The sequence below is a fragment of the Periophthalmus magnuspinnatus genome, chromosome 4 (assembly GCF_009829125.3).
Source record: "Periophthalmus magnuspinnatus isolate fPerMag1 chromosome 4, fPerMag1.2.pri, whole genome shotgun sequence".
In the NCBI taxonomy this organism is placed as follows: Eukaryota; Metazoa; Chordata; class Actinopteri; order Gobiiformes; family Gobiidae; genus Periophthalmus; species Periophthalmus magnuspinnatus.
In genome coordinates, this window is record NC_047129.1 from 22,370,890 (window position 1) to 22,489,738 (window position 118,849).

At 40.9% G+C, this 118,849-nt stretch overlaps 2 protein-coding genes across 3 annotated transcripts in view; one reads left to right on the forward strand and one right to left on the reverse strand.

Moving 5' to 3' along the window:
- LOC117369711 (angiopoietin-related protein 4-like) overlaps positions 1 to 2,073 on the forward strand; it is a 4,223-nt gene extending 2,150 nt beyond the window's left edge. Inside the window, exons 4-7 of the mRNA XM_055221252.1 lie at positions 9 to 122; positions 653 to 748; positions 1,089 to 1,370; positions 1,766 to 2,073. Coding sequence (XP_055077227.1) covers positions 9 to 122; positions 653 to 748; positions 1,089 to 1,370; positions 1,766 to 1,923 — 650 coding nt within the window. The 3' untranslated portion in view covers positions 1,924 to 2,073. The remainder of the gene's footprint in view (positions 1 to 8; positions 123 to 652; positions 749 to 1,088; positions 1,371 to 1,765) is intronic.
- A 10,955-nt stretch (positions 2,074 to 13,028) lies between these two features.
- LOC117369880 (ephrin-A2-like) lies at positions 13,029 to 105,704 on the reverse strand. Of its 2 annotated transcripts, XR_008648675.1 has the most exons (5): positions 105,127 to 105,671; positions 22,109 to 22,404; positions 18,062 to 18,127; positions 16,190 to 16,664; positions 15,919 to 16,156 (listed from the first exon to the last, which is right to left on the reverse strand). XR_008648675.1 is itself a non-coding variant. In XM_033965225.2 (4 exons), exons 1-4 carry the CDS (start codon positions 105,264 to 105,266, stop codon positions 16,531 to 16,533), a joined length of 636 nt encoding a protein of 211 aa, XP_033821116.1. In that variant the 5' UTR covers positions 105,267 to 105,704; the 3' UTR covers positions 13,029 to 16,530. The 2 variants fall into 2 exon arrangements, 1 of the variants encoding a protein (XP_033821116.1); XM_033965225.2 differs by having other exon boundaries at positions 13,029 to 16,664; positions 105,127 to 105,704.
- Positions 105,705 to 118,849: the final 13,145 nt, after the last annotated feature.

The window sequence follows — 118,849 nt, forward strand, 5'->3', positions numbered from 1 at the left end:
TGTTGCAGGTTTTGCCAAAGACTGCCATGAATTGTTCGTACAAGGTCAGAGGAAGACCGGTGTTTACACGATCCAACCGGGCAACTCCAAACCCTTCAGTGTGCTCTGTGAGATGACCCAAGGTAAGACCAATTATTATGGTTTTGTAGTTTAAAATGTTTTATTGCATTTTTATGAAGCTGAAATAACATTGCATAAAATAAGATGCAAAATAAAAATAAATACAGGTAGTTTTTTTTTTCATTTTGATATTTTTATTGCACTAAAGAACTTGCGTCTTTCAGTGAGCATGCTCCACAAACCTGACTCTTATTTGGCCTGGAGGAGGTCCTCATCCTGCTTGTTTCCATGGAAATGTTGTTCCTTTGGCTTTAATCTTCCACAATATAGCTTAAAATGTATTTATTTCCATGCAGAATGTTCCAAAGTATGGTTTTACCTTTCTGTTTCCATGGAATCATGCAGGTGGCATGCTACCTCAAGAGAGTAATAGTGTAGCTTATGAATAAATCAGCATTACAATTGTTACCACTTAAAGCTATGTTTGGTTTGAACATATCTGGGGACACAGTTAGGTCAGGTTTATGGAATTTAAAATTAAAATCTCTCAAAAAATATGATACTAATAAGACTTTTGGATGTTTGCCTGCAGCTGGTGGTTGGACAGTTATCCAGAAACGCTTTGATGGCTCCCAAAGTTTTGACCTGGCCTGGAACGACTACAGGAGAGGATTTGGAAGCCTCACTGGTAAGCATCAGTACTTGTTTTATACTTTGGAGACTATACTATTTACACATTTAAAATGCTAAAAGAATGAAATTAATTTAAAGTTTTATAGTGCCAGTCCATTTTTACAATCAAAATATGGTAACAACAATGTAAAACAAAAACGTACATGTTGTAAATCATTAATCTTCCTGTTATTTTTCTGCATTCATAAGATATAATATTTTGTTTTAAATTGTTAATCGCTATATCAACGATTCAAATTTTTCATCATTCTGGACCCATAGATAGAATTTGCCTAATTCTTATGTTAGAATTTGAAGTACATCCATAGTAACTAATAAAAATGTGATTCTTTTAGGTGAGTTCTGGCTCGGTTTGGCGCACATCCACACACTGGCCAGACAGGGGCGCTACATGCTACAGGTGGAGCTCTCCGATTCGTCCAGGCAGAGTCACGTGATAAGCTCGGAGTTCCAGCTGGAGGGAGAGGAGGGGCAGTTCTCGCTCCACCTTGGTCCAGATTCGGATGCCTCTCTGGGAGGACTCTTCAGTGCCCCTGGTTCCTCCGGGTTGCCTTTCTCCACACCTGACCGGGACAATGACCTCAGCGCAGAGGACAACTGTGCTCAGAAACACTCAGGTACGTTCAATTGTTGACCCGCTCTACATGATCCTGGTGTTTTTATTTCACTATTTTGCCCATAAAACAAGATATGAGCATTAGTAACAGACTGATTAAATGCATACTAGTGTTAGAAAGAGGTTTGATTGACAGCTATCGAGCCTTGTTGCTAAGCAGCCTGCTTCTGCCAAACAAGTGGTACCTTCAACACCCTCACTCCTGATTGGCTCTTTGCTTGCGCTCTCAGATTTCCAAATATGGAACTCTGCTTTAGATTAGCACCAGTTTAGTCCTAGTTTAGTCCCAGGTTAGTCACAATTTTAATTAAGTGAATGTGCAAGTGTGAATGTAATCTATGTTGATGATAACTGAAGTCATAATATTAAATGGTTTTGTCTCTTCTCTTGTTGCAGGAGGTTGGTGGTTCAGCAGCTGTGGAGACTCTAACCTAAATGGAGAATTTCCCAGCAGCCTCGGCTCTTCCCGGAGCATGTTCTGGACCACATCAGGAGCAGTGTCAGCTCTGCGGTCCACTGTGATGAAGATCGCTCCAGTCTCCTCCAAACACTGACCCAAACCAAACACTGGCCCACTATGACCTCTTAGGACCTCTTATGCACTCTGAGGACTGGCATATATTGTCACATTGGCAGATGAACCTTGTATTTCCTCTGTGAGGGAGGATCATGCATAATATTTAATTCTGGGACTATATTATAGTTCTATTCTTGTATTGATCTATTTTGTATAGATAAGGTATTTAATATTTTTGTGTTTTTCTACACTTGTTTCAATAATAAAATATGTTTATAAGAAATACATCTTGTGTGGTTGATACAAAACAATAAAATACAAATTAATTATTATGAATTATTAAAATAAAAATTACATGAAAATATAGTTAACATAATTATATTTAAGATGTGACTAAAATCTTGCCTAGTTCTATCTAGTTTTTAAATTTTGGTTTAAACTTTTGGTAAAAGTTAATCATTTTACTTCCTGGTTGGACCTGATCATGAGACATACATAGAGGTAATTCCATAACCTTTACCCAGAAACCCTAATGTAAACACATTGTCCCTGAATTTTGGATGGGATTTTTGGTGTTCATGACATAGGTAGATGGAATCTGTTTAGAAACTTTGCACTACTTTCTGTATTTTTGTAGGCCTACTTCTCTTTTCAACATTTTTTTTTTCAAAAACTGCCATTTAAGTGATGTAAAATTATAAGTATTCACCATAAGTACTATGCCACCAAACCAAGTCATAGTTAAAAAACTTGACCTGGCATATGCATTTAAGTTTAATTTGTCTATTTGCAGCAAATATACAATAGGACTGTGCACACAAGTCTCTAGCAAATTACCCAGTCCTATACCAGTTGCAAATGAACCTAAACTCTCTTGTCCATGCACTAACTACAAATGTATCTCCTGTCTCCAGTCAAGTTAATGCTAGCACTAACTGTGGTTTAATGTACAGCCATGTAATAAATATGCAAGGTTGAATTTTAACTGAGGCATGTCATGTCCAAGTGCTGTGTCAGTAAACTTATGTTTGTGTCCACTACAATCACAGCCATAACAACAAGGGACACATGTAGGTTAGCAAAACATGAGAAAAAAGTATTTAGTTAATGTATGTAGCCTGCACTCTTAGAGTTTAATCACATCTAAACCTGGGTTGCCAGTGCCTTAACCTGCAGATAGAGACAAATACAAGTTTTTCTCATTCTCAGTATATGGACAGGCCATGTCTCATGTAAGAAATGAGGACCTCCAGTATTCACTCACTGAGCTGCAGAGGCTGCACTAGCACTGATTAATGTTTGACTGCAGGTAACATTCAGATTAGAGAGAGTCCTTTTCTGTTTAAACCAATTGGATTTCAGCATTGAAACTAGCAACCCAGTTTCTCACAGGAGACTCATTATGCTAGTGTCTGGTTCAAGATAATCATCTTGAACCAGACACCAAATTATAACATGAATACATGTCCAAGGTTTTTGTAATTAAGAATAAATCAGCATTACAGTTGTTATCAGTAAAAGCTATATTTGATTTGAACATGTTTACCTCATATCTGGGGACACAGATGGGTCAAGTCTATGGAATTTTAAATCAAAATCTTACATAATGTTCCTTTTATATCACCATTTTGACAGCAATACACTGTAAAAAGTTTTTTTTTTTTTTTTACATGAACAAATAGTAACAATAGATGTACAATCTACAAAAAGAGAAAAAAAAAGAATAATTTCAGCCCGGGAATTTTAAAGTTACAGCTATTGTTTAACTACTTCACTCCCCGTTGCACCAGCAGATATTCAAGACAATCTATTGACAATGTCAACAAAAAGCTGTACAAAAGCTAAAACTAAAATATTTTATCTTAAATAAAAGCAACAACATAAGGTTATTCTTGAGTATTAAAAAGTAAAGCAGCTCAATTGAGGATAAAAATAGCTGTTAAAACTACCACTAAATGACATCACAAGGTGGAAGCGAGCAGTGTGACCTTTGGAGATGCAGACTAATAATCCCAGATTACACAAACGTGAACAAAACGAAAAGCACAACTCCAGGTACAACTGAAACCAGACGTTTACATACACTGTATAAAAAGACACGTCTCACTGTGTGACATGAAATCAGACTAAACTTTTCTTGTTTTAGGATTAACAAAATTATTTCTATTTGCTAAATGCCAGAATAATGAGAGAAGGTTGTTCTCTGTTCAAACAATTGTATGCAAGTATAAACACCATGAGAATGTCCAGCTGTCATAACGCTCAGGAAGACATGGGAGATGATAAATGTACATATCAACACGAGAACAAAAGCAAAAGACCTTATAAAGATGTGCTGGCTGAAGCTGTAAAAAGTGCGTCATTATCCGCAGTATCCAAAATGAATACAGTGCTGACATGGAATGAAAGGACACTCTGCAGGAAGAAGCCAGTACTCCAAAAGAAACATGAAAAAGTCAGGTTACAGTTTGCAAATGCATTCAGAGAACCTAATGTCTGAAAACATATCCTGTGGTCTGACAAAATTGAACAGTTTGGCCATAATAAGCATTGTTACATTTGGAGGAAAGAGCAGCTTGCAAGCCTGAGACCAACTGTGAAATATTGGGGTGGCAGCATCATGTTGTGGGGTTGATTTGCTGGAGGACGAACTTCACACTTTACAAAAGAAATGGCATCATGAGAAAAGAGCATTATGTGGAAACACTGAAGCAACATGTCAGACATCAGCCAGGAAGTCATGCTTAGACAAAAATGGGTCTTCCCAATAGACAATGACCCGAAGCATACTGCTAAACTGGTTACAAAGTGGCTTAAGGATAACAAAGTCAACGTTTTTTCAACCCTATTGAAGATGTATGAGCAGACCTGAAAGGACACGTGCGAGCAGGGTGGCCTACAAAATTTGCTCAGTTACACCAGATCAGGAGGAATGGGCCAAAATTCCTGCCAACTTTTGTGAGAAGCTTGTGGAAGGAAATCGAAAACCTTTGACCGAAGTCATACAGTTTAAAAGCAATGGTACCAAATAATAATGAAATGTATGTAAATTTCTGACTTAACCAAAAGTCTTAAAAATCCTTCTCTCATTATCCTGGTACTCTGTAAATAGAAATAATTTTGGTAATCCTAAATCACCTAAAATAGGAAATATTTGGTCAAATTTCATGTTAGACAGTGAGAAAAAAAGCGTGTCTTTTTATGTAGTATATGTAAACTTCTGGTTTCATGAGCGTGTGTTTTAAGGAGGTAGCAGCATTAGCAGGAGGTTTACAGCTCACAGGAGGAATACAAGACCTTTAATAAAGAAAGAATTAAACCAGTTTGTAATTTTCCAATTTTCCAATTGATTTACAATTTTCCAAAATCCTTTCACATTATTTGTTATTTCTAAAATATATAATTATTTTGCACTAGTCTCATTGTCGTCGAAGATGTTTTGAAATTCTGTTTCTATGGCATTATGCAGATGACGAGGCACCTCCATAAAGTTACATAATGCACCTTTAAGTTTGTTGTCCTGAGGTTGTTGATGTCCCACAGAGTGAAATGTGTGAAACAGCAAGTTTAAAGTCCACATGCGCTTTTCAACATCATCATCATTATCGTCATCATTACTGCACCATGAGTGAGGAAGTCCTGTCCTGGGCCATGTCAGAGTGACCTGGTGTCATGGACCAAAGACAATCATGAGAACACTATACACACTTCCACACATTGTCAGCACATTTCATGGGTCACAATTCCACATCTACATAAACAAGAGAAATGGTCCAGGGATGGAGATTAGCCACAAAACCTGAACTCGATGAGACCACAGAATGAACCAGTCCCACCGAAAATAAAAGCATAGAGAAAATAAATAAATACTTGTCAGCATATAGTGCATGGACTACAGCTGGTGGTTTCTGAAGTGATGAAGTTTAAATTATACTACAAACAATAGCAGAGAGGTAATGTAGGCAATTTCCAAATAGTCAGGTGATGGTGGTAACATTTATATCAGTAACTTTTTTTAATAGAAAATTGTAGTTTTCTAGCACCATATTACACTCTTATTCTAGTGTGACATAATGAGTGGGGCTAACCCACTAAATAAAATGCTAAATTAAATAAATAAAAAATAAAGCAACAAGACCACTGGGCATAGCCCAGAAAATAGATACTGTAAGGAATAACTAAATTCTAAATTAAACATTAAGGCACACAGGTCTGCTCATTGAAAAAGCAGTTCCAGTTTTAGATGAGTTATTGTTTATACACTTAACAGGTGCTTTTAAATGATGTGATTCTCTTTTTCGTTCACTTCTTCAGTTAAGTTCATGTCATACTTCACTTGGTTTGTGACACAGTTAATAATTTAGCTCAGTTAAAGTTATTGTTCAGTCCATACCAATCATTTAAAATAAAATGTTGCACTGTTTACTTGATTTATATACCAAGGCAAGACAGCAGCTCCCCAAAAGAGCTCCACACCTGGAGAGAAATGTTTGTTAGTTTTCACTATAGCTTATGTGCTCATGTATTGATCCATGTGCCCACTTATCTTAGCCACGATGATGCTTGACATGAGCTTCCATGTTGTGGAGATAGTTGAATGGGACTGGACACTTTGAGGGATCCTTCTGGATCAGAATCGTGTGCCCTTCAGTCAGTCATTCAGAGTGAGTCCCATTCCATTGCAGCTGGTTCATTTGTGCTGCCAGACACTCTTGGAGAACAGTGAGTTTCTTTAGCCAGTAGGCATGGATCATGTAAGGGCCTGGTGTAGTCCAGTTTTTCACAGCTGAGACTCTTTCCTGGATGTGGTTGCTGTGGTCTTCTCTCAGAGCCACCAGTCACTGTGCATCGCTGTTATGTGATGCCTCCTTCTCCCATATGCCTTTCAGGTACTGTTCACTTTCCAGCCTTGGTGGGTCTGATGTGGTGCTATCACTCTGCCATTGAGCATACACTTTACCAGTTGTGCTGTAAACACAACGGTTTATTTGTCTGGCTTCATTGTCTCACCTTTAGGCGGCTGGCCAAGGCTTGGAGCCCTTGTTTGGCAGTTTCCAGTGTTCCAGGTATGGGCACCTGGCTGTACTTCGTGGGTACTTGTTTTTTCATTGTACCTTTCTGGGCCTCTGCCAGTTGGCTCACTTCTCTCCATGCTGCCTTCATTTTAGCCTGTAACTGTCCTTTCCATGGTGGGTATTGTTTCTCATGGCTCCCATGGTTGCTCTTATAGCCAAGAATCTCTAGGATCACTGCTGCTGAAGTGTATATCAGCTCATTGGTGTCTGTGATGGTTGAAGTGATGTATGTGGTGCAATGGGAGGGCATCTGACACACAGGGATATAGAAGGATAGGACGGCATTTGACACACTGGGATACGGGACGATGGGAAGGCATCTGGCACTCAGGAATATAGAAGGATGGGAGGGTATCTGGCACACAGGGATATAAGGAAGCATGCTGTTCCACAACACTCCAGATTAGAGCCAAAGGCTAATTTCCATCCATTGTTCCAAGGCCCAGGGGGGTATTAGGTCCCAACTAGTTTAGCCCTGATTCTATTCTATTGGTTCTATTCTAGTCCTGGTGTTAGTAGTAGTAGTAGAAGTAGTAGTAACAGTAATGTATGTAGTAACCTCTGTTGTTATTGTAGTAGTAGCATCAGAAGTAATAGTAGTAGCTGTACTAGAGAGGCATCTGTAGTAGTAACAGTAGTTTTGGTTGGTGGTGGTGCTGTAGTAGTATTATCGGCAGTAGATGTTGTATGAGTAGTAGCAGTGGAAGTAGTTGTTGTTGGTGGTATTGTAGTAGTAGTAGTTGTAGTTGCAGTAGCAATGTTTGATGTGAGCAGTAGGTGGCAGCATGTATCAACACAATCATGACCAAATGAGAGTCAGGTTTATGGAGATTCATGGCCCTTCACAGTAAACATGTCTTATGGCAAGAAGACAAAGTGTTTTAAAAAATGTTTTATTTTAGTCTATCTTTTGTCAAAAAAGTTATATACTTAGACTTAAATTACCTTTTTATAAGAATTAAACAGATTAATTCTACTAAATTTCAGTATTTGCAGAGAGCGTGTAGCAGGCTATAGGCTTCTTATAAACAAGTCCATACAAAATTACTTAAGACAGTGCTACTCAGGTTAATGAGATAACCAGTACTCTACCAGAACTAAACCAGGACTAAACAGGGACTAAACAAGGTCTAAACAGGGACTAAACCAGGACAAATCAAGAGCCCTAAAACAGTATGAACTTGAGCCTGACTATGAACAGAAATAATTAGCAAAAGTGATAAACCTACCTGATCTCTCTGGTAATCTATTGTAGTCTACTGCTGCCGTCATGTGGTTGTTCAGGTTATTACATCCAGTATAGTATTTAGTGTATAGTATTTTACAATCTGACATCTGACATACAACTGAAGAGCATCTGACACACTGGGATATAGGAGGATGGGAGAGCATCTGGCACATACAGGGAGGACGTCTGACACACAGCGATATGGGAGTACAGGAGGGTATCTGACTCACAGAAACAAAGGAGGATGACACACAGGAGTACAGTAGAATTGAAGGGCATCTGACACACACAGGGATAAAGGACGATGGGAGGGCATCTGACACACAGGGATATATCAGGATGGGAGGGCATTGGGATCTCAACTAGTTTAGCCCTGATGTAGACTTGGTTTGGTTCTATTCTAGTCCTGTTGGTAGTAATAGTAACATATGTAGCAGCCGCTGGTGTTGTTATTGTAGTAAAAGCATCAGCATAATAGTAATAGTAGCTAGTAGTAGTAGTAGTAGAGAGACATCTGTAGTAGTAATAGCTATTTTGGTTGTTGGTGGTACTGTTGTGGTAGTATTAAGGGCAGTAGATGTTGTTTTACGAGTAGTAGCAGTGGAAGTAGTAGTTGGGAGTGATATTGTAGCATTGTTAGTCGTAGTCACTGGAGGTGGTGATATTGTACTGTATTGTTCACGCTAGTCGAAGTTGCTAGTGGCGATATTGCAGTAGGCCTAGTAGTAGTAGTAGTAGTAGCCGATGATGTAGTAGTAGTAGTAGTTATTGCCGATGATATAGTAATAGTAGTAGTAGTAGTTATTGCCGATGATGTAGTAGTAGTAGTTATTGCCAATGATGTAGTAGTAGTAGTAGTAGTAGTAGTAGTAGTTATTGCCGATGATGTAGTAGTAGTAGTAGTAGTAGTAGTAGTAGTTATTGCCGATGATGTAGTAGTAGTAGTAGTTATTGCCAATGATGTAGTAGTAGTAGTAGTTATTGCCAATGATGCAGTAGTAGTAGTAGTAGTTATTGCCGATTATATTGTTGTAGCTTGTTGGTGATACAGTAGTAGCAGTGGAAGTAGTAGTTTGTAGTGACACTGTAGCATTGACAGTAGTAGTAGTTGTTGGTGGTGATATTGTAGTAGTAGCAGAAGGCCAAATAGTAGTAATGGTATTGTAGTAGCAGTAGCAATAGTAGTTGTTGGTGGTGACATTGTAGTAGTAGCAGTAGTAGCAGCAACAGTAGGATGAGTTGTTGTAGATGGTAGTGTTATAGTAGTAGCAGTAGTAGCAGTAGTAGTGGCAGTTGCCCTATTAGTAGTAGTACTACTAGTAGTAGTAGTAGTAGTGTTGAATGTGAGCACTAGGTGGCAGCATGTATCAACATAATTTCAACTCCACATTTAAAATTGTGTCACGTTTAAAATTTCTCTAAACTTTAAGTCAGATTCTTCAAATCTCAAATGCCAAGCTTTTACAGTGAAAAATAAACTTCAAAAATCTCATTAGGGATCAGATTTATCGCTAAATGACAATCTGGACTCATGAGTGGATTTTAATTTTATGATAATTTGATATATGCAGAAATAAACAAAAACTAAATGTCACTGTTTATCTAAAATCTCTGCACTTCAGGGCACTATCTTTGAAAATTCATTAAGAATTCATTCATTTGAGTTTAATTAAAATTCCTCATTAAATTTGGCTTAAGGATTTGTAATGAAAGTGAAGAGACCTTTTGTCAGACTGACCTCAGACTGTGGTACGAGGAGGACTTTAAGTTTTGATTTGCCTGTAAAATATGGAATACATCTTGAGAATTATTCAGGAAAAAACTGATACATTTGTGTTAGTATTTGCTGATAATATATATATTTTTCACAGTGTATGTAACCTTTCTGGTTGAGGTTTTGCCAACTGCCTTTCTCCGTGGCGACTTTGCAGCTTTGTCTGGAATATTTCAAAATTGTATTAATTCAATTACAAGAGCCACAGTGTCATAATTATATCATTTATCATTTGATGTGTAATAATGTCTCAAATAGCATGTATTTCAGGTACATCTAAATAATGGTTTGAGCAGGTGTAAAATTCTAGATGCATTTTAACATGTGGACAAAAAACATAGGGGACAGTTGTTAGCTGGTTTATGTGCAGATGTAAATGTACTCACTATTAGGATGAATTCACGAAAGGATTTAAGCTGAATTGAAAGTTAGGTTTGAAGGCCCTGCACATATGTGATTTTAATTCTGCTAAATAAATAAACACTCTGTACATCATGTATTGCATCTTTTAAAACTGCTAAATTGCAAAACATAATTTATTCATTTTACTTAGCATTTTCTCAGTTAATGATTAATACAAAGCTCTATTGTTCATTCAGGAGGGCATGTTTAACCAACTGCCCGACACTGTCTCAGACACTTGACTCTCTGTCATGGTGCAATTTCACAGCCGCAGAAAGGACTAAGTGGGCAGGGCTACAACTTCAAACTAAACATGTTCCTGCACTTTAATACTCAAATATTTATTTATACTTCTACAAAGGCTTCTTTCACACCTGGTTAGAGAATAAATGAAAACAGACACACGCTTGTGTAACATGTCTTTAATGTTGGTGATTTATCAAACACAGATTTGTACATGTTTTTGTCATGCAGCCTTGACCCCTGACCCTTGACCCCTACTGCATTGGACTGATATGAAAATGAGGTTTGTATATGGAGAAACTCGCTGTAAAACAGGACAGTGGGACTATAAATCTCTAGAGTGGACACACAAGCTGTGGCGGCCATCTTGTGACTGTAGAGTCCTCATTCAAATTTACAATGTGTGGAGACGCATGGATTTAATATAAATTTATTTTGTAGCGTACATCTAGGGCCACCCTCTGTCAGTTATTGCTTTTGTCAAATTTGTTTTTCTAACTTAAAGAACACATGTTATGCAAACCTGACTTTTTTGAGCTTTTAACCATCTTAAAATACTGTTTTCTCATTAAAAACATACCTGGAGTTGTATTTCATGTCATTCATGCTGGTTTCAGTAATCCCCTTTGCCTCTGAGCCACACAAAATAAAACTGAAATCTCACAGGATTGTTTTTGTTCTAGGCATTTTTCCCACAAAATCACATCCATTACTGCTTATATCAATGTGTCCAAACATGTTCCTCATTATTTAGTTTAATTCTTATCTCCATGGTAATTCCCTCTGCTGCCAGTAGATGGTGACTGTACCAGATTAGAGTAATTACCCATTAGCCTAAATTTTAGTGCACTATTATCCCATTGACATAAAGTAATTTTAATGGCGACAATCGAAAAAAAAAAAAAAAAAAAAAGCTAAGTTAATTTTGGCCATCAGTGTGCTCCAACTTCGGCTGTATTTGAAGAGACCCATTCATACAAAAAATTGAGTTTGCACATGTAGAGTGAAGCTCCAGGTCAGACTGGACAGGAGCTCTTCTCTGCTGTTCTGTGTGTGCGGGTCTGCTGAGGACGAGAGCCGTGTGTGTCTTTACCTCACGCATACGGACGAGAGAAGGGTTTGAGATAAATGCAAAAAATTGAATCAAAAAGCTACATGTGTTATTGGAAAGTATAATCAGTCAAATTAAATGTGATTAATCTCGAGTTAACTCAGGACAATCATGCAATTAATCCCAATTAAGAATCGACTGACAGCCCTCATGCATATTATTTGTTCTTTAACATATTTGTGTAAATAAACCTGACATAATTACATCTTCTTTTGTGATGTTAATAAATCTAAATAATAATACTTAAAAAAAGGCCCTGCAGTACTAATAGGCTGTCATTATCCCAGTCATGTGGTGCAAAAAGTAATACAATTTTAACATGAACTTTAGATTGTATTTACTGTAATGTTCAAATCTCTGGTGTTTTCTATTAAACAATTTTTACTGCCCAATGGAATGAGTGATACAGTCCCAAGATAACGGCCGAATGCTACAGCACCAGTGTATTTGTCCTCTCTAGAGATTTATAATCCCACTGGTAAAATCGCAGCACTGCGACCTTTCACCTTTTAACCTGAAACATCACATTTTCACCAAGAACAGAAGAAGCTGAGATCACATGGACCACAGGAGGACCACAGGAGGACTCCAGACGTCTGCTTTGAAGAGATGAACACAAACCAAATGCCAAGTGTATCAGATCAGATAAAGGGGATAAACCGCTTCAAGAACAGATTAAGATTCAGAACATGAACATGTTCTAAATGAAACCCCAGCAGAGGGAATATGTGGGACATAGTCTTTAAAGAAATCTAACAGAAAGTTCAATGTTTGCCCTGATCATTGTTTGTTGGGTTCTGTAAGCCACAGTACAAGTACAGTACAGTACAGTACAAGATATAGTATGCATTAGATCATTCATTTTACTTAGACTTAGTTAAAGGTAAAGTATATGACTTTCTGGACGTGGCCATCTCCATCAATCCATGATAATAGAAAGTTAAAACCGTACTTCGGAACAATATCCTTGGAGATAAATACGTTTTATGGCATCCCATTGAAGATTATAGCCAAAGGAACGACATTACCATGGGAACAAGCAGGAGGAGCTCCTCCTCCAGGTCAGAGTCTGGTTTGTGGAGACACATAATTTACACAATAGTTATTATTGTCAATAAAAAAAAAAAATAAAAAAAAAATCTGACAATGCTTTTATTTTTAAAGCCATTGTATTTAACTCTTTAGCCAAGAAATAAAGTAAAATAAAGCATGTTTTTATTATTTTCTTAAAATATTTTTGTTGTGTTTATTGCAGTGAAAAACTTAAAACAACACACACTCTGACTGTGAGCAGGCTCATCTGGAGTAGGGCCTCTTCCTGCTTGTTTCCATGGAAATATTGTTCCTTTGGCTATAATATTCCACGGTATGGCCTAAAACATATCTCTATGGAGAATGTTCAGAAGTATGGTTTTAACTTTCTGTTTCCATGGAATCATGCAGGTGAAGTGCCATCTCCAGAAAATACAGTACACATACTGTCACTTTACCTAACATAGAAATGCACTCTTGTATGTAATTTTCACCTGACTTTTATACATCTATCATCAATATTAAATGGCCCTTAGCGCTATTGTTATTCAACCTTTTTATCCTTTAACTTCTCTTCAAAAACGGCTTCTTTACTAGTGTAAAACTATAAATATTTACCGCATCACAAACACACACACAAAAAAAAATAAAAATAAAAATTAAATGCTCTCATATGCATTTACCTGCAAAAGAAAAAATAAAACAAAATAACATGTAGTGGCATAGGGTCATTTGGTGAAACTGAAATGACTAACGCGGTCCATGTAATCTCAGCTGACATATAAACCCTTACCATAATCACAGGACTACATTACCCAGAATGCATCATGACCAAAGAAACACAACATTTACATCAACAACAACATCGACTCTCCTCCTGCGTTTTCAAACAGAACATTTAGGAGAACACCCATAAGAATTGTCCATATTTGTCTTGTCTCCGTAAAGAGTTCGAGTGCTACATCCTCACAGTGCGCTCCTCAGATACTGCATTTCCCAGCATGCACCTGTGCCCCTCGACAGGCCACGCCCCCTCCGCTCGAACAGAGGGACAATGAATGAAAATATGTTCACTGCAAAAACAAATGACAGGAGTGCAAAGGACTTTAGTTCAGAGGAGTCATCAGGGATTGAGTTGGAGCAGGGGCGAGATTTGGAGGACTAAAGGAAAGATTGAGAGGGGAGGAGGGGCGGGGTCTGGGGTACTAAAGGGGAGAAATGGAGGGGAGGTAGGGCAGGGTCTGGAGGACTAAAGGGGGAGAGGGGAGAGCAGGGGTCGGGTCTAGAGGACTAAAGGGGAGAGTGGTGAGAGTGAGTTTCTGAATTCAAGTCACGTTAGACCCCATGTATATTTTTGCAATGTTGTTGATGTAGATTTTAAAAACAGCGTTGCATTAAGCACCGTCGGGAAAAGGCCATCGCTGATTGGTCGGTGGGTTTTGCGCATTAAGAACATTCAATATTTTTGTTTGAACAGAGAAACAACATTTACAAAAAGCACAACAAAATGAAACAGACTCCACCTTTTTCCATGTAAGTCCCGCCTCTAAAACAACAACATCCAATAAAAAGTCTTTGGCAGATTTACAGAAGTAACATGGCAAAAAAGACAAATATTTAACATTTTTTTAAAAGTCGCAGAAATGAGCCAAATTTAAATCAAACTTACTTTGAAATCGTATTAAAATCCTGAGACATGAAATTCAACATTCGTCATTTTTCAAACAATAAATGATAAATACAAAACAATAAATAAACAGGACTTTTCTCGGACATTTTAAACAATTTCACGACATGTATTAAAGTATCTTGAACATGCATATGCTTCATATAGCTGCTTCCATATATCTATAGATAGATTTTGCGCATTACGTCTTTGTATAAGCCTTTAATAAAAAGTTATTGCAGTTTCAAATATTGCTTTTTTAAAAACTCAAATTCTGTTTACAACTGGTTTACAACACATTTACAGTATATTATATAGGCCTCCATTTATTTTTATGGCTTTTTTTCAAAGGTGTTTAAAATGGGTTACAATGGCTGTTGCATGTAATATATTGGATTTTTAATATTATTGATGGTATTATCACTAAATCACAAAGTAAAATTTTTTGGTCTAAAAAACCATAAGTCTTAAAAATTTGAAAAACTGACTTAGTTCATTTTACATGGTTCAAAGTTATTCCTCATTTACCTTATGCATTCAGAGCATAAGGCATAAGGCAGAGCAACTAATTATTCACAGCAATGAGTTTATAAGTGCTTTTCACAACTTTGAAAGACCAGAGTGGAGTTTTGCCATCACACTAATGCTACACAGTGCTGCTAACACACACTTCCTGCATGCTTTCTAAAGCAAACATCACGCAGCAGACACATTTTGATCTCAAGAGCTGCAATATATCTGTACTGGGGCTAGACAAATTTAGCTAAAATACAAGAAAAAAAAAATTGGGTACAGGGCTAAATATTTACTTTGGAAAATCTCTAACAAATTAACATACAAAACTTTCTCTGAACAGTCTGCCTGATTTTGAATAAAAAAAAACAATTTTTTTTTTTTTGAAATATTTGTGTATAAAATAGATTTGTTTAAGAATTAATCATGCTTTTCTTTAGTGAAGTAAAATAATTTTTGTTACAAAATGGTTTCAATCTAGATTTTCCTGTGATTGTCCTGGACACGTTGAAACCAGCTGTTAGCAGAATTTTAGTTTAATTTCTATAAAAACATTTGACTCATTTCTGCGACTCGCAAAGATAATCTCAATCACTTCATAATTATCAGATCGAATAAATGCTGTTCAAGAGTTAGTCCTGGTCATAGACTGTATATACAAATGGACATAGCTAACTCACTAGCCACGGCATTCCGAACAGGAAGTGGGCATGTGCGCACTTCCGGCTCCAATTCACTTTCCATTGAAAAACTGTCGCCCCTCTCTTCGTAAATGCTGCTGTCAGGCTTGTCATTTTGGTCTTAAAATGTCCGTATTGCTCTACATGCTATTCTCGCTATTTTGTCCATAAATCAAGATATGAGCTTTAATAGCAGACAAATCAGGTGCCTTCTTTCTCCGATGTCGCTCCCGCTAGTTTTAGCAACATATTTGATTGACAACGTTGCTAAACACCCGCACTGCTGGTTTAGCAGGAGGTGGCACGAAACATAGAGCTAAATGGCATTACCTTCAACAGCCTCGCTCCGGATTGGCTCTTTGGTGGCTGTTACTCACAGTCGGAAATCCAAACATGGAACTCCCCAAATTTGACCCTATAACTGCTAGCCTCGATAAGCTTCCTTTGACTGGATCCGAGCGCTATGGCTGATATCACACTCCTTTAGTCCACTTCTTTATACAGTCTATGGTCCTGATCCAGTCCTGGTTTAGTCCTGGTTCAGTCCTGGTCCAGTTCTAGTTTAGTCCTTGTTAAGACCTGGTTTAGTCCTGGTGAGATTCTTTTGTTTTAGATTCAGTTTAGGTCTCATGGTTTACACTTGGTTGAGCTCCAGTTTAGTGGTTCAGTTGCAGTTTGCTGAATTTAGACCTGGTGCTAGTCCTGTCCTAGTCCTATATAGATGTTGCTTGAACCTAGTTTAGTTCTGGTTAAGTCCTGTTTAACTGCATTAATGAGATGAATTGGAGACTTCATTTTCTGTGGTGATTTAAGCTCCTCCTCTTGTCTCCTGATGCCGCTCCTTTGCTCAGCTCTCCTATGATTGGCTGCAGCTGGTGTAGGTCTTTCATGATTGGCTGAGACTGATGTAGGGGGCAGTGCTACGACGAGCCAAACAGGAAGCCAAGTAAAACCAAGATGGCGGCAAGCAGAAAGAGGCGTGGCTCCAGCGCAGCTCCACCCCCAGTGGTGTCATCCGTAAGGAAGGGCTCCGGGGACTCGTAAATGGAGTCGTCTGAAAAAACACACAGATCACAGGCAATGACCTTCTTTCCTGTGTTTCAATAATATTTTCTTGTTTGGAAGTCTTGCTCAAATCTTACTAAGGAAAGCTTAAAGGAAGATTTTGATTTTACATTCTATAAACATGACTTAACTTTGTCCCCAGATATGAGGTAAACATCTTCAAATCAAATACAGCCTTTGCTGATAACAAATGCTGATTTATTGTTAATTACAAAAACATTGGACAGGATGGCTAGGTTTTAGTTCTCAAGACAAGTATCTAGGTTTTAGTTCTCAAGACAAGTATCCAATCAGAAATCAAAATGAGCCTCACATGAGTCTCTCATTTGGGTGGCCAGTTTCAGTGCTGAAATGCTGCTGGTTTAAACCTAAAAGAACTCTCTCTGATCTGAATCGTCACTACCTAAACTCCAGCAACTTCAGACAATCATTAATCAGTGCTAGTGCAGCCTCTGCAGCTCAGTGAGTGAATTCTGGAGGTTCTGAGCTTTAACATGAGGCATATTCTGTCCATATACTGAGAATGAGGAAAAACTTGTATGTCTCCTCTGTGTGTAGGTTAAGGGACAAGCAACCCAGGTTCAAATGTGAACCTTTTTAAAACTGCATGAGCGCAGGCTGCATACATTTCCTTTAATGCGCATATGGCAAGTCAGACTATTTATAAGAATATACATTTTGCACAAGTTGTACAATTTTTTTTTAGTTTGAAAATTATGATGAAGTTTATAATTTTACTTCTTGGTTGGACAATAGCAGCAGATACGACACAGGTGAGGTAAATCCATAACTGTTACCTAGCAACCATAATGTCAACAAAGGCCAAAGTTTGTCTAAATTACACAAGAGTTATGATTAGACAAACAAAAAACACTTTTATTGAATGATGGTTTAAACTGCCTGAAAAATGCCTTCCTTGTGCTAGATTGTGCTTGCATTTTGATGGATTTTGGGGGTTGATGACATAAGTAGAGGGATTCTACTTCAGAGCTCAGTACTACTTCCATTATTTTTGTCTTTATATTCTCAACATTTTCCCCACACAAAATACCACTTAACTGATGTAACTGATTCTTCTGCAGCAGAAGAACCATCAGCCTCCTCAGAATCTTAAACTCTTCACCTAAATATTTTCTTTCAGCCCAGAGTAACAGCCCATTCACATTAGAATCACCTGGAAAAATGTAATTTGCATAGGTCGTGAGTTATGTGCACCCCCAGATATTTAAAACAGTCTACTCTCTCTACTGACCCTGTGTAGTGCCAGGGTGGTAGCTCTCCTGCTTGTTCCTGCAAAAGTCCACTCTGGGATAACATTACCCTACCATATGGACTACAGCAAGGCTAAATAAATAAAGACTAGAGGAGAACCACAGAAGGACTCACTTGTAGGTTTGACGTAGACCTTGAGTTTGAGGCAGGGTTTTCCGGCCTGGTTCAGGTGTGGAGAAGCTTTGAAGAAACACACACAAATGTTATTAGTTATGTAATAATGAAAAATAGAATTTGTAGCTTTAAACATTACATTGTGGTAAAGGGAACTTTTCTGGTCGAGATTCTGTCTCAGAAATATTTATTTTCTCTGGAATGTGCCTATTAACTAACTTGGATTATGGATTTGGGTAGAAGCCAAAGGTGAAACTCCCTAATGAACGCAAAAAAACATAATGATGATAACTGACAGACTTGAGCCTTTTTTAATGAAAAGAGACCATTGATACTTTGCAGTGACCTCACACTGAGGGTGTTCTGCATGTATTACTATGACTGACGGTTCAGCAGTTCCCATGGTAACACAATGCACACTGAAGCAAACCCAGCCTGAGAAGTTTTTAGATTGTCTGAAAACTGAAGAAAACAGGAACAGGAAAGACGTCCGTGTGTTTCTCTCAACTGGATTTAACTAAAGTTTGGTTTCTTGGCTTGTTCCGCTTTGATCAATCAGCTTGAAGTATTCATCTGAATGGGTCCTGATCGCTTTCAGGGAGAGCCGTTACAGATAAAAAATGTGTAGTACTATACTTATCAGTCTGGTGTGAAAAATGTTAGGTGGTGGACCCCCCACTAGAAATCGTGCATAGTCCTCCTTTAATATTATGTATTCACATGACACAACACTCTAAAGAGCTTATTTTTTAAAACTAAAATAGAGTACAAGTTGGAATTCTATGTGGTTGAATAAGCAGATATTTTAACCTGTTTTATGGTTGAAATCTCTGTAATCACTAGGTCTATCCGCAAGTAAAACCCATTTGCTTTTTGTTTTAGTTTGCTGTACTCCAAATATTTTATCACAAACAAGTAAAAAAAACCCCCAAAAAACCAAAACAGTTTTGACAAAGAAAAACACTCAAAACCTGAAAATATTATAATGAAGTCCAGCTGGAGCCTCCCCCGGTTCAGTTCAGAAGTCATTAGTCTAATCTGTATCGCCCTGACACAGCCCTTCAAAGTAAAACAGGCCTTTCAAAATAAAATGAGCCTCCATTAGAGAAAATCACTGCCAGGTTTGGTCCCAGACCGGGGGACTTTCAGGACCCAGGCTCAGGAGGACAAGGTCTGGACTTTAAAGTACTTTGGTCTGGTCTCTAGCCTGGTCTCTGATCTGGTCTCAAGTCTCTTGTCCGGACTCTAGTCTTGAGTCTAGTCTCTAGTCTGGTCTTTAGTTTGGTTTCTGGTCTGGTCCCTGGTCTCGGGTCTGTTCTTGGTTCTGCACTCTGCTCTGGACTCCAGTCTGGACTCCAGTCTGGTCTCTGGTCTGATCTCATGGTGTAATGTGTAAGTCATTATGAAGGTTATAATAACACATTTAACAGGATCTGGGTCATAAATAAAGGAAAAAATATTTCCCCAAAACAGTTTAACAGAACTATTTCAGAGAGAAATCTTTTTTTCCATTGTGCTCTGATTGTCCACAAGATTAAAGTCTTGAAAATCATTTAAAGTGAAGCCCAGTTCAAAATGTGATTACACCAAGATAAAACAGGCAGATGTATGTGTGTCTTGCCCAGTGACACAATGACAGAATGAGCTTGAAGAGACCTGGATTTGAACCATCAGCCTTAGCTGGAGATATGCTGATGGAAGGAACTTCAGAATTCTGTGATAGGATTTGTGTTTGGTCAAAATGCAGATTTGGACTGGTTTATGGTTGATTTTTCCTTTTTACTGTGTCTATCCACATAAAACAAAAACTGGCACAAAGTTCAATGTCTTCTCTGTCAGTATAAATTAATTGAGTTAAATTTCTTTTTCAGTGTACGTAAAAAAGGTCTCATTCATTGTCACAGGAGTTGTTTTTGCCAGTTAAATTGGCAAATTTGTGGACCCTCTAAAATAGTATTCTGAAATCTATCTGAAGTTATGAAATTCAAGACGTAAACCCACTCCACACCTTTCTTATCCAAAGCTAAAACAATAAACTGCAAAATTATTCATCCACACATATGCGATTCAAGGCACTATATCTGATTTTTACTGTGTTAAGAATGTGAAAAACTGAACTTGCTTATTTTAAATGTTTTGCAGTGGTCCAAAGTTAAAACCCAATGTGTGTCCAAGTGTCCTCACTTACCATATGCATTTAACCATTGGGTTTTAGCATCTGTGCCAAGTGCCAAAAGCGAGGTGTATTTTCTTACCGGAAGAGTTGAAGAAACAGTGTCTCCAGTGCGGTACTTTTACAGTGTCTCACAGTCAAAGTGTTGTGTTTAATAATATCCACATTCAGTCACAGTTTGCAGCGTCTGCGTGTAAAGTTGTCTAGTACCAGTGTCCTGGTAAAAATGTATTTCCCAGGTAAATGTGGTGTGGTAAATATATCCATGAAGCGCATGTGCGTAAAGATGCAGTCAGATGAGTCCATGTAAAGGGCCATAATCAAGGGAATTATAGTCATAACGTGATTAAAAGCTTGAATAATATATTTGTATATATTTAATATATTTGTATTTGCCATTCATTTACATTTCAAGAAAATAGTTGGAGTAAAAATGAGATGTAGTGCTTCTATTTAATCTGCATATGGTTCTTTTTAACAATAGTTACTTTTATATGTTATTGTGAACGTTAAACAAGCATCCATTGTTCAACTTGTTTTTAGACTAATATCTGTGGGGAGAGGTCTTGATTATAGAGGCCTCCATAATCTCCTCTTTTAATGGGAGACACTGGATTTTGTGTTCTGTATTGTATTTTGCGCTGTTGCACACATAGTGTATTTGTAAATAAATGTAACTGTTTACTGAATACCTTTTCATTGTTCAAATAACAAATATTTGCTAGTAGACATAGTCATAAGTTATAGTTATAATAACATAGTTGTTGAAAATATAATTAAGTATCGTTACAACGCTCTAATTTCTAATTTCTAATTTCAAATTTTTCAACAGTTCTAATTTCCATCGATTTGTTGTCCCCCCTTAAACCAAACTGAGAGTTTCACCCCTGATTCAGAACACACTTCCTGATTATTGAACTTTAATATTAGATGCAGACAGTACACAGTGGACATATTGAGCTGCTTATATAATATATCTGTATTGGGGCAAGACACAATTTGCTCAAATACATGGAAAAAATTTGAGAACAGGACCATAAGGAACTTAGCCGACATTTTGTTTTTTCACAAATGATTCAAATTGCTAAATAAAAACAGGCTGCAATTTGGAGCAGAACAACACAAAGTCCTGTCCCGTGGGCCCATTAGCCGCTGTTTCCATGTTGTTTGCTTAATAAGAGCTTTTAGCGCTGGGCCCTGAACGCCTCTAATGACCCTTAATCACCACAGTGCACACAGGGCTCTGGGAGGCATTCAATGACAGAGCCAAAATATGGACAAAACAAAAAGAAAATGAAATTTTTTTTTAAATTTGTGCTTTTTCTGCTGACCTGAACACTCCAGAACAATAGAAATGTCTCGCACTTGAAATGCACTTTACAGGCTTGATGTAGTACTTTAGTACAAGTACTGAGTCGTGGCCTGGTCTGAGCTCAATGCCCAGGTTAAACAGGGTAAACAGTAGTAGTAACAGTAGTACTAGTAGTTTCTTTAGTAGTAGTACTGACAGATATAGTAGAACTCATGGGCTGGTCTGAACCAAAGTCCAGGATAAACAAAGTAAACTGTAGTAGTATTAGTAGTAATAGTGATATCAATAATAGCAGTAGTACTCATTGACATAGTAGTGCCCCTTGTCTGGTCTGTAGTAGTAGGAGTAGTAGCAGTAGTAGTAGTACTCACATATATAGTATTACTCATGGCCTAGTCTGTCATTGTAGTGGGTGTAGTAGTAGCAGTAGTAGTTGTAGTAGTATTAGTAGCAGTACTCACAGATATAATAGTATTCATGGCCTGGCCGGAACTCAAAGCCCAGACTGAATGGTGTAAACAGTGTTAATAGTGGTAGTAATAGTAGTAGTAGCAGTACTCACAGATATAGTAGTACTCGTGACCTGGCCTGAACTCAAAGCCCAGGCTAAAGGGTGTGAACAGTTGGAACTTCTCGCTGAACTTGAGGGGCCCGTTGGGGGACAGGGGCCGGTTGCACTCCCAGCGTTTGAAGCCCCTCCTCCTGTGGTCGCAGGTGGTGTACCCATCGTAGTTCACCATGAAGAGTATGTACTTCTCAAGAGTACTTCCTCCACTCGGGGTACTCTCATAGTGTGGGCAGTAGATGTCCAGATAGTCGTTGATGGTCACCTCCACCGTGTACTCTCCTCTGTGGAACCTGTGGGAGAAGAGACAAGGGTGAGGTAGGACAGGTGTGGCAGAGTAGTTAGCACATAGTCAGAGGTATAAGGGGCAGTGTGTTTGGCCTAATAGGTATCCACTAATCAGACTCCGCCCCTGCAGCCAGGTGTTTGTAATCAGAAACACCTGGCTGTAATCAGGGAAGTTCTGTGTGATGTCACATAGTACTTGAAATTACAGAGACCACAGGAGCCTTTGGACCAGAAAGCTAAAATTGCCCAAAAAAAATAAAAATAATAATAAATAAAAATCACTAGGGACAGTAAATAATTCTATTAAAACACCATATCCACAGTTTTGTGGTGAAAAAAGTTGATTTGGTGTTTAGTGACACGTCGCAGTCAAACCAAAATCACAATTTGAATAGATGCACTTAGCAAAGTGCTGGATTTGAGCACCACAGTTTCTTCCACAATAAAACCAAAAATTCTTGCAGCATAAAAATTGTTAACTGCTGAAGTTTTGAAAGGTGATTCTTGTATTAGTTTAGTTCATATTTCAGTCTTTTTGTCAATTCTTCTGGACATGTTGGAAATGGGAACTGTGAGCCTGATCCCATTCTGCATGCTCTTTTGTGTTCTTTTTTCAGCTCACATTCAAATTAAAAGTTTGGAAATAAACCCAAAACAAAACAAAGCAAAAAAGTATATTATTAGAAATGATATAAAATGTATAAATATAAATTATAGATCTGCTCGATGCTCCAAGTCGCTTCCAAACCAGGACTAAAACACCAGGATTATATAAGGACTAAACCAGGACAAAACCAGGACAAAACCAGGACTATACCAAGACTAAACCAAGACTAAACCAGGACTAAACCAGGACTAAACCAGGACTAAACCAGGACTAAACCAGGACTAAACCAGGACTAAACCAGGACTAAACCAGGACTAAACCAGGACTAAACCAGGACTAAACCAGGACTAAACCAGGACTAAACCAGGACTAAACCAGGAGCAAACTTGTTTGTTTTTTCCTTGAGATTTTGTGTTTTCAGCTCACTTTCAAATAAAAAAAAGATAGAAAATCTGTTAATTATAAATAATAGATCAAATAGCCTTCCCAGCCACATGATTTTTGCGTTCCATTTACTTCACAAACCAGGACCGAACCAGGACCAAACCATGATCATGAACATTTTAATCTATACATTTTGAAAAACTGCAAAGTATTTAAAGAACTACATAAACTGATCAGTGTGTTCAGATCAGATGAGTCAGTACCCTGTGCAGACAGTAGGTGGCAGCCCTGCAGCACAGAGCTAACCTCCAGTACATCGCAGGTGTGTAGGATCAGCAGATGAGAGGAGGGCCCAAGCTAAAAAGTTCCACTATTGTGCTTTAATAAAGAAACAGATATCTGCAGTTGACACAGTCTGACACTGACCTCAGAGGAGTAAAACACCAGTGTTACTAGTAATGCAACATTCAGCTCTTTCATGGGATCCAAATCTTTTGTATCGGTTCATTTCAAAGAGTTGTTCAAAACTGAGACTTTAAAAAAAAGATTTATTCATATGGCAGAACCCAATGTGAAAAAAACTGTATCTACAAAATAACCACAGAGCGAAATTACCAAGGCCAACATTAGACTCAATTGGTCGAACTGAACATATCTACTTATTATTAAAATATGCAGAATCAAAATAAAACATGGCACTAAAATCATTTTTAAAAGATACATTAAAATCCAGTCCACTGACACATACAATATGCTTACTTGTGTTTTCTTCAATTTAATTTAGTTTTCAGTTTCAATGTGTTTTTGTAGAGCCCAGAATCTCAGTCACCCTGCACGGCTACACGTCGCAGTTTGATGCAACTAAACCAGGACTAAACTAGAACTAAATCAAGACTAAACCAGGACTTGACAGGACTAAACTAGTACTAAACATTGAGTGGGTTTCAATGGGCAGAATTGCATTTTAGTTTTTCCTCAAGTGATGCAGAAAAGAGGGACCCACTACCTGTGTGAATGTTCATGTTAGTTTGAATAAAAATGTAAAACATTTTAAACTTAAAGGATCAGAGCACACTTGAACTACCATGTATATAACTACCAGTCAAAAGTTTGGACACATTTTTTCATTTATGTTTCTTCTTTATTTGCATGATTATTCATATTGTAGATTCTCACTGAAAACACCAAAACTATGGATGACACATATGAAATGCAGTAAACAAAAATACACCCAAAATAACTCTGAACTTGTTTTATATTTTTAAAATAGCCCTTACTCTTTGCTTTGATCACTTCTTGAGCACTTTTAGCACATCTTAACTCAGACATGGCACACCGTGAAGGGTTTGCAGCACTGTCCACAAAGCAAAGGGTGGATACTTTGACTATTTGAATTTCTTAGCTACATAATTCCATATATTTTGCTTCATATAGTTGATGTCTTAGTAAGTAGTAAATATAAACAAAAAAAAAAAAGAAAAAAAGACACAAACAAACACCGAATGGGAGGGTGTGTCCAAATTTTTGACTCATAGTGTATTTTGGAGTTATATAAACCTAAGATTTAATTGACTATGAATAAATAGTTTATTTAGAATACAAATTCAGACTTAGCAACTCCTAACTCCCTCCGAACTCTAATCTTTGTTATTAAGTATTTACTAAGACTGAATCATTTTTAATAAACTATTTATTCATTTTGAGTTAAAGGCTTTGTCCTAGAGATGGATGGTCAGTTATATTTACCCAGCTACATTTACTTAAATAACTTGTAAAATTGTACTTTTCTATCTTTTTTAACTTTTACTCCTACTTGAATAATATTTTCATTGACATAACAGTACTCTTGAGTAAAAGTCGTGGTTCCTCTTCCCACTATAAGACTAAAGTAACTTGAGCTCTATGTTGACAATATGAAATGATTTGAACATTTGTGTTTCTTGCAGCTCCTTCAGATATGATTTATTGTGTCTATCCTTTGAAAATACCAGATTTTGTGCATTATTTAATGTTTTGCCCTTCACATTACATTTACTTCAAATTATAAATCAGATGTTACTTTTTAGGTTTCTCTTACTTGAGTACTACTTTTTCCAAATACTATTTTACTCTTACTTGAGTAATTTGTTGGACCACTTTGTTCTTAACTTAGGTAATATTATTTTATATTCTAACTTGAGTACAATTTTGGGTTCTCTACCTTCCTTTGGCCTGTACGCAATTTTTTATTTGAGCAAAATGGGTCTTGTCCCAGTACAGATATATTGTATAAGCAGCTCTCGTTGAAATAAGTGAGCTGCGTACAGTCTGCCTCTAATTATAAATCGTTTTATTGTCTGATAATCAGGATGTATGATGTTAGGATGCTAGCTGTCGTTAGAATCAGGGCAAAACTCCGCTCTGGTCTCTCAGTTGTGAAAAGCGCTTCATGGTGAATATTAGGCTCCTCCGAAAGCATAAGGTAAGTGAGAAATAACTTTGGAACACTGCAAACCCCAGTCTCTCATTGTCTCTCATTGTAACACAGTGTGATGAGTTTAGTTGAAATGCAGAACAGAATAAATGAGTGTAAGAAGAGCCTGTGCGTGTGAGAGCAGGATTCATCAGAGTGAAGGAGCACTTCCACATGTGCTGCTGCGAGCGCTGGGCCAATCTAAACACAATCACAGACCAGAGGGGGGTGGTCCGAGAGAGAGTTACTGTATAGACTGTATAAAGAAGTGGACTGAGGAAGCGTGACGTCAGCCATAGCGTTCTGCTCTGACCAAATGAAGCTCATCGAGGTTAGCGGGTATAGGGCCGAATTTGGAGCCGAAGTCCATATTTGGAATTCCAGGAGTATCATCGCTCCTTACTAAACCAGTAGAGTTTAGCAACACTGTCAATCAAACCTGATTCTAACACTGGTGGGAGCGACTTCGGGGAAAGCAGGCACCGGATGGGTCTGTTATTAATGTTCAGAAGTTGATTTACGGGCAAAATAAAAAAGCCGGAATTGGTGGATCCAGCAGCGCGCTCATGCTCACTTCCTATTTGGAACGTGGCAGCTAGCAGGTTAGCTATGTCCATTTATATATACAGTCTGTGGTACAAATGCACAGTGTTGGGAAGTGACTAAACATGCACCAAAAGTCCAGCCAGAACCACGCGCTTTGGCAAAACTTTAGAAAGACAAGTCGGTCTGGGATCGTATCCTGTCTCCTCGATTTCAGAGGGTGTGATTGACAGATAGATTAACCAATCACACATGCTCCGTTTGGGTAAAAAGAAACATGGCGGCTTATTTTTTCAAAAGGGTGTGAGGGGGGGGGGGGGGGGGGGGGGGGGGGGGGGGGACAACGCAGAGGACAGAGAAACAGCACATATATCTGTAAAATCAACAGTCGAAGCACCAAACTATTATTTAGCTCAGGTAAAAGAAGTAATAGATTTTTGTTCAACGTTATATGAGAATTTTGGAGAGGAGATGTCGTCCAAATTTGAGAGACATGTGATACAAATTAGCAGATCCTAACAGAATGTAAGGACTGGCTGCCCTGCAAATCAAAGGAATACATTGCCGCATTTGAAACTGACAAGCATGTTTCTTCTTTCATGAGTGATAAATAAATGTCAGGCTGCAACTAACGATTATTTTGCGAAACGATTCATCTAACAATTACTCCTTTGATTAAGCGATTAGTTGTTTAAATCACAAAAGGCCCTTGAGATTTGTCCTAAACTGTACCCAGATAGAGCTAAAGAGTAAAGCTGAAGCGAAGCCACTTGAGGACATCCTGGTGGAACAGATTTAGAGAGTGTTTTCATCAAACACACTACATTTACATATTTTCGTGTAATCTGTTTGAGTCATAAACCTCTTCTCTCAGATCATGACATGTTTTGGAGCCTGTGTATAGACCAGTTAACGATTATTATTATTATGATTACTGGAATAGTTGACAACTATTTCAGTAATCGAATTGTTGCAGCCCTAAAATAAATGCAAAACAAAAAATAGTTATTAAAAAACCCCCCAAAAAACTCTTCTTTTCTTGAGTGATATTGTAGATTATCCGCATTATCTATCTCTGCAGCACTATGTTTCTTCTTGTGTTGTAACAGTTCTGAGTCCCGTGGTGATTCAGACCTCCACAGGCTCCGCTAATGAGACCTCAGGGTGCTCTTTAGCTCACAAACACACCCACGAGAGTACCCACCCGTCTAGGAGTACCACTGGGAAACAAGCGCTCCACTGACATCAGACCGCAGGGAGCCAAAGAGGAACTGAGAGTTTCAACTTCACCTCGATGTTTAGTGCATAAGATGGGCTAGACTACTCTTTTCACTAAAATTTGTCCCATTTGTCAAAGTGCCTGCGCCTGATTTTCCCCCATGTATTTCAGCAAAATCTACCTCAGTACAGATATATTGCAGTACAGCTCTTGGGGTCAAAATATGTCCGTTGTGGATTATCTGCATCTAATTATACATAGTTTTATTGTCCGATAAGACGGAAGAACCTGTTAGCTTCATCATCACAGCAAAACTCCACTCTGATCTCTGAAAGTTGAGAAAAGTGCTTATAAACTCATTGCTGTGAATAATTAGGAGGTTCGGAATGCAAGTGAGGAAAACCTTTGGACTGCAATCAGTTTATAATGAACTAGTTCTGTTTTTCATGTTTTTAAGACAAAATCAGGTACTTGGTGAGGTTTATACTTTCCTTTTCCTTCACTCTATGATACATTCTACAGGTGACCAGACCAAGCATGGATTAAACCAGGACTAAACCAGAACTAAACCAGGACTAAACCAGAACTAAACCAGGACTAAACCAGGACTAAAACAGGATTAAAGCAGGACCAAAGCAGGACTACTGTTCCATACTAGAACTAAACTCATACTACAAACCAGGATCAAACCAAGACCAAACCAAGACCAGGAATAACACCCATACTATACCAGGACCAAACCAGGACAAAACCCATAGTGAACAGGACTAAAACAAGACTAAACCTAAACAAGGACTAAACCCATACTAAACTAGGACTATGCCAGAAGCAAAACAAGAAAAAAACTAAAAATCAAACCAGAACCAAACCAGGAATAAACCTGCACTAAACCAGGACTAAACCAGCACGGAAACTAGGACTAAAGCTGGACCAAACTGGGACTAAACTAGGACCAAATCAGGATCAAACCAAGACCAGGAATAAACACATACTATACCAGGACCAAACCAGGACAAAACCCATAGTAAACCAGGACTAAAACAAGACTAAACTCAAACCAGGACTTAACCCACACTAAACCAGGACTAAACTAGAACTAAACCCATACTAAACTAGGACCATGCTAGAACCAAAACAAGACCAAATTAAGACCAAACCAAAACCAAACCAGAAATGAACCAAGATCAAACAAAGACCAAATCAAGACCAGGACCAAACCAGGACAAAACCCATAGTAAACAGGACTATAACAAGACTAAACCCAAACAAGGACTAAACCCACACTAAACCAGGACTAAACTAGAACTAAACCAGGACCAAACCAAGACAAACAAATGTTACACGGATATATGTCAATGTTGTGGGAAATGGACTTCTACTACTACCACTACTACTACTACTACTACTACCACTACTACTACCACTACTCTACAAAGCTGTTTTGGACCACGTTGTTTCATTTCTACATTGAAATTCTCCGTAACGCGTCTTAATTTGGTGCCGTTCGTTAATCAGTGCAAACTCCTCGTTAACCGTTTTGAATATTCATGAGAGGACCACAGAGCAGCCAATCAGAAGAGGTTATTCACGACCTGGCCAATCACGAGGGATTATTTTGGCGTGCTAACGAGTCTGACCTGCCTGCGCCGTGATTGGTCGCTTTCCTCCGGCTTAATTACTTACAGGAGAAGGTAGTATTTACTCTGATGAAATTAAAATATTGTTTACTCACAACAAATGAGAAAACTAAGTGAAAATGACAAAGTTAATATTGGTTTGGGTTGGTGCAGAATAACATGCATGTGAGATAAGTGCTAGCTAATTAGCGACAGTAGCATTTTGGAAGCTGTTGGGATGGTTTGATGAGACGTTTTAAGGCGTCTGTATTTTCTAAACTGACTTTTGCTTGTAGTTTCCTCATCAAAGCACCTGCAGTTTTTTGTTTTTTTTTCACGGCTTAAAACTTCACCAAATTACTGGGCGCTATACCTTTTTTTACCGTCTTAAAAAACATAAAAAACAAAACTAGTTCATATTAAATTGTTTGCAGAGGGCAAAAGTTATTCCTCACATTCCTTGACCCTGACCCTGAATCTAAAATACATAAAAAATATATATATATTTAGTTGAATTATTTAACTTTTTTCAATATATATAGCTTCATATATTTGATGTCTTCTGGATGTATCTAAAATATACAAAGTAGTAAACATAGAAAAGCATAATTAAATCAAAAAGTGTGTCCAAACATTTAACTGGTAGTGTATGTTTTTTGATAATTATAAAAAATAAAATAAAAAAAACAACACAGAAAAAAAGAAAAAAAAAAAATCAAGATATTTTATTAGAATGGTAGATGTTTCTCAAACTGTGGTACGTGTCACATTAAAACACTGAAGCTCCATCAGGTGGTACTTGGACAGCTCTTTAGTTTGTGGGTTTGCCTCATTTCGAGTTCATTTTATCCACTTTTTGTCCTCCTTTGGATCATTTCTCAGAATAGTCCTGTTAAATACTTGATTTAGATCGGATGGTACTCGTAAACACTAATCTTTTCTTTGGTGGTACTTGGTGTGAAATGTTTGAGAGACATTGTGGTAGAGCGTTAGCACCAATGTTTTTTGTTTTGTTTTCATTTGTGCCAAAACTGCTATATTTGATGCTACTGAATCCAGCATGAATCACTGATATATAAAAAAAAAAGTGCAAAGTAAGTACAGAGCAGGTGGGGAAAAATGAGAATTTTCAGAGCAATGACGTTTTAAATGCAGGAAAATAAAAATATCTCAAACATGCATCACTCTAAATACAACATCGAGATGAGGCTCAGAGAAAGAAAAACAGTATTAAAGAGGGGGGATTATGCAAAATCAACTTTTTGGATGCCTGAAGAGGTTTTAGATGTCATCCGTGCATGTTTGAGTAATTTAGCAATCTCTCTATCTACTATTTGAACCCTTCTTATGGTTAGCTGGAAAATTCTGTACAATGCTCAGCCTAAAGCCTATGTCACCCATGTACCACACTTCTATAGGTATTAACTGCTAACACATAACATATTTAGATCACCATGTTACCTTTTATTGTTTTTAAAATGGAATATTCTCCAAAAACAAGGTATTAACATGTTTTATAAGTCACTTATGTTTTTAAGTCCCTCCCTATCAGAGCGCCATCACAACACATCAGTGGAAACTAATGTATATTGCATCAGGTTTGTGAAGTTGTTGTCTACGGTTTTGTATCATGCTTTTACACATTTATGGAAAATTATTGTGTGAGTGACGTAGGCTCGTGGTCTGAGCATTGGGCAGAGTCTCAGAACTAACCATAAACTTCTAAAACATGTTAATACGTTGTTTTGGTGAATATAGTCTTTTCAAAAACAATAAAGGGTAACATGATGATCTAAAAATGTTATGTGTTAGCAGTTAATACCCCATAGAAGTAAAATACCCCCTCTTTAATCAATGACTTTCTGCTCCCTCATCAAAGGAAACATTACAACATGGTTAAAAGCTCCAAAAAGTCAATTTAGCATTGCATGTGTCCTTTAAACCCCAATAACCAAATCAAAGTTTTAAAATATGAGCGCGTGGGGAATCTGCTGACACCTGTGCGCCCTCCCCCTGAACCCGATCCGGCCTCTCGTCTCTTAACACGTTTAGCTGAGTGCTCGCTAACACGGTTACACTGCTGCATTCAGGGCCACTCCTCATTGGGATAATGGAGCGTTCGCTGTCCCCCACGCGGGTGAGAGAACACAGCGTCACCGGCAGACAAACCTTTATCATCATTACTCAGCATTAGAGCTGCATTAGACTGGGCCGGGCTCACACACAGCAGATGTGGGGAACGCTAAATCAGGGTTAGCGGCCATTTTAGACATTTAGGATCCATTTTAGACATTTAGGAACTTAATGTGATCTACATGAAGTATAGCAGGAGGCAATGTAAAGATGTGGCCCACAATGTACACAATGTACCAATGCAGAATGAGCAGTGGCATGAAATGTTGAAGAAATTGAACTATCAAAAATGTTTAATTTTATTTATTTTTTCTATGCAAAATCAACTTTTTGCAGCTTTCTGCCATGTTATAACATTGTTCCCTTATCGAAAACATGCCTGAAGAGGTTTTAAATGTCATCCATGCATGGTGAAGTAATAGGGCCCTATTCAAACCCTTACGGTTAACTGTGCGATTCAAGCCAATGCTCAGCCCACAAGCCTACGTCACCCATGCTCCTGCACAACAATTTTTCATAAATGTAAAAAAGCACGATGCAAAACAATACACTAACTTCAAAAGACTGATGTGATGCACAATAGTTTCATTAGCAGGATGCATGGTGATTGTGCTGTGAGGGGAGGCATAACAAAAAAAAAACAACTGAAACTTATAAAACATGTTAATATATTGTATTTGGTGAATATAGCATTTTCAAAACAATAAATGGTAACATGGAGATCTAAATATGTTATGTTTTAGGAGTTAATACCAGATAGAAGTGTAATACTCTTTAATTCAAATCATTTATTTTGTATTTTTATATCTTTATTATATTTTTCTGTCTCTGAATCTTTAATCTTAAAGTGGCAGTACCTCATTTCTTTCATGTATTAAAGTCAAATTTGTTTTTTGCCAGTGTAGAAAAATAGTACTGCTGTCTGCTGTCTGCATCTAACTATAATTCTAACTGTGTTTTACCATCAAATAATCAGAAAAAGTGCTTCTAAACTCATCACAGTGAGTAATTAGAATGCTAAATTGAGAATGTTGAAAATGCAGGTAAGTGAGGAATAACTTAAGACAAACTAATTCTGTTTTGCAATTTTTTTAAGAAAGTAAAAATCAGGTATTGCCCCTTTGAAGTTCTTATTCAGCCTAATATAACTTTATCCAGGTTTGGATTTAAAGCTGCACTATGTCACAGTTTGTCCATTGAAAGGTCATTGCTTTTCTTAAAATGTTCCACAGTATGGCCTTAAACATATCTAGCTTGCGTTCATTCAACTTCTGTTTGTTGTTGTTCAATATTAACTTGAAAACATGCTTACTGTGAGTGGGCTTACAGTGATCTGACTTATAAGTAACACATAACCATAGAAACAAGCAGGTGGCCAACACACTTGAAAAAAACTATTAAAATGGTTTGTTATTTCAGTTTAAACTTTTGTTTTTTATTGTCCGAGAATCAGGTGGTACAGTGTTGTCATTAGCATTACAGTGACAGCAAAACTCTGCTCTGTTGCGAAAAGAGCTTATAAACTCATCATGGAGAATAATTTTGACGTTGAGAATGCATAAGGTAAGTGAGGAATAACTTTGAACCACTGCAAACCAATTCAAATGGACTGTCCTGTGTTTTATGTTTTTAAAGATCACTTTGGGAGACTTTTTATTTTTTTTTGGAGACAGGTTTTTTGTGTTTTTGTATTTCCCATTTCAAAATGAAAACAAAATGGCCTTTACATCCGCAGACCCTATGCACATCCATATTTCCCTTTGGGCACAGATCTTTAGTCCCAGGTTTAGTCCAGTCCCTCCATTTCTGTAACATGAAAGAGCCTCCGACAGACAGGTGCTCAGGTTTCCCCCGCTCTCTGAAGACAGTGCGGGGTGGTCTGATGAGGACAGTGAACGCACTGTGGAGGGGAGGGCATCTGGAGTAATGCTTGGATCATTCATCAGACAGGGGCCTCTAGTGTGGTCTGACCTGGACAGTGAACATACCATTGAAAAGGTGAGATGTGCAGGGCATCTGGTGTAATCCTGGGTTAATTTGCAAAATAGTGGCCTATGAGTTGGTCTGGGACATTTGTTTTTAACATGTGATTTATAAACAATTTTTACTGTAAAATGTTACACAAAGGAAATATATGTAGCCTGGGCTCTTACTGTTTTAATAAAGTTCAAACTGAACCTTGGTTGCCAGATGGGAGTCTTGACCTGCAGATAGAGACACATGCACGTTTTTCTCATCCTCAGTACAGGTCATGCCTCATGTTTAACCTTAGAACCTCCAGAATTCCCTCACTGAGCTGCAGAGGCTGCACTAGCACTGATTCATGATTGGCTGCTGAGGTTTAGGCAGTGATGAATCAGATCAGAGAGAGTCCTTTTAGGTTTAATCCAAATGGATTTCTGCATTGCAGTGGCAACACAAATGAGAGACTCATGTGAGGCGCATTCTGCTGTCTGATTGGATCATTGTCTTGAGAACAAAACCACCAAATTACACATAAACAACTTGTCCATCATGTCCAATGTTTTTGTAACTCAGAATAAATCAGCATTGCAATTACTACAGTAAAAGCTCTAGTTTACCGTAAAAGATATATTTCATTTGAGCATGAGGATGACAGTAGCTCAGTTGGTAGAGTTTGTCCACTGACCCAAAGTTGGGAGTTAGAATCCCGCTCTCGACATAAACATCACTGGTGTGTGTGTGTGTGTGGGGGGGGGGGGGGGCGCGTGTGAATGGGTGAGGGGTTCCTTGATGTAAAGCATTGCCCTGAAGGTGGAAAAGTGCTATATATAAATATGTGACCATTTACCAAGTCTATCTGGAAACAGATAGATGATGTTTACGGAATTTAAATCCAAAATCTTTCATTCTGAATTACACAGACAATATACCCAAGTATCAAAGTAAAAGAGAATCTATAGTATCTAGTATCTTTACACAATAGAATGTGATTTTCAATATTAAATAGTACTGTGTTTATATAACCATGTGGTCGTATATCTGTGTAATCCCTCAGTCGTCCAGGTAGGTTCCATAGTGGTCCATGGGTGTGTACTAGTCTATGTGTCTTATACTTGTTCTGCTACAGCTCAAGATCATTCTAAAGCTGTTCAGGAAAGATTCATTTCTGTCCTGTGAATGATTTTTTAGTATTGATACCTGCTCAAATGAGTATCTAGTTTCGACACTAGTTTTAGTATTGATTATCTGACTTTTGATACTTTTGACAGCCCTGCCTTATTAGTACTTTTACTTTTTCTGTCATTACATTCTATGGTTGTGTTGGGAGCAGACTTTCCCACCAGTCCCTGTGTAACTCTATCTGCCCCCTACAGCTCCAGGACAAAGCACTCCTGTCTGAACACGCTAACGACAAGGACTACACCGCCCCAACAATACTATCTGATCAAACCGATCCCAGGCCGCAGAACCCGACCAGGACTAGACCAAGGCCCAAACAAAGACCAGACAAAGACCCAGAGACCCGCCCTCCCCCCACCTGCACACCTGAGACCGGAGACCTGCCTGGACCCAAGGAGGAGCTTAGAAGGATTACAACAACAAAAGATAGGGTAGCAAAGGGTTTAAAGTGCATATGACAGCTTTTCATGTTTCTTTTAATTATGACTTGGCTTGTTTAAATGTGTATCATAGTTTTACATCAGTGAAGTGGCATATTGTGGAAAAACGTTGAGAGGACAAGTACAGAATTGCAAGTAGTGGTGAGCTGTTGAACAAAATGCCTCTACTTATGTCATCAACACTGAAAATTCCCCCCAAAAATCCAAAATGTCAATTAAGTTTACACATGTTCATCACTGTGTTTCAGTGACATAAAGTAAAATTTAACAGTGTATTGAACCCAACTATCAAAGCAACAACTATAAAAAACATCTATTATAAGTAATCTGATAAAAATGTAGTTTGTGCAGAGTGATTTTTTTTCATGCACAGTGGAGCTGCATGATGTGCAATCAGCCTATAAGAAGATGCTGAGAAAACTCTTAAGCAGCCAAAATGTCTGTGCCTAATACACCAACCTCCAGTTACGAACACCACCATGCTCATTTACATTTCATTTACCAAAAAAAATGTATTTAGTAAGAAATGCCCTCTGAACTTCTTTATATGGCCATGTGGGCTTGGCATCGAGAGAGTGAACGAGGAAGTCAGGTGGAGCGCAGTGTGTTTATTACATATGCATATTTGAAGATGTTTGTTTTGTTGGTTTCATCCTGTTTTAGTCCTGGTTCAGTCCTGTTTAAGTCCTGTTTTATTTTTGTTTTAGCCCTGGTTTAGTCCTGTTTTTGTACTGCTTCAGTCCTGGTTCAGTCCTGGTTCAGTCCAGATGAAGACCTCCTCTCTTGGTGTAGACATGTTTACGTCTGGTTGAGTCGTAAATCTGCCTCTCCTCGTCTCTCTGTAAAGATCAAAGGTCACGTGTGCTTGTAGGTTGTCTGAAAGTGACAGTCGTTCTGAGGTTATGGCGCTCAGGTTTGTGGGGTAAAGATTTATGCCTTTGCCTGGAATGTTCCACAGTATGGCATTAAACTAAACTAAAAATACATGTTCTGTTTATTCAATTGGTGGTTTTGTAGCTTATAAAAAATAAATGGAAAAACATGGATTCTTACAGTGAGTGGGCTCGCCTCTCCACAGATTAGACCAGTTTGACTTTAAGCTATTTTCATGGAGACCAAGTTAAAGGTTAAATCTCTGGAGAGGCGAGCCTGGTTATAATACGAATACATGTTTTTCAAGGTATATATATTTTCTTAGCAATAAAAAAACAGCTGTAAAAACGAAAAACATGCTAAATCGACCAATTCAATGTCATAGTTGGATTATTTTTATTCAGTTTTGAAATACAAAAAAAAAATTACCTTGACGAACTTTACAACAAATCACGTAAGTTTTAAACAGCATTATTCACATTAGTAGTTCAGCGTTGGACAGTTTTCTTCGGAGCGCTGGAGGTGGTTTTGATGGTGTGATCTGGAGTCTAACGTTTCACCCTGACACATTCCACAGTCGTGTAATATCATCAGGATCAATGTCTCCTTGCACAGATGGACAGGACAGGGGACAGGGGTGGGGGTACGGGGGGACAAGGACAGCAGAGGGGGACCATAGGGGGCATTTGGGTAAGATGTGAGAAGTGGGGAGACATGCAGAAGAGGGTAGGATCGCAATTTTCAGAACATTATTCGGAGCTTTCTACCGTGTTATAATGTTCCTCATCAAAAACATCAAGCACATGTTTCAGTAATCTAGTGATCTCTCCCGGGCCCTATTCGATATATCTTCCTTGCGGTTAACTGTAAGATTCTGTGCAATGTTCAGCCCTCAAGCCTACATCACCCACGCTCCAACACGACAGTTCTCCATAAATATACAAAAGCATCTTGTTTTCAGCGACTATATCATTTTCAAAACAATAAAAGGTAACACGATGATCTAAATATGTTATGTGTTCGCAGTTAACAGTCTTAAAGTTAAAACAGAATTGGTTAGTAGCCGATTTGAGATGAATTGATAAAATACTGGCTTCAAAACTAGTCAGAGAGAGAGTTGTGTGCTTTTAAGGATCTTTAAAACAGTTTGATTTAGTATGTGCAGAGTGAGACCTCTTATTTTCAGTTTCCAAGGGCAGATTTAACTAAGTACAGAATTGTTATTGTTATTTTAAAGCATTGTGTGTATTTTATTGTGTTGGAAATTTCCCCATTTTTTCCATTGTCACAAAATATTGAATGTTTGTTTTATGTTCAGTTGTAGTCCAGATTTCTACTTTTCTCTCTCTTTTCCTTCTCTCCCTATGCCATTTCTTCCCCTTTTTTTCCCCGCTACCCCCCTCCACATCTCTTCTTCTCTGCCCTCTCTCTTTCTTTCCTCTCCCTTCCTCTTTCTCTCTCCTCTCTCTCCCACTCCACCAGTCTTTTTGCTCTCCTCTCCCTCTTCTTCCTTCTCTCTCTCTCAGGATGATTGATGTCCCACGATGCATCAGTGCACCACATGTTCCTGAAACTGGACCCGGGTCGGTCTCAGGTTTCCACGGAGATGAGGTCTGGACTCAACAACTGCAGAGTCCGAGGGAATCTGGTCTAGACCCGACAAGATCCTGGACTTTCCCTGGACTACAGCCTGACCCGAGGCTGAGGAAAGGATACAAGAGCTTAAAGCGTATGGTCACAAATAAGACAACTGTTTATGAGAGCTTCTTCCAAATATGTACACTATAATACTTTATTGTAGTACTTTTTGCGTTAAAAAAGTCATCTTGTGTCCAGTTAAAGGAACAGTGTGTAATATTTTAAGTTTTTAAAGGGTCTGTATTACATTACTTTGTCATCTATGTCCATGTTTAACACACAGATCCTGCATATTTAAGCTTCTCCTCTCAAATGGAAAACACTCTGTACCACCTTGTGATGTCATGTGGTAATAAAAGAAATGGTCCACTGTGTTTTTAAACTCCATACACCTTCACTAGAAACTATTGAATGGTTTCAGCCCCGGAATTACTCATCTTTACTGAACTAAATATAAAATGTAGATGTAAACCTGAAAACTACCACTACATCACAAGGTGGAACAGAGCATTTTGAGCTTTGGAGATGTAGAAAGACTAAAATGTGTGAATGAAACAAAGCACAACTCTAGGTCTGTTTTGATGAGTTTACACCATCATAATATGGCTTAAAGTTCACAAGAATCCACTTATAGGACCTTTAAATTCCACAATTCATGACATGATGGTAAAGTTGTTGTTATAATTTGTTGTTTTGGTTCTCAGGACGATTATCCAATAAGTCTCACATTCGGGTGCCAGTTTCAGAGCTGAAATCAGTTGAGCTTTCACATGAGGCGTGGCCTGTCATATATTGAACATGAGGAATGAGGAACAATTTGCAGCTTAAGGCTCTGGCAAATCAGGTTAAGTTCCGATAGTGCCTTTAGCACTGTAAGAGCGCAGACCACATACAGTTTCTTTAAAACCCTGCTGTCCACCATTATGTCCAACTCTCGCAGTGCATTGTGGTCTATACTCACCTGTGTAGTGATGCTGTCTGTTACTTTTTAAAGGTGCATTGTGGGAAATTTTGGATCCACTACTTATGACCCTCTTAGACATCACTACAAAACGGAGTGCCCCCCATAGTGCCCCATATGAGGAACAGTGTGGACACAGCCTTGTTTTCCCTGTCAGACGATCTCCAGGCTCCTACAGTTTAGGGTCATCATCTTTTTATCTTTTTGAACCTTTGTAATTGAAACATCTCAAATACAGTTACATGGGGAGGACCAGTGTAATTGAAACATCTCAAATACAAACACACAGAGAGGACGTGAACTCTGTCCAAACACTGAGACCTCACACTCAGAGGGAGGTGGACCTGGATTATCCTGGGCTGCACGGACATGGACGGCCTGTAGCCCACAGTGTAACTCAAAGTCTGCTGTGGGTTTTAGGCCAAAGGTTTGGTCAAAAAATGTGCTTGAAAATGTGCTTTAATGCTGTGTTCCAGGCAACAGGAAGGTTGGTAAAAAGCAAAAAAAAATAAATAAATAAAATAAAATAAAATAAAATAAACAAAACTTTCTGAATGTAAATTTTCAGCTAATATAGCATTTTCAAAACAACAGGCAACATGTTGATCCAAATACAATATGATCTGTTATTTTTTTTGTACAGACTTACTGGTTTTCCCTGGTTTACTTCAAGTTCAGTTCTGGTTTTGATTTGTTGTTTTTTTTTGTTTTTTTCCCAGTTTTGGCCCTGACCCTTGTGTTCAAAGTCCTTTGTCCACACACCACTCTTTATTCAGAGTTTGTTCAAGTCTTTGTCATTGCGACACTTTTGAAGAGCAACTCCTTTCTGCTGTCAATCTGAGAGTCCGACCAGGATCATTGACCCAAGACCCCCCTAGGACCTCCCAAGGACCCCCCCTAACAACTCTGCACCCCCCTAAACAAACCCCCAGGGACCCCCTAGACCAGTCTGCCCATATCCACACCCTCATATAAGCTTTGAATGTCCCAGGAGCATAAGGGCAGGAATTTGGAAGATGAACGACACTAGATCAACACTATCTATATGGAAAAAGTGATATCATATATGTTTAAACTTAGATTTTCTTTTTTTAAAATGTTGTCTTTCTAGAAACTGAAATCACAACTGAACCTGGGTTGCTAGTGACTTAACCTGCAGATGAAGGAAACATACAAATTTTCCCCATTCTCAGGCCTCATGTTGAAGCTCAGAACCTCCAGAATTCACTCACTGAGCTGCAGAGTCTGCAATAGCACTGATTAATGATTGGCTGCAGGTGCTGCAGGTAAAAGAGTAAAAGAATATAGTTATATATTTTATAGAGCTGGGATTGGGATAATTTAGGATGGCTGTCAGATTTTATGGTCCAATTCCTGTTAAGGGTCCGAACAAGAAGTAGGAAAGACCGGCTGGTCAAGCAAACTCCAGACCTTTGGCAGATCTGCTCCAGACCCGGACAAAGCTGGGTCTGGTCTCTCAGGGGTCTCTTGGGGGTCTCTTTGGGTCTTTGTAAGGGAGGCCACGCTGCCCTTGTGGGTCAGCTGACCTTTGCCCGCCCCTGAATGGGGGTCATGTGACCTGGGAGACCCTGTGCTGATGGCATTAAACACCTGTCAATCATCGGTGACAGGGCTGGACAAGGACTCAAAGGAAACAGCACAAAAACTACACTGAGTGAGAGAGGAAAAATTGTGAAAAATGGTGCAAAGACTTGACTTTTTCACAGCAGAATCATTCAAACAACTATGTCTGGGATTCTGAAAAGAGAGGGGTTTTTTTTAACAAGATTTCAAGAAGAAAGAAAAGATCTGACCTTTTCTCATCTTTGCATTTATTCATCAGTAGCTCTGTAGAGAATATAATAGGCCTACTTATTTATAGTATCTCTGACTTATAAACTCTGCTCATTTTTTTATATTGATTCAAATCAGTTATTTTGATTTTAAGTTGATATAAAACATTTGAAATAAAAAAAAGTTGCATTACGTATATATATATATATATATATATATATATATATATATATATATATATATATATATATATATATATATATATATATATATATATATATATATATATATATATTTAATAGGTTCAACAATTTATTTTTTATAACTCAACTGAAAAAGTAAGAGGATGATAACAAACTGCTGTAGAAAGGTGAAGTGTCTTGCCCAAGGATACAAAAGAAATCCATTGCTGGTAGTGCAGATTTAACCCCGTAGGAGAGTGAACATGACCTTTAAGTTCTTTGTACTTGTGTGTCATTTTACTTCCTAGTGCCTCTTCTCATCTTCTCATTATTCTCATCATCATTAGTAGTAGTAGTAGTAGTAGTAGTAGTAGTAGTAGTAGTAGTAGTAGTAGTAGTAGTAGTAGTAGAAGTTAGAGCAGTACATTGTCTCAGATTACCCTCCAAATCCAGTTTAGACCTAGTTTAGTCCCTGTTTAGTCCTGGTTTGGCTTAGCTATAAAGTCCCAGTTTAGACTTTGTTTAGTCCTTATTCAAAGTTGGTTTAATCTTGCTATAACTATACTAGTTTTTACATTATGGTGATATTTCCTTTTGTCCAGTCGTACGGCTGGGTGAGTTCTTTGAGGGCGCTGATTGGTCTATTTTAAACCCCATATTGAACACAGGCATAAGCTCATTCCGCAGTCATTTCACACTTTGGAACAGTTGAGCTTGTCCACATGTCCATCGCAGCACAACTATATCAACCTCCCAGAATGCACTGCAGCCTCGGCTCAGGGCCAAAGCTGAATACACAAAGTACAACGCATTCTCTGTCAGTATAAATAAAATAAGGTTAAATTATTAGGTTGTGTTCATGCTTTAGTATTTGATGATGTCATACTTACGCAGGGGCCTATATAAATCTATGAGAGATTCAATGAAGTATCCAAACTTCTGATCCACAAACGCTGAACCTCATCATGTTACATTTTTCTTTTCTTTTTTTTGAATAGTGGCACTGCTTTCTGAAAGTGTTCTGAAGATGTTGAACTTTGTGCCAGTTTTAGTTTCATGTGGATCGGTCTGTGGATAGGTCTATAAATTACAGAGATATTAACCATAAACCAGGTCAACAAATCAACAGTCTGACAGTTAAACAGCAAAAGATTCTGACCTCTAGCTCTTAAAGTTCATATGACAAGCTACTCATTTCTTAAATACATAGATAACGTGATTAGATTTAGGAGTTTAAAAGTCTAGCCTAGTTTTTTTTTTGGGTGAAGTTCATAATTTTGCTTCCTGGTTGGACATAGGCAGCAGATATGACATATGCAGATATATACAGGTAACTCCATAACTGTCACCTAGCAATCATAATATTACACAGTAGTTTTGATGATACCTTGATTCTGTTCAATGAAGGTTTAAATTGTCAGAAAAATGCCTCCTTGTGCATAAACTCTTCCTGCATTTTGGATGGTATTTTCTATGTTGATGACATAACTAGAAAGATTCAGTTTTGAAACTCAACGCTATTTCCTAGATTTTTCCACAAACTGCCACTTAACCCATCACTATCCCACCAAACCAAGTCTGAATTAGAAAAACATAAAAACCTATAGGGATTGTAGAACCAATGCAACCTGGATCCTATGGTAATATAACTAAACTAATCAAATACCAAAAAGTTAATTATGCAGAAGAAATAGCATTTAAATCAGCGTAACAATGGCTGTATAACAGGAAGTGTATCTGTCCCGGGAGGCGGGGCCCGGTATGTCCGTTTGATTGACAAGTGGGTTTGTCCAATTGGAACGGCAGCGTTAAGAGCTGTCAGATGCTGTGGAGCATAGCCCTATCCCACAATGCACCTGTGTGACTGTCAATGAAAAGAGCTGACAGGGGACCAGTGGTGAGAGGACTAGTGCTAGTAAAGTAATAGTGGTGGAAGTTTTATTAGTAATGGCAAAAGAAAAAATTTATTTCTGTCAACTGGACAAAAGTTTTAGAGTGAAACAGGTCCAAGCGGCTTCTTCAGTTCTGGTCAGATTGCTGGTGGTGGCTTATATTTATCTGAAGGGAGGAGCTATTTATACTGAAACTAACACACTTGTTTGTACACAGTTTCTGTTTGTTAGCTATCTCTGTTGAAGCGTGAACTGTTCCTGAGTCCTATTTTGCATATTTGTGCAGACCCCTAATGGGTGCTCTCACAACTATTAGCATACTGGCTATTACTATTGTTCTCCTTGTTTTGATTTAGGTCTGAGGATGGGGTTATGAATAGATAAATGATGTCTAAGGCCCCAATTCATTTTATGTCATTTTCCTGTTCAAAAGAGTCTTCTTCCTCTAACTCTCCTCTCAAACCATTTCTTTGTTTGGGGTAAGATCTGTACCTCACTTCTATCTTCAAAGGAGTGGTTAGTGACTTTGAGATGGAGATGTACAGCAGATTGTGGTCCAGAGGAGCTCTCGTGACGGTGTTGGTGCATTTTCTTATGGAGTGGCCTTTGTTTCTCCGATATAACACTCACTGCAATCTTCACTACACTGAATGGAGTACACCACATTATTTTGTTTGTGACTCAGGGATTTGTGCTTTGGGTGAACCAGTATAAAGGTTTTCTTATCTCATATAAGAAGAAACATTATTGGGCCTAGTCATAGTAGTTGAAAGTTCCAAGTAGCAGTTCAATTGCTTGGAAAGTACTCTTCAACATACCAGTGCAATAAATCATTATTTTAACAGAGTAGGAAAGTTTGTATTGTTCCGTTCCATTTGCTTTGTGTGTCAGCTGAAGTCAGACCTGTCATGTGGGTGATAATGAGACACATTACAACTCTGAGGAGCAGGAGGTTGAGTCCCACGGCTCTGTGTGTGGAGTCTGCATGTTCTACCTGTGTCCAGCAACATAACAGGATCAAGCACCTCCACCCAGCTAGGTACTCCTCACCACAATCCTGGCTCAGACCTAGTCCACTGCTCCTGACAGGTTTTACCAGAGACACTGAAGGATGGGTGCAAATCTACCTTAATACAATCATATTATTTCATCATTGAAAACACTTGAATCTATTGGATTATTGCTTTGTAAAGGCTCCAAAACCATTTAAATAAGTCCACTGCTGAACATATCCAGCAACTAATTTGTTTTAAAAGGCTGTAAGAGATGTCCCAGTGTGTAAAATTTTTGGTGGCACATATATACACACACTTTACTGTTTGGGTATTTAAATACTGATCATCCAAGTCTATTAAATTAGCTAATTGTTCAAATCATTGGTGTTTAATATGAAACATGCTGACAGGTGTAGTACAGGCTGTGGTGTGGCGGAGTTGAGTGACTGCCGAGGTTAAGTAAACAGGAATTACACGCTCCTCCATTTTGGGAAGCTCCAGTGACACAGGGTCAAAGGTCGCGCTCTCTCAGCTCTCACAGACTTTTGAGTTCTGTATTTAATGTGAATTTACAAGATTACAAACTACTACGACGCTTTTTTTCTCCAAACGTATTCCTTTTTTACGGTGATGTGTTGGGGTCATGCTGTAAGTCCGCTGTCAGACACGTCTCCTCTTACAGTGAGTTTAGTTCAGGGGACATCTGCTGCGGGCGTCAGTCTTTGTCCCGGACTCCACCGTGACCAATCGATGAGCCCCAAACTGTCTAAGACCCGCCCCCTCCTGAGCACTGTGACCAATCAATGCAGGCGAGACAGTCTAAGGCCATATACTCTCACCTCATTTTGTCGACTCGTTCAGTAAATGTGGTTTGCCCCTTATTTATTCACATTGTGCGGAAAAGGGTGGATTTTGTGTGTATATTTGTCCATACACCAGAGCGTGCATGGGTTTGATCAGCTTGTTCGCGTAGTTTGTGTGTACAGATGTGAAGGACTTTGATGAATGCAGATGCTGAAACAGTCGTATTGTATGACCGTGTCCTTGTATCATTCACGGTTCGGGTTCAGTATACCCTGTTTTCACGACATGGGGAGTGGAAAATAAAATGATTTTGTTCGGGAACTTTGTAAGTGGCATCAATGGCACACATAAAACAGTATGGAATATAACTCATTTGTGACATGCCACCATATTGGTTCTGGTTGCTAATGTAAATGTGAACTCTGAACTCAAAAGGAAACATAACAGCCTAAATATCACTCCTAAATCTGTTTATTTATTTTATTTTAAGTATTTTTGAGCTTTTTTTTCTTAGATTAATAACTGTCACTTCTTTTAAAGACAGTGAATAGTGCCATAGTCCCATAGAGAAACTCCATAGTGGTCCATGGGCCTATACTAGTCTAAATGGTCTTATACTTATTCTGATACAGCTCAAGATCGTTCTAACTAGTTTCGATACGAGTTTTAGTAAAAAATCAACACTCCAGGAAAAAATCAACACTCCAGAATTCACTCACTGAGCTGCTGATTAATATTTGACTCAAGGTGTTGAGGTTTACGTAGTGACCATTCAGATCACTAAGAGTGGTTTAAGAGTTAATAAGTTATGCCTGTCTCATCTTAACTTCTACTTTTTCACATGACGGTTAAATATACAAAATTTTACTCCTAGACCAACATAAGCCAGTCCACTGAGAGAATACAAAGACAGTAGCCCAAACCTCTGTATTAAATACCAGAGTGAGCTCTAGTAGCTAAATGTTCATATACTCTCTATATTGTATAAACGTGTAAATGTGTCTATAAAATGGTGTTGAACCTCAGGAGCAGCAGCTGTGGCTCTGGCCTCTGTCTGAACCAGGATTACCTCAAAGTTTTTGGGTCTGTGTGGATAACCTTACACGTGTGACCATGTCCATGGATTTACACGACGTCTGAGAGAAATCTGACCACCCCTCAGGGCTACTGAAGGGTCACTGCATACAAGTCACATGTAAAGCTAACTGCATTGTGGGTACAGTGTTTCTCATATGTGTTTAATACTGTGAGAAGGCTCTGCTCTAACTTCTTTTGCACATGAACTACAAGCAACACCAGTAGTACCTGATTTTCTGGTGTAATAAAATTTGTCTTGCTCCAGTACAAATATATTGTATAAGCAGCTCTCAGACCGCTGTGTACTGTCTGCACTTAGACTCATCACTACCTAAACCCCAGCTCCTGCAGACAGCCATGAATCAGTACTAGTGCAGCCTCTGCAGCTCAGTGAGGGAATTCTGGAGCTTCTATGTCCTGTCCATATACTGAGAATGAGATAAACTTGTATGCTTCTCTATCTGCAGGTTAAGGCACTGGCAACGCAGGTCAGATGTGATTGTGTTTAAACTGTAAGAGCACAGGTTGCATACAGTTGCTTTAAGAACCATCGAGGACCCATTATCCGAATCCTTGCAATTTTGAAGCTTTTTTGTCTTATAGTCTTCAGGCCAGATACTGTGATGGAAAAATACGTGAAAAATATAAATTTAGAGAGTTAAAAAACATATTACATGTTTTGTTTAGTTATTTATTATTATTATTATTATTATTATTATTATTATTATTATTATTATTATTATTATTATTATTATTATTATTATTATTATTATATGAATAGGACAATAATAAATGTAAAACTCAATAGGTAGGGTATATAGCGCTTACTGTTATAAAAAGTACTACAATCACATCTGAACCTTGGCTGCCTGCACCTTAATCTGCAGAGATATAGGACAAATACAAGTTTTTCTCATTCTCAGTCAGCCATGTCTTATGTGAAAGCTCAGAATCTCCAGAGGCTGTACTCGCCCTGATTAATGACTGGATAACTGTCTTTAGAACCAAAACACCAAATTGTAACATAAACAACTGTCACATCCAGTGCTTTTGTAATCAAGAAAAAAATCAGCATTACAATTGCCATCAGTAAAAGCTATATTTGATTTGAACATATTCACCCCGTATCTGCTACTAAAACAGAATTGGTGTCATTGCCTTTATGTTTAGCTCAGTTATTGGCGACCGGATATTAGCAGGACAAACTTTACTCTGCAGAGAGTAAAAATGCAGATATCCAAATATTTTCCTTTGGTCCAGACTAAATACACAGACCTGGAGACCGCGAGAGACGAGAAGGTCCACAAACTCTAAATGTACTACCGAGAAAAGAAATAAACAAACCCAACGCTGAGGTCAAAGGTCACTTAAGAGAGGGACTGAGCACGTGTAAAGCTTCACATCCAAACAACGTGGGTATTCCATTATTAAGTTGTATTAGAGGGCTACAGTGAGTGAAAGGAAAAAAAATCTATACATAAGAATTGAAATGTGCAAATTTATCAGAAGAAAATAAGGAAAATTTATGAGTACAAGGAAGAAAAAAAAGCATTAAAATTGTGAGTAAAAACATGCAAACTTACAACATTTCCACATGTTGTTTTTTTTCTCACAATTTGTTTTTCTTGGTGTTTTTAATGCCATTTTGCATTTTTTACAAGTAACTTACTTAACTCCAGATTAAAGGGAAATCCAATGCATTAAAATATTAAACACATAATCAAAATTAATCTGTGATATTTATGTTTGTGAGTGGAAAATTTATGGACAGTTTAAATGTATGTGGTGTTTAAGAGCATTGTCTATTGTTCCTAGTTGTTTTTGGCAATTTTAGTGCAAACTAGGTACTAGTGTGTGCTGCGTTTAATGGGCACTGCAATTGCAAGTACTAGGTGACATCATACAGCACTGTCCTGATAAATGTTTTACTTCTTTCTACATTTTATATACAGAAGACATCAAATATATGAACCAAGATACATGGAATTATGTAGCAAAGAAAAATAGTTCAACTAAATATATATATTTTTTAATATTTTAGATTCAAATACCTCAACAGAACAACCCTTTGCTTTTCCGGCAGCACTACAAACCCTTGGCATTCTCTCAATGATCTTTATAATACAGCCTCCTGAAATGGTTTTCACTTCAGGGTGTGCTATGTCTGGGTCAAGGAATGTTAATTGTCAAAAGCTGTGATCAAAGCAATGGGCAGCTATTTTTAACAATCTTAAATCTGAAACAAGTTATGAGATATTTTGAGTTTAGTTTTTGTTTGTTACATTGCATGTGTCATTCATAGTTTTGATGCCTTTACTGAGAATCTACAAAGTAAATAGTCACGCAAAGAAAGAAGAAACATAAATGAAAACGTGTGTCCAAACTTTTGACTGGTAGCGTTTGTCCAGACTCCGCCCCTCCTCCCCCCTCACTCTCCCACTGCCCAGGCTAGCAGCTCTATTTGAAATATGGCATCAAAAAATGAATTGAACTGAGGAACCCTCTTGATATAAGGCAGGAATAACTAACCACTCTGCCACCGACAACAGAAAACAACCAGAAAGAAATTGGCCTTAAAATTCTACCAAACAACCTTGTAACTAGCTCACACTCACCCCTCTGCCCCTGTGCTTTGATTGGCCCCTGCTCTCTGATTGGCCCCTCCCTGTGGCCCCTGACTCGTTATCGGCCCTTCACATGCCGGATTACAGGCCCCTCGGCGATGCTGTTTATGTTGGATTCAAGAAAGTCCCATTTGCGAGAGAGAGACCAATCACACACAGACAAACACGTCAAACGACACCAAACAGCCAATCGGGAGCAACGACCCTGACAGGCTAAACTCGGGGAGAAGTGACCCACATCCTCTGACCGCCTGCCGACCCCACGCCGACCCTGCGCTGACCCCAAGCCAAGGCAAAACACAGGTTTATCTGCTTATGGGAAAATATGACATGGTTTTGGATTTGCGTGTTATGGTTCAAAAGTGGTGCAAGATAGGGAGGGGTTGGCGGTTCAAATCCCAATCTACTGTCCCAGGGCAAGGCACACAGTGAGGGTCTGTGGTGTCGAGACAAATTATCAGTATTCATTTAGTAAAGGCAAATATCTGGTGGATGTTTTCTTCTTTTTGCTGAGGACAACAAATAAAATAAATAAAATATGTTAAATAAATGAATGTGATGACTTAAAATTTAAATGTAATTTTTTTTTCTTTCATCAAATTATGAAATTAAATAATAAATAATAAAATATGACCGACACTTAAAAATAATTTAGTAAAATAAATTAATAAATACAATAAATAAATAAATAAATACATTAATAATAATAATAATAATAATAATAATAATAATAATAATAATAATAATAATAATAATAATAATAATAATAATAATAATAATAATAATAATAATAATAATTGGTAGTCAAAATTCCTACTGCAGATTACACCCTGTCTTTCCATGACTTGGGGCCTCAACCAAGCAACCAATACAACAGCTCTTAAGAGACCCAGAAAAAACATATTTAAAAAAAAAAAAATCTCGACTATGCATTTTCGGATCTCTGCGAAAAGAACCATGTGGAATTTGTTCCTATTTTTTGCATCTAAGCCAAAAGCAGTTTCTCGTGTTCGGTGAAATCGCGCTTCAGCTCCTCTTTGTCTAAACCTCTGAACATACAACAGTGACTTTAAACAGTATAGAGGGCTATAAAGACCAAGATGCTTTGCTCCGGTGCACAGTACACGTGTGAGAATACAGGTCTAAACCACATGAGCAGATGTATATGAGATGAGATGAAATGAGGGACATACCTTTAGAACCGAAGAGGAGGAGGAGGAAGCAGCACCGACATGTAAGAGAAGACAAAAGGAGAAAGATTAGTCTTTAAATATTACATGACCTGTCTATTTACAAGTTTACAACTTACATTCAGAATATGTGGTTTTCAATTCTGTGTGTGAGAAAATATTAAGATTGTATGTTTGTATTTTCTATGTTAAATGTTGTACATTATTCAGAGTCTAAAATGTGGCGATAATATTATACTCTGAGATGGGAGGCAAGTATGGATGTCAAAAAGTTAATGTCCAGATATTAAACAAATCCAATACTAAAACTAGTAACAAACTAGATACTAGACACTATATACTCATTTGAATGCTGAAATAAAGCACACAATTGTCAATCTTGGACCTTTTGTGAATAGTTTTACATGGTCTCTATATCAGTGGTTCCCAAAGTCAAGGTTGCGAAACACTGAGCTCAACGTCCCGAGACAACACTTCAATTCACTTCAATGTATTTTAAAAAAATTGAAAACAGTTTATCTTAGTAAAATCACATACTTATTTTGGTACCAGTACATGAGCACATGGTAATAATAAAGATTGCAGATACGATTATTCAGTGTTGAATATTCTATTGTCTAAACAGTGTGTTTTTCATTTGTCATTGTGCTGACAACAAGCTTTGTCATATGAGTTTTCCCATATGTATTTCCATATGAAATATCCAAGGAAAATGAGATCCTACAAAACAGTCTACTCATACTGTTACTGCCTAAGTCATTCTTCAAGTGTTTGAGGTAAATACAAAAATAAACTGCCAATGCCAATAACATAACGGGCTGTGTTTACACTTCCACACATCACATAAGAACAGGGAAACCAGAACTAAACTACAGAAAGACTAAACCAAGCCTTCATTACAAAAAACAGGACCAAACTAGGACTAAACCAAGACTAGACCAGCATCAGATCACGAGAAACAGACCAGGGCCTGACCAGTACTAAACCAGGACAGAGGAGAACTTGACTGGGATCAGAGCAGGACTAAAGCAGGACTAGAGAAGAACTGCACCGGATTCACATAACAACAAAATCAGGAGAAGACTAGGACTTAACCCGGACTAAAGCAGGACCAGACCAGGACTAAACTAAAATTCGGTAAAACACTTTGATATCACACTTTTCCACTTTCAAGGCACAACACAGAACCACTCACCCGCTGACATTTCAGTATATGCAGACACTGAGGGTTAAGTGTCTTGCTCAAGAAGACAACAGCAATAATAATTTGTGGGGTTCTGGAATTGCACCGCCAACCTGTGGGGCAGTGGATCTGACCGCTTTACCAATGATGTTTTTGAGTCAAGAGCGGGATTCGAGTCGCCAGCTTTCAGATCTGAGGACAAACACTCAACCAACTGAGCTACTGTCGCCCGATTTATGTAAAAATGATGATGAATGATTGGCCAGGGATGGAGCCCGTGACAACTACAGATGCAGCAGGGTCTGGATAGCAGAAGGAAATTAGGACAAAAAATTAAACCTATATATTAAAACAATCTTCATTTTAGCTGTACTCCTCTGTATGTAATAATGTTGGTTTATAGTATGTTGTGATGTCATCTTAAACCCAGCTAAAAGGTGCCTTTCTGAAACTCAAGGTCGCCACTTTTTTGTTGTTAATTATTTTTGTGAAGCTAGTCTTGAACATGCACATATGGTTTTAACATAACATCTGGTCAACTGCTTTACTTAAAACAGACAGAGGAACTTACAGTGGGCCATTATTCATCCATTCAACACACTTAGGAGTGGTAAACTAATAATAATGCATTGGACTTTAATACAACCACTCACTAACACACCATGCTAATAGAAGACGGGTGAAGTGTCTTGCTTAAGGACACAGCAACAGTATGCATAGAGCCACTGTTGCCCCATTGTGACAAATGGTCTACACAGTGGTCTCCCATCTAAGTACTAACCAGGTCCGGCCCTGCTTAGCTTCAAACTTTCAGACAAGATTGGGCGTTCTCAAGTCCCCCCAAACTGAGAAATCCCACAGAAAAGCTGCCCTTAAACACAACACAGTCCAGAGCCAGATGTTTGTATTCAGTTTGCACAGACCTTACATTTATATATCCACCAATGTCGGTTTATTCAACTACGCTACATTTGTATCTCCCCTCTCCTCCTCTCCGCACTTGTCTCCCCTGCCCCTATCTTTCTCTCTCTCCCTCTCCTCTTTTTCTTTCCCTCTCTTCCACCCCTCTCTCCTCTCCCTTGCCCCTTTCTTTCTCTCCTCTCTACCCCTTCTTTTTTCCCCCTTCTCTCCTACTTTATCTCTCTCCCTCTCTTCTCTCTCTTTTCCCCTCTCTCATTTTCTTCTCTCCCTTCTTCTGTTCCACATTAACATCTGTCTCTCCTCCCCCTCCCTTTTCTCTCTCCTCCCCCTCCCTCTTCTTCTCTCCCTACCTTCCCTCTCATCCTCGCCACTGTCTTCTCCTTTCTCATCTGTCTACTCTTTCTCTCAATATCTCTCTTTTCTCTAACTCTCTTCCCTCTCCCCCGCTCTCTCGCTTTCCAACCTCTCTCTCCTCCCTGCTCCTTGCCCCTCACTTTCTCTCCCTCTCTACAGCTCCTCTTTCCACCTTTACCTCCCAGTCTCTCCCCCTTTACCTCTCCTCTCTTCTCTCCTGCCCTCTTTCTCTCTCTCCCCCCTCTCCCTACCTCTCTTGCTCTGACCTCTTTCTCCCTCCCACCCTCTGTTCCACATTAACCCGCGCCCTCGCACATTTTCTGCTCGGGGGGGAGGGTCAGGTCCCAGAACCATAAGTCAGCCATGTTTTACCCAGAATGCCTCTCTGCGTTGACAGCTCGTCCCTGGGCCGTCAGTCGGGGTAAAGGAGCGCATCAGTCTTTCCAAAATGGCCGACGCTCCGCTCTTTAGGGACTGAAACTGGAGCCAGCATGTATCTGACCCCACAGAGCGGAGGAGTGACCATAGCACTGGTGGGGTCAGAACATAGCAGGGGTCAGAAAAGGGGAGGTCAGAGCTCAACCAGGTCTAAACCAGGACTAACACCAGGACTAAAACAGGTCTACATCAGGTCTAAAGACACTGAGCAGACCATAGCGACAACGGTTAGAAAACGCCAAGGGAAAACAGCAATGGGATGAAGGGTGATGAAAATCTGATCTCAACCAGGTCCAGACTAAACCAGGACAAAAACCCAGACTAAACCAGGACTAAAAATAGGACTAAACTCAAGACTACGTCAGGTGTAAAGTAAAATTAAACCAGGGAATGCGTCAGGTAAGTGAGGAATAACTTTGGACCACTGTAAACCGCTGAAAATGAACTAGTTCTGTTTTTAAGACACTAAAAATCAGGTACAGCGCTTTTAAACTATTTTACAACATGGATTTGGAAAAGACATCGATGCATACAGTTTACCACCATTAGCTCTAACCTCACAGTAAGAAGGTTCCGGGCTGTATACTGCCCCAGTTTGAGTCCTGCTTTGAACCTAGTTTAGAAGTAGTTAAGACCTAGATGGAGATCTGAGAGGTTTTCCTTGTAACACAAAACGTGCTGCAGACATTGGCTCTAGTTCAAACACATTTCTCTCAAAGCAGAAAACAGGAATGTGGCTTTAACTGCACATGCTCTTAGGACCATGAACTAGGACTAAACCAGGACCAAACTAGATCTAAACCAGGACTCACTCTCTATCATTCAATTTAATTTACAACAGAAGGATACTGATTCAACCCTGGATGAAGGTTTTTGACAGACCTACCAAAACCAAGACTAAACAGGAGTTTTTGATTCATTTGTTTTAAATGTTGCAGGATTAATGCTAATATCTCTGCTGCTCTGTTGTCTTAGATCCAAGCCTGACTGGACTGGGTTCAGGCCCAAGACAAAATGGTCCCTAATACATAAAGTAGTAAATAAGTTACGTGACAGGAGAAAACTTAAACAGAGTGTGGCTGATGTATGGGGGAAAGAAGGAAAAACAAGAGCAGAAGAGAGTGAGTGATGTCCAGAAGAGCGAAAGAAGGGAGGGAGAAAGAATGTGGGCCTGCAGATGGGTAAAAGTGCTTCTGTACCAAAGACAACAGTGTGTGCAGGTACAGCAGAAAACACAGGAAACCCCATCAGGTGCACATACTCAGGGGCGTCGGACTGGGGAGAGAAAAAGGTACTGTTTACCCAGGGCCCAGTGCAGGGAGGGGCCCTTCACAAAGTCTCTAATGGGCATTTGGTGGACAACACACAATGTGGGCCCACCAAGATCATTTGTGCCCATGGCTCAGAATTTGGCTCTACACCCCTGCATATACTCAACAAATAAAACAACACAGGAATGTAAAAACTTAGGTTACTTAATGTAACTCTGGTTCTATGAGTTGACATTAAACTTAATTTTTGAGAAGCCATGTACACTCTCCTTTTATTTAGGCTATATTATCCAGAGAAAGTATGTAGAGTATGTACTGTGTAACACCGGTACCGATGTACTCATAGTCGACACCGATCGGATCTTTGCAGTTGTAGCTCATCTTAAACAAGCCTAGTGTTGTATAATTGAGTAATGACCTGCATCTGTACGTTTTAAATACTATCATAAAGCACAATGTCTTCTTGATGGGCCACTGACCCATCTAGAAACCCTACATGTCCCTCAGCTTTGCTCTTGGTCATTAAAACATTACAACACATCTAATATTTGTCCCCGTGGAGCATGTCCCCGTGGAGCGTGTCCCCGTGGAGCATGTCCTCGTCCTCCTAATCCGGCTTCATTCATCCGCCTCGTCCCGGGGCCTGTTTGTCCAAAGCTCCTCTGTATAAATGTGAGGTCTTACACAGCGGGTCCCTCCCAGCCAATCACAACGCTCGCAGGGGGTCAGCTGTGGGCCAATCACGTCGCAGCATCAGAGGGCATGTTTAGGAATTAATCAGGACTAACGAGGACAGGGCAAGGACAGAAGAAACTCAACTTTTGATAGTTTTAGATACAATTTTGTAAAACTGACAAAATATAGTGTGTTTGTTTTTGGAGCCTATATTATGCTATTTTCTCATCTATGTTAAGATATGTTAATAATGTTTCCTGTGTTTTGTTTCATTCACACATTTAACAAGCAAATCCTGCATATTTAGGCTGTGTTCTTCTCTCAAACAGAAAGCACTTCCACCTTGTGATGTCATCAAGTGGTAATACAGGAAGTGCTCCACTGTGTTTAAAAACATAAAAACTACTGCTTCATGACATTAGAAGGTGGAACAAAGCATATTGAGATGTGGACTAATATGTTTATTCATATGAAACAAAATACAACTTCAGATATGTTTTTGATGAGGTAACAACATTCCAACATGACTTAAAGCTCACAAGAGTCCATTTTGCATAATATAGGACCTATAATGTAATTTCTGTAATAATTCCAAAAGATAAACCAAGTCTAAGCCCTATATTCAAATTAATATTCTACCTGGTGATTCTTGTTCCTCTGCAGTGTAAATAAAAGAGGTAAGCAGACAGTAATGTGGCACAGAATTATGCACAAAAGTCTCTGCTACACCAGGCTCTTTCTGTGGCAGGTCCAAAAAAATAAAATAAATAAATAAAAAATAAAATCTAACTTTGTAAATTTGCCAAACTTTGGACAGATTCACGACTCAGCACATTGGGATCCCGGGAGCAGTGTTCTCAGAGTGTCAGTGTACTGTTTGTGTGAGAATTGGCAGACTACATTTCCCACAATCCTCGGGGTGACACTGGATCAGCATTGTTAAAGGGTCTATACTATAGCAGCTTGTGCACCATAGACTTTCATAGATTTTCATTCTGCACAACGCCAAGCAAATTGAGAAAAAACATAAGGAAATTATGTTTCTTATTAAATCTTTAAAAAAGAAAAGCAAAACAGATATGGCAACATCTCCAGCATGTTAAAGATGCACTGAGAAACTTTTCAGAGGATCTTTCTGTTGGATCCGCTACCTGCTTGTCTCCATAGTTATAAATAGACAAGTAATAATAACCAAAATATCATAATACTGTATCGTCAAAAGCCTCACAATAATATCATGGTCCTTTACAGTTGATCAGTCTATAAGCTACAAAGCTACAGATGTTTTGTTTACAGTGACAGCTACCATGATGCTTTGCTCAAAGTCTCGTCAAGGCATTTCTAAAGCCGATCTATTATGCAAAATCAACTTTTTTGAGCTTTTAACCATGTTATAGTTGTTTCACCATTTACTCAACTGAAGTTGCATTTGGATTGATTCGTGCCTGTTTGAGCAGCCTTTAATCACTTATTTTCCAGACGCCATTTTGCTATTCCAGAGCTCAAAGATGAAGTATTATGCAAAATGTTTTTTCTACCATGTGTGTACCATCTACACATTGTCCCCTGATCAACTACATTCTTGAAGAGTTTTTATATTTCATCCATGCGTGTTTGAGTAATCTTGCGATCTCTCTCAGACCCTAGTCAAACCCTCCTTATGGTTAAGCATTACCAAAGGCACCAATCTCATGGATGCTGTGGGGCCACAGCATACTCGCAAAACTACACACTACAACTTCACAAACGTGATACGATGAGCAGTAGCTTCGTACACTAATGTGCATCCTGCTAATGAACTAGTGTTGTGATAGCACTTTGAAGGGGTATTATACCCTCTCTTTTAGCACTGTTTTTTAGGGTTAAGTACGCATGAGTTACTATAAGAGCTGTAACTCATGCATACTTAACCCTTTTTTTCAATCCAAATGCAAAAACATGGGGGAAAAGTTAATTACAAGTTATATTTTTTTGCTTCAGACACAAGCTCTTGTCCAATCCCATCTAGCAAGGCCATTTACACCTGCTAACGTCAAACTGATATGAACAGCACTATGAAGTGAGTTCGACACATTATTACTTGATGCTTGCACTGCACCAAAAGTTGTCTCTCAAATGGATCAGCGGGAACCGTACAAGATGGATTCTCATAACTTTTCACAACAATCCAGCTCGGAGCACATGGTTACCACATGTTTGTAAGAGAAAACATTTTTAGAAAAAAGATTACAATCAAAATAAATCTTTCTACAATTGCACCCAAGATGTTTCAAAGCAAATATAGTCGACACGAATGAGCTAAACTTTGTCTCATTAGGTCAAAGTTTGCCTGTTTTAATTCCTCTGTTGTTTCATTACAGACTACTGCTCTCCTCTGACCCCTCTGCGAGCCGCTCCTCACAGTTTCCTCTTTCTAAATGCTTTTCTGTGTGCTCATTTGGCTTGAACCATCCACATGGTCGGCCATTACGGCTCAAACCGAAACGGCCCATTAGCGAGCTAACAAGGACCCGCGCAGACTGAAGATTAGGCATGTTTCTGTTATAGATGAGGCATTTACTGTGTCCTGTGATAGGCCGGTCCTCAAAGACTTGTTATTTATGAAAAATGTCTTTAAAATGGAACATAGCACTGCTGAGGAGGGAGAAGATCTGATTGGCTCTGCTGTGCTGTGAGCTGATTGGATGAAAGTGTCTAAATTGGCCAATTGGCTCTGTGCACAACAGTGTCAGCTAGTTACAGTCACTACTTTGTGCATTTGTCCATTGTACTCCTATGGGGAATTAAACTAGCAAATAAGTACAGAAGTTGAAACACTGCAGGGGGGAAAAGTATTACAAGTTTTTCATATATAAATCTGAAAATGTGATAGAACTAGTTTTTTTTCACATTTAGATTGGATTTTTTATTTAGTACTTGAGGAAAGTAGATCTTACTGAAAATTGGCAATAAGAAAATCACATTTGGCCTCATTGTTTTGAGTTAAACTTTCAATAAATTAGGTTTAAAAGTAGTTACAAACAAATCCTTCTGCAGGTTGAAAACAGCCTTTGAAGCTACACTGTCCCATATACATTTTTGCATGTGAATTGACTTAATTAAATTAATAATAAAAAAAAAAACATCCGGTGAAAGCTTGAGAGAGAAAACTGACCAAAAAAAAACCATGACACCAACTTTTTTTCCCGTTTTAGATATGCTGAAGACGCAAATACTGATTTCCTCTCCTACGTCACAAACTCATGCTCTTATGGAAAGAAAACTTGTGCCTTTATTTTCTAAACATCAACCATTAGGATCAAATATACTCTCCTGTCACAGTTTAAGCTTGGACCTTTCTGGTAAAAAGCCTTGAGGACCTCTTTGCAGCAATTTTGGAGAAGCACCGGCCAAATATATCTCAAGATACGAAGATAAAATTTCACAATCGATGGTCATACTTTTACGCCATAAGTTCTGATTCCACTCTCTCACATTTTTCGAATCTCTCATGTTGTCAAATCTTTCATCAACAACACGATATGGACCTGTTTTACCTCTGCATTTGACCCATCCTTCAGTGTCCCTGGGTTAAGCCTCAGACACTGCTTAGGTTTAAGTTAATGGGAGACATTGGACAAACCCGGGTGACACAGAGAGAACATGCAAACTCCACACAAAAAGGTCCACTGTATTTGAAATGCTAGATTAAGACACATGGCGAATTACAGTTACCTATTTTTAGTTTGAAATGTTTAGTTTAGAGATCTCATTTGTGAATCAGGTCAATGAATGATGCAACGGCACAGAAATATAAGATTTGTGTTCATGGATTTAACCATTACTAAAAACTAGACCGGGTAAAAACAGCTAAGAATTCTATGCCTAATGAGCTTTGTAAGTGGAGACTTGTAGATTTAAAGTAGACTAAACCAGTTTTACTACAATTTTATGAACTTTTATTGTTGTTATTATGGTGTTCCCTTATCATTAGTTTACTCAAAGTTGTATGTTAATTAGTGATACCATATATATACTCTTTGGAATGTCATTTTCAATATTCGTAGTACTTTCTTTTATATTACCATGTGGTCTTACATATGTATAATCCCAGGCAGGTTCCGTAGTGGTCCATGATTACGATTACAAGCAGATAATTGGTTCTGCAGGAAGTCAAAAGACCCACTTCTATTATGAAACATTTTATTACAATTTAAAATGAGGGAGGTGTTCCGGGCATGTCCCACCAGGAGGAGGCCCCGGGGAAGACGCATGACACACGGGGGAATATGTCTCTCAGCTGGCCTGGAAACACCTTGGGGTCCCACTGAAGGAGCTGGAGGACGTGTCTGGGGTGAGGGAAGTCTGGGAGTCTCTGCTTAGACAGCGGAGGAAAATGGATGGATGGATTGAAATTAACAAAATTTGACGGTATTTTCACCAAATATATAAGAAAAAGCAGACCTGTTATGCAAAGTTGACTTTTCAGAGTTTTTAAACATGTTGTAGTTGCTTCCCCTTTACTCTTTCAAACTTGTATTTAGCCTGATTCATGTATATTTGAGAAGTCTTTATACTCCTGTGTTCAAGACATCATTCCTCAACACTACCCTCGTTTATACAGCCACTGGTACATGCAAACTGTGACGTACTTAAATCGTTCTCCAATTTTATTTTCTTATTTGGTGATGGTCATTTTGGCAAAATTAAAAAAAATAATAAAATCCCTACTCCCTAGCGTGATGTGCAGTTATCTGTGCGAGGGGCTGACAGCATGTGGCTCTTTGTTGTGATGATGTTTACGGCAACGTCAGCTCCCATTGGGCACCACAGTTTTCTAACGAGGAAATCAGCGAACATGTTTCTTTTATTAAGTAATTTTAGACCAATATTGTGATTTAAAATAATCATCCACGAGTATAATAGATAATAACTATAAAGCAGACACAAGCCCAATATGTCTACTTTAAGATTTTGTCCCCTTTGTTTTAAGTGCAGATTAGAGGTTGGTCTGAGCCTATGGGGAGGAGCAGACTGTCCCTGTTCAGACTAATAGCCTCCTAATGCTACAGTAGCACATGGCCTCACATCACCTGGGACTGACCAAACAAGGGCTAATTAATTACAGCTAATTGAGGGAATACAGAGGGCTCCAGACCAACAGGGGGCAGTGGGCAGTCCCTGAGTGCTGACCTGGACCCAAAGGTCATTAGCAGCACTGTAACTAGTAGCTGGAACACATGCTAATGCTAATCCCTCCAGTGTCTACAAGATCGAATGAGAAACATATATATTACTGTCTCCAGAAACTGTCAGATAAGGTTGATATTGAGGAATCAATCAAATAATATTTTTCCCAAAGGGGCAATTTAGGAACACTAAGCATCAGTGTTTTTAATTTTGATTAAAAAACTGACTAAATATTGATTCTGATACCACGATGATCCATCCATCCTTCCATTTTCTTCCACTTATCCAGAGCTGGGTCGTGGGGCAGCAGTCTTAGCAGGGACTCCCAGACTTCCCAAAAGATTGCCCAAAGCTCATGACCATAGGAGAGTGTAGGAATGTAGATTGACCAGTATATCAAGAGCTTTGCCTTTTGACTCAGCTCCTTCTATACAACTGCACTGCAGATGCTGCACCGATCTGCCTGTCAATCTCATGCTCCATGCTTCCCTCACTCGTGAACAAGACCCCAACATACTTGAACTTCTTCACTTGAGGCAAGGACTCTCCCCCCACCCGTTGCCCACCACCTGTGGGGGAATCTGTGAGGGGCCGGTGCAGAGAGACCTGGGCAGCAATCGAAGGCAGGGGCCTCAGCGACCGGATCTCCGGACATGGAAACTGGCTCTGGGGACATGGAATGTCACCTCAATGGGAGGAAAGGAGCCTGAGTTTTTGCGGGACCAACTAGATATAATCGCCGCCAGCGGGGCAAGGCGGCGAGCTGAGATGAGCTTGCTTATAGCTCTGGAGCTTAGCTGCTGCGCGTTGGAGGATAATTAAAAAAAAAGATAAAAATATATACTTTATGTTGAGAGTAGGACCGCCAACCACCAACCTTTGGACCAGAGGCCGAGCACTCCACCAACTGAGCTACTGTCAATGTCACATTCTCCTCACATTTACTGAATCAGATTTTAGTTGACGTTTATATTTTTTGGCAGATTTTCCCCTCCTCTTGACTTTGACCTCTGTATCCCTGTGGTGGGTGGGGCATGTTGTCACTTCCTGTGGAGTTTCATGAATACATAAGCACCCCCCACACTCCAACTCCCATCAGGCTTTGCAGGAGGCCCCATGTAAACAGCTCTACAGAGAGCACTTAGCTAAACCCAGGACCAGACCCGTTGCATTGTGGGAAAAACTGCCATTTACTGTGAATGTAGAGACGCATGATGGTAGCACTGGGCGTGTAGGGGAGTGGGAACTATTTTGGATGAATATTTCATTTGAAATACATTATATATAACATTACTACTATTTTATGGAGATGAATATTAAACAAAGAGTATTTTCCCCCAAATTAATTTGCTTCTAAATTCAAAAATCTGGCTTGGCTTTCACTGTTGTAATTGAGTCCGAGCCACCAGTGGTTCAGAACAATCATAGAGCAGCATTTTGGTGTGGGCGGGGCCAAACACACCGAAACAAACCAAAGGGCTGTTGGCGCAGACTGGCAGCCTCACTTCTGCCAGTCTGCCCCAGGGCTGTGGATTGAATGAATAATGCACCAAACTGTAAAGGGACTTGGAACAGTGGTTTAACACATCTGCACAGTGTCAGAGAGAACCTCAGGGGGATTGTGGGTAGCCGGGACTCCAGGGGCATTGTGGGTAGTGAGGTTGTACTCCAGGGGTATTGTGGGTAGTGTAGGAGGGAGGGGTGGTGTGTGGTCTCCTGGGGCTGTAATCAGAATCCTCATGTTTGACTTGCTCAGGTCCAAAGCAGGAGCTCCATCTGTATTCATGAAACATGGAGAGAGCTCACCACATGAACGAGAACGAATATTTAACAGGAATATGAAGAGAGAGAGAGAGAGGAGAAAGAGGAGGAAAGAGGGGCTGATAGAGGAACAGGAGAAGAATAGGAAGGAGAGAGAAAAAAGACAGGATGAGGAACAGAGAACAGGAGAGAGAAAGTAGAAGGAGAGGGGAAAGAGAAGCAAAAGAAGAGGGATGGATAGAAAAGGAAGAAGAGGGAGGAGAAGAGAGTGAAAGAGGGGGAGATTGGAGAGAGTGCTAGAGAGAGAGGGAGAGGAATAGAGAGGGGTGCAGGAAAGGAGAACCAGAGAAAGGGGAGAGAGAAGAGAAATAGGAGGGATACGGAGAGGAAGGAGAGAGAGTAGGGAAGGAAAGAGAGAGAAAAAGGAACAGAAGGAGAGGGAAAGGGGGAGATGGGAAAGAGAAGAGAGAAAGGGATGGAGAAAATGAGTGGGGGAGAGGAGAGAGAAGAGGTAGATAGGTGGGGAGAAGAGTGAAAGAGGGGAAAGAGAGGGGGAGAAAGAGAGAGAGAGCAACACTAACTTCAACATCAACTTTTTTTGGGAACTTTAGTTCAAACTGGGTAAATTTGCAGCTCTCTTGTCAAAAACGCCCAAATCTAAGTGTGTGCTGTCTTCAATGACCTCTGCAATTTCAAGTAGTTGGTGACATCACAAAAGACTTAGCTGAGTACAGCCAGGTGTTTCTGATTACAAACTTTGTGACTGCAGGGGCGGAGTTTGAAGTGTGAATACCTGTTAGACCAATCACACTGTTGTTATACCTCTGAACCCTGTCCCGCCTCCCTCTCTTCTTTAGTCCTCCAGGTACTCTCTGGTTTTGCAGCTCTATTTGAAATGTGGTTGAGGGTGGAGTTTAGGTGTTTAGTCCCACTTTAAATGGCCTGTACCGATTTTTTTCCATGTATTTGACGTTTTTCTTGCCCCAGTACAGATATATTGTATAAGCACCTCTTGATTTAGTGTCCGATAATCAGGTAGTGTGTGTTAGCATGCTATTTTTTGTTGTAGAAAACAGAAAAGCGCTTATAAACTCATCATGGTGAATAATTAGGATGTAGTAAGGTAAGGTAAGTGAGGAATAATTTTGGACCACGGCAAACCATTTAAAATGAAGTGGTTCTGTTTTTCATGTTTTAAGACAGTAAAAAGTACAACACAGGTAATATCTCGCCAAACTAAGTAATAATTAGACAAACATGAAATCCTGTCACATTCACTTTAAATTTGCATCCTGCATCTGCCAGTGGCCACAAACACCCACGAGGCATGTTTCAAACTCCACATTTTACCCCAAATTCTTAAAAAAAACCCCATAAATAAATAAATATAACACAAAAATGGCAACATTACTATGACTTGTTTGATTGACAGGCGCCTCTCGACGGCCTAATGAGCCGCTGCAGAGGGTCATTACAGAACTACAGCTCCCAGCATGCCCCGGGGCCAAACCGCAGAGTCGCCATGGCAACAGCTGTGCCCTGTCATCACCTGGAAGCACCTGTCAGCACCGGGAAGTTTTTAACACCAGGAGATAGAGAAGGAATGAAAGAGGAGAGGGGGCGGTGCAGAGGAAGTAAAGCAGAAAGAAGAAAGAGAGAAACAGTGAGAGACATAGAGAGTGGGATGGAGTAAAAGAGGAGAGGGGGCGATGAAGAGGGAGTAATGCAGGAAGGAGAGAGAGAGGGAGAGAGGGAGTGAGAAAGAGAGTGGGAGAAACAGGGAATAAAAGAGGAGAGCCGACTGTGAAGAGAAGTAAACCAGGAAGAACAGAGAGCAGTAAATAAAAGTGGAAAAGGAGTGGTGAAGAGAAAGTAAAGCAGTGAGAACTGAAGAGGTCAAAGAGAAGAAATGGAGTCAGAGAGAAAAATGAAGGAAAAAAGAACAAAGTGAAAGAGAAGAAAAAAGAAGAGAAGAAGAACGAGAAAGAGTGAGTGTAAATTGAAGTGAAAGAGAGTACTAATAAAGAAAAAGTACAACAAAACTCAGCCCAGGGCAGGGTGGTGGGATTTACACTCAAGCCTCACAGCAAGAAGTTCCAAGTTGGACTCCGGGCCTACCTGGGCCTACCTGGGCCTTTCTGGACAGGTTTGCATGTTTCTCCCAAATCCTAAAACATATATGTAAAATCCTCCAGCTTGATCTGGAGATAGGTGGTCCAGCAGCAATGAAGGATGGATCAAATCCCAAGGGATTATTAAAGTATAACTTAAGTTTAGGAAAAATTTACTTTTGACCTTTTTAACATGTTATATTGTCTCCTCATCACCTGGAGTTGTATCTTGTTTCGTTCTCGCTTGTTTTATTAATCCATTCATCCAAAGTCATCTGTGTAATGTGCATGTTTATGCCCGTGTCTGGGTGGGAATGGGTTTCTCCTATTATTATGCACCAAAACATGCATAATAGATCAAATCCTCCAGCTAAGGTAGTCCTAACCAAGACTAGCTCAAGATCTGGAGATGGGGTCCACTGCTCTGTGACAGATCCCAGTGGCATTGAGAAATGGGTCAAACGTAGAGGGCACAGTTCCCTCTGGGAACAATAAAGTGTACCTTAACCTTAACCATTCACATGCCCTAAGAACTTTATTTATTTTCCTACTCTTCATTCCCATTGCTGACAGCAGTGGGAGCTCCAACAACTAAATGCCTCATTCTAAACAGAGGTGAAGTTTTCCAAATGCAGACATTATTTTAAGTTAGAAAATGTGAAATACTTATCCCATGGTGACCAAAAGCATGTTTAAAAGAGAATTAAAGCCACAAGAATCATGTGTTCTTCAACTCAACATATGTAGGCCTTGTACGTACTTGCTATAACCTTGCAAATATAAATTATAAGTCACAACAGCAAAACACATCAGATCAGTATCAGCTGCTACATTACAGTTTCTACACATTGAAATGCACAGTTCTTATTTTGTTCCAGACCTCAGAACCCTTATAGACCAAATGACAGACTTCAAAATCAAATAACTATAATAAATGTAACATAATCTCCCATCATGCCCTTTACGCAGAGAACAGAGGAAGTACAGACCAGAGCACAGACTGTTTCCTAAATAAAGCGTTGCAGATGTGACAGTTCAACCAATGATTTAAGCCTCTCTCTTTAGTTTTATGGAGGAAAAACATATAAAAACCGAAGAGGTATAAAAGTAGCTTCTTCTGGACCAGAGTGACTGTGGAAGTGCTTAGAGAAAGTTTAAAGGCCCCAAATATCTATGTAAAAGGATATGATCATGAGAGCAGGCAGAGGAGGAGACCATAGAGAGTAGAGTGAAGTTTCAACAGGAATGGTATTAAAGAAAAATTACTTTTTAGAGCTTTCTATCATGCTATAATGTTGTATAATGTTGTTTCCTCATCAAATGAGGCTGAATATGCCTGGTTTTAGATGTCAACCATGAATGTTTGAGTAATTTAGCAATCTCTCCCTATTCGAACCTGTACAATATTCAGCTCACAAGCCGACATCACCCATGCTCCCACATGACAATGTTTCATACTAAAGCATGATACAAAACAATAAACTACAATTTGACAAACCTGATGTGATGTGCAGTAGTTTCATTAGCGGGACGCACGCTGACTGTATTGTGATAGGGCTCTGAAGGGGGAGTGACATAGCTCAGAGAGCAAAGGGAGGAGAGACTCAGAGCAAACATATAAAACATTAATACGTAGTTTTCAACAAATATAGCATTTTCAAGACAATAAAAGATAACATGGTGATCTAAATATGTTAACAGTTAATACCCCATGGAAGTGTAATACCCCCTCTTTAACTATGGACCTGAGGTCCTGAGATCCTCATATTTATTTATGTAGAATCTTTATGAATGTCAACTGATTTTCAAATCTTGATTTCAGAAGTTTTTAGTGCATAAATTGAAGGTAATCCAAATGTTTTTACCATCCATTTAAAGAATATGTCAACTGTATCCTGTCTGTATCTAATGATAGTGTTGTCCGATAATCAGGAAGTGTGCGTTAGCATACTAGTTGTTGTCTGCATGCTACAAGTGTCACAGCACTGTGGTCTCTGAAAGTTGTGAATAATTAGAATGCTCTGAATGCATAAGGAAAGGGAGGAATACCTTTGGACCACTGCAAACCATTTAAAATGAACTAGTTGAACTACTGGATTGATTAATCACAATTTTTGAATTTTATTTTATGTTGTCTTAAAAAATTTTAAAAAATGTACTTTAAATATGAATATCCTGATTTTCATTTTTTTTTCCAAATTCATCATTTCCAGTGCACGTTTAAAATATGTCCAAAAGCATTAACATCTGAGAGAGACTGAAATGTGAAGTGCTGCTTGTAGAAGTCTAAACACAGAATAAGACCTCGTGGAGACACAGGGAGGGCATCTGACATATAGGGACATTTCAGAACATGTTTGTAGAGGTCTAAACTAGAGTTAGCAGCTTTTACACAGAATAAGATTCTGTGTAGAAACGGGAAGGGCATCTGACTCACAGAGAGGGCATCTGACACACAGGGACATTTCTGGACATATCTGCAGAGGTTGTATGCGGCTGGGAGCACTCAGAATGGAGCTGTATTTATGGAAACACATCATGAATTATTACTGGCTGTTCAGGACTCTCTGCACCACTCCAGCCAATCACAGCGCTCCCAGAGGAACCGGCCAATCAGAAGGCAGCATTCCGAGCAGTCGCCGGGCGAACCTGGCGCTGACACAGTGCTCCTCAGGCTCTATTGTTTTACAAGAGATTTTAAGAATCAGGTGTGAAAAGGAAAAAAAAAAAAATTGGCTTCTAGAATGAAAAAAGTGACAAAATTAATTTAACTTTTATATGTGATTATATATTTGTGCATAACAAAAATCAAATACAGGAATTTCTGGTCAGGATGAAGTTAAACTAGAATTTGAATTTGACCCATCCCTCAGTGTCTCTGGGTGATAGACACAGAGAGAATGTCAAAAAGGCTGAAATAAATTGTAAAAATACTTTTGAGAAAACTATTACTGAAATTGAATTTTTCACAGCACATCACCAGCTCACCAAGGACAAAAACTTCACCAAAAATATGAAAAAGGGCAACTCATGTCCATTCACAAATCAATTTTCCTAGTAAATGATACAGTTGTAACAATGTTTAAAGGGCCCAGGTTATGCTATTTTCTGATCTATGACCTATCTGATCTATTTCTGATAATGTTTCCTCAAAAACAGACTCGGAGCTGTGTTTTGTTTCATTCACACATGTTTAACACACAAATCCTATATGTGTAGCCTGGGTTCTTCTCTCAAACAGAAAACACGTCATGTGGCAAAACAGGAAGTGCTCCAATGTGTTTTTAAACTACCACTTCATGACATCACAGGTATCAATACTAAAAAAACAAGTTTTAATGCATGTTTTAGGCTGATGGGAACAACATCAAACCAGGGAAAATGTGCAAAAGAGGCATAAATCATTTTCAGATTTTTGCAATTTGTGACTGAAAGCAAGATTACAAAATCATGATTTAGACATGAGCTCGTCACAGGAGCAGGAATCACTTTTACTAATGATAAATGTCACAATTAGTCAATATCTCAGAAAATTTTAAGTCGACTTTGGAAAAATAATTACCACCAGCAAAAATAACATGATTTTTGGCACATACATTTTGACAGTATAGCATTAATCTCTATCTCTATGGAGGCAAGCACTAAGCCAAGTTACAGGTAAGATCTGTGGAGAGGCGTGCCCACTCACAGATTAAAACAATATGTAAAGTGCACCTTTTTTCTACATTTAAGTCTGATATTACACAACACAAACTTAGTTGAGAGAAGAACTCAGTCTAAATATGCAGGATTTGTGCGTTAAACGTGGGAATGAAACAAAACACAACTCCAGGTTCGTTTGTGATGAGGAAACAACATTAGAACAGATCAGAAAGTAGCGTAGTATGGGCCCTTTAATCATAACACTAAAATTTGATATTTCAACACAGAACTTAATAATAATAATCTAAAGATGTAAGAATTCCAGTGTGCCCTGAACCGTCGCAGCTGTGTCAGATGTGGCGAGACCTCAGGAATCAAACCCCCAACCTCTGCCTCTGCTGTATATCCACACACAGAAATATTATCTTTGATTATTAGGACAGACACGCACAGGAAAATATACACCAGAAACTACCAGAGAGCGTCCAAGAACTGAGAGAGCACGGAAGAATGTAAACAGAGGAAGAGAGGGGGGGTAAGAAGAGAAGAAAAGAGAGAGAGAGAGAGGGGAGGAAAGAAGAAAAGAGAGAGAGATCGGAGAGAAAGAGACAGAAAGTACAAAGAGAGAAAGAGAAGAGCTAGGGGAGGGAGAGAGAGAAGGAGGCAGAAGGGAGGGAAGGGATGAGACAAAAAGGGAGAGAAAGAGAGGAGGGAGAGTAAGAGGTGAGACAGAGAGAGAGTAAGAGGAGAGAAAGAAAGAGTCAGGTGGAGAGGGAGAGAGGGGAGGAGAGAGCGAATGCAGAAAAGAAGCAGAAAGGAGACAGAAGAAGGAAGAGAAAGGAAAAATGTATAAAAGAAGCGAGGGAAAAATGGGGTACAAGAGAGAGATGAAGAGGGAGAGAGATGAGGAAAGAGACTAGAGAAAGAAAGATGGGGAAGACAGAGATGGAGAGGAAGAGAGGAGAGAAAGGCAATGAGAGAGGCAAAGAGGAAGGGAGGAGAGATGGGCAGGAAAATGGAGGAAAAGTAGAGATAGAGAAGGAGGGAGGGGAGGAGAGAAGAAAAGAAAGAGACAGATCTGAGAGAAAGCGACAGGGAGTGCAAAGAGAGAAAGAGAAGAGCCAGGGAAGGGAGAGAGAGAATGGGGGAGGCAGAAGGGAGGGAAAGGATCAGACAAAGAGGGAGAGAAAGAGAGGAGGGAGATAAGAGGTGAGACCGAGAGAGAGAGTAAGAGGAGAAAAAGGGAGAGTCAGGCGGAGACGGAGAGATGTGGCAGAAAGGGAGAGAGAGTAAGAGATGAGAGAAAGAGAAAGGAAAGGAGGAAAAGGAAAGAAACAAGAAAAAGTGATAGAGATAGAGGGAGGGGTGAGATTGAGGGAGGAAGAGAGAGAGAGGGGAGGGGAGAGTGGAACATGAAAAGATGCAGACAGGAGAGAGAAGAAAGGAGTAAGAGAAAGGGATAGGATGGAGAAAATGTATAAAAGATAAGAGAGATGGTGTACGAGAGAGAGAAAAAGAGGGAGAGAGATGAGGAAAGAGACTAGAGAAGGAAAGATGGGGGAAGAAAGAGATGGAGAGGAAGAGAGGAGAGAAAGGCAATGAGAGAGAATGAAAAAGAGGGAGGAAGGAGAGATGGATCAGGAAAATGGAGGAAAAGTAGAGAGAAACAAAGAGGGAGAGAAAGGCAAATGGAAAAATAATGATGGGAGAGAGAGAAAAGAGAGTGCAGAAAGAGAGAGGAGAAAGAGGAAGAGAGAGGGGACTGGGAAGGGGTTGAGATGGACAAAGAAGAAGAGGTGCAGAGAAGGTGGGAGAAAGGGACAGAGAGAAGGAACGAGAACGAACAAACAATGGGGGAGAGAAAAGAAGAGGAGTAGAGTGAGAGAGAGGGCGAAAGAGAGAAAACTTCATTCAAAAATCTGTGCTGAAGCCGCAGGAATCTACTGAGAGAGACAAGTCTAAACACTGAGTCAAACAAGGTCAAATACAAGCTGTCAGAATCCATTCGCTTTTCTGAAATATTTATTATGAAATGAATTTTTTTTTAGCAGTCCCTCACGATTCTCAAATTCTATCCGACTATATCCCAAAAAAACATGAACCTTTAAGGGCGATAGACTAAACAAAATTTGTCAATCGTATTCTCTGACAGGCCAGAATCTCAGTGTAAAGCATTCATATATTCAAGTATGGAGAGTATTTTGTACCAGGTGCCCTGCCACTTATACAGTGTCTTGTTCAGTGGCACAATGCAGGTTTGAGTTGGAAGCTGACGAAACATCTCATCTATTTCTGAACGTGCTCTGTTCCACCTTGTGATGTCATGAAGTGGTAGTTTTCAGGTTAGTTCAAGTTCACCTTTTACATTTAGTTCAGAAGAGATTGGTAATTCCAGATCTGAAATTATCACAATGATTCTAGTGAAGAAGAAAACGCAATGAAGCACTTTCTGTATTACCACATGACATCACAAGGTGGAACAGAGTGTTTTCCGTTTCCGTTTGAGAGAAGAACTCTAATATGCAGGACTTGTGTGTTAAACATGTGTAAATGAAAGAAAAACACAACTCCAGGTGCGTTTTTGATGAGGAAACAACATTATAACAGATCAGAAAATGGCATAACTTTAAAGAGGACAAGGGAGAGGGAGAGAAAGTGATGAGAGAAAGAGACAGGGAGGGAGGAAAAAAGGGAAGGAAGAGAAAGAAAGAGAAACAAGACAAGAGATAGCGAGAGAGGGAGGGGGAGGGATTGAGGGAGAGAGGGGAAGACAGAAACAAGAAAAAGACAGAAAGGGAAGGGCGAAGGAACAGGAGAGGGAGACGAGAGAGAAGAAGAGAGGTGGTAGGGAGGCTAGAGAAGGAGGCTGAGAGAGAGAGGGAAGAAGGAAAAGAAGCAAGACAAGAGAGAAGAAAGCAGGAGGAGGAGAGAGAGGGGGTAGGACAGAGAAAATATGTCTAAATAGGGCTGAAACAGGTCTAACATTCACCAGACTTTTGCTGTAGTAGTTGTGCTAACCAGGAAATGGCCCAAAGAAGAACCAAAAAGTGGAAAAATGAACTTTAAATGAAGCAAATATTAGAACTGCAGACGACACTGCGTACCATCAGAAGAAGCTTACGTTTGCCCAGTTGTGTGCGTACCACACTTTGAGAAAGCAGCTTTAGATTATGTAAAGAAGTGCTTTGTTAATAACTTGCATGTACGACTTTCTATAGTGTGATGCCATTTCAAACAGAGGCAGTGCATTTATTTGTTCAGTAGTTTTTGTCAAAGTCATACTTGTACTGACTAAAACTAAATAAAGCAAATCAATAATTTATTTCATATTTACATACATGTTTGGTAACAAAAAGTACAGATATTTTCATTAAATCAGAAAAGCAAAACATAAAGGAATGAAATAAACGACTGGAGACTAGATTCACGTTTCACTTTTCAGTCCCAGAGCCCCAAACCAGACCATAAACTCAGCGTCCAAGAACACGTCTGGCCACGTCCCATCCGACATCAAACGCAACTTTTATCACAGTGAAAGTAAAACTTGGATTTAGTGGTGGACTAAAACTATTATGCTTTTTTTTTTTACTAAATTACCTTGACTTTTTCAGCGCCAAAAACTAAAAAGAATTGCAAGACTAAATCTTAAAAAATAAATAATAATAATAAAAAAAAAAAATTAGTCAAAAGGCTAGGATTAAAACTAGACACATCCGAACAGAGTATGTGTCAGTGCCGATGTGCCTTTGAGCCAGGCATTAGCTGTCAATCACCTCGGCCTGGCCCCGCCCCCTGCGCAGCTGTGGCTTTGGTCCTTTCAGTGGAGCGCAGGGCATTTCCATAAAGCATTAGCATAATCCTGTTAGCTTCAGCACCGACGCAGATCCGGCGCGTTCAAGACGGCAGCCATTATTCCTCCAGCGCCTCCCGATGAATGAATGAAAGGGTCATGCAGACAGACGGCAGAAGAAGAAAAGACGGATTTAAGCGAAGAGCTGGACTAAAATGTGAGAGTGTTAAAATGTGTTCAAAAGTCTGCTGGAGCAGTCCGCAGGAGAGAAGGGGATATATACTGTTTTCTTAGTTTAGTATAATTTTTACTGTTGATTAATACTTTTACAAAAACATTGTTTATGTTATAATTTAGTATTTTGGTTCCAATCAGAAAGCAGAATGAGTTGAGGGTTGCCAGTTCTGATGCTGAAATCCAGTTGGTTAAAACGAAAAAGGACTTTCTCTGATTTGAACTGTCACTGCCTAAACCCCAGCACAATCATTAATCAGTGCTAGTGCAGCCTCTGCAGCTCAGTGAGTGAATTCTGGAGGTTTTCAGTTTTCACTTGAAGCATGGCCTGTCCATATACTGAGAATGAGGAAAAGAAACTTTTTTAAGGCACTGGCAACCCAGGTCAGTGAATGAAAAATGGTCACATTTTTATATAGTACTTTCCACCTTCAAGACACTTAAACACTTTACGTCAAGGAACCATGCACCCGTTCAGGCACACACACAGTCACACCAGTGTACACACTGGCGGTGAGGTGGGTTAAGTGTCTTGCCCAAGAACACAATGTCAGCATTCCTGTGTGGGAGTTGAAATCGCACCGCCAACCTGTAGGTCAGAGGATCTAACTGCTCTTCCAAAGATGTTTATGTTGGGAGCGGGATTCAAACCCCAAACCTTCTGATCAGTGGAAAAACACTACCAATTGAGTGATAGTTGCGACTGTATTACTTTTTTAAAACAATAAATATGTCTGCTACATAAAATTCCTTTAACCTCAGTCCCAGTTCATGTATACCAAATACAAATGCAGATCTTGTCAAACTAAGTCATGTCTAATCTGCTGCTTTATTTCTAAGTGAGTGCTCTCCATGTGCTGATGGTGGATCTGTTTGAACACTGGACTTGCACAGAAGACTGAGTCTAGCTCTGAACATTTCCCTAACTGGCGAGATTTGCCATGTTGTTCATCACTAACTACTTATTTAAACTTGATTTAGTAAACAGAGAAACCAGCATGAAAGCACTCGCCTCCAGGCTCTGTGTTACACCGGATTTATACTGACTGCAAGGCAGGTCCAGTATGTACTTTGAGCGCGTTACTTACAGATTGCTGGTTACACCAACTACAACAACTGCAGTTTTTGCTGTTGCCTAAAGCAACACGTTTTCATGTGGGTTCACGTGATAACACAAGTCTAATGACCTGAAAACTGCACCACACTGGGCAGCAGGTCTAGTGGATGCATCACATGCCTGGAAACCTGAGGTCACTGGTTCAGGACCTGTCTCTTTGAGATAGTTGCTATGCACAGGCACTCACAGCAGTTTGGCCAGTCCCATGAGCTCATTGGGTAGATTGGGAAACATGGTTCCTCTGGAGATGGTGCAGCGTTGGTTTGCCTCATTGTGCAAATGTTTTCTTATGAATATATGAATGCTCTTATATAGTGTTTAACTCTCTTCTCTGCTCTCATTCTCTCCCTTTCTCTCTCTCCTCTGCTCTTTGTCCTCTATGCGCTCTATCTCCTATTCTTTCTCTGCTCCCTCTGTCTACTCTTCTTTCTCTCTCCTCTGCTCACTCTCTCATCTGCTCTCTCTTCTCTGCACTCTCTCTGCTCTCTCTCCTCTTTCTCTGCTCTCTCTCATTTGTCTCTCTCCCCTCTGCTCTTTTTAACTCTCTCTCCTTGCTCTCTCTCTTTCTGTCTCTCTCTCCTTGGCTAACTCCCTTTCTCTGTCTTTCTCTCTTAGCTCTGCTCTTTTTTTCTCTGCCTCGCACTCTCTGCTCTCGCTCTGCTCTCTCGCTCCTCTGTGCTCTCTTTCTCCACTGTGCTCTTCTCTGCTCTCTCTCCTCTGCATTGTCTCCTTTGCACTTCCGTCCTCTACTCTTTCTCTTTTCTGCACTGTCTCTGCTCTCTCTCTTTCCTCTGCACTGTCTCTGCTCTCTCTCTTTCCTCTGCACTCTCTCTGCTCTCTCTCTTTCCTCTGCACTCTCTCTGCTCTCTCTCCTCTACTCTGTATCTCTCCTCTGCTCTCTCTCCTCTGCTCTGTATCTCTCCTCTGCTCTCTCTCCTCTGCTCTGTATCTCTCCTCTGCTCTGTATCTCTCCTCTGCTCTCTCTCCTCTGCTCTGTATCTCTCCTCTGCTCTCTCTCCTCTGCTCACTCTCTCCTCAATACATGCACTCTCTCTCCTCTACTCTCTCTCTTTTCTGCACTGTCTCTCCTCTCTCTCTCTTTCCTCTGCACTCTCTCTGCTCTCTCTCTTTCCTCTGCACTCTCTCTGCTCTCTCTCCACTACTCTCTCTCTCTCTCCTCTGCACTATCTCTTCTCTCCTCTCTCTCCTCTGCTCTTTCTTCTTTACACTCTCTTCTTTACGCTCTCTCTGCTTTCTCTTTCTCCTCTGCTCTCGCTCCGCTGGTCTGGACGTGTGCATAGTGCTGTTTTTTTGGGTTTTTTTTTTACATTTTGGACTAAAAGCTTCACACTCACAACAGAGTGATGAGTGTGACCCCCCCCCACCCCCACCCCCTCTCTTTCTTTCTCTCTCTGTCTTTCTCTTTCCTGCTCGATCCCCCCCTCTTTCTACTCTTTCCTCAATAAAATCTAGGTCACATGTAAATTGTGAGGACTCCTGGGGTTTGGGGCTGACGTTTGCAAAATACAGACGATTCTGTACACAGCGAGTGGAAGAGTGGGTAACACCTCATGCACATGTACTGCCTCGCAATATTTACTATTTGTTTACATATACAGCAACCATCAAAAAATCCTATATAGCCAAATGATTAAAGCTGCATTATGTCACATTTAGGGGGATCTGCTAACTGCTTGTCTCTAAGGAGATGTTAAGACCTGCAGTAGACAGTTGTTTTGTAACTGTTACATCTGTTGAAACTTTTGGAAGATCAAATATTTCTTCAGGTGGTACTTGGTGTTTACCTGGCTCACACCAAACTGATACGTGCAGCGCTCTGAAGTGAGTGCTACACATTATCAACTGGGAACGGCTTTTGCTGAAAGCCACGAAAAGACGAATATTTTAATCTGATTGGTTGAAATGTCACAACAGTAGAACAAGCCGAAAAATCTAACTTTTGTTACATCCAGATGAGAGAAAAGCACAGACATCTTCCCTGTCTACAAATGCACAAAGCACTTACTACAGCACGGACTATGAGCCGCTACTTTTTTCCCACGCTTTGAACCCTGCGGCCTATACAACGGTGCGGCTAATTTATGGATGTTCATCCCGTGTAAATGGTGTGTTGGTGCCATACTGACGATTTTCAGGCACAGATTTAAAAAAGTTTGTTTTAAATTAAAACAAAAAAAAAACAAACAAAAAAACTTTTGTGTATTGTCTTTCTGTTTAAATATCTCAAGTTACAACATGAACACCTGCTGTTTATATTCAGGTGCGGCTTATATATGTACAAAATTGATTTTCTTTTCAAATTTACCTGGTGCGGCTTATATTCAGGTGTGCTCTATAGTCTGAAATTTACGGTACCTTGTGCACATTTTCACAAACTAAACAGTCTGTATTTCAGGTCAGATTGGCTGAAGTTCGTTTGCTGGTGTTGCCATATTTGTTTTGGTTGGTGCTTCGTCTTTGGCATCCACACAAACCTCAGTACTGCTCTGTGACTGGTCCATCCATCCAATTAACCTTACAGTGGGAGTCCTTCAAGATGGATATTTATGAGTTTATGAACTCATAAATATAGCGAGAATCCATCCTGCTGTTCAAGGTTAACTTGGTGTGAAAAGTTTGAGAACTAGTCTGCAGCTGACTGTGCAGTGTCTTGCTCAAGGACAGAATGACAGACTGAATAATAACTGATAAATGATAATAACAGTTACAGTCAAATAAAAGTAATATGCATTTATTGGAAAAGATCTGAAAATGTCATCCTTTGGTTGAGTAAATGTGTAGCTTAGACAAATAAATGACCATTTCTTTAGATGTGCAGTCGTTCACACTCCTTTATGGCTCTGCAGGGCACCGTAGCTGTCTATGCACTTTACATAAAAAAATTTAAACTCAGGCAAAACTCCCTCAGAGGAAATAGTTCTGTGTTTCTCATAAAATCTGCTCAAAATTTAAAACCAGGAGGAAATCAAAAGAACCCAAGCCAACGCGTTTAAGTCGGAATGATCTAGGAAATGAAAAGTATTTATCCCACTTTTATTTACACAGGAAAGTCCCACTTAGGATCAGGAGCTCAGTCACAGCGAGAGCCAGGAATAGAACCCCAAACCTTCCGCTGCAAGGGGAGTCAGGCTAACCACTGTCGCAGCTGAAACATGATTCAAAGCAGATCTGAGCAGTAACAAAGGGTCAGGCAGAGGCAACGGAAAAACTGTGAAATTTAAGATTAGAACTGTAATCTCAAATGAAAAACAGACTAAAGAATCCCAAGATTTAGACCTGGTTTAGTAACCAGGTCTAAACCAGGGACTAAACCAAGAATTGAACCAGGACTAAAACAGGGACTAAACTAGGAACTAAACAAAGAACTAAATGGACCAAAAATGAAACCAGTTATTAAACCAGGGACTAAACCAGGAGCTAAATCAATAACTAAACCCAGGACTAGATCAGGACTATACTAGGGACTAAAACCAAGGTTAAAACCAAGGTCTAAACTAAAGTCTAAACCAGTCTTAACTACAATAACACAGGGGACTAAAATGAGTAAACCAGGGTTCTTCTAGGAATTAAACCAAGGACTAACCCAGGGACTAAACAGGAGTAATCCAGGAACTAAACCAGGGACTAAATTAGGACTAAATAAAGAACTAAACCAAGAATCAAACCAAGACTAAAACAGGAACTAAACTACAGACTAAACTGCAGACTTAACTACGGACCAAATCAGGACTAAACCAAGAATTAAACCAGGGATTAGACCAGGGTCTAAACCAGAAATAAAACAGAGTCTAATCTAGGGATTTAACAAAGAACTAAACCAGGAATAAACCAAAAACTAAACCAGTTAGTAAACCAGGGACTAAACCAGAGACTAAACCAGGGACTAAACCAGAGACTAAACCAGGGACTAAACCAGTGACTAACAAATGTAAACCAGGACTAAACTACTGACTAAACCAGGGACTACACAGATTAAATCAGGGGCTAAACGGTTCTAAACCCAGGCCACACCAGGACTTTGGAAGACTGCAGAAAAACAAAGAAACTCAATATTAGACATTGAACTCCTAATGTGAAACAGAAGTTAACCTGGATTGAGTTTTACAGAAAATTTGACTGTTACCCACAATACAGCAGACAGACTCTGAGGGGAGCTGTGTTTGGACTCAGAGCAAAAGTGTGTCATTGGTTTAGAGCAATCAAGTACAGTCCTGTCCTTGGGCAAGACACTTCACCCATTATTTGTCCAGCCAAAACCACACGCTTTTACAAAAATTCACAAAGACAAGTGGGTCTGGAACTGTATCCTGTCTTCCTGATTTCAGAGGGCGTGATTGACAGGTGGATTAACCAATCAGAGAGAAGCATGGTATGATCAGACTGCGAAATAACATACATTTGTGCAGAATCAACAATCGAAGCACCACATTCTTATTTATCTCAGGTAAAATAAGTTATATATTTTGTTCTGAATGGTACAAGAATATTGGAGAGGTGATGTCTTCTGCATATTCTGACAGAATGTAGAAGGGACTGGCTGGTCAGGCAACTTCACCCACCTTGCGAATGTGATGTGTGATGTGTGTGGTGGTCGGAGAAGCCACATTAGGGTCCCACTACAGTATGGAGTGAATGAATAATGACTATACACTGAAATGCTTTGTTTGTCAAGTCTGTAAAATTTAGTTTTTGTTAGATTCAAAGACAAAATTATGCAAAATACCAACTTAGGGGAAACAATATGCCTGTATCGGTCTTTAAAGACACTTCTCGGGACTACTAACTGCTAACATATATCGATCACCATGTTTAAATAACCTTTTATTGTTTTGTTAAATAAGTTACACTTTTGTTTTTAACGCTCAGAGTCTCCCCTCACTTTGTTCTGCAGGCTAAGTCACTCCCCCTTCAGAGCGCTATCACAGAACATCAGCGTGTATTCTGAAACTACTGCACATTGCATCAGGATTGTCAAACTGTAGTGTATTGTTTGGTGTCATGCTTTTGAATATTTATGGAGAACTGTCGTGTGGGAGCGTGGATGACATAGGTTTATGGGCTCAGCATTGCATATAATCTTACAACTAACTGTAAGGAGGGTTCAAATTGGGCCCGAGAGATCACTAAATTACTGAAAAATGCAGGCATGTTCTCCAGGCATGTTTTTTGGTGAGGAAACAATATTATAACATGTTAAAAAGTTGAATCTTTACATCTTTAAATCATTTGAATTGTCAAGTGTTGTTAAAAATAAATAATGACTCTGTTTTCTTGTGCATAGACAGGTGTTTCTCTCTTCTCCTCCCTGTTAGCACTGTGTTACTCCTTCCATTTTAAATCTCCTCCCTCAAACTCATGCGCCACTTTAGAGAGGTAGGATCCAAATGTTCCTGTGTCAGAAACCGGTGCATTATTTATGACCACTCTGACTTTACATATGTGGAACAAACAAACAAATAAACAGAGTCACCAGAGGAGGAGGGCCTGATTTATTCTGAGGGAAATGTGAGACTGTACCGGACTGTCACATACTTCACCAGAACTCACCGAAAAAACCCCCCAAAACAACCGCAACCAACATAAACATCCAAACTCCACAGCTCCCTGCACAAGTTTCACCAACCGAAAGTGGGTAATACTATGCCAGAGCTGCACTGGGCTGGACTGGCAAAGATATGGCCTCCAATCTGCGCTAACAATCTCTCCAACTTCAGACGCAAAGGTACAGGCAGCTTATGCACTTACCACAGCCTAGTAGGACTCCAAAAATATTTCAAGAACAAATATTATGCACAAATGAAGTTTTTATTTTGTTAATTGGCCTTTAAACATTATATATATATATATATATATATATATATATATATATATATATATATATATATATATATATATATATATATATATATATATATATATATATATATATACACACTTACTTTACCTATGACAATCCTGTTGAATCTCAAATGGAGTATTTACTGAAATCAGCTTGATTGATGTGCAATTCAGGTATGTTTTTAATGAGAGAACAATATTCTAAAATGGTTAAAAGCTGGAAAAATAGAAGAATTTGAATGATATGTGTTTTTAATTTTCATGTATTTATTTACAGGACAATATACAATTACAGTACGCTTGTATGCAGATTTATGTACCAAACTTTAGCAGTAGAAAGCTTTTTTATTTAAATTTTTATTCTATTTAGACTGAAGGAACCAATCACAGCACAGCACTTTGGCGTGTTGTAACTTTTTGTCCAAGATGCCCATATGTTAGGTGGGCCATACTGGTGTCTGATTGGCTTTCAGATGGGCCATAGAGCTAAAGTGTATTGCAATGGTCAGAGCTGGGATCAAACTGCCAACCTGAGGGACTCACAGGGAACCAGAGAGACGAGGAAATCTGAGATATGTTTAAATCCGGTGTTTTACAAATAAACTTGCCTTGTGTTCTCTTGCCAACAGTATAGGACCAAATATAAACATGAAGCAGAATTTAAAAATATTTATATGAGCAAACAGTTTTTGTTTTTTTTAAGCGATAAATTGGATTGAATAAATGCTAGTAGTTTTGTTTAATGCCATACTGTAAAACATGGCAAAACAATAACATCTGCATGACGACAATCAGGTCTCCCCATCAGAAAAGTTACACAATGCACCTTTAATTGTAGCAATATTTTTAATCAAAATAAAATTGGATGAACTGCACAAACTTCAAACATCAGCTATTTTGTAGTTTTGAGGTTTTCTGGCCTCAGTTGAATCTGTAAATCCCATAATAGGTTTAATTGAGGGTAACCATGGCAACCCGCCTGTGGTCTGGACTCTGGAGTCGGTCTGGACCAGATCTTGGACTGTATATGTTTTACAGAGAGTCACACTTCATCAGGGACTATAAAAAGTACTGCATACTGTACAGGGTACTGTAGGTCAGACCACACTCATGAACGACTACTATGAGGTACTACTACTGATACTACTACTACTACTACTACTACTACTACTACTACTACTACTACTACTACCACTGCTACTACTACTACAACTACTACAAGTACAACTTCAACTTCATATAAAATACCACCTTTGTTGTACGCCAAGAACACATAAATCACTCAAAAACATTCAGCACAATGTGAGATTAGAGAGTAGAAAGTAGATCTTTTCTGAGCTTTTAACCATGTTATAGTTGTTTCACCATTTACACGTTGTATTTGGAGTGACTTCTGCATGTTTGAGTAACCTTGAATCGTTTATTCTCAAGATGCTATATTGCCGATCAACCTTGCTAGCCGACAGCATGCAGAGCTTTGTTGTGATGTTTGCGCTGTTATATATATATAATAAAAACATAATGATATAATGATAGCATAATGATCCATAGACACCAGCACAATATGTATTTAACATTTTACCCCATTTTCTGAAAAATCTGCTGTCTACATGCCATTCATTAAAAAAATTATATTAAGTTGTTTTTTGACAGAATATTTATAACTATAGACCACAGGGACAACCAACCCCACAAATTGTGACAACCTGCCCACTCAAGGGGCCGGCTGTCAACCCAGTTCTACATATTATTTTTACTACAATGTTACTATACTGTCATTTTCATGTATTGTATTTTTTGCTTTAAAGTGCGTATGACTTGATTATGGTAAGATTACACATTTCACTAAAACATAATTATTAACAGAATTTTGCAAAAAAAAAAGTTGCCTATTTTAAATTATTTTATTTATTTATTTGTTTATTTATTTTTACAGTTTATAATTGTACTTCCTGGTTGGACATGGGCAGCAGATATGACATATGTAGAGGTAACTCTTACCTAGCAACTATAGTGCAAAGAAGGGCCAAAAATAGATTTTTTTTGTTTGTTTTTTTTGTCTTCTATCATGTTATAATGTTGTTCCCTCATCAACTATTATACTATTTGAACCCTCCTCACGGTTAGCAGTAAGATTCTATGCAATGCTCAGTCCACAAGCCTACATCACCCACGCTCCCACACGACAATTCTCCATAAATCTACAAAAACATGACACAAAACTGTACACAACAACTTGAGAAACCTGATGTGATGTGCAGTAGTTTCTTTAGCGAGATACATGCTGATTGTGTTGCTCTGAAGGGGGAATGACTGATATTAATATGTTGTTTTTGGCATTTTCAAAACATATGTAACATGACGATCTAAATATGTTATGTGTTAGCAGCTAATACCCCATAGAAGTGTAATACCTCCTCTTTATATGTGTCATGATGTCAGTTTCCCTGTCCTCCCGTGCTCTCTCCCCCTCCCCTACCTGTGTGTCTGGAGCTGGGTGGAGTGCCTGACTCCTCCCGTGCACACCTGGGGTGCATCAGCCTAATCACCACCACCTGCTGCTGAGTACAAGAAGGCTTGGCAGTCTACACTCGGTGCCAGACCGTCCGCGTGTAAAACGTGAATGTTTCTTGCTAAGCTTTGTTATATGGTACTTTCCTGCAAATGCTCATTTGGATTTATGCACCCTCCAGATTCCTGCCTCTACTCGCCCAGCTCCTGCCGCCACGTTCCAGTCCCGGTATCGCTTCCAGCTCGTCTTGTCTCCTGCTCGTCTCGTTTCCTGCTCGTCTCGTCTCCAGCTCGTCTCGTCTCCTGCTCGTCTCGTCTCCTGCTCGTCTCGTCTCCTGCTCGTCTCGTCTCCTGTCCGGTCCTGGTCTCTGGTTTGTCACCCGCTCCCCGCTCTGGTCTTCGTCTGCTCCGCCCGCCCTGGTACCGCACCTGCTTCTATCCCCGTCCTGGTCCTGTCCTGCCCGCCTCTACCTGCACCGCACCCGCCTGACCCGTCTCCCGCTCCCCGGTTCCTGTACCTGCTCTTGTGACCTGTTTAAAGACTGCATTTTCACCGCTGTAAATAAACACTGTTAAAACTGCTCTGGTCTGCATCCTTTGGTCCTATCCGCACCGTTACGACAGAACGGTCTGGCCACTATGGACCAAGCAGGCTCAGATCCGGACCAGACGCGCCGCCTCACGCACTCTCACCCCGAGGCGGTGCTGGGTCAGCACGAACAAGCCATTCGAACTCTATTGGAGCTAAATCAGACATTGTCCCAGCAGGTGGCACAGCTTAACCACCAGGTGGCCGCGCTCCTCGTCACCCCGCCTGCTGCAGCTGGAGCGCCACCATGCCTCCCGGAGCCGAGAGGCACGGATCCGGAGCCGTATGCTGGACAACCTCACCTCTGTCGCGGATTCCTGTTCCAGTGCGAGTTCATGTTCCAGCAATGCCCTTCTCGTTTCAGCTCGGGGGCCACCAAGATCCGATATATATGTGGATTACTCCGGGGCAGAGCTCTCCAGTGGGCAGAGGCGCGCCTAATGAAGACGTCTGTGGATAGCCTGGATTTTAATGAATTTGTGTCCACGTTTAAGCTGGTGTTTGACCACCCGCACTACCAGGACAATGCTGCCTCCCGGTTATTGACTCTCAGCCAGGGCTCCAGGACGGTAGCGGATTATTCCATTGAATTCTGGACACATGCGGCGGAGCTGGACTGGACGGACAGCGCGCTGCGGGCTGTGTTTGTGCGGGGCCTGAACGAGACTTTGAAAGATGAATTGGTTTCCCGGGACGAACCCCCCGACCTGCGGACCCTCATCTCCCTCACTCACCGTATAGACAACCGCCTACGGGCTCGTCGCCGAGAGAGACGCCGGTCACCGTCCCCGCCGGAGCCACGCGCTGCCCCGCCCCCGCCGGATGAGCCCATGCAACTCAACAGGACCCTTGTGTCGGCCGAGGAGCGTCAACGGAGGCGTCGTCTGGCCGGGGCTTGCCTCTACTGCGGTGAGCGCGGACATTATGTGGTCACTTGCCCAGTTCGGCCAAAAGGGGGGGCCCACCAGTAGCGCTGGGAGTACTGGTGGGCGAGCAACACATCCTGGACTCTTCTAATAGACTGCGGCTCAGCGCCACCCTGTGCGTTCGCACAGAGACCTTATGCGTTTCCGCCCTTATCGACTCCGGGGCTGAGAGGGACTTTATTGATGCCCAAGTCGCGGAGCAGCTCGGGGTCTACCTGGAGCCCCTCGAACGCCCCTTAAATGCCCAGGGGCTCAATGGACGTTTTCTGGGGCACATCACTCACATCACAGAACCTGTCACCGTGATTCTGTCCGGCAACCACCAAGAGAACCGTCAGTTTCATGTCCTGTCCTCCTCCGCTTCTCCTCTGGTCCTTGGTTACCCCTGGCTACGCGCCCACAACCCTGTTTTCGATTGGGCCAGGGGCGGAGTTTCGGGCTGGAGTCCCGATTGCCACGCCAAGTGCCTTCGGTCCGCCCTCCCTCCGGCCGGGAGGTCCGTTCCTGTCGCTGATCCGTCCCCAGACACCCCCAATCTGTCCTCGGTGCCTGCTGAATATCACGACCTGGGGGAGGTTTTTAGCAAGAGCAAGGCCCTCTCTTTACCGCCCCACCGCCCATATGACTGCGCCATTGACCTCCTGCCGGGTGCCCCACTACCATCTAGCAGGCTATATAACCTGTCTAAACCTGAACGCGAGTCAATGGAGGACTATATCCGTGGGTCCCTGGCTGCCGGAATCATCCGCCCGTCCACTTCACCCGTGGGAGCGGGGTTCTTCTTTGTGGCTAAGAAGGACAAATCCCTGCGGCCTTGCATTGATTACCGGGGTCTGAACAATATAACTGTAAAGAATAAATACCCGCTTCCCTTACTGGACTCGGCATTTACGCCCCTCCACGGTGCGACCATCTTCTCCAAGTTGGATTTGCGGAATGCGTACCACCTGGTGCGCATCAGGGAGGGAGACGAATGGAAGACGGCCTTCAAGACACCCCTGGGACATTTCGAATACTTGGTTATGCCCTTCGGTCTCACCAACGCCCCTGCCGTATTCCAAGCCCTCATCAACGATGTGCTCCGTGATTTCCTTAACCGATTCGTCTTTGTTTACTTGGATGACATCTTGATTTTCTCGCGGTCCCCCCAGGAGCATCACCAGCACGTTCGCCAGGTTCTCCAGCGCCTCCTCGAGAATAAACTGTTCGTGAAAGCTGAGAAATGCGAGTTTCACGCAGAGGAGGTCAGCTTTTTGGGCTTCATTGTGGGGCGGGGCCGAGTAAGAGCTGATCCTGAAAAGATCCAGGCTGTCACTGAGTGGCCCGTTCCTACCAGCCGGAGACAGCTCCAGAGATTTATCGGCTTTGCCAATTTTTATAGACGTTTCATCCGGGATTTTAGTAGGGTTATCTCGCCCTTAACTAAACTCACCTCTCCTGCTTTGCAGTTTGCCTGGTCTCCTGAGGCGCAGACAGCCTTCGAGAAGCTTAAGAGACTATTTACCTCCGCTCCCATCCTGCACCAGCCCGACCCTTCACGGCAATTCATCGTGGAGGTCGACGCCTCCGACTCGGGAGTGGGGGCCGTGCTTTCGCAGAGGTTCGACCCCCACAACCGCCTCTGTCCCTGCGCCTTCTTTTCCCGGCGATTGTCCTCGGCCGAGGTCAATTATGACGTGGGGGATCGGGAGCTCCTTGCCGTAAAGCTGGCCTTGGAGGAGTGGCGCCACTGGCTCGAAGGGGCGGAGCAACCATTCATCGTCTGGACCGACCATAAAAACTTGGAGTACATCCAGTCCGCCAGGCGCCTCAATCCCCGTCAAGCTCGTTGGTCCCTCTTCTTCAGCCGCTTCAACTTTCTCCTCACCTACCGCCCCGGATCTCGGAACGTCAAACCAGATGCCCTCTCCCGCCAGTTCGCCCTGGAGGATAGCCCGGTCACCGCAGAAACAATTATCCCCTCCTCGTGTGTGGTGGCCGCGGTCCATTGGGATATCGAGGACACCGTCCGAGAGGCCCAGACCAACGACCCCGACCCAGGTAACGGCCCTCCAGATAAACTGTTTGTTCCCGATTCTGTCCGGTCTCAGGTGCTCCAGTGGGTCCATGCCTCCCGTTTCGCCTGCCATCCTGGTGCCGGTCGCTCTCTCTCCCTCCTCAGGAGACGCTTCTGGTGGCCCACGATGGACACAGACACCCGGGCTTATGTCGCCGCCTGCCAGGTATGTGCTCGGGCCAAGGCCTCCCACTCACCCCCTTCTGGTCTCTTGCATCCTCTCCCAGTTCCTCGTCGCCCTTGGTCCCACATCGCCTTGGACTTCGTGACGGGCCTTCCCCCTTCCCAGGGGAACACGGTGGTTCTCACCATTGTGGACCGCTTCTCCAAGGCCGCCCATTTCGTTGCCCTGCCTAAGCTCCCCACAGCCAAAGAAACTGCCGACCAGCTGACCAGTCATGTCTTCCGACTCCACGGCATCCCGGTGGACATCGTGTCCGACAGAGGGACCCAATTCACCTCTCAGGTATGGCGGTCTTTCTGCAACAGTTTGGGGGCCACGGTTAGCCTCACGTCCGGGTTCCATCCACAATCTAATGGGCAGACGGAGCGGGCCAACCAAGACCTGGAGTCGGCCCTACGGTGCACAGCCTCCGCCAACCCCGCGACCTGGAGTACTCACCTGCCCTGGATAGAGTACGCTCACAACTCCCTCGTGAGTTCCGCCACTGGTATGTCTCCCTTCGAGGCATCGCTGGGATATCAACCCCCTCTCTTTCCCACGGAGGAGAGGGACCTCGCCGTCCCGTCTGTTCAGCGCCATCTCCAGCGCTGTCGCCGGATCTGGAAGAAGGCCAGGGCGGCCCTTCTTCGGGCTGGAGCACGCACTAAGGCGACGGCCGATCGCCACCGTGTCCCGGCGCCCGTATACCAACCTGGCCAGATGGTTTGGCTCTCCGCCAAGACGGTCCCGCTGAAGACGGACTCCCGTAAGCTGTCCCCCCGATTCCTGGGACCGTTTAAGATCATGAGGATCATAAATCCATCGGCGGTGCGCCTCCAGTTACCCCCGTCTCTCCGGATTCATCCGACCTTTCACGTCTCCCAGGTTAAACCAGTCCGGACCAGCGACCTGTGCCCTCCGGCCGATCCCCCACCGCCCGCCCGAGTCATTGACGGCCACCCGGCGTTCACCGTCCGCCGCCTGATTGACGTTCGTCGCCGTGGTAGGGGCCTCCAGTACCTCGTCGATTGGGAGGGTTACGGTCCGGAGGAGCGATCCTGGGTGCCCAGGGCACGCATTCTGGACCCTAACATGGTGAGAGACTTCCACCGCGCTCATCCTGACAAGCCTGGGGGTCCACCAGGAGGTGGACCTTAGGGGGGGGGTACTGTCATGATGTCAGTTTCCCTGTCCTCCCGTGCTCTCTCCCCCTCCCCTACCTGTGTGTCTGGAGCTGGGTGGAGTGCCTGACTCCTCCCGTGCACACCTGGGGTGCATCAGCCTAATCACCACCACCTGCTGCTGAGTACAAGAAGGCTTGGCAGTCTACACTCGGTGCCAGACCGTCCGCGTGTAAAACGTGAATGTTTCTTGCTAAGCTTTGTTATATGGTACTTTCCTGCAAATGCTCATTTGGATTTATGCACCCTCCAGATTCCTGCCTCTACTCGCCCAGCTCCTGCCGCCACGTTCCAGTCCCGGTATCGCTTCCAGCTCGTCTTGTCTCCTGCTCGTCTCGTTTCCTGCTCGTCTCGTCTCCAGCTCGTCTCGTCTCCTGCTCGTCTCGTCTCCTGCTCGTCTCGTCTCCTGCTCGTCTCGTCTCCTGTCCGGTCCTGGTCTCTGGTTTGTCACCCGCTCCCCGCTCTGGTCTTCGTCTGCTCCGCCCGCCCTGGTACCGCACCTGCTTCTATCCCCGTCCTGGTCCTGTCCTGCCCGCCTCTACCTGCACCGCACCCGCCTGACCCGTCTCCCGCTCCCCGGTTCCTGTACCTGCTCTTGTGACCTGTTTAAAGACTGCATTTTCACCGCTGTAAATAAACACTGTTAAAACTGCTCTGGTCTGCATCCTTTGGTCCTATCCGCACCGTTACGACAATATGATGGTTTAAACTGAATGCCCTCCTTGTGCGTAAATTGTTGCTGCATTTTGGATGTAATTTTACGTGTTGACATAGGCAGAGGGATTCTGTTGTAAAACTCAGCGCTACTTCCTGTAATTTTGTACTTTTCTTTTCAACCGTTTTTTTATATCACAGGTACAATCCCACCAAACCAAGTCATAATGAGAAAAAAGCATGAAATCCTGTCATATGCACTTTAATCTGAATCTTACTCAGTGCGTCTGATTGGTCAATCCTGTCCCTGTTTTCTGTCCCTGTTGCCTTCTATATGGACCTGGTTTAGTCCTTTAGGTCCACGTAGAACCGGACTAGGACTTTACGAGGCCTGGGGGGGTTTCAGCAGATCTGTGTCCCCGCCTGAAAAAATGTTCTACAAAGTGTCAGCAGAAGGAGGTTTTAATGGAACATTTGTAATAAAGAAGTTCTGAGCAGCTCGAACTTGTGCGTGAAGGAGATGAAGTGTGATGGTGAGGGTTCAGAACAGCAGACAAGAGCAGAGCCAGAGGAGCAGAGTCAGAGGAGCAAAGCCAAGGGAGCAGAGCTAGAGGAGCAGAGTCAGAGGAGCAGACAGGATCAGAGCCAGAGGAGCAGAGTCAGAGAAGCAGACAGGAGCAGAGCCAGAGGAGCAGAGCCAGAGGAGCAGAGCCAGAGGAGCAGAGCCAGAGGAGCAGAGCCAGAGGAGCAGAGCCAGAGGAGCAGAGCCAGAGGAGCAGAGTCAGAAGAGCAGACAGGATCAGAGCCAGAGGAGCAGAGTCAGAGGAGCAGACAGGAGCAGAGCCAGAGGAGCAGAGCCAGAGGAGCAGAGCCAGAGGAGCAGAGCCAGAGGAGCAGAGCAAGAGGAGCAGACAGGAGCAGAGCCAGAGGAGCAGAGATGAGGAGTCGATAGGAGCAGAGCCAGAGGGGCAGGCAGGAGCAGAGCCAGAGGAGCAGAGATAGAGGAGTCGATAGGAGCAGAGATAGAGGAGCAGACAGGAGCAGAGCCAGAGGAGCAGAGATAGAGGACTCGATAGGAGCAGAGATAGAGGAGCAGACAGGAGCAGAGCCAGAGGAGCAGAGCCAGAGGAGCAGAGCCAGAGGAGCAGAGCCAGAGGAGCAGAGCCAGAGGAGCAGACAGGAGCAGAGCCAGAGGAGCAGAGATAGAGGACTCGATAGGAGCAGAGATAGAGGAGCAGACAGGAGCAGAGCCAGAGGAGCAGAGATAGAGGAGCAGACAGGAGCAGAGCCAGAGGAGCAGAGTCAGAGGAGCAGACAGGAGCAGAGCCAGAGGAGCAGAGCCAGAGGAGCAGAGCCAGAGGAGCAGAGCCAGAGGAGCAGAGCAAGAGGAGCAGACAGGAGCAGAGCCAGAGGAGCAGAGATGAGGAGTCGATAGGAGCAGAGCCAGAGGGGCAGGCAGGAGCAGAGCCAGAGGAGCAGAGATAGAGGAGTCGATAGGAGCAGAGATAAAGGAGCAGACAGGAGCAGAGCCAGAGGAGCAGAGATAGAGGACTCGATAGGAGCAGAGATAGAGGAGCAGACAGGAGCAGAGCCAGAGGAGCAGAGCCAGAGGAGCAGAGCCAGAGGAGCAGAGCCAGAGGAGCAGAGCCAGAGGAGCAGAGCAAGAGGAGCAGACAGGAGCAGAGCCAGAGGAGCAGAGATAGAGGACTCGATAGGAGCAGAGGTAGAGGAGCAGACAGGAGCAGAGCCAGAGGAGCAGAGATAGAGGAGCAGACAGGAGCAGAGCCAGAGGAGCAGAGATAGAGGAGTCGATAGGAGCAGAGCCAGAGGAGCAGAGCCAGAAGAGTTTATAGGAACAGAGTCAGAGGAGCAGACAGGAGCAGATTCATACTAGGCATTCGGTGCAAAGTGTCTTGCCTAAAGACACAGAGACAGAACTTGGTCCAAGCAAAAATCAAACCTCTAATCATTGGGTTAGTGGACAAGTGCTCTAACCACTGAGCTACCGTTGTCTTGCAGTCCCATTAATAACTGCCCAATGTGTTAAGAAAACAGCTTTAAGATAACATCACTATAGAGACAAGGAGGAGGTGGGCCATTAAAAAGCAGAATATTTTTGATCAAGTACAAAACTCATTTTAAAAAACAAATGAATAAAAGAGGAAAAAAAGAAAACTAAACCGTGACAAATTGTTCCTGCATATTAATCCAATTGCTTATATTTTCTAGAGGGAAACACTTTTGTAGCATTAGTGTCAGTACACACTCATCTGTTGGCTCAGCCCTTCTCTCGCTCAGCAAAAAACGACAAACTGGGATCATTTGACAGTAATCTTATGTAAATGTGCTCACGTCACTCATTCATTATTGAACAGCCTCATCTGCAATGCTAATGTCGGCTTTTCTCTGTTCACAACTCACACATGGACGACACATGGCCAGCAGACACTAGAAACCAAAAACCAAGAGCAAATATAATAATCAAAACCTCAAATTGCTAAGGCTGCATCTAAATATATATGAGTTTTATTCTCCAAAAGTCAGGAAGTGTACGTTGCAGCATCAGAGACAGTGCGTTTATATCAGGTGGAGCGTTTGAGCAGGAGGTGAGCTGTGAACATGCCCCCCGTGTCTGTCTCCACCCGGCCCGGAGCAGCTGACATGCCGACAAACACGCCTTTTGTTTTGGTGCGAGATAAAGGGATTAGTCTGTAATCCTGTTAGAGAGGGACACCTGAACGCACCACGCTTATCCCCTGCTACACACCGTACCTGAATGCACCGCACTAATGCTCACCCTCTGTTACACACTGTACCTGAATGCACCACGCTAACCCTCTGTTACACGCTGTACCTGAACGTACCACACTAACGCTCTGTTACACACTGCACCTGAACGCACCAGGTCTCCACAAAGCCCACATTTGGGCTACACTTGTGTTCAAATCTGATTCTGAAAAAAGATGTTTTCTATCACTTTCTTGCAGAGATAATACTGCAGGAGGACTGAACCAGGACTACACCAGGACTAAAGTAGGACTGAACTAGGACTAAACCAGAGCTAAACCAGTCCTACACTGGGACTAAAGGAGGACTGAACCAGGACTAAACCAGAACTAAACCAGGACTACACTGAGACTAAAGCAGGACTGAACCAGGACTAAACCTGAGCTACACCGGGACTAAAGCAGGACTGAACCAGAACTGAAGCAGGACTAAGCTAGGACTAAACCAGGACTACACTGAGACTGAAGCAGGACTGAACCCGGACTAAAGCGGGACTGAACGAGGCCTGAACCAGGACTATACCAGGACTACACAAGGACTGAAGCAGGACTGAATCAGGACTAAACCAGGACTCAACCAGGACTGACTCAAAGTTGAACCAGGACTGAACCAGGACTAAACCAGGGCTGAACAAGGACTAAACCAGGACTGAATAATGATTAAACCAGGACTGAATCAGGACTAAACCAGGACTGAACCAGGACTAAACCAGGACTGAACCAGGACTAAACCAGGTCAGTGGACCAGGTTGAGAGTGCTGAGTGAATGTGGGTCACCATTAAAATGCATGAGACTGAGGAGCAGAGAGTACACCAGGACCAGGGCATCTGAGCGGAAATATTTGAATCAAGTACAATATAAGCTGGTATTTGAATGTATGCAAAATAGATATAATGACAAATTTAATGCCATACTGTGGAACATTCCAGGCAAAGCAATAACATCTCCATGGTGACACATCCGTGCAGGAGGAGTGTATGTTACATCCCTGAATGCCCTCGTGTTTAAGCAAAGGATTCTAACGTAAACATTTCATTAGGCTATAATTTATACATGGCAATTTCAAAAAGTCACAAATCTGACCGAGACTAGACCAGGACTGAACCAGGACCAAACAAGGACTAGACCAGGACTAGATCAGAATTAGACCAGGATTAGACCAGGACTATTTAACGCTGCATTCACATTTCCACAATACCCAAACCAGGACTAGAAAAAAACAAAACCAAATAGCACATCTGAACTAGGACCGAACCAGCTCCAAACCAGGACAAATAAACGTCTCCAAACTAAAATTATGTGCACGCCTAATTTTTATATTGTATTTCTGATTCCAAGATTCAGTCCTACAACTGTTCTGGTTTAGTCCTGGTTTAATCTGGGTTTAGAACTGTTATAGTCCGGTTTAATCCTTGATTACTCCTTGTTTAGTCTAGTTGAAATGTATTTGCTTACATTTCCAATCAACTGAACAGATCAGACCATTCCCTCCTGTGTGTTTTGTCCCTGTTGTGTTGCCGTAGAGACCACATTAGCCACATAAATCGGTGCTCGGATTTCAGTATTTTCCGTTGTCCTCGGTGACACATGTTTGTTTATAATGAGAGACGCAGGGTCATTCCTTCAGTTTGGCTCAGAGACACGTTCTCAGAGAGTGCTTTTGTCTCACACATTTACTAGGTCTTTAAACTAGACACAAAACAGATTGCTTCACATTTAACGACTCTTGTGCTCATTAGTCTCTGGCTCATTGAGTTAAATACATTTGGACAATTCTGTTTTGTGTTTTTCATGTTTTTGTTCATAACACCTGACATTTGATCAAACAAAACTGTGAGATATCGGTGAGCACAGTTGACAAAAATAAAATCTCAAAATTTTGGGGGGATTATCTCAGTGACGCTATTTAGACAACATTATGCTAATCCTTTTGCCTGGGATCCTGAGTACACACTTGTCTGGTCACCGGTGAATCTCCCCCCGAATTCAGATGGGTATGATTGACAGGTGGGACAAACACGGACTGTCCATCGCAAAACAAATATGGCTGTTTACGAGGAAAAAAGAAAGGAAGAAAAAAATATCACAGGGACTGAAAAACATCACAGATAATATAAGGAAATTTCACTTTGTTCAAAATGAAAGGTGACCAGTGAGCTCCTTCGTTTCACATGGGTCACAGAAAAAACTAATCTGCAATTCAGGGACCAGACTAAGATCCTTGAATTGCCAGACATGCAATCCATTAGAAACGTGCTAAAACTCTGGGGGCTTCGGCTGTAACCGTTTTTTCATCTTTGACCTATTTTGTGAAAGCTTTTTTTTAAGGTCAAAATGAGACTGCGGTGTAGGGTCTGCATGTAGTTATGAAGCATTTTTATCATCCGCAAATCAGGAAGTGACCAAATTTATGAAATCAAACTTTCTGAATGATAAAGTCAAGTTAATGTAACATAAACACCCCCCAAAAAGCTTTTGAAAAACTTTGCATTTCAATTTGTATTTATACATGCATGTATGTATGTATGTATTTAATAATAATAATAATAATAATAATAATAATAATAATAATTATTATTATTATTATTATTATTATTATTATTATTATTATTATTATTATTATTATTATTATTATTATTATTATTATTATTTTAATTTATTCATTTATTACTTTTTAAGTGTAGATAGAAATTACACTATTTACTATCACTATTAGGAGCCACATTTTTTTGCTCATTTCAATTTAGAAGCTAGCAGCTGTTATTTAAGCCTGCGAAATATTTTTAAAGACATGAAAATTCATTTCTAATTCATTTTAAAGCATCCTAATTTTTCACAACAATGAGTTTATAAGCACCTTTCACAACTCTCAGAGACCAGAACAGAGTTATGCTGTCACAGCAGTGTTGTCATTATAATTAAAAAACACTTTATTTAGACAATAGAATGTGTTTTCAAGATTAATTTGTTTATTCGTTAGTTTATTTTATATGATCACGTAGCCTTATATCTGTGTAATCCCTCAGTCGTCCAGGTAGGTTCCAGTGTGGTCCTTATTAGACTAAATGGTTTTATGCTTGTTCTGAAACAGCTCAAGATCATTCTAAATCTATTCAGGAAAGGTGTGAATGTGACTTTTTTAGTGTCGATACCTGCTCAAACGAGTATTTAGTTTTGATACTAGTTTAGTCCTGGTTTAGTCCTGGTCCAGTCCTGGTTTAGTCCTGCTTTAGTCTTGTTTTAGTCCTGCTTTAGTCCTGGTCCAGTCCTGGTCCAGTCCTGGTCTAGTCCTGGTTTAGTCCTGGTCTAGTCCTGCTTTCGTCCTGCTTTAGTCATGCTTTTGTCCTGGTCCAGTCTTGGTCAAGTCCTGTTTTAGTCCCAGTCTAGTCCTGCTTTAGTCCCCATCTCGTCCTGCTTTTGATACTAGTTTTAGTATCAACTAGTATCTAATTTTCAACATTTTTGACAACCCTACATCACAGTAATGCTGACAGCAAGTAGCATGCTAACCACACACTTCCTGATCGCACAGTAAAACGCTTTATAATTAGATGCAGAGAATACACACCTGACTTATTTTGACTTCAAGAGCTGTTTATACAATATATCTGTACTGGGGCAAGAGGCATTTTGCTCAAATATATAAAATACAACAATTAGGTACAAGGCCAATTCACTAAAATTTGAAGTAAACAACCGTCACAAAGGCACATGCTGCTTTATAGAGCTACAAAGTGTGCTCCTTAAGCCCCTCCCCCTCGCCATAACCGCAGTCCTGTTTGTAATTACACTTTAAACGTGTGTGCGGTCCCTCTGAGCCCGCACACCACACACGGGGTCATTTCCTGTCTCTGATGTCACTTCCTGCGCGGCTCTAATAAAACCTTCATTAAACGTTTCACCTCAAATATTCCCAAACTTTTTCCAAACCTCAAAAATTCACAAAGCCCACACCAGAGAATGAGGCATCGTGTGGGAAACGAGAGAGAGGGATGGAAGTAAAAAGACTGTGATTTTCCCTTAGTTTTTTTTTTGTTTTAAAGAGGGTGTATTTTACTTCTATGAGGTAATAACTGCTAACACATAACCCATTTAGATCAGCATGTTAACTTTTATTGTTTTGAAAATGCTATATTCACAGAGCACTTAGTCCTGGTCTAGTCTTGGTCTACTTAAGGTCTGGCATTAATCCTACTGTTTTAATCCTCTTCTAGACCCACATTAGTTTTGTTTTAGTCCTGGTTTGTTCTTGTTTTAGTCATAAAAGTTAAGCTATACTTTAATGTAGGGAAGTTTGACATCTGCATTTGACCCATGCTTCAGTGTCTCTGGGTTTAAACCTGTGAGGATCAGTGGGACTCATCTACAGATTTTGAGCTAGTCTTGGTCCTGCTTTAGACCTAGTCTAGTCCGGCTTTGGTTCCACTCTATTCCTGGTCTAGTACTGGTCTAGTCCTGTTTTAGTTCTGGTCCAGTCCTGGTCTAGTCCTGCTTTAGTTTTGCTTTAATCCTGCTTTAGTCCAGGTCCAGTCCTAGTTAAGTCTTGGTTTAGTCCTGCTTTAGTTCCAGTCATGGTTTAGTTCTGCTTTAGTCCTGGTCTAGTACTGGTCTAGTCCTGTTTTAGTCCTGGTCTAGTCCCGGTCTCGTCCTGCTTTAGTCCTGGTCTCGTCCTGCTTTAGTCCTGGTCTCGTCCTGCTTTAGTCCCAGTATAGTCCTGCTTTAGTCCTGGTCTCGTCCTGCTTTAGTCCCGGTCTCGTCCTGCTTTAGTCCCGGTCTGGTCCTGCTTTAGTCCTGGTCTCGTCCTGCTTTAGTCCTGGTCTCGTCCTGCTTTAGTCCCAGTATAGTCCTGCTTTAGTCCTGGTCTCATCCTGCTTTAGTCCCGGTCTAGTCCTGCTTTAGTCCCGGTCTCGTCCTGCTTTAGTCCTGGTCTCGTCCTGCTTTAGTTCTGGTCTCATCCTGCTTTAGTCCCGGTATAGTCCTGCTTTAGTCCCGGTCTCGTCCTGCTTTAGTCCCGGTCTCGTCCTGCTTTAGTCCCGGTATAGTCCTGTTTTAGCGAGCTATCTCAGCTCTAACCACATGATCCTGAGACGTGATCCAATTTCAGAACCACAAGTTAGTCATTAGAACCTGAGAGCCCAGACTATGAGAAAAACACCAGGAATCTAACTCACAACCTCCTGATAACCACTCATAGTACCACAGGGAGGACACGCACACTCCACTCAGAGACATCAGGAGTCTAACCCACAACCTCCTTTTACTGGCATACACTTTTTTAATCGGAAATGTGCTAAGAATTCATTAGTTCTTGCTCCTGATTCATTTTCAAATCCGGTCCAGACTAGATCAGGGCTTGAAGAGGGTCAAAGTAATTCCACATTTTATTATTTTACGCTGAATCAGAGGACAGAACTTCTCTAATTATGTATTAAATTCCCAATTAGAAAGAGTTTTAATTTTAACACATAAGAATGGCTGGTGTCCATGACGTACCAGTGATCTTTGACATTACATGGAATTATGAATGACATTTATTTTAGAATAAACTCAGTCAGACGTAGGTGTAAAAACTAAATTATACACAAAAGACTTTAGACTCAGATTTTATTGACTGTACTGGTCTATACTCTATATACAAGTGCTGCATGGTACTGTAGCTTTAGTCTGGGTTTAGTTATCCTGGTTTAGTCTGGGTTTAGATCTGATTTAGTCCTAGTTTAGTTTTCCGGGTTTATTCCTGGTTCACTCCTGGTTCAGTCCTGATTTTGTCCTGGTTCAGTCCTGGTTTAGTCCTGGTTTAGTCCTGGTTTAGTTCTAGTTCAGCCCACTTTCAGACCAGTTTCAGTGCTGGTCCAGTCCTGGTTTAGTCCTGGTTCAGTCCTGGTTCAGTCCTGGTTAAGCCCTGGTTCAGTCCTGGTCCAGTCCTGGTTTAGCCCTGGTTTAGTCCTGGTTTAGTCCTGGTTTAGTCCTGGTTTAGGCTTGGTTTAGTCCTGGTTTAGTCCTGGTTTAGTCCTGGTTCAGTCCTGATTTACTCTGGTTCAGTCCTCGTTCAGTCCTGGTTTAGTCCAGGTTCAGTCCTGATTCAGTCCTGGTCTAGTCCTGCTTTAGTCTTAGTTTAGTCCTGGTTTAGTCCTGGTTCAGTCCTGTTTCAGTCCTGGTTTAGTCTTGGTTCAGTCCTGATTCAGTCCTGGTCTAGCTCTGCTTTAGTCCTGGTTTAGTCCTGGTTCAGTCCTGGTTCAGTCCTGGTTCAGTCCTGGTTCAGTCCTGGTTCAGTCCTGGTTTAGTCCTGGTTCAGTCCTGGTTCAGTCCTGGTTCAGTCCTGGTTCAGTCCTGGTTCAGTCCTGGTTCACTCCTGGTTCAGTCCTGGTTCAGTGCTGGTTCAGTCCTGGTTCAGTCCTGGTTTCATCCTGTTCTCGTCTTCTGTTTTAATCTGTAAACGACTGCAGCAAAATAAAACAGCTTCTGAAAATCCACCTATCTGTAAATATAAAACCCATGTGTTAAAATTAAATATCTACATTTAAAAAAAATAATTTTTCAAAATTGTAAATGTTGATTTCAATATTCACAGTTTGCCAAAAGTATAATTCAGAGGTGCAGAATCGGGTCAGCTCAGGACACGCCACACGGAAACATCTTTATACAGCAACTTTCATTTTTAATTGGCAATATTAATTTTAAAAAAAGGCTCAAAAATAAAACTCACATTTGGGACATTTCAGGAAAAGATTTGATTTAAAAATAATCAAATTGGTTCATTTCAGGAATACATCTGGTTCGTCTGTGGTGTCCCGCTGTGAAGAGACGCCGCCGCAGACTCCAACATGCAAATCCCACTTTTACTTCGACATTTTGGAATTTTGATTTCACATTTCTCAAAATTTCACCAAAAACACTTTAACGTTTGAAGTCATTTTGAGAGACGATAAGTAAAATAAAATGTACAAAAAGAAACTGAACAAATGAACAAACTTGTGCGTACATATTAAATAATACATTTTCCACGCAAACTGAAAAAAAGCAAAAAAAAATTACTAAATTTCATAAACTCTGATGCATTTCCAGCTCCTAAATAAATACATTTTTATTTGAATTGTTAATATGAAAAATGCTAAATTGCACATTCACTTTTTCACCGGATTTAAAAATACAGAAAAATGTATTTCTAACTCTAATAATTAATCTTATCTTTTTCATTCAGGTTAGCCACACTCAGACTTTAAACTGCATGTCTTTCCTTTCACAACAAATAGTAAAGAGGATGAAGTGTCTTGCCCAAGAGTACGACAATGGAATAATAGAATAGAAAAAGAATAGATTTAGATTTTATGTTTAGGTTTGAAATTAAAACTTGCCATATAAGCTCTGCTGTAGCCACGTCAGGTTAGAACATTCTGCAATGTAAATTTTGGAAAGAAATGTATTTTTGGCTTTTATAATAAATTTAACATGCCAAAAATGTTTCTATAATGAAGCAAAGTTGGAAGAAGTTACAAACATTGAAATTCGAAAAAAGAAACAAAAATAGCCGCTGTAGTTCACCTCTCACGTTCAAATACGGCAGAATTTTTACTGCATGAAAATAATAATAATAATAATAATAATAATAATAATAATAATAATAATAATAATAATAATAATAATAATAATAATAATAATAATAATAATATGAAATGAATTTATGGACACCGCACAAGTTTCTGAAAGCAATGAAAGGCAAATTTGATACAATTTTGATACAATAAAATGTCTGAATCAAAATGTCTATTTAAAATCACCAAAATGTTCTTGAGGTATGAATTGTCCATGTCTTCCGTCCTCCTGTATCCCTGTGTGTCAGATGCCCTCCCATCCTCCTGTATCCCTGTGTGTCAGATGCCCTCCCATCCTCCTGTATGCCTGTGTGTCAGATGCCCTCCCATCCTCCTGTATCCCTGTGTGTCAGATGCCCTCCCATCCTCCTGTATCCCTGTGTGTCAGATGCCCTCCCATCCTCCTGTATCCCTGTGTGTCAGATGCCCTCCCATCCTCCTGTATCCCTGTGTGTCAGATGCCCTCCCATCCTCCTGTATCCCTGTGTGTCAGATGCCCTCCCATCCTCCTGTATCCCTGTAGCGTTAGACAGAGACGGGGGCAGGTCAAATGTCTCTAATTTGCAGATGTTGTGGTGTGGTTGGGTAAATTCGCGGATCGCCTGTTGGATTTTTCAGTCGGACAAATTTGCAGCAGAAACACAGATGGATTTTCTAAAATAATTAAGAGATTTGCGGCAGCCATTTTGGAGGATTTCACGGACCATTAGCACCAACTGTTCAGCAGCGGAAAACGGGGAGCCACTTCTCACTCGCCCCGGGTACTCGGGATGGGGGCCAGAGACACAAAATCACAACACTTCAATTTAAGACATGTCCTGTTTGATGAAGATGAATGTGAAATCAACCACAGACGCCATTTTGTTTCCGAAGCCGCGCAATTGTGTCTTCATTTGCAGAGCGAGATGAACCAATCAGAGCGCAGATCAGCCGGGTCACATCAGGACATGAAACAGGTGATGTGGGTTTAACACGCATACTGAAAGACCAGATGAATTATGAAGGAAAAATGGAAAATCAATCATTAAACCCCCCTGCGAATAAAAATAAATAAGTCATATGACCAGGTAGTGTTGTTGTGTTGTTGAGCAAGACACTTCTCCAAACAGTCTGAGGCCATGTTCACACTTTGATTTGGTTCTGCTTTGAGCCCAGTACAGTCCTGAGACAGACTTTGGTCCTGTTATAATCCTGGTGTAGTCCTGATCGAGTCCAGGTTTAATTCTGGTCTTACGTGTGAACGCACACTAAGTGAATGTGGTGTGTGAGTGGTCGTGTGTGTAGAGGGGATGGAGGGGGCAGTGGCACAAACTGACAGGCTCTTCTCAGTCAGTCTGCCCCAGGGCAGCTGTGGGATGGTCTGGAGTGTGAATGGAAGATGTCAGTGTGAGAAGTGTGTGAAGTGTGAGAAGTGTGAGAAGTGTGAGAAGTGTGAGAAGTGTGTAACATTTGTAGAGTGCAATAAAAGTCTAAGCCGTTAGGGATTTTGCCTTGCACAGCGACCACTGGGTCAGCGGTTCAAACCTCACTAAAGCAGCTATATGATGATTTTCCTAATTAATAAATGATTACTTTCTTTTATTAATCAATTTGTTGCTTTGATTACAAAAGGGCTGTGAATATAAGCTTAGTATTTTTAATAAATTAAATCCAGACAAAATAGACTTTTCATCAACACATTTGAAAAGTCCAGCTCTGAGTGATAAAACTTGTGCTTCAGCACAGAGCATGTTTCAGACTGTGCACAGTCCAGATAATATGTAATAATAATTATTCATCATTAAATTATGAGCTAATATTTCCATAATTGCTGTGAGTAACGCAGTAACATGCCCTATGAGCTCACACACTGCCAGTGTGAGCTGAAGGTTTTAGCAGAACTTTGGCCATGACCATCTAAGATTAAAAAAAATAATTTGTCCAAGAACACAACAGCAGTGGGGATTGAACCCGAAACCCTTTGGTTAGTGGGTAAATTAACTCAATTAACTGAGCTTCTGTCATGATAATTACTATATCAACTTATATAATGGCTAGAGCAATATATTTTGGGGTCATAATAGTGGAGCGATTTAAACTATGTTTTTATGTAATACAATAAGATTTGAGATGAAAAAGTCACTTCTATCACTGGTTCATTCTGCTGTTTATTTATTGTAGGTCGTGCATTTTAAAGGTTTTATATTACGCAACATTGACTCCTGATCTTTAAGCCATATTACAATGTTGTTACCTCATCAAAAACACACCTGGAGTTGTGTTTCATTGACACATGTTTGAGTTATCCTTTATTATTAGTCTGTCTACATCTCTAAAACTCAAAATGCTCTGTTCCACCTTGTGATGTCATGAAGCTGTAGTTTACAAATTAACACCTTTTACTTTTAGTTCAGAAGAGATTTGCAATTACAGGGTGGAAATTATCTAAATGATTCTAATGAAAGTCTCTGCACTTTAAAAACACAGTGGAGCACAGTCTTGTCCTGAGACGGTCCAGTCCTGAGACGGTCCAGTCCTGAGACAGTCCAGTCCTGAGACAGTCCAGACCAGTCCTGAGACAGTCCAGTCCAGAGACAGGCTTGAAAAAGTCCAGTTCTGAGACAGTCCTCAGACAGTCCAGTCCTGAGACAGTGCAGAGTGCAGTCCAACAGAGTGACACCAAAGCAGGGGACAGACTGTAAAAACAACTAGAGATGGGAAGGAGAGAAAGAGAGTGGAAGAAGGAGAGAGCGAAAAAGAGAGCGATAGGGAGGGAGGAGAGAAAGAACGACAGAAGGAGGAGGGAGTGAGAGAGAGAGAGAAAATGGAAAGGGGGAAGAAAACAGGGAACACAGAAAGAAAGCGAGAGAGGCAGGTCACTATAATGACCCACACTAGACTAGACCAGGGTTTGACAGGCTGCAGAGAAGTGGACACAATAAGCCAAACATTTTCCGTTAAAGTGAGCTACTAGAAATTGGAATTGAACTGCCAACCTTACAGTGACAAGATGACCACTTAACCGCCTGAGCCACTGTTGCCACACACTTATTTTTGGTCCCAGGCTCAGTTCCCAAGGAGCGACAGAATAGTTGCACACACAGGATGGTACAAACGTTAATGAAGACTAAAATCAAATTAAAATCACTTTATGTATTTATTGCCCGTGCCATTTCATTTTTTTGGCATCAATTTAATTATTTATTGCATCTAATTATAAAACGTTTATAAGACGTTTAACTGTCAGAATCAAGAAGTGTCAGCTCTGGCTTCTGAGAATTGTCAGAAGTGCTTAAAAACTCATCGTGGTGAATGATTAGGATGTTCAGAATACATACGGAAAATGAAGAATAACTTTGGACCTCTGCAAACTGTTTAAAATGAACTAGATGTGTTTTTAAAAATGTTTTTTAAGACCGTAAAGATTAGGTACAGTGCGTTTGAAGTTTATCATACAGTGAACACACATACATTGTCATTACAGCTCACAATAATACGATAAAACACTTTTGTTGTTCTCTGAAGCCAGACACTTCTCTCATATGATGGAAACGACAGTGGGAACGGGCTTGAATCTGAAGACATTTTAAGCAATGTTTTATAGAAATTGAGTACATATAAACTAAAGGTCTAAAGATGCAGCGCTCGTCTGCGATAGAACCATATAATCGATAAGAAACCTTCATTCATGCATTTAACCCTTGGCAAGTCAGAGGAAACTTGGTCTGGTTCTGGTTTAATTCTGGCTCTGGTTTAGTCACCCCTAAATCCTGGTTCTGACCTGTTTTTTCCGGATTGGTCTGTCCTGGCTACTCTCGGTTCAGCCCTGGTTTGATCCTGGTTCAAGTTTAGTCCTCCTAAATCCTGGTTCAGTCCTAGTTTAGTCTTGGTTTACCCCTGATTCAGCCGTGGTCTATTTCTTATTCAGTCTTGGTCTAGTCTTGGTTTAGGCTTGATTTACTCCTGGTTTATTCTTGGTTTAGTCCTGGATTAGTCCTTGTCTAGTCTTGGTTTAGTCCTGGTTTAGTCCTTGTCTAGTCTTGGTTTAGTCCTGGTTTAGTCCTTGTCTAGTCTTGGTTTAGTTCTGGTTTAATCCTGGTTTAGTCCTGATTTAGTCCTGGTTTAGTCCTCATCAAGTCTTGGTTTGGTCCTGGTTTAGTTGTGGTCTAGTCTTGGTTTACTCCTTGTTTAGTCCTGGTTTAGGCCTCATCAAGTCTTGGTTTAGTCCTGATTTAATCCTGGTTTAGTCCTGGTTTAGTCATGGTCTAGTCTTGGTTTACTCCGGGTTTAGTCCTGCTTTAGTCCTGGTTTAGTCCTTGTCTAGTCTTAGTTTAGTCCTGGTTTAATCCTGGTTTAGTCCTGGTTTAGTCCTGATCTAGTCCTGGTTTACTCCTGGTTTAGTTCTGGTTTAGTCGTTGTCTAGTCTTAGTTTAGTCCTGGTTTAATCCTGGTTCAGTCCTGGTTCAGCCCTGGTCTACTCTCAGGAGTCTTCTTTGAAAGCCTCCAAACCTCGTCTGGGACACGCCACCTCGTGATTGGACGGTTCAGAGGGCAGGCGGCCAATCAGAACGGCTGAACCGGAGGGGAACGCCGAGTCCTGCCCAATCTGCCCAGAGACAGGCTCAGTTCAAAGTTCACGCCCCCCGAAAAACTGCTTTACTGTAAATATATGATCAGGAGTGCAGCAGACGGCTCAACCAATCAGAGCGCAGCATTCACAAGACGGTTACCAAGGGGATTTTAAACAATTACAGCATTTTTTTTCCTTGGAGAAATTAACTATGAAAATTTCAAATGAGGAACATGTAAACAAAGCAAATATTAGAGAAAAAAATGGTGGATGAGGGGAGTTTAATCTGAAATGTTCTTTTTTTCTATTAATTTCAACTGGGCTGCCCATAGTCAACATATACATTTGGTAAACCGAGAAACAAGTGTGCGTCTTAAAATTTAAAACATTTTTAAAAAATTGTGTCTTAAAATTGTAAAAAAAAAAAAAAAGAAGGAAAAAAATGAATTAACCAGAAATTGTCAAACTTTGTTGAGATCAAAAAGGCGTGACCTGGATTAGTCACGGTCTGCTTGTGTTAAAGAAACGTGCACCAGACTTTTCAATGTTTATGTCCCATTTCAGATTCAAATTTGAAACAATTTTATAAAGAAAATATACAATTTGTTAAACACTGGCCTAAAAAACGTCACACAAAAATGCTTTACTTACATTTCCTGCCTTCAAAAATATATAAAAACGCACATGGTTATAATTGAAATTTTTCATAGTAGGAGACGCCAAGTAATGAATTGTCCAAATTTACAACTTGCAATATTGTGACACTTGCTAAAAATTCAGAAAAATTAAATAAAAACTTTTGGAAAATTGTCAAACTTTGTTAAGATCAAAAGAGCGTGACCTGGATTAGTCACAGTCTGGTTGTGTCAGAGACTTTTGAAGTTTCACACCACATTTTAGAGTCAAAATATTTAGAATTTTTGTTTTTTGAAGGACGATTTTCACGATGTTTGATTAAATTTACTCATTTGTACAATGTATAAATTACTTTAAAAATGTGTTTAGAATGTACTAAAATGATGAATGACTACACGTTACGCAGCTTTCAAACTGTTTTTAAGCTATAGCCAAAAAGAATAAGGCAAAAATAAAGCTGAAAAATATATGTATATGTCTGTTAAAATGTAAGAAAGGAGTTTGTAAAATGCTAAAAACTGCAAACAAATTTATGGAAAATATTGAAAAAAATTGTTTTCTGCGTGTGGCTAAATTTTACGACAAATCCGCAGTTTTTAAAATATTCAAAAATATCTTTCACATGAATTTGACTATAGCTAAAATTGACCAATTGACAAGAATCTGGCGAAATTCTGAACGCCACACTCCGCATTGCACCATTTGACACTTCTGATGATGCATAAATAAAACAGATTTTCCCAAAAACTGATGAAAAAGCCAAATCATTTCAGAATACCACATTCAATTCAACAAATTTAGACGATTTAAGTTTTTGTCAAGCTACAATGCAAATTTCAGATCATCAAATGTTCAACTGTAGAATGAATGCAAAATAGTAAAAGTAAAATTCCAAACTGTATGAATATATCCATGATTTCTTGCACTTTGCTTGCACATATATCAAAAAATACTTCAAAGTACATTCCCAGTACTGTTTAACCCTGTGCTCTATGCCATAACCCTGCAATGCACCATCGCAGACCACCGCACAGCCACGAGAAAACTGCTCCGTCAAATCAAAATTCTCCACGCAAATTCCAAAATATCAAGTTATTTCACTCTTAAAATCACACAAATTAAACAAGACTTGCTCAAAGGGATTCAAACTTAAAACATTTGCAAGTCAAATGCCTCAAATTTGTCATCAACAGAAAACAGCACATTTTTAAACTTTTACCGATTTCAGATTTCACGTTTGTCTCGATTACGACCACCTTCAAAATCGTCATTTCATTTCATTTTTTTTAACCAGTTTTTCATTCACTCTTTTTTTTTACATAGTTACACCGACGGAATGACCTTGAGCAAACCGCAGCCGACTCTACGCGATTTCATTCATAAAATTCTCATCCTCAGTTGTCAGTTTTTTCGTAGTTTTGGTGTTTATTTCAACCATTTCTATCAATTCTTTGGTATTTTTAACCAAGATGTTTGGTCTCTGGCCCTTCCCCTCCGCTCTGAGCCTGTCTCTAACCCCACTACAGATTATAATTGTGTTTTCTCCGCTCTAGACGCTAAAGAGTTAAACACTTTTAATCCCACTGAACAAATGGAGCAGCGCGTATTTGGATTTACTTAAAAAAAATCTATTTGAAACTAATATAATGTATAATTTAAAATGATTTTATTCTGTCTTTGCTCTACTTACACTATGAGGGTGTCCAACGTGAAAGTATTTTAAGTAGTAGACTAGTAGTAGCAGTAGTGGAAGTAGTAATAGTGGTAGTAGTAGTAGGAAGAAAGTATTAGTGTAGTAGTAATGGTGGCAGTAGTAGTAGTAATAGTAGGAGTAGTACAAACACCAGTAGTAGTAGAAGTAATAGTGATAGTAAATAGTAGTAAAGGCACGCAAAATGTAAGCTTTGATTATTTAATGACTGCAGTACAATATTGCTCCAAGTACAACTCCTACTACTACTACTACTGATATGACGGATACGACTGATACTACTAGTGCTATATCTAAAAATACTATAATTGTAATTTGGTCCGTACACATATGCAGTGTCCAGTGTGAATATATTGATAGTAGATTAGTAACAGCAGTAGTAATAGTAGTAGTAGTAGTAGTAGTAGTAGTAGTAGTAGTAGTAGTAGTAGTAGTAGTAGTAGTAGTAGTAGTAGTAGTAGCTGAGGTAGTAGCAGTAGTAAAATAAGCCTAAGCCTTGATCATTTGACGACTGGATATGCTGCATCAACTACTACTACTACTACTACTACTACTACTACTACTACAACTAGTACATCTAAAAAATATTATAATTTTGTCTGTACACTGCACTATTATAAGTGTGTATAATAGTGAACCTATTTGTAGTAGATTAGTGGCAGTAGTAATACAAATAGTAGCAATATGAGGAGGAGTAGTAGTACTAGTAGTAGTAGCCTAGTAGTAGTGAAGCCTCAAAAATGTAAGCCAGTGTAAGCCTTAATCAGAGCGACTGTAGTACAATATTGCTCCTACTATAACCACTATACTACAATTACAGCTGATACTACTACTGCTACTAACACGGCAACTACTACTAATGCGGCAACTACTACTTACTATGACAATATGTAGGCTACTATACCATCTACTACTGCTGCTGCTATTACTACTAACACTCCTGCTTCTGCTACTACTACTACTCCAACGATGGCATTTATTACGCTACTACAACTACGACGACTACTACTACTACTACTACTACGTGGTTTGCTTTTGATCAAATTAAAGAACAGTTTTTAACAGACTTTCCAAATTTCGTTGCTTTCTGACATTAAGATATTTCACTTTTTATATTTTTTCAGTTTTACTTTTGAAAACCAAAATACAAAGTCAAATCGAAGTACATTTATGGATCACATGCAGTTTCAATAGTATCCCCTGTACACCAGTGTTTGCAGTAGCATTTGTGTAACTGTAAAATTAGTAATACAATATTTTAAATTCATAAATCCCAGAGCTGCACAGTCTGAACCCAATTTTAAACCAAACCCAAAATAGGTCATTTAATTTCCAAAATATTAAGAACTTTAAAATCCATCCACTTTTTTCTACAAGGTGACCACACCGCCTTCCACACTCATCCACTACTATCTCCACTCTCTCAGGCTGGTACCAGTTAAATGCATTTAATTAACGAATAATACATGGCTATCTCAGTGTTAATTAAGTAAAGTCGTCTATCTTTATCTGCTTTTAATTCATTCAGTCCATATCTGTTACTGGGGCCCATGCGCACTGACCACAGGAGCGCTTCATATATGCACCATTTAAATTTCACATAATTTACACCTCACGTTTTCTGTTTGACTTTTACGTTATGAAGCTGTTTAACGTGTCCTTGACTGCTCCAGCTCAGGGCGGGTCAGACAGGAGAGAGCAGCGGGATTTGGCCCGGGGCCGCGGAGGACACTGCGGGCCGTGACTTTTGCTCCGCGGGACACGTGTTTGTGGCTACGGGGGAGTCTGGGTGGATGCTAAATCTTGAGAAGAGCGATTGGGTGGATTTTGTTTCATGTTGATGTGGGCCTCATTAATAGTACAGACGTAGGCTGTTTGTTTCGTTTCATTTACGTGCAATGAAACAAATGTACCAATGTGACCTTAATGTTCACATAAAATGTGCTACAGAGTTAAATTGTCGCATAACAGCGGCCTACCCCAGAAACAGGCCCGGGTTCTAAGAGGCTGGTGTGACTCTGCGCAGTCCATCCGCGCTCTGAGCACTCACACACCCGGTGCGCCCTCACCTGAAATAGTTTAAGCTCTACCAAACCCTTTGAGGGGACAGTGCATCCACACGCCCCAAGAATTAGCCTAAATAAAGTGATGGTGACCGGTGTAGAGTCCTGTCACTTCCAAAAGTGCCTCAAACTTTAAACTGGCCTGTCCGCGGGGACCTGGAGTCAGGACCAGGGGCCGGGTGCGAGCGCGAAGGCCTGGAGGGGTCGGGGTCCTACCTGGGGTTGGAGCTGTTCCAGTAAACGGCGTACCGGTCCGACACGAGGCGGTCATCCGTGAGCGCGAGGCACATTCGGAGCGCGAGGCCGAGCAGCAGCAGCGGCACGAGCCCCATGGCGCGCGCCAGTCCCACACTCATCCAACTGGATCCAAACACGGTCCACGCGCACTACGCACGCCGCGTGCCGTGCGTCTCGTGCGACCTACGGTTTAATCCAAAAGCAGTCACGAGCTCCAGCACGCGGGACCCGCGCGGATGTGGCCCCATTCTGGCCCGGTCCAACGAAGAAAATAGTCTAGAGTGTCAGAGGACCCGAAGGTGCCCCAAAGGGTCCCAAGCAGTGCAGCCGCTCTAAAGGCTCCTCTCCCCGACTTCAGTCCACAGCTCGTCCCGCTCCTTCCGCTGGCTCTTCTCAAACTTTACTTCTTTTCTCCAGCTGCTTTTCAAAATGATCCGAACTGGCCCGGGAAAGACCGAGTCTTTCCGAACAGAGCCGAGGGAGAGTCCGGAGACAAAGCTGAAACTCGGGCCAAACTTTGGGTGTCCCCGTCACAGACTGGAGCTCCGCGCTGCCTCTGCGCTCTCCGCCGGTGCGCGAGGGGGCGGGGCCTGCAGCTGCGGGGCGGGGCCGCGCTGATGGAGCGTAAACATGACCCACATCAGAGCGGTCCTTCGCGGCTCTGTGTCACACCTGCCCCCGCTGAGATGGCTGCAGGAGGGCCACTACTGTAGCAGAGTGGTTATCTTGTCTCCTCTTCTCAGTAAACATGTTGTGAGTTATACTCCTGATTCTGAAGTGGCAGAGTGGTTAGCCTCTGTCCTCGTACGTTCTCTACATTGACCCTGTGAGGACGGGTGACGCAGCATGGTTCTGGAGGATGAGAAGGAGGAAGAGGAGAAGGAAGTGGAGAACGAGGAGGAGGACGGAGGAGGAGGAAGAGGACAAGAGGTGGAGGAGGAAGAAGAGGAGGAAAAGGACAAAAGGAGATGGGGAGGAGGAGGAGGAGGATTAGAGGAGAAGGGAGAGTACAATGAAGCGGAGGAGGAGGAAAAGCAGAGGAAGAGGAAGTGGAGGAGGAGAAAAAGGAGAGGAGAGAGAAGAGTATTGGAGGAGAAGGAGGAAGAAGACTGGAGAAGGAAGAAGACTAGAGGAGTATGAGGACAGGATTAGGAAGAAGACAGGAGAAGGAAGTAAAAGAGGACAGGAGGAGGAGGAAGAGGACAGGAGGAGGAAGTAGAAGAGGACAGGAGGAGGAAGTGGAAGAGGACAGGAGGAGGAGGAAGAGGACAGGAGGAGGAGGAAGAGGACAGGAGGAGGAGGAGGACATATCAAAGTTTGATGGCGCTCTCAGAGCAGAAGTGTATAAAGCACACATAAAACATTCAGGCACTCAGAAAACACAGGGATTTAGAGTTTTACACAAAGAGGAGGTTATGTAACACAAAGGCCCCACTGAACCCAAACACTCCAAGAATATTTGTACTATTGGAGAAAAACATGTAGATCAAATATAGATCCAAAACTTCAGAACTGGTTCAGTCCTGATTTAAACCTGGTCACCAGGTTAATGAATTCATCAAACCCTAAATGAAAACGCATTTTGAATGGACAGAATTAGCAAATCGCAACGGCCATGGTACGCCTTTTCTGCATACAAACAGCTAACTGTGGAGTTTATATCTGTACAAACATGTTTTGAAATGTGATTCTTATATTAGTTTGCCAGATCTTCTGGATGAGTAATGGGAACTTTGGACAGAATCTTATTATTAATTATTATGGTGCAGCCCTTAGACCTGAAGGCATAGTCCCGGTTTGTGCTGATTCAGGCTGTAATACCTGCTTTAGGCCTGGTTTAGGCCTGGGTTGGTCCTGAGTTAGACCTGGATTACGTCTAGTTTAGATCTGGGTTATTCCTAGGTTAGACCTGGGTTAAACCTGGTTTAGACCTGGTTTAGACCTGATTTAGTTCTGGTTTAGATCTGGGTTAGTCCTGGGTTACACCTAGTTTAGTCCTGGGTTTTCTGACTCTCTGTTTATTCCTGGTGTAGACCTGGTTCAGGCCTGGGTTATACATGGGTTAGATCTGGTTTAGACCTGGTTTAGTCCTTCATTAGGGCTAGTTTAGTCCTGGGTCTTCTGAGTTCCTGTTTATTTTTGTTTTAGACCTGGTTTAGTCCTGCTTAGACCTGGTTTAATCCTGGATTAGACCTGGTTTAGTCCTGGGTTAGACCTGCTTTAGACCTGGATTAGACCAAATTTAATCCTGGATTAGACCTGGTTAAAACCTGGATTAGACCTGCTTTAGACCTTGGTTAGATCTGGTTTGGTCCTTGGTTAGACCTGGTTTAGTCCTGAGCTAGACCTAGTTTGGTCCTGGGTCTTCTGAATCCCTGTTTACTTTGGTTTTAGACCTAGTTTAGTCCTGGTTTAGACCTGGTTTTGTCCTGGATTAGACCTGGATTAGACCTGATTTAGTCCTGGTGAGACCTGGTTTTGACAAAAATAATTCAATATTTTAAAATTTTATTCAGGGGGAAAGAAAATAAATAAATAATTGAAGTCACAGTATATATACTCAATATATTTACATTACAATATAATTCAATAGGATTTCAAGTTGGTTATTACACATTCACAAACTGTGTATTTTTTTCCCACACATCACTTTGAAAATCAATCAATAAATAAAAATAATAAAAATAAAATAAATAAATACAAGAAAAAGTGTAGAATTTTACATTTGATTTATATTTCATAGAGAGATTTTATTTATTTTCATTTATTTATTTTTTAAAAGATAAGGTCTCCGAGGGCTCTCCTCTACATCCCCAGACCTGTAAAAACTGTGCTCATGCGCCCTCTATTGTCCGCCTCCGCCCCTGCAGCCCCTGTGCCCCGCGCGCACAAACATCTGGATCCCATCTCCTTGTCCCCATGGCCTCGCGCTGAACCCGGGGCCGCCTCAGCCAATCACGGAGCGGAGGAGGCGGGAACTGCGCGGCTCCTGACCAATCACAGACCGGAGTGTGTGCGGCTGCAGACAAAGGGAGCATTCACGGGGCTAATAAGGTCCATATATGAGTTATACTGATTCATACTGGAGAGACGGAGGGAGAGAGATGGAGGGAGAGAAGGGGAGGAAGAGGGAGAGTAAAAAGGAAAGATGAAGAAGGAATGGAAGGAGGGAGAAAGTAGGGAGTGAGAGAGACGAAGGGGAGAGGGAGGGAGAGAGTGGGGGACAAGGTGGAGAGATGGAGATGGAGAGAGGAAGAGAAAGTAAAAAAAAAGAGGGAATAGGAAGAGATGAAATGAAGGGGGATATGATGGAGAGAGGTACAAAAGGAAGGAGAGCGACTGGGGAGACAGAGAGACTGGTTTAGTCCTGGTTTAGACCTGGTTTAAGAAGGAAGGAGAGAGAATGGGGAGAAAGAGACTTAAGATAGAGGGAGAGAGAGGGGAAGAGGGAGAAGTCAGAAAGATGGGGGGAAAAGGGAGAGAGAAAGAATAAACAAGAGAGAAAGAGAGGGGAGACAGACAGTAAGAAGGAGAAAGGAGGAAGTGAAAGAATGAGAGGAGGAGGAGGAAGGAGAAAACACGGAGTGAGAGAGATGGAGGAGAGAGGGAGGGAGAGAGTGGGGGACAAGGTGGAGAGAGAGTGAGGGGGTGAGAGGAGAAACAATGAAGAAGGGAAAAAGGAAGAGGGAAGGGGAGAGATAGTGAGAGGGTAAAGAGAGAAAGAAAGAGAGATGAGATTTAATTTGAGACTTTTAACAGGCTTATTGTGTCAAAAACATTTTCACACCTCATGCTATTTACAAAAACAAACTGAAGTATTTATATATATATTTACATACTATCTACGAAAACCACCATGAGAGGGAAATAGGAAGAGACGGAGAGTGAGAAAAAAAAGGAAGAGAGGGACGTAGAAAGGGAGAGAGTGAGAAAGAGACAGTAAGAAAGGGAGAAGAAGAAGTGGTAGGATGAGAGAGAGAGAGATGGGGAGCAGAGAGAGTGTGGAGTTGTAAAAAGGATGGGGGAGTTAAGAGAGAGGAAGAAAGGGACAAGGTCTTGTGTTCTGGATCTACTTCTTTCGGTGCAGGTGTAAACAACTTCCATTAATACTTTGCAGTGACATCATGCTGGGGGTGTTCTACATGTATCTTTATGGTGGAATGTTCAGCAGTTACCATGGTGACACAATGCACACATTAGCAAATACTGCCGAAAAACAAGTTTTAAATACAAAAAGGATAAAAAAAAAACACACACACACACATTTTCAGGAGCCTGTGGTTAATAAAAGTGTTTATGCTCCTGTTTAGGTGTTTGATTTTCAACTAAAACGTGAGAGTGACTAACTGAAAAACTGTTGGCTAATACTTGCTAGCTTGTGACTCAAATTTTGAGTCACAAGCTAGCAGACATTTTGAGTCACATCAGCTCACCTGTTGTAGTTCCAGCTAAACCAGCTCGTTCTGGTTCGATTGTGCTAAAATAAAGCTCTGATTAAAGTCTTACAGCACTTTAGACAGAGCAGTGCCTACAGTTAGCTTCACACCTCCAGAGAATGTTCAGTCAGACATCAGTTGCAAACACAGACACCATCACAGTCTCCCATAGTGTTTGGCTCCAGTCAAATGAAGCTCATCAAGGTTGGCTGTCATAGGGATGAATTTGAAGCCAGGCTCAATATTTGGAATTTCAACCGTGAGTATCACAGCAACTTAAGAGCCAATCTGGAGCGAAGCTGTTGAATTTAACACCCCTTCGCGTCTGCACCGCTGGTTTAGCAGGAGGTGGGTGCTTAGCAATGCTGTCAATCAAACCTGTTGCTAACACTAGTGGGAGCATCCTTAGGGAAAGAAGGCAGTCGATGGAGCCGGAAGCACAGCCCATGATCACTTCCTCTTTGGAACGCGGTGGCTAGCAGGTTAGCGATGTCCATTTATATATACAGTCTATGGTTGCAAAGTATCAACATGAACTGTCTGTGAGGCTCGAGTTAGGTTAGGAGCAGGGTCAGAGGTCAGAAGACATAATACTTGGGGATTACTCAGAGTGCAGGGGTGCTTTCAAAACTAAAAAGAAGTGCTGCACTGTCCTAAAACAGATTCATTCTTTTTATTACTTACTTTATTTATGTCCAGGTTTAGTCCCGAATTAGCCCACGTTTAGTCCAGATTTATTCCAAACCCGTCAGTGCACTTAAGTCTTGGTTTAGTCCTGGCTCAGTCCATGGATCAAACCCGGCAGACTCCTAGTCCTGCTTTAGTACAGATTTATTTCTGCTTTAGCATTGTTTTATTTCTGCTTTAGTACTGGTTTGTACTGGTTTAGTTCTGATTTAGTGATGGATTAGTTCTGATTTTGCCCTAATTTAGTCCTGGTTCGGTCGTGGTTTAGATTTGGTTTAGCCCTGGTCCTAGTTGTGATTTGTCATATTCAGACAAGATTTAGTATAATGGTGTTGGTTTAATTCTGGTAGAGTCCTAGTTTAAACCAAGTTAAGCCTTGGTTTAGTCCTGGTTTAGTCCTGGTTTAGTCCTGGTTTAGTCCTGGTTTAGTCCTGGTTTAGTCCTAGTTTAGTCCTGGTTTAGTCCTGGTTTGGTTCTCGTTTAGTCCTCGTTTAGTCTACTATTGAGTTCAGAAAGTCTCCAAACTGCCACACTTTCTGACTGCAGCTCATTGTCATTCTGTCCTGCTCTGTCTTTGGACCTGCTCCTCTGTGTATCCTCGCGGGAGGGCATCCGGGCGTTTCTTCCTCAGGGTCCAGAGTGAGTCCAGAGCAGTTTAATGGAGCTGCAGTCAGGTTTGATTCAGATCAGAGAGGCTGCCATGATGTCCTCTACACAATAACACATGTGAAGGACACGGGAGGGGATTCTGTCTACTTCAAGTCACAATATTTCACTGAATTTTAATATTGTGCCCTGTTTAGTGATATGGTAAAAACAAACAACAACAAAAATGCAAGAAAGGCACATTTGAAATAACTGTATTTACCTGTGCATATACTGAGAAAACATGTATGTGTCCTTCATCTGCACGTTCAGCAACCCAGGTTCAGTTGTAACTTTTTTTTCCTTTCTTTTTTTTTTTTTTACTGTAAGAGGACAGGCTACATACAGTTATTTTAATGCAATATTGTGGACTATTCCAGGGACTGCAATAACACAAGCAAATATTCATAGTATACACAGCACTCTTAGGCTCTACGTCTTTCTAACTCACAAGTCTGGGCCTTCTTTTTCTTATTTAAATGAGGCATATTGTCCAAAATAAAATTACTTTCAAAATTTAACCATGATATAGTTAATTTACCCTTTTCATTTACTCTCCTCTCGAAGTTGCATTTAGAGTGATTCATGCCTGTTTGAGTAATCTTTATTTTCCTGTATTCCTGCAAGACGTAATTGCGCCGATTAATCCCCGTTTTCACTGCAACCGGTACACGTGCACTGCTCTGTACTTACTTCTTTCTTCAATTTAATTTTCTAAATCAGTAATAAACGCAGGATTCTGCAAAATTACATAGTAATTTTGGCACAAATAAAAAAACATCTGCTGATCGACCCTCTGCGTAATTCTGCTCAAAACACAAAAAGCTCTCCAGTCCAGAACATTAGTGAGTTCAGCTGATTTTTAGGTGTAATTATACATTGATTTGAAGAGTTTAGTTGAAATAAATTATTGAACATAACGTGTAAAAGAGCAGAATAGGCCAATGGCTCGATGCATAGTTTTAATCATATAGACCAAAATGAGATCTCACCAACTTATTGTAATGAGCCTAATATTATTGGGCAAAACTTCAGCAGAATACAGGAATTTATGTGATTTTTTTTTTTTTTTTTTTTTTTTTTTGCATAATTCCCCAAAATTCTACAAAAATAACCACGCTAAAAAATAGCGCTGGTGGACTGGTAATGAGTCACTGTATTGCAAACACTCCCGGTAGATTTCAGAGCCCCACTCCGTCTCTTCCATAAACGGATTTGGTTCCTAAAACCTCATTGGGTCTGCAGTTTTCCGACCCAGAAATCTGTGGACTTGTATCTTTTATTAAGTCGTTTTAGATCAAGGTTGTTATTTAAAATGTCCAAATTATAACATAATGATCCACAGGTGTAATAGACAATAACGATATAGCAGACACAAACAAAGTAGGTTGGTTAGCAAAGTTTCTTAGCTAATCACTTGATACTCACTGTGTAGGGCCTGTAGAACCTGTTCTATATCGGCTGTGTTAACCATGTGACCTTTGACCTTGTCTTCATTCGAGGACAAACCAAAGCTCTAATCCCTTTTACTCTATTAACTCCCATCACAGCAAATGGACTGGACTCCATTTGGTCACTTTAAGTTGTTTGGTGTGAGCTATTCGGTCGAGAAAATTTGAATTTGAGAATTTGGTGCACAATTTCCCCTGGCCCCCTGCTGGTTCTGTCCAAAACCTCAAATCCTCTGTCCGGTGTGTGTGGTGCCGGAGCCAGCGGTCAGCAGCGGTCAGTGAAGCAGACGTGAAGTTAATGTCCTGCTGTCAGCGCTAACGCTAACACACACAACTGTCATGGCCGCTATTAGCATCAGGTTTGCACATGGCTCAGCGCTCCGAGCCATTCAACACCTACACTGTAAAAAGAGAATATTCTGCAGTTTCAGTGAATAGATGAAAATGAAGAGATTTCATTAGGACAACAATGACAATGATAAGTGGTTGTCCAATAACCGAAAGGTTAGTATTACATTCTAGATGCACAATGTATTGATATAATGATTGATATTGTGAGATATTAGTGAATGCAATATCCAGGAAGAACTTAATGGAAAATGATAATGCATGTTTTTAATTTTAGATTTTAGTGATCTTGATTTATCTTGATTTATGGACAAAATAGCCAAATAAAAACGGCAAGATCATGTAAAGCAGGTTAATACAAACACACACACACTCATCCTCACCCTCTGTGGATGATCTCATCCTTTTTCCAAGGAGCTTGAGAGTTCTGCGCAGTATTTTTGCTGTTCCTAGCACTGCATTTTTCTGGACTGAGATGGCTGTTGTTTTTCCTGGGATCTGCTGTAGCCACTCCTCCAGTTTGAGGGTGACAGCCAGACTGCTCCAATGACCATTTCGCTAGTTTCTCATGTTCCTTTTTCCTGATATCCCCATCACTTGGTACTGCAGTGTCCACCACATCGGCCATCACCATTTTATCAGTCATGATTGTTCTCCTCTCCCTTTGGAGGACCTCAAAGTCCACCATGACCTTGAGGTCTCTAGTCTATACTCTACAGACATATTTCTGTACACTCTGCCCACCACTTGGTTTTGCCTCTCCATGTATTATTTTTCTGCCAGCATCTTACACCCTGCAGTTATGTGTTAGATTGTCTTAAAGACTCTCAGGGTGCTAGATTTGGGATGGAATCATCCATGGATAGCCAGGAGCTTTCATGTCTTAATGTCTGTGGTCTGTATCCTGTTGGGTATCTTATTACTGGCAGGGCGTCGCTGTTTATTGCCTGGGTCTTGTTCTTGCCATTGAGTTGACTTCTTAGTACTTGCATTACTCAATGAAGTATTTGGCCATGGACACTTTCCTTGTTGCCTCTTTGAGATTGCCATTTGCCATTGCAAAGTACTTGACCTCAATGTCTCCTTCTGTTCCTTCTGTTAGTGAGACCCCTTCTGTGTGGACTACCTTCCCTCTCTTTGTCACCATCCGGCTACACTTCTCAATCCCAAACATTCAAATATCTGTGCTGTAGATCCTGGTGATGTGGAACAGTGAGTCGCTCATTCTTGGCGTACAGCTTGATGTCATCCATGTAGAGGAGGTGACTGATGGTGACCCCATGCCTGAGTTGGTATCCATTGCCAGTGTTGTTGGTGATTTGCCTGATGGAGTTCAGATCTATGCTGAACAGCAGTAGGGACAGTGCATCTCCTTGGTATATGGCACATTTGAGGGTCACTTGTGCAAATGGCTTTCCATTGGCCTTAAGAGTGTTTTTTCACAACCTCTTCGAGATTGCAATGAAGGATCTTAGAGTCCTGTTGATGTTGTACAGCTCCAGGCATTCAGTGATCCATGTGTGGCATTGAGTCATTGGCTTTTTTGTAATCAATCCAGTCTGACAGGTTCTGCAGTCTCAGGCAACTGTTCGATCTACCAGGAGCTGGTTTTTGGCTTCCCTGGTGTCTTTGCTGATGCCCTTCTGTGCTGTGCTCATGTATCGATCCATGTGCCCACTTATCTTAGCCACGATGATGCCTGACAGGGGCTTCCACGCTGTGGACAGGTTATTGACTGATAGTTGGATGAGACTGTACCCTTTGAGGAATGCTTCTGGATTAGGATCATACGCCCTTTGGTTAGCCATTCAGGATGAGTCTCATCCGTTAACCACTGGTTCATTCGTGCTCCCAGACGCTTATGGAGGCCAATGAGCTTCTTTAGCCAGTAGGCATGGATCATATCAGGGCCTGGTGCAGTTAAGTTTTTCATACCTGAGACTCTTTCCTGGATGACTGTCACTGTGATGGTGACTGGATTCTGTTCAGGGAGGTTGCTGAGGTCTTCTCTCAGAGCCACCAGCCACTGTCCATTGCTATTATGTGACTCCTCCTTCTCTCAATTCAATTCAATTCAATTCAATTCATTTATTTTTGTAACGCCCAAAATCACAACAACAGTTGTCTCGAAGGGCGTTCATGTTTTGGTTGATGGGGGAAACCGGAGTACCCGGAGGAAACCCATCCAGACACGGGGAGAAACATGAAAAACTCCACACAGAAAGGCCTGGTGACCCGGGGATCGAACCAACCTTCTTGCTGTGAGACATGAGTGATGGCACTCAGTCACCGTGCCGCCAAGACACAAAAAACAAAACAACAGGAAGAATCAGACACAACAAGAAAAATCAGACACAACAGGAAAAATCAGACACAACAGGAAAAATCAGACAACATAAGAAATCGGCCAGGAGACCAGACGAGGAGGAGGAGAGCCGGGCGAGGAGGAGGAGAGCCAGGCAAGGAGGAGGTCCAACTGTCATCGGGGCATCTGAAAGAGATACACTCCACAGGGGGAGTGGGACAGGGGACAACATGTGAATAGCATTGCTGATGAGAAAATAGGGCAAAGTAGAGGATAGTGCTCAGGTTGCCATACTTCCCCCAGCTAGTTACTCCTACTGCAGCTTATCTTATCCCGGGTTTTAATAACCCTAACTCCCTCACTAAGTAACCTGGTCATACGCTATACCGAAGAGGAAGGTTTTAAGCCTGGTCTTAAATACAGAGACTGTGGGGGCCTGTTTAACATCAGCAGGGAGTTGATTCCATAGCACAGGAGCTTGGTAACTGAATGCTCTCCCTCCCACTGTACTTTTGGACACTCTAGGAACCACTAATAGTCCTGCATTCTGAGAGCGGAGTGCTCTGTTTGGCTGGTACGGGACAATAGCATCTTGCAGATAGGATGGGGCCATACCGTTTAGGGCTTTGTATGTCAGGAGGAGGACTTTGAATTTGATTCTAAGCTCGACAGGAAGCCAGTGCAGATATCATTTCCAGTATCATTCAGTTTCTAGCCTCAGTGGGTCTGCTCTGGTGTTATTATTGAAGTGTATGCAGGGTAATGACATTGTTTTGTTGCAAATTGTCAGTTTATTTGACTGCCTTAATTATCTAGTGTGTACCTCTTTCCATGGCTGGCCAGGGCTTGGAGTCTTTGTTTAGCAGTTTCCAGTACTTCCAGTTGGCTCACTCTCTGTGTTGCCTTGATTTTAGCCTCTAATCATTATGTCCATGGTGAGTATTGTTTCTCATGGCTCCCATGGCTGCTCTTATAGACAAGCATCTCTAGGATCACTGCTGCTGAAGTGTATATCAGCTCATTGGTTTGGTTGTGATGGTTGAGATAGAGCTCACACAATGCTCCATTCACATCTAGGAGGCATTCAGCTGGTACTTAGCCTCTGTAGCTGGTGTTGGGGTTTCCCTGTGTTCATTGTGTGGAGTAGTAGCATCCCAACAGAGCCTTCTTCTTGCATCTTGCCTGTTTCCGCATTGTTCCAGTAGCCCATTTCTCATCAAGGTGCTCTGGTTCCCCAGCACCTGCCATAGACCTTGTTTGGTCATGTCTGAGCCAGCATTTTGCAAGTTTGATTCACACTCATCATTGTATGAGGTAGGCAATAGCATGATAGGTCTTGCCCATGAATGCTGGCTGTTGGTAATTACTCATTATGCCGTGTATATATATCCGTGTGTGTTCTGTGTGTTCTGTGTGTGTGTGTGGGTGTGTGTGTGTGTGTGTGTGTGTGTGTGTGTGTGGTATGAGGTTGTTTGTAAGTAAACTGTCAAAACTATCAGCAACATAAAGATACATTTTCTGTAGGAAAGTAATATGTGCTGTTTGTGTTTTTGCAGTGCGGAGCTTGGCAGTGTGGACATGTTGTGATCACTGGAGTAAAAGATGGGCTGTGGTGAAGAGATGGGCTGTAGTTAGCGCTAAAAGGTGCGGTAGAAGGAGAAAAGGAATTAGCATTTAAAACAGCTACCTCCGGCTGCCCCCCGCTGGTGAGGTGGACACGCTCATCACAGAGGCCTGATTAAAGACAGGACAAACATGAAACAAAATAAATCTCACTGCACTTGCCCAGTTTGGTTTTGATTCTTGGTCTATGAGTTTTATCGTGATTTAACTGTAATCCTTTACATTTTGGACACTTATTTTTTATTGCATTATTCATTTACTCTTTATTACTTTACTACTGAGCCACAACTATAGCAACATGGCTGCAATTCTTCACCAATGACACAGAGACGAGCGTGAAGCAACCGGGATGAAAATCAGCACCTTCAAATCCGAGGCCAAGGTTGTCGACCCGGGAAAGGTGGCCTTGTTCTCGTTCCTTCGGCGCAATGAGTTTATAAGCAGAAGTGGATGTAATGATAACAACAACCAGCATGCTAACAGTGCACTAGTATTACTTCCAATAAACACTAAGCAGACAGCACACATCGGTCTTATTTTGATGCTAAGACCTTTTATAACTCATCTGTACTGGGACGTTTTTAGTGTTACATGGTAAAAATGTGTACAGCGCCTTAACATTCAGTAGCATGTGCCTCTGCTCTGTGACCCGGGCCTCACATCTCCTTCCCAAACGGCAGACTGGAGTTCTTCTGCACACTCACATCAGATTATGCAGATCAGACACAGTCGCACTAAAGCCGACCAAAAGCGGACTCTGTGGGCTCTAAATCCCTCTTTGTCACAGCAGAGGAAATGAAGTCCAGTGTGTAGAGTGCTGTGTTTTACGGAGGCTGAGCGCGATCCTGTACGCTCCAGCGATCTCCTCTGCTTTTATCTGCTCATCCCTCGCTCCTCCCGCTCCTCTCCTCTTTTCTCTCCTCTTTTTTCGCTCAGACAGGTCCAAGCTTTGATCGGCCGCTTCTCTCTCTCTCATACACTCTTCTTTTGTCCGTCTGATGGACTCCGAGTCGTGTACAGAGGAAGAGACTCAACGCGATTTGTTCCACATTTGCACAAGAAATACGACATGAAAAAAAAGCAGGGATCATTATGCTTAGTTTAAGTTTTAGGCAATAAGAACTGGTTTGTGTGTAAGAAGTTACATTTACTCAAACCTAAACTTTAAGCAACACTATGTAACTTTCTGAGGGGTGCATAATCTCATAAAAAGTTAAAACCATACTTAGGAACATTCTCAGCGACATGGAGATAGATAGTTTTAGGTCATAATGTGGAATATTACAGCCAAAGGACCAACATTTCCATGAGGTTCTCGTCCAGGCCAAATAAAAGTCAGGTTTGTGGAGATACAAACTAACAGTAAGGATAAATGTATTTCTACATTTTTCAGTGCAATTAAAAAAAAGAAAAAAAAAAAGAAGAGAAAGAAAGAAAGAAAAAAAGCTTTTATTTTCGTCAGTTTATTAGCTAAAAGTTGGGAGACTTTAAATAAATTGTGCGTCTGAGATAACTTTTGTGATTTACAAATCTCTCTCTAACACCCCCCCCCCCCCCCCCCCCCCACACACACACACACACACACATTATATTATACGACATGACATTGACTTTACATTCTATTCATTTCCTGGAGACTGATCTTAACTTTCACCACAGTCACTACTTGCCTAAATTTAACCTAAACCCTAAACTTAACCCATTTTAACTTAGATCTGAACTTTAAAACCTGTTTTTCATGTACTAATAAGGGATTTACATCAGGGACCTTCTTGCCCACACACTGGTCAGAGGAATTGAAGCATCAGGTTATAAGCTGACTGTTCTACCACCTGAGCTACATGATACAAGACACATTTTAGGAGGGAAATTCATGTCATATCAATGCCATCTTAAGACAGGGGTCTCAAACTCAAATTATCTGGGGGCCACAGGAGACAGAGTCTGGGTGAGGCTGGGTCAGGTATTCCACAAAAAAAGCTTTGTCAAATCTTCTCAAACATTATCACTGTTTTCAACATAAATCAGGAAATATGCCATTTCTTGTGGATTTTATGGATATGCATTATTTGTTGACTCTTTTGTGACGGGAGTAACGCGAGTGACACGTGTGTTTGGGATTTACTGATTAGACAGAACCTTCTACATGGTACTGCCGCACTAACATTAAACTTTTATACTGTTCTGCAGGCCACAAAATATCATCT

What these genes read in the sequence shown, in the direction of transcription:
- LOC117369880 (XM_033965225.2), bottom strand. Translation starts at nt 105,266, where the DNA reads ATGAGTGTGGGACTGGCGCGCGCCATGGGGCTCGTGCCGCTGCTGCTG. An exon ending in TGGAACAGCTCCAACCCCAG is followed by an intron (nt 22,405 to 105,126) that starts GTAGGACCCCGA and finishes CTTCTCCCACAG; the next exon opens with GTTCCACAGAGGAGAGTACA. An exon ending in GGTCTACGTCAAACCTACAA is followed by an intron (nt 16,665 to 18,061) that starts GTGAGTCCTTCT and finishes GTGTTTTTTCAG; the next exon opens with ACGACTCCATTTACGAGTCC.